We start from the raw sequence: 144,179 nt of genomic DNA, 5'->3' as shown, positions 1-144,179 counted from the left end.
CACTTTAGCTTCAGCCTCACCGTTACTTGTGTTACGGAAAAAAAAAAAAAAAAAAAAAAAAAGCATCTGATCACTCACACTCTGCACAGCTTTATATTTCTGTCCTTGAAATTGTTATAACATCTTTTTACCAGCGTTAATATTAAGCTTAGAAACAATTGAAAGCAGTAACCCCATAACTGCATAAGAGTAAGGAATCCAAACATCCTCATCAGATTCAGCACTTGTATAATTTAGAAGCTGAGGTGACCTTTGTTTATTTCCAAACCCATTTATCCCTGTCATAGATTCCTCCAAAACTGGGGGACTGTCAAAACAGCTCAAGAGGAGGCTCAAAGGCATAATGATCCAATTTAAGCATGTTTAAATCATCCACAAAAAGTATAAATTTTTTTTTTCTGGTGTATCTAGGAAAGAAAGAAAGCAAAGAAAGAATGAATAGAGACATATAACTGTTAAAGTTTTGATTCATGAAATTAAAATTACAGCTATGGAGTAACACTTTACATTTTTTCTCTGGAACCCATTTGTCTTCATTGAAGAAGAAAAACTTTCTTAACAATGTAGTTGTTTATCTTTGTAGCACCTTTCTTTCCAGTATGCAACAAGGTGTAGTTTCAGACCAAGGGAATAACACCTGGAAATTCTTGTCATGAGGCAGGCATCCAGGTAACAGTTTTATTCACAAGTCTCGTGCTACAAAACTCAAGAGCAAAACATACTAGTCAACAGAAAAACCCAAAGTACACTGAAAGAGTAGATTAAGAGCAGATGGAAGAAAGAAATTAGGATTTCATGGTATTTCATCTAAAAGCTGAAAGAGCTGTTAACTAATTATATCAAGCAATTAATTTACATGAATCAATCAAAATCATAGATAACCTGATGAACACTTTTTTTTTTTTCAGTATTTCTTACAGTCTCTGGTTTAGTTTTAGTAAATTATGGCAAGACATTTTATTATGCCAGATATCTTAACTGTAGTCTAGCAAAGTCGAGCAAAACAAAAGCAGTTTCAGCTTTTGTTTAAAAAAAAAAAAAAAAAAGGTTTAATTTTACTATGAGGGTTGGCAGATCAGAAGAATATATGGGGCATGATGATTTGCCAGATTCTGGGAAACAAAATTGACCAACATAGAAGGTTTATCACTTCTTTTATTCTGCTGCACACTTCTATTTTTTGTATATGTATTCCTTGGCAACCTTAAAATGTCAGTTACTGTCATTTACCTATTGTTTATTGTACACCAACATATTTTTTGTGGTTAGGTATTTGTTCTTTCAGTTATGCAGTGAATATACTTTGTGAAGAATTGGATGTTGCACTGCAGACAAAAAAAAAATGAAATTAAAAACCAGATTAAAATTCTAAGATTATTAGTAACAACTACAGCACATTTCCAGCTGTGTATAGTTACACGCATACGCTTCATGCTTCATTATGTGACATTATGCATAATATACACAGCTGAATGAAATTATTCAAAGGAACAAGTGAAACAGATGCCAATCCTTCTTCTTTCCAGCTCACCTTGCAACAGGCTGCTCTGACACTCCTCTCCACTCCCATCAGCTACTGTGCCTAGGATATTTCACATTGCACCTGCCACTGCCTGTTGCTTAGGAGCAATGAAATTCCATATAAACTCAGGAACATGTTTTTAACCAGAAACACAAACTCCAGAGGAAATAAAGCTGAGAAAGAGCTCTAAAGAATAACTTTCTCCAGGTAACTTCTTTAAAGTAAAAAGACTTTGGCAGTTTTTTCTCCTTCAACATTTTTTCTTCTTGCTGTATCCTAAAATCATGCTTAGTCACACAATGGTGCAAAAGCTTCTTTCTCCAAGATCCATTCAAAGCAAGATGAGTGAATAGAGAAAAAATGTTGTCACAGATAATGCTGTTCTGCATGTGCCAGCACTGCATTTCCTTTGCCATCATGTTACACTTTCCTAAGAGTTGTAAATTGCCATTTACAACTCCTTGACATACTTTCTTTTTTCAGTCCTCTCTAATTTTACTGCACAGAAATCTGGACAACTATCTTCCCTTCACCTTCTAAGACCATTAATAAATGTATTGAAGTTCAATGCCAGACAATTTCAAAGGACTCTGCTGTTAAATAAACTAATTTTGCTAGAGGTTTTTTTCTCACAGACAGTTTCTACCAATCACAGACTTATTTGTGTATCACTTCACCGATAAACATCCCTTAACAGAACAATATCAGATGATCTCACTGAACCAACAGGAAGCCTGGGTGCTAGAAACAGGACTGCAGGGGGTGAAGAAGTCTCACTGCTCTGTATGTTCTCCTGGGAAGCCTCTCTCAGGCAGCATAAGGAGTGTGCAGCTGCAACCGAGCTTCCCGGGCCATTGAGTCACTTTCCCCTGGCAGAGAAAGGATTCCAGTGCAGGACTCACTGGTGGTTCATGAGTGTGCTCCCCAGAAGCTGCAGTACCACCACAACTTGCTTTCTGGCCTATTTACCTACTATCATAAATGCTGAGACTAGTGCTGTTGGGCTCTGCCAACAAGGTAGGTGAGATGAAGTTAGGCAGGACTCCTGGATGCATATGTGGAGGAGAGGATGATCAATTCCACACTGTTATGACTTGTGCAGCTGTTTCGGAGGTCAAAAATAATGACATACATCAGCAGACCTTCCTACACCTCTGAGATAATCTGAGCAGAGTTTCAAAGCAGAAGAAAGAATCATGTCCCAGTGAAAATATACATCCCAGAGGGGTATAGGGATCCATAAAAACACCACACATTTTACTGATGCACAGAATCACCTTTGTCACATCGTGACAGCCATCTAGCAGTACTAGCATATGAACATAAGAATGAATTAAGGATAATCATAAAGTGACTGCACTCCAGATAAGAGTTCTCAGAAACAAAAATCCTATGATGAGCCTAGCAGTAGACTGATAGGCCACTGCTCTGCAATTTTTTTTAATCATTCAACACCTGAAATGTAAAGTTTCAAATGTCGATATAATCTGTGCTTTCATAAATTAGCGTCTGCATAGTGAAAGTGAATACGCACCACACAGGCAATAAAGAACCAGGCTGTGAGGCTTAAACAGAATACGTGTCTCTAATGACTACAGGTACTTGAGAAATGATGTTTCAGTGAGAAAATACTCTTGTTCTGCATTCACAATTATTACTTTGACCTCCCAGAGTTCCCATCTAACATGTCACCTGTGTTCTTTACCTTGGCATCGGGTTTTTCCTCAGGTAGTTGTCCCACAAATGTATCATTGAGTTTAATTTCCACCTACTGACCAAAAAAAGCAGAAAAGTCATGCAGGTTATGGTATGCATTTTTGAGCACAGCAGTAAGATATAAATATTAGTAAAAAATATTTTCAGTATTCTGCAGAGAAGCATTTGGAAAAGGTTCATCTATCATGAATGAAGTACTTGCTTTTAACTACAAGGCAAATATTATGCAAATCCTCAAAGCCCAGGGCTGATGAAATCAAAATCATAAAGTAAACTACTGATTTATTTCCATGAATATTTTAAGTAAAATTGCAAAATATGGTGTACAGATTTGCTCAGCAAGATACACTCGTTTCCGTGATGCCTAGGAGGGGATTACATGGCAGCAAGAGCCTGTCTGGAGCGATGTTTGAAAACCTACACAGATCAAAAATTTGAAATTGACAAATGCCTCTACTTGTACTATAATCTTCCTTCTTGTGGTCAAAGGACAATAACTATAATTCTAGTCTACCCTTAAATGTTAAAATCAACAGGGAAGCATTTCTCTGAAATGAAAGCACAAACATGGCAGGCAAAGGAAATAGATTTCCACTGTAGTTCTCCAAGAAGTGGAAGATATGGGTCCTTTTCCCTTAAATACCAAGACAGTTTTGTCTCAGCTGACATGAAAGAAGGCACCACCAGGCAGTGTAATCCTTTCCTGACCACAATGTCGTCTGCAGGAGCATTTCAGTAAGTGCAGGAGCTACACTTTCAAAAACTGTTGACTCACCTTCTTCCAGCTTTACAAGCATACATGGAGGTACTATGCAGACAGCTGTTTGCAACCCTCACTGCAGAGGCTGGTGAGTAGGTTTGGATGTTGGAGGGCAGCAGGGTGCTGGGGGAGGCTGCTGTCAGATCCCTTCCCTCCAACTGCTCTGACCTCCTGTGCAAAATCTGAAATTGGATCTGACCTGAGGAGAAACCACTAGTATCTCTCCAAGAAATGCTTTTTTGAAAATTTTCTTCTGTCTGAAATAGATGCTCAAAATAGGTGAAGTTAAGTACTCTTAACATGAGAAAATTGTGATATTTCTCTTAATTTTGATTCTGTCACTAGTTTTAGGAAGCAAATGGGCAAGATAGCAACAGAGTCCAAGTCACCTGAGACACAGACTAGAGGTTTAACCATGTTTCTGCATCCCTGTTTTCATACTAGCTACTTTCCTTTGAGGTCCTAAAATGAAGTACTTAGAATCCTTCCAAGCAACTCTTCTATTCACAGAAGTATATTGATGTTTTTATGAACGCTACAGACCTTAAAATCAGATTAAGTCAGGGAAGGTTTTTGTGAAGCAGTGGATAATCATGATACCATGAAAACCCGATGAAATGCACAAGAAAATGTGGTCAAAATTAAGTAACAAACCTAACTCAGTCATTTATTTTCTTTTCAGAGTGTGAGATAGTTCTCTTAAAATCTTTCACTTATTTTTTGTAGTGAGAGATTTTTGTGTGTATGTTGTGTTTTTTCTTAAAGAAATTGGAGAAAAAATCAGGTGTAACTGTGATTTTTTTGTAACTTTATACAACAGTCTAATGAGTGGCAAAAAGCAGTAAAATATTAGTCTTGCCAATACACTCCAAATTACTTACATAGGAATACAGCTTTGTGTATGACACTGTCAAGCACACAGACACAGCAAGTCCCTTTGGTAACTGAGACTCAAAGCAGATATAGGTCAAGAGGAAAGGTCCTTCCTATCACATTACAAAAAAACTAGAGTCTAGAAAGAGCTTTTGTGCTGCTAGGTAATCCTCTGGACACCAAATTCAGGTAGACACTAAGCTGACCATAAGCTAGAAACGAGCCCTTGTGAGAATGGTGGTCAGCAGTATCCCGGTCTTCATGATGATGAGAACTACCAGCAGTCAGGAAGATGATCCTTTCCCTCTGCTCAACACAGGTCAGACCCATCTGGGGTCCTGTACCCAGTCCTGGGCCACCAGTAGAAGACAGACATGGGTGTACCAGAGTAGATCCAGGTAAAGGTCACAAAGGTGATTAAGGCATTGGAGCATTTCATACAAGGATGGACTGAGATATTTGGGAATATTTAGTGTGAAAAAGAGAAGACTCAACCAGTGTGTATAATACCTGACTGGGGAGGCAAGGAATAAAGAAGACATAACCAGACTATTGTCAGTGGTGTCAAGTGAAAGGACTAGAGTCACTCAGCACAAACTGGAAGAGCTGAATTTTCTTGTAAACATAAGAAACAATATATATATATTTTTTTCAATGTGAAGTGGTTTTAATTCTGGACAAGGTTGTTCAGAGATGTTGTGGTGTCTCTGTCCTCACAAATATTTGAAACCCAACTAGACAAGGTCCTGACCAATATATGAAGACAGTTTTTATTTTGTTAGTGATAACAAATCAACACAGAAAAAGAAGTCATGTACCTTTTCTCCCTCAGGTGACAACATTGCTACAATATCATGTTTGAAAACTTTTTCCTTTTCTCCCCTAGTTGGTACTGTAAGTACGAAATCCAGTCTTGAATTTGAATCTGAACTGCCAAAGAATTAAGAATTTCAGCTAAAACTTCCAACTCATCATTTGATTAAAAATAAAATCTGCTTGGCAAATGACAGTAATGATAAACTTCAGATAAAAAATATAGTAAGATAGAACGTTTAATGATAAACTTCAGATAAAACGTACAGTAAGATAGAACGTTGTCATACTGTCTTAGAGTATTGCAATTAGAATGAATTTCAAAATACAATTGTATCATGTAGTATATTTACAAAGTTTGGAGATCCCCACATAGTCCCGATGACACTGAAAGGAAATCAAGGAAAAAACAAGGGAAACTCATTTTCACATTACCAGTATACACCAACTCCCTCTAACCTGAGGGAGCACTGGAAATGCAGGAAAGAAGTCAAAAATACACAGTGTAGAAAGAAAAAGAGGAATGGCTGTAAGGCAAGAAAAGGAAGAGATCTGAATATACATGCAGTCATGCAGCAATGATCAGGAAAAAAAAAAAAAAAAAAAAGAAGAAGAAGAAGAAAAAGAAAGAAAAATGTAAAATACCACTAGGAAAAGGAATCGTGAGATGAGTGAAGTATAGCAAATTAAATGTAAAAGTGAAATAATGAAAATGATGATTGAAAACACATGGTAACCAAAGACAAGTAACAATGAAGAGTATACACCCCCTGTTCTCAGCTATGAAAAAAAAAAAGAAATACTGTCATAAACAAAATGCATTATGGGTTTTTCATCTCTGATTAGTTCAGTCTGAAGGGTTATAGGTTTTGAGTTAAGGTGAACACAACCTGCTATATATAAAACATCCATTGCTATGTCATGCTACTATTTTACACTAGGCTGAATAGCAGCATGATGAAAGCTTGGTAGATGATAAACTGTCCACATTATCTCCTTCCAAGACGTATCCATGTGTAAGAACATTTTTGCCTCTTTAGGAAGCCTGCTTTGAATATTAGGAGGATTAAAAATACCTTCTAAGCAGAGCCATTTTCTCTGACAGCTCTACCACTTTTCCTGAGGAAGGTTGAAAGAAGAAAAAGAATGGGCAATTATTTCCCTTTTTTCAGTCTTACGAAGAAGAGACCTGAAAATAGAACTTGATTTCTGTATTTCTAGTATTAAGCATAAATTCTCTGTAGTGTTTCTGACAACTGATACTGATGGGAGACCTACTAAAAACCCCCAAACAAACAAACAAACAAAAAAACCACAACCTTTTGCATTTTTCTACATTAAAAAAATGTTTATTTTCCTCACCAACATTTTTTTCCATCACAGATCTTTCCAATTGCGAAATTCAGATTCACAGAATTGTTTTATTATTAAGAACACAAAGGCCCTGAATGCTCTCCTATTTGAGGTATCTCTTGCAAAGCAGAATATTTTCCCACCTCCAGACACCACACTTTACTGACCTACTGATTTCCTATAAATGTTATGTGTTCAAACCACTTAACTTCCAAGAACCCTACAATTGAAAAACCTCTGTACCATGAAGCACTTAGTTCTTCATAATATAAAGTTTTTAATGGTCCACATCTCAACCATTGTTCAGTAAGACACCATTCTTAAAATACTTACATACTGTATTCTGAATTCAGCAGAAAAGCCCAACAGTCAATTTCTGCACTCAAAAAGAGAACTGCACAGCATTTCTGCCTCCACAATCAGCACTTAGGCCAGGTTCCCAGTGTCATTGGTTCCCACTTGCTTGCCAAGTAAGAATATTTCTTAAGATAATTTGACTGTAAATAACCTTATCATTATTTCATATAAACACATGCTATAAAAAGTGTATTTTAAATGATGATTTGCCTTCTGCAGATGAAGGGGTTTCTTACGACCTGGAGCTTAGATGTAGTATTCTATCAGCAAAAAGAAAGTGATGTCTTTTCAGCCATCTCAAAGAAGTTGGTTTTATGAACAAAGATGAACCCAAGAGCACAGGAATCAACAAGAAAGAGAAAGAGCAGATCAATTTCCAGGCCTTGGAATGACTCTGACCAGTTGGAAAGAAGCACCAACAGCGGGTCTGTGTCAGAGTCAGACTGAACAGGACCAAACTTTAGCTCTCTCATAGGGGGCTCTAAGCCATCAAACTGCTTCTTGTTTCCCTTAGTGCCAAAGTTACACAATAGTCATTGCATTTCTCTTTGACTACAAAAAATGTCGTATTGTGATAAGCAGTACAACCATTAATAAAGCAGCAGGACATCTGCAGAAATAAGTTTTGCCTTAAGAAAATAATTTGTCATCATACAGTTATCAGAAAATGCATGCATTTAAACATTGCATGTGACATTTTTCATCTCAGAAAATTTTTGCTAATGTTGTTACTGGATTATACAGCAATGTAATAATTATCACCGCTACTTTCATCTGACCTACTCTGAATGCAAGTTTTAAGTAAAACCATTTATTAACTTCAATATCATTGTGCCACCAATGATCAAGACATCTTCAGAAAAATGGCAAGAAAGAAAAATAAACTCAGTTCTTTTCTAAGAATGTTCCACCTAGCAGACATCCCTTATAGGATCTCTAAATCTATTTAGAGTCTTGAAATGTTTAATTTTACAAACTATATATAAGTAACAAAATCTCCTTTTGATGACTGAAATGGTCATTTGCTAAGGAAAGAAATCACATGTGCTTTGTTTTTGTCTAATTGCAATAAAGTCAATTAACATTGGAAGCTCCCAGTCCAAAATACAACTTTGACTTAGGCTTAGATGTATTATGGCAGTTTTGCTGCTCTAGCAACTGCAGAAAACTGTGTTAATTAGTGTGCACTGCTAATTACGCTGCAGAACTACAGATTCAATCTGGGTTCTAGTAAGTCTCAAAATTTCTCTCGTAACAGCTTTGAGTACAATAACACAATGTGTCTTTTGCTTTCTATCTATTCAGCTAAAAATCATAATATCAATGCAGTATTAACATTTTGTAATCCAAAAAAGTGAAAATCCTAAAGATCAAAACCAAAGATCTCTCCTTTAAAACTACATTTTTGAGAACTGCCTCTAGAAAGTCTTTTCCAGACACTTCTTCAGAAATTTCCTCAATTACAAACTTACAAACTGAGCAAGTTTGTAAGGATTGAGTTCAACACATTGAGTTAAAGATACGACATTTTTTCCACATCCGTCAATGCAGCACAAACTATTTGTTCCAAAACACTCCAATACCTTGGTTTCAAAAATGGGTTTCTCATGTCTTTTACCACTGCTACCTGGAAAATAATACATAGAAAGTTCAGTCTTACAAAAAAGCATTGAGAGCTAAGTGTTGTCGTAATTTTAAAATATTAACTTTATGTTTGTTGTTGTTGTTGTTGTTTGTTTGTTTGTTTATTTTATTTTGTTTTTGAGACGGAGGAGTGTAGACACTGGGAAAGGTTCTGGTGGCGGTGTTTTTTTGTTAGTTTGTTTGTTTGTTTGTTTGTTTGTTCCATTATGGATCAGAATTAGAAAAAAATTAGCTTTTAAAATGTGACAAGTTGACAAGTTCTCTGCTGTCCAGAGTTAAGACTTCCCCTGTGCCCCATTCTATATATCCTTGGAAGAGATATATGCAAAATGAAAAATCCCAAAACTCTTTAAATTCTCTTTATGTTAGTACATTAAAAAATACGTTGTTCTCTTAACCATTCAAATTTCTATTTTTCATATATTTTTCTTGAATCTTTTCTAGCCTTGCTTTGAGCTGCAGCACTATGAGACAACCCTCGGTAGCACCCTTGCAGGTAATGTGAATGCAGCTGATTAACAAATTTGGTGTATTTGGAAAATTGGGAATTTAGTTGTTCTGGATCCATGCTTTCAAACTTACACTGTGAAAATCAAACACATACACAAGTGTATTCATTAATGGCCAATAAATAAAAATTAATCACAACTTCAAATGGAAACTTCATTCACCAGAAAACAATAGATATCAATGCAATTGTTCACAAAATATGGTATGAGCAGGCTAAGTAAGAGTACCAAAAGTTGAAATTAAATGAATATAATATTTGTGTTTCTGAGCCAGGACCTGAAATTCATAGAATCATAGAATGATTTGGGTTGGAAAGGATCTTAAAGATCATCTAGATCCAATCCCCCTGCCATGGTGTGGTGGTTCTACCTTGCAAGGCAGCTGAACTCTACCACAACCACTCGCACTCCCCTTCCCCAGAAGAGGAGGAGGAGAAGAAAAGAAAAAGAAAAAAAAATCATGTGTTGAGATAATGGTAATTTAATTAAAGGAAAAATAGTATTAAGCTAAAATTATTAAGAGAGAAAAGTAAATAATTTAACTAAAGGGAAAAGAAAATGGGGAAAAAAGGAAACAAAAATGAAAACAATCAAAGGCAGTGTGGAAGCACAGAGAGAGAAGAAAGAAATAACTCTCTGCTTCCCATCAACAAGCGATGCTTGAGCATGTCCCTGAAGCAAGACCTCAATATGCACAGCCGTTGCTCAGGAGGACAGACGTTTTCACAACTCACTGCTGCAGAAGCTTGGTCTTTCAAAATGCACAATGGGACAACAGGGAGCCAGAAGATATTACAGTGGAACAACTTATTACTTTAGAGTACAACTGAGGGAAAGCCACCCTTACAAAGTAAAACACACGCTACAGGTTTCATACATTTCTGCCCTAGAGGTATGAAGTACTGAGTTATCAAGAAACACTGGACTGACACACTGAACTTACAATGTAAGCAGCTGGAATAAACTTTGCTTCTCCACAACGCTAAATTTACAGCAATCTATATGTGCCTCTCAAAGTTTTATATGGGGATGAATAGGGTTTTGTGTCTTTGTTAATGACTGGGATGATGGGAGAATGCATTGTTAGCCAGTTTGTGGATGGCATCTAATTGTCAGGGGCATATCTGATACACAGGAAGGCAAAGCTGCATTTTAGAGGGATCCTGAGAGGCTGGAAAGATGGAATGACAGCAATCCCATGAAGTTCAAAAAAAGGCAAATGATAAACTCTGCACATGGGACAGAATATCTCATGCGAAAGGACTGGATGTGTACCGAGTAGCTTGAAAAAGTATCTGCAGAAAAGTGTCTGGGGGCCTTGGAGGACAACAACTTGTGCATGAGTCAGCAGTGTGCCCTTTCAGCAGTAAAAATGAATTCCATCTGGGCTGGGCTGTGTTTGCAAGAGTGCAGACAGATGTGTATGGGATGTAATTGTTCTGCTCCGTTCATGCTTGTAAGACCACATCTGGGCTGCTGTTTCCAGTCAGGGCCTCCTCGATGTAAGACAAATTTGATATACCGGAGAAAGTCTGGTGGAAGCCAACAGTGCGATGGGTCTGCAGCACACACAACGTGTCAGGAAAGGCTAAGACAACTGTGTTTGCTCAGCCTGGCAAAGAGAAAGCAAAGGGGAGGGTTTGGGGCTCTTCAGCTCCCTAATGGGGAAGTAAAGGTGCACAGTAAAAGACAACAGATAAAGGGCAATACTGCAGAAAAAGCAAATTATAATTAGGGGAAAAAAATATTTCATGGCAAAGATAGCCAAACATTGCATTGGTACACCAGAGAGCCTGTGGACCACCATCCCGCAAGGTATTCAAAACTTGTAGAAGTCCCTAGGTAACCTTCAAAGTTGGCCCTGTGTGGAGAAGGGAGTTGGAACAGAGAACCTCCAATACAATGGCCTAAATTATTCTATGATAGTAACCAGGCTTTAGCTATATCAATTAGTTCACAGAGAGAATCCAAGGAACAGTTCTGGAAAGGTAGTATCTATTTTGCTTGGTAACACAAAACCTTTAATGACATCTTACTAGCACAGACTGGTGAGCCTCATGTCTGTGCCTGGGAAATTCATGGAACAGATCATCCTGGAAGACATATTATGGGATATGCAAGACAAAGAGGTGATCCGAGATGACCACCATGGCTTCAGCAAGGGCAAATCGTGCCTGACCAACCTGGTGGCTTTCTATAATGGAGTGAAGGACTTATGCAGAGAAGGACTTGGGGGTTCTGGTGGATGAAAAGCTCGACATGAGCCAGCAGTGTGTGCTTGCAATCCCAAAGGCCATCTGCATCCTGGGCTGCATCAACAGAGGGGTGGCCAGCAGGTGGAGGGAGGGGACTGTGCCCTTCTTCTCTGCCCTTGTGAGGCCCCACCTGAAGCGCTGCATTCAAGTGTGGGGCCCCAGCACAAGAAGGATGTGGGGCTGTTAGAGCAACCCCAGAGGAGGGCCACAAAGATGATCAGAGGACTGAAGCACCTCTCCTATGAAGACAGGCTGAGAGAGCTGGGGACTTTCAGCCTGGAGAAGAGAAGGCTCTGGGGAGACCTTACTGCAGCCTCTACATACTTAAAGAGGGCTTACAAAAAAACATGGAGAGCAACTTTTTACTTGGGCAGATAGTGATAGGACAAGGGGAATGGTTTTAAACTAAAAGGGGGTCGATTTAGATTAGATGTTAGGAAGAATTGCTTTACTCGGAGGGTGGTGAGGCCCTGGCACAGGTTGCCCAGAGAAGCTGTGGATGCCCCACCCCTGGAGGTGCTCAAGGCCAGGCTGGATGGGGCTTTGGGCAACCTGGTCTAGTGGGAGGTGTCCCTGCCCATGGCAGGGGGGTTGGCATTAGGGGATCTTTAAGGTTACTTCTAATCCAAACCATTCTATGATTCTGTGACTTCATGACTTTTGGAAAAAGAAGACATCTGCTTTTCACTTTTATAGTAGAACATAATTTTATATTACTAACTTCATCATATATTTTACATAATATTTCACTTAGGAATCAATTAAATTAATAAAGCCTTGTCCATTCCATGGAGTGCTTCCTACTCAGCAAGAGAATTCCAAGGCATATGTTTCAGTTTCAGCTCTGCACATTCTTTCTCTAAAGCATTCCAGTGTCTCCTGAATCAGGACATACAATGGGAAGCATCAGCAATTGGGCAAGTAATCTTCTTTAAGATAGGAAGGTTTAATATAATGTAAGATTGTGCACTAATGAACATGTCACAGAAATACAGAAATTAGAACCATTTATTTCAGCTTCTTAGCTATAATATTAACTACTATGTTTATTTAAGTGAAGAATCACATCAAACTGGAATTAAAGCAGAAAACAGACACAAGTAGTTCACAATAAATCAGCAGGGCATTGTGACCTAGTAAAAAATGAACACATCAAAACACAAGTTTAAAAAACTTTAGAAGCTTTAAGCTGTGGAAAAGTGTGAAAGGAAATCACATATATTAAAGGATAGAAAACCACACTTATTGCACCCTTTATTTTAGAACATACCCAAGCCATTCTATGATTCTGTGATTCTGTGACTCCGTGATTCTATGAATCTGTCATACGAGATAAACTCTGCTCAGTGGCAATATTGTACACCAGAGATGTCCAACTTTCCTGTTCCTGTGAGCAGCACACCATGGTCAAGAGGACTCATATGACTTATAGCATTCCAAGGAGACCAGTGGTGCAAGTGAACAAAACTCGAGAAGACCCTGAGCCCCCATAGGAAAATACACACAGCCAGGTGGTTGCAACTCAACAAAGCCCAGCTGCTCATGGTAATTTCCTTATACAGGAGGGACTCGTCACAACCACCCAGCACTGGCACAGGATTCATGTTAAAACTCTTATGTAGCTGGAGAAAAATCATTTAGCTGGAGACCCTGAGCTCTAGCAGAAGAACTGACATGCATTTTCTGTGCAGTTAGAAAAAGAAACACAGGGCTCCAGAAGTCATCCAATCAAACATACTTTGAAGCAGCTTGAGAAAAGTCAAACCTTCTGAACATTTGTCTAGTATGTTAATAATAACAACAACAACAGTAATAATGACAACAACAACTTTGGGAAACAAACATTCCATACTTTTCTGTGTGGAATTGCACCACCATCTCCACAAGGAAGATTTTTTCCTGGTAAATGAACAGTTTCTTTTTTTCTAATTAAGCTGATTTCTTCTCAACTTTTCCCTAGCAATGCAGAGAATCATTTTTCACCAACCCCTCAATACAAGAAGGCTGACAGAAGAAATCTGTCAGCTTTTGTGGCCTTACAAAAGATTACATCAATATTTACAGAAAAAGAAGAAGAAAAGTTTATTCTCTCATTTTTCCCTTGACAATGAAATTACTGCTGTGGGTCTTTATTCTCCTGCAGAGAGAGGTATGGCAGGACACTGGGGCACTGCATGAATTGGCATCAAACATATTTTTCATGATAGTGTATTGGGATGATGGGAACAGGAGAGCTAAGAAGACAAGAATAGTTATAAAAGGAGAAGGAGGAAAGCTGAGACCAGTTACAATTTTTCTAGGTCTTTCTTACGATCAGAAGTTATGTAATAAATGCTGGTGAAATGTCAGGGCGCACTTTTATTTTGTGGTTATACAGTACTGGTATTCAGTTTGGGAAAAGTGATTTTATGCATCTTACAGTAGTAATGATTCATTGAGCCTGGTAGTCCCTTGCAGCAAGCATGCAAACAAACAAGCAAACTGAAAGGTCACCAGCTTCAGAGTTCTAAAACAGGTAAAATAGTATAGTGAACAGTAATATAAAAGGTGGAGCTAGGGGACATTCTGTAATTTTATGGCTATATTACATTATGTTATGTATTAATTTCATTAAAATATATATATATCCTACTATGAACTGGTCTGCTATGGGCCTTCCATATGCAAGAGACTAGATGGAAGCTGATTTTCCACTGGGTAACTCAAGAGCAGTAGCTAGCTAGTGAAATGCTACCATGCAATATAGAATGCATGAAGTAAAAAGCATATGTGTAATGTAAACAACTCTCTAAGCCATTCTGAAGAGAGCAATTCCAGACACAGTTTGGTTTCATATTAGTTTCATCATATTAGCATTAGCACATATGAGCCTATTATACCATTTTGGGTTGGGAAGTCATTTCTTAATACCATTCTTTCTACAGCACTGATCTTTATCCCATATTTGAAAAGAAGAGTACAGCAACTTATTAAAAATATGCTGTAGATTACCTTGCTCCTAAAAGAAGCTTCAACATTAGCTGAGGAAATTACTTGTAGGTTATATGTATGCATACACACACACACAGTATTATTATGCATTTATTATTTGTATATATTAGGCAATAAAGCCATATTAAAACACTGGGGACTCAGGTACCATATTTGTGAATAACCACCAATAATCATCTATTGACCAGATGAATTGAGATGGGCAAGTAAACTTTAGATTTAGACTATGTCAATGTTATTATTTCCTTAAGATATCAAAGATAAAACATTTCTAATATGTATACATACCTTTTAACAGAAAAAAATTAAATAAAATAAAAAACACCATAAAACAACAAGTTATCCAAAAGATTTGCCACTGGAAGTATAAACCCTTACATCCAAGAGCTTGTTAACAGAAGTGGAAACTCTCACTGATTTTCCAGCAATGGAGTGTTATTCCAGTGCTCTGCCACTGCCTCCCAGTCAGGCACCCTCATTGGTAGAACCCCTGAGCAGAGCTCTGAACAGCATTCCTCCTTCAGAATACCCTTCAAGAGGGTAAAGAGGACAGTTGCCTCAGCAGGCTTACACATCCTTCTCAAACACAGGATTCTGGCAACAGGGAAGAGCAGATTTTGGCATCTATTAAGACGACACATCTCGAGGAACAGCTTCCATCATGTCATAAATAACTGCTCTTTGAGAGGGTTTAAATGGATTCTTCTGCTGCTGACTAGCAAGCAGTTGTCTTCAGGCCCAAAAGTGAGATGTGAAAGTCACACATAGAAAACAGCTGTAGGATCCAAAAAAGTGAGATGCCAAAGATAAATATTTAGTTAACCCTCTATGAAAACTGACCTTCTATATAAGATTTTGAGCATACTTTTAAGGTGTAGACGAGAGGACTAAACACTGAAGGTATAACCCCATGGAAGCCAAAACTTCCCTGTATTTCTGAATGGAAATGTGGACAAACTTTAGGAGATTTCTATCAGACTTCAGTTAAAGAGGGAAAGATAAATGGCAACTCTACTGCAGCCAAAAGAATTATGCTTTTTTTCCAGTGTGCTAAATTAGATCTAAATCAGATTCAGAAGATTCTGCCTATGAGACAGCAGCAATTTTGCTATGCTTTGTTGCCATCCAGAGACTTGTTTCACAAAAGTCAGTACAAGTGTCTCCTTTGGTTTTCCAGAAAAGACTGTGACAGACGTAGCACAAAAACAAAACGTCTAGAAGACAAGTTTCTTGGGAAAAAAAAAAATCAATCCAGGAATGCAAGAATTCTTCCATTCTTTGAGCTCAAGCACACATTTTTTAGAAAATCTTCATATGGCACACGCCATCTTCAAATATGACAGCAGGATGGGGAGAGAAAGTAAAATTTCAAATGTGAATTAATTAAGTCTCAAAGCTTTCACACAGGATAAATAATCCTGTCCATTTGCTTCAATGTCAAGCACTAGAGCAAATACACATGCAAGTGAAAGATATACTGTAATAGTAATATTTTAGCAAAAACACCAGCAAAAAATTTCTCTGCAGAAACATTAATCAACACAGTCAGTGTCTTTTTGAACTTATGACTAAGGTGGATCAAAAGAGTAATGATTGTACAGTCAGGATATCCATAGAGTTCACTATTATGGTATTTAATTCACTAAATGAAAAAACAAACAAACAAAAAAAAACCAAAACACTAAAAGTCATAAAATCAAATCCGAAGCTATTTCACATTTTTTTATGAGCTTGGAAATTCTCCAGTACTGAGCATACATTGATACCATTGAATTTGAACTGCATTTGGTAGTCTGAGATTTTGGCTGTTTGTGCAAAATAGCATAAAGAATGGAAGCAGTATTTTCTATGCAGTTGGCAATTCTTGAGAAGTTTAATCTTACTTGAGAAAAGTAGATTTAAGATATTAGATATTAATATACATAGTACTGAAATGGCAAACATTTGAACATTTATAATCTAATGTAAATAATAATATATAATTCACTCACAGAATGCTGTGGTAAAATAAAGAAATAAAGCAAAAATTCCTCTGCAACTATGAGCTCAGTTAACAGCAATGTCAATGTATTTTAGAATCTTGTTTCTTAACTGAGGAGATCAGGATGTAGTTTTCTCTCATTTACACCAGATTTGAAGGATAGGTTAAACATATGATGGGAGAGTCTTTATGCTCTTTGATAAATCTAAAAAACATGAACATTCCCAGGTATTCAATACTCAGTCTTTCCAGAGATTAATTTGATGTGTAGTTTGACATACTCTACAGATTTAATTTACAAGTAATTATCTCAGCAGATACAATCTTGGTATTTATCAAGAACACTATGTTTACACTTCATTGATAATGAAATAGTTGAGGAGGAAGCACAGTTATATACATAGAAATCATATGAAAAAGGAGAAATATCAAATAAGTCTATATAATGAACTTCAAGATTGTAATTAGGCTTTCCAATCCATTAGACAACCACAAAATCTGTAAATCTCTGAGTGACAACATGAGAGAGGAGTTTAGGAGCTTAGGATATAATCTCCATGGATATCACTGTTTGGAATAAGCCTTGATCAGCCAGATGTGGCAATTCAGGTAAGAGAACAGCAATAATATTCTCAGAAGTTTGTAAACACTCTACAGTGTCAACTTATTAGCACAGATGATGATGACTTTAAGTATCCAGAATCTTGGTTTGTGCAGAAATCCCAGGTTCACCCCAACGGACACTTACTGACTGCAGCACTAATCTCCCAGCTCACAAATGCAAAGATAGATTGCTTGTCTAATTTTGTTCAAGTGGTTAAATAAGGTAGAGTAGAAAAGAAGTAAATTTCCCGTCTTTTGGGAAAAAAAAAAAAGGGGGGGCATAAGAAGCATACAGCATTTGACTTTTTTTTTTTTTCCTTGAAACACACACACACACACACAAAGCTCTGAAAGCACAAAGTCACAAAGACCCCACCAACAGCTTTGAGGAAAGTTACTAATTATCTTTTTAAAATCACTAGTACACCACTGGGATTTTCTGGAGAGGGAAAGCCTCTGTATCATAAAAAGGTGCACTGTTTGAAATCTGTAGCACTGCAGCTTAATGCAGTGAAGAAAAAAGACTTAGAATGTATCTATTGATGATAATATAGATTGGCCTGACTTTCTCCTCTCTGTTTTTATCTACCTACCTCCTTTGTTTTCAGGCTTCCTTTAATCTTTCTGACTTTAGTCTTACCAATTAACATTTCTCCTCACGTCAAATCATTCAGCTCCTTAGGGATAAGCTAACTGGATTGAAGGAATGAATTTATTTTCCTTTAGTTTATCTGGGTTTGCAATACAATACTCCAGTGTGTCAAGGTCTTCAGCGGGACTGTAACTTACACAGCATCATACATCTTGGGATGTGAAGACCAACACTTTGATCAATTTGGGGTGAGGATTAATTAAAATACTATTAATTGCAGTATATTATTAACATGTAATGACTGAAATGTTGTTGCTTCATCTCAAGATCTATTACAGCGTACATAAATGGGAAACTGTAAACTTCTGTTTCATTTAGAAAATAACGGTATTGTTGAGTTTGATAAAGGGACAGTGGGGAATGAAAAACCTTTAAATCACAGCACAAACATTAACTGTTTATATCAAGAGAGTTGCAAACAGGTAGAAGTTATTGTCCTCTGTATGCACTAGGCAGTAGAGGAGGATGCGACACTTTGCTGAGTATGTTATACAGGTGTCCATGAGTTCAGTGTTCAGACCTGGAATTCTGGGTTTTTGAATTAAGCCTGTTCTTTTATTCTGAAAGTGCTTATCCCTAATTGACTATCTCCAAACTGCAATATTACAGACCTCTGCCAGGTTTTGTTTCTTGTTACTGACACTTAAAGATGTTTTGTCTGTGTTGATGGGCTATGGCGTGGCTAAAGCAGGAATTTGCAGCACCTGGCTATATATAAGGAAGTGAAAATATTGTCCAAGGGCTGTGCAGGAAGTGGAAAATACAGTGAACAGTCTGTTCTGGTTTTGGCAGCCCTTGTGGTGCAGAAACTGCTTAAGGACATTGAATACTCAGAAGCACAGGGTAGATCTGGCTTTTTATACCATCCCAGCTGCCAACAAGGTTTTGTCTTCAGCATTTTTTTCTGAACCAGATGTTGTTTTTGTATACTTTTCTGAACCTCTGACAGATTTAGCTTCCATAAATTTGTTCAACCTTTATTTGAACCCTTGTCAGCTTAGCATCTGCAATACGTTTTGGCCAATATTTCCACAAATCTACTTCCTCCTGTGTGAAAAAACATATCCTCTCATTTATTTTTAACCAGGCCCTTGCTGTCTTCATACGTCCTTAGAAATAGCTGAACTGTTTTCAAACAAAAATTTTCACAAGTAATTTCAGCTAGGGCAAAGAAAAAATGTAGGATATGCTCTGAAAGCAGTGTATTATGTTAACTTTGGAAATATTACAGCACTTGTTGGTAGAGTCTAATGGAGCAGCATTAGAAATTCAACTATAATAAGTCAGAAGTTAGCAATAGTTAACTGTCAAATATTTGTCCTAACTCTTATTTTTCATTTGAAACTTGGATCTGTGCTGCTTCTAGTATCTGACCTTTTAACTCAGTCTCATAGAACTATTCATACAGTGCTACCCAAGCTTAAATATCTCCAAGGTAATGGCAAAGGTATAAGTTAACAAAAACCAAAAATTTACTATGAAAGTGTTAATCTTCATCTTCCTGTGTATTTTTTCCTCCTTCTAGCCTGCATTAAAAGTGTTGGCATCATAAGCAGCCTGAATGCATATATCAGAGGCAGACAGAGCAGCTATTAGCCTGTGGGCTAGTACAGCCATCATCAGATAAAACATGGTATGCTCCTTTCAAACCATTGATTGGCCCATTATGCTCCTTTACCTGAGCTTTCAGATGAGAGAAAAGTAGTTATCACATTACAATCGAGTCATTAACTATGATGGATTCCTGGTCTCTATATTATATCAGCATAGCTTTGCTGCAAGTAGGGAATAGAGAAGGAGACTTTAATGGGAAGATTTATGCTCATCTTTGATAATTTTAAAGAAAATTGTGGAAGGTAACTGGGAATAGATGGACACTATGCTCATCTTTGATAATTTTATAGAAAATTGTAGCAGGTATCTGGGAATAGATGGATACAATGCTCATTTTGAAGGAGCTGAGACCTGTGAAAATTTATAGTAAGGGGTGAAAAGGATGGAAGGTGTAATGGGAGATGGAGGGACAAGACCTGTAGGAATAACACTTGAAAACAGGTAAAACAGGATGTTTACTAGAAGTCTGTTCCCAGATGACATGTAATACCTTAGAATCTGGTGAGAGCTGTGTCATGTTACTTTGTTATTAGTAGTATATTATGGAAAATAAGCTCTTAGTATCCTGTAAAGTATATTCTTCAGTGGCATATTAAATCAGAAACTATTTTAAATGAAATAAAAACACCTTTTGCATACAAACATGATAGGCCCAGCTGAAAATTCCATTACACAGTGGGTTTACATGGCAAGGTTTTGGTAGTGGGGGGCTGCAGGGGTGGCTTCTGTGAAAAGGATCCAGCAGCTGCCCCATGTTACATAAGGGCCAGTTTCAGACAGCTCCAAAGGGACCTGCTGCTGGCCAGAGTCAAGCCAGTAAGTGAGGTTGTTTGCACCTCTAACAGAGAAAATTTAAGAAAGGGGAAAAAAAAATGTCAGGCAACAGCTGCTGGGAGAGCGAGGATGGAGAAAGTGTGAGAGAAGCAGCCCTGCAGCCCCCCAGGTGAGTGCAGCAGGAGGGCAGGAGGTGCTCCAGGCAGGCAGCAGCAGTTCCCCTGCGGCCTGTGCAGGGAGAGGCCCCTGGTGGAGCAGGCTGTCCCCCTGCAGCCCACGGGTCCCACACGGAGCAGATCTCCACGCTGCAGCCCCCCCGTGGAGGAGCCCCCGCTGGAGCAGGTGGATGTGGCCTGGAGGAGGCTGCGGCCCATGGAGAGCCCCCGCAGGAGCAGGCCCCGGGCCGGAGCTGCAGCCCGTGGACAGGAGCCCCCGCAGCAGGAGCAGGGGGTCTGGGGGGAGCTGCCGCCCGCCCGTGGGGGACCCGTGCTGGAGCAGTTTGCTCCTGGGGGATGGATGGACCCCGCGGTACGGAGCCGTGTGGGAGCAGTTCTTGAAGAGCTGCTGCCTGTGGGCAGCCCCCGCAGGCTCAGTTCGGGCAGGACGGCATCCCGTGGGAGGGACCCCGCGTGGAGCAGGGGCAGAGAGGGACCGTGAGGGAGCGGTGGAGATGAAGTGCTAGACAGACTGACTGCAGCCCCCATTCCCTGTTGCCCTGTGCTGATCGGGAGGAGGAGAGTGGATGGGGGGAAGGGGTTTTTAGTTTGCTTTTAGTTTCTCAGTGCTCTAGTCTGCTAGTGATAGGCAATAAAGTACATCAATCTTCCTACGCCGAGTCTGTTTTGCCCATCAAGGCACAGGAGATGAAAGCACCTGGGTAATGCCTGTAACTGGGCTGCAAGTTTGCAAGTTGCATATGGCAGGGCCATTGGTGTGGGAGAGCCTCCCTGCCAAAGCACAAAGGAAAAGATGTGTGCCAGCTGCTGAGGCAACTCCCTGAGGAGTCCAGTTGTGTCTCTCATGGCAGGAGCACCACCACCCGCCTCCTGAGTGGCCTAGGCGACCTGCCTGCCCCACGGCTGCTGGCTCTATATGGCCTCGATCAGAGATGGTGGGGATGGTTGGCAATGGCATCTGGCATGTCCCTACAGACTTTTCAGAGGGTCTGCTATCCTACAGCAACGGGCATGAAACGGTGGGTAGCACCTGCCAGTGCCCAGAATGGCAACACCCCTGTGGAGCTAGGTGAAGGCCTTCACCACAGATGTCTGATGTGAGGGGCTGTGGGCGAGGGCTAGTGAAGAAATAAGTGCTGGCCACCACCGAAGTGAGCAGAGTGGAGTCTGCACATGCTGTCTGAACACAAACAGTTAAAAGATGTGTGCCCAAGCAAAGATCTGAAAAAAATCTCCAAATTCCTGTTTCAGTGCCTCAACCACATCCACTTTCCTGTCCCAGAGAGAAAAATGTGATAAACAGAAAGACAGATATAGAGCACAAAGTTGTTCTCTGTGGTTTAGAAAATGGCGAGGATATTTTGGAGGCTTAGTACAAATTTTAACATATTCTCCTAAAGTGTACACCTAAGGTGTAAATATTTCCATCCTGGATAGCACTGCTTTCTACAGAGGTAACAAATGAATAAGTAAATATTTTAAGAAGATTATTAAGAATTTCCTTCCAAATCACCATTCGGATGGGACTTGCCTGAAGAATAACAGAAAAATAAGAAGAAATAGTTGCCAAATAAAATGAGGCAGAGAAATATTTTTACTGCTGACTGAAATAATTCTGGAATAAGATAGCAGTAGCTTGTGCATTGGTTAGGTTTTTGGTGTTCTAAAGCCCTAAAGCAAGCATTGCTCCCCTTGTCACGATGATTACCAGTTTCTAAAGCACATGGGCAACATCTAGTGTTAGCTGATGGATACTGCACATTCCGGTGTCCATGAATGGTTAAATATTTGAATCTTGCATAACCAATGACTATGAAAGAGTTTCTATGAAAATCAGGCCCTCTTACCCCATGTCAAGATGGTATCCCAGAGATCAGTCAGACATTACTACAAAAGGCATGCTGTATATTTACTTGCTTTTTCTCAAAGCCTGAATTCTGGTAGCGGTCAGTTCTACTGGCATCCTGTTCAGACCTGGTAGTAAGTAAACAATCAGAAGCCTTGGGAAAACAGGTCAAAGGAACAGGATCAACTCAAAATGGATCTGTTTTAGATGAACAAATTTCTTATCCACACAAGTAATACCATGTTGGATAAGCTAGAATAAATGGCAAAGATACTGTCATTCAATCTGCAAATTCTAGAAAGTCTAGGTAGAGACATGCCTCCTGCCTTGCTGGAGAGGGTTAGCATTGGCCATATCCCAGTCTGCTATCCAGCGTGGGTCCAGCCTTTTCTGGTGTTCCAGAACAATCTGTTGTCTAAGATTGAGAGAAACTTTCCCTTGCCCCGGCTGGGGGCAAAGAACTAAGACTAGGGGAAATATTTGGGACCCCAAAACTTTTACCCAGGCCTCAATACTGAGACAATCTGTTCTCTCAGCAGCACATTATACTGCCAGTGCTGACCCAACAATCCAGTCAGGCCAAACACCTTGTTTGCTAGGTTTATATTGCAGCTCTCTACACAAATAGAGAAAAACATGATCTTTGCTGTTTGTTTCCAGGAGAAAATTACTGGGGATGGAGGAGGCAGGATGTGATCAGTTGGTATAATTTTCCCCAGCAACAAAATGTGTTGGTATGGCCAGAGACTAACAGGTCCTGAAGTCCGTGATGTATGGAGATGCCTGCTTCCAGATCTATCTTGTGCCCTGGACTTTGCTCTTGCTGTGACACAAATACAAACTGCCAGCATAAAAATCACTTGTCAGACTGTCATCTGTCATTCTGTCTAGAGAATATCCTATGTAGTAGATGTTGTATGGGTATGTGGAAGAATGTCTCTCTGCTTCATGAATGTCACCCGGTTAGGGACCTTTTCACTGCAAAAGAGGTAGTAATTAAAAGGGGAAGTGATAAGTAAGAACACACAAAGACATAAACCTAGTAGGCAACACATAAAAGAGGTGATACCAGTGATCAAAAGTATCCAGTTACTAACTGATGGACAGTTGAAAGAAACTCCAGAGACAGTTTTGGAGAGAGCCACCTGGACTTTGTAACAGATAAGAGAGGGAAAACAAGAGAAACATGAGGATTTGGGGGATTCTGTAGGACTATGCAAAATTTACAAAGGAACATTTAGCAGAAAGGGACTGGGGAAGAAAAAAAGAGGAGATATGCATAAAAGGGCATAAAAGGGGTTGGTCACTTGAAAAGCATTGCCGACCATTATGCTTGTCTGACTGAGCCCTGTGCCCAGTCACTGCATTCTGTCCGATCTCCTCATTAAATCCTGTCATGACAATCTCTCTGCATGATCTTACTCTTACCTCGTGTGTGTACGTGTGTTGCAACGACTAAATGTAAGCTGCTGGAGAGACCATGGTGAGTGGAGGCAAGGCATCTGAGGGGGACAGGCCAGTCTGTGGTGCCAGTGACTGAGCAAGTGGGAGTGAAAGCTACTGGAATGGGTGGGGGTCTTGTCGACCAGCCACTGGGATGAGAACAGCATATGTGTCCTGAAAACCAGATACCAGGAGGGACTGGGGAGAAGGAAGCAAGCAAGGGACTTATCTCCAGAGGCTGGCATGGGACTGCGCATCACAGGTACACATGCCTTGTACCAGCTGCTGTGAAATAAGTAGAATGTCTGTACCATCCTCACCAAAATTGGTGTGTGGGTGTGTGGGTGTGTGTATGCAATTTGCTGGCAAATTTCAGGCTGGATCAGCTGATGAGTGGGAGGCCCTGGTTCTGGGCAGAGGTACCAAATGGGCATAGGGTCCGTGCCTGAGTGCTGGATCTGCTTGCTAGCCATCTGTTTGACCAGCCACGTCAATATACTGTGGGTATCTGTGTGTGTGTGTTTGGCGTAGGAGCTCAGCTTCTCTACTGGTTGAACCCACAAATGAGAAAGCAGCAGCTGTGTCCATCGGGCTGGGACAGAGACCTCCAGCTGCCAGGCAGGAGGAATCTCCAGGTTCTGGATCTTCTAGAGGCAGCGGCCACTCATAATACCCCTTAATGCATGTCAGTAGGTTTTAAGCCTAAATTCTTAACCCACCTCTTTATTTGCCCACTTGAAGGCTGATCTCATCATATCAGAGGAAATAAAACTCACTGAAACTTCCTTGATCTTTAATTTGCTAGTCCACCAATCAGTCTGGATTGAACGCTCATTGTTGCATATAGGAGGGGTCATAGTTTCCCCAGTGAGATCTGGCAGGATATCTGCAGCAAGACACAGGTGTTTGTATGCATTATATTTCACTTAATAATAATGCATTATATTTTACCTCTAATGAATTAAATTTTACCACATAAAGAGCTCACTGTTTTTAAACATCTTGGGTTCTACAGTACACTTATTCTGAATTAGAAATCAGAACCGATGTATCAAGAAATGCAATCCCCAAATTGCAAGAATGAAGAAATTTCAAAACAAATTTGAGTTTTAATGAAATTCAGGTGTAGGAAACTGAGTCAGATCTTGAAAAAATTACCAAAGGAAATGGCCAAGACTAAACAGATAACAAATTCATTAAAGAACTGGACAACCGGAGAATATTTAGCATGTTGCAACTAATCACCACTGGAATTTTGGAAAGGATACTAGTCTTTTTTTTTTTTTTTTTTTTTTTTAAAGTTGTAAACCAATCTCTAGATGTAGTTCATCATGACGCAGGTTCCTGAAAAGATTACTGTGTATTTTTTCACTGTAATACACCTAACATTTCTCTGGATTACCTGTTCCTATTCCTGTGTCCCAGGTACTGAACTGTTGAGACAGAGTTGTCTGTTCTTCTGTGAACAGCTTCATTTGCCTAATTTTCTCAATACCTATTGAGCTCTTAGGCTGATCATAAGCAATGTTTTCAGTATGCTTAACACAACTGATTTTCCTCAAATCTGAGTTTTACTCTGTAAAACAATACCAGGATTATGGCTTTATCTCCCAGGCAGATAATGGACAACTGCATCCACAATAAATGAGAAATGTTGTGAGTGCAGTCAAATGGAGTACTTTTATTCTGTTTAAACCCCACACATCTAAGCAATTCAAGCTTCAAGCTTGAAGAAACCCAATTGAACTTGAAGAGGCTCTCCTGCTATGCATTTTTTGACAGACTGTCAAAAAAATTTTTTGACAGACTGTCAAAAAATGTGAATGGATCCTAAATCATGTTTGGCAATTTTGGGTGGCAAAGACTTCATATTTTCTTGCATCATTATGAATATGAAGAAACTTCTCACTGGTCCTATGTCATCTTCTGGGGAACAGTATCTCTGCAAAGCTGTATAATAATGATCATATTCCAATGTCACAAGCAGCACAGCTGTGCCAGTGAGCCATGTAATCTAAAGAGGGAGTACACACCACTGCAGAAAAGTAACAGGAAGTGCTGGATGATATTTATGAGAGTAACATTTCAGCATTCAGTCTAACGTGGGGAAAACAGCCTGTGGACATGCATGTCTGAAAGTAGCCTGCATATGGGTTGTCTTCAGTGGAAATTCTGAGTACCTCAGAATGTGTGGGCGGTTTGCACAGTAGCAAAGTGGTTAAAAACTTTACAGACCCATAACAGATGGCTGTTTTACATGCCCTGCTAAATTACAGATGTGTAACATCTTTTCACCTTTCATGAGAGGGTTGGAGCCTGATATTCAAGATTATTGTTTCTCACAGCATTTCTGCTCCAGTTCTTTACAAGCCATTGTCAGTTTGATCCACTTAGCATAAAAGCTTATCTTCTTGAATGTTTGCTTGCAGATAATTAGCCAGTATGTTACCAACGTTCAGCACAAAGCTGAACATACCGTTTAATCTTCCATGTGGAGCTGAGGCCTGGTACCCATCATCAGAAGGTCTAAGAAAGTTGCCTCACCTGCTAGCAAGCTCTGGGATGTGCCACTAGTTCATAATAATTTATAATATTACACTATGTTCAAATCAGATGTACAAAATGCATCTCATGCTATGTTTTCAAATACCATGTTCCAGATGGACTTGGCAGGTCACCACAATAACATAATGTGTGCCTGCATGCAGCAGCACATCTATTGCAATGTAACGTGAAAAGACAGGGGCATATTTTCTTCTGTTGCTCACCTAAACATAACCAAAATATCCAATTTCTTCCATTTCTTTAGTAGAGACTGCCTCCTCTCACTGAACTCTACACAAATGTCGATAAGACTTTAGTCAATACTCACTAAATTAATCAGGGGCTTTAAATATGCATTCACAGAATCACAGAATCACAGAATCGTCTAGGTTGGAAGAGACCTCCAAGATCACCTAGTCCAACCTCTGTCCTAACACTAACAAGTCCTCCACTAAACCATATCACTAAGGACTACATCTAAACGTCTTTTAAAGACCTCCAGGGATGGCGACTCAACCACTTCCCTGGGCAGCCCATTCCAATGCCTAACAATGCTTTCAGTAAAGAAGTTCTTCCTAATATCCAACCTAAACCTCCCCTGGCGCAACTTTAGCCCATTCCCCCTCGTCCTGTCACCAGGCACGTGGGAGAATAGACCAACCCCCACCTCGCTACAGCCTCCTTTAAGGTACCTATAGAGAGCGATGAGGTCTGCCCTGAGCCTCCTCTTCTCCAGGCTAAACAACCCCAGCTCCCTCAGCCGCTCCTCATAAGACTTGTTCTCCAGACCCCTCACCAGCTTCGTTGCCCTTCTCTGGACTCGCTCGAGCACCTCCATGTCCTTCTTGTAGCGAGGGGCCCAAAACTGAACACAGTACTCGAGGTGCGGCCTCACCAGAGCCGAGTACAGGGGGAGCCAAATTCAAAGCTTTGGTTTCTAGAAGGTGGAAGAAGGAGATAAGCACTTTGTGATTTTTTTTTTTTGACATGTTCAGTACAGCCTTGTTAAGAGCACTATTTCCCCATTAATCACAGGGCCAGAGCTGCTTTTCTGTCTGTCTGTGTCTATAACACCTGGTGCAATTCCACAAAGGAAGCACTAGCACTTAGTCTTCAAGGAGTCTAGCTCCACCAGCAGCCTTCAGCCTGTGTCTGTACATCCCACTGTGCTGTCCTGAGAAGACATAGAGTCAGCAGAACCACCTCAGACAGAGCAGATACTCCACAGTGTGCGCTGCGTCGTGTGTGCTAGTCCTGAACACTAGTCACTGTGAGTACGCAAGGTTTCAGTCATTCAGAGGGCTGATTGTCTGTATTGCATGCATCTTTTGAGATACTCTGCCACCACTTGATAGCCTCAAACATGTCTCAGGAATGTTTACATATTGGATCCAATGGCTATCAAATGCACAGTACAGAAATGGCTGCAGGAAGGCGCCCATCCCGCAGTTGGGTCAGCTGTCCCAGGCAGATGCTGGTAACCACAGTGCTCATAAGTCCTGTTTGCCCTTTGCTTACAAAGTATTTAAATATTCCATGCACCCTAAACAGGAAAGGAGTACCTCCCCTCATTTAACTTCTCAGTGTGTGCTAGGCCCTGGAGGAGCTGCGGCTTCAAATCACTTCCAGGAGAGAGCTGACAAGGAGTACTCTTTAACTCCAGAGCTATCTGGAGGCAAAAGGGTGCTAGCTCTGCTTCTTGTTTTTGGGGGATCCCAGAAGTAGCTCCCACAATGGGTGACTACAACTAGAAGTCAATTGCCCTGACCTTCTGCTGAAACTGCATAAAATTGCACAAACTAATTCAGAGCTGGAGGGGGGGAGGGAGGGACTGGCAGAGGGAAGAAGAGGAGGATTAAAGAGAAACGAGACGTTGCACATACAATGACATTTGTCAGGAAACAAAGGCAAAATACATTTTGTTGTTGTTGTTGTTGTTGTCAGCTGCATAAACATATAGTGACTTGAAGGGAACAGTGCTAAAACAAAAAGGTGAGGAGATAATGCACAAACCACCTGTAGTCATTTGTGACAAGCATCAGACAGGAAGCTGTGACCGCACCGTATTTGTCATCCCGGCTATTCAATTACTTATTCACCTACTGACAAATGATATGAAGACACACACAAACAACGTTTTAAAATTCAAAGCTCTGCTTTTGTTTTGTTTTGCTTTGCTTTTCAGTGTAGAAGGAGGGAATTAACTCTTCAGGTTTTTTTTTGTTTATTCGTTTTTTTGACCTGTAGGATTAAGTGACTTCAGATACAAGTTGTATGATCGAAGGTAATTCACCCATAATTTTACCCATAGCCAAACAAAGTGTTTGTAGGTTGGAGGCTTTCTGAACTGTCTGATGCCCAGTTGCCCGGACACTAACAGGGGACACTAAACAGCTACTTGCCAGAGCTCAGGAAAACCTAGCTCTTCAGTAAGGTATGGCTGAACAGTGGTGAAAATAATATGCATACAGAAAGACACACATCAGAAAGATTCAGGGCACGAGAGGTTGGAGCCACAATTCTCTGTCTAGACGATAGGTATCTTCTGAGCAGTCGTCAGAGAATAAATGCTGAATGTCTGTTACTAACCTGAAGCACAGGAAGCGCCCAGCAACACCATATGCTTCTAATTTTACTCCATTTATCCCACTAGGTATAGCTGTGGCTTGCTTGTGAGCAGGAGTGTTATCACATTGTGTTAGAGCCTTTTTCCAACCCTTAGGGATACACACAGTCTTCTCCAGTAAGGACAAACCTGCACCATGAAAGGACTGTGTTCCTGAAAGTTACATTAATTGCAGCACAAGACCTCACCTGAATAAACCTCACATACATTCATTGGTGGTTACAGGACAGACATCTGGATGGAGCAGGGTAGAAGGGTAGAATATGTTAGTCAGCTCCACCACAGATACAGCAAATTCACCTTTGCTTTTATTAATTTACATGGATTAGGTATTTTATTGTGATAAAGCCAGGTAAGGGTAAGTGACACGAGTTGTCTGAAATTTCTAGAGAACAAGCTGCTAGAGAAATAACATCTTCTAAAGAACATTCCTTGGTTATTCAAGTAAGAGATGTCAGCATGATTTCTACACACTGTGTCACAGCGTTTTAAATAACTGATTAAAAAGGGCTACAACAACCCATTAACTATGCCAGTTATTCATGGAATAATGTCAGTTTAAACTCTACACAGAACAGACCAGTCGTAAGACTACCCTAGTGTTTGAAGACAAGTTTCTTCTCTTGTAGTGCCCTGCTCTTATGCCCTGATTGAGGAGCACTGTATCTTCCCCTTAAGCTCTGTTGCAGAGGGTACAGAAGAAGCACAGAGAAAAAAAAATAATAATAATAATGCTTAGATTTATTCATTTCTATTTATTTACCCACCTTCTGTAATCCCTGTGCTTTTTCCCCGATCAGTTTTGGAAGTATGATTTTCCTATACTAATGGTTTCAAACAGGAAAACAAACAAAAACAACAAAAAAAGCAAGCAAACAAAACAAACAAACGAAAAACCCAACCACCACCACCACCAAAAAACTTTGTAAAGTTTCAGTGAAAAAAGACATGTGAATCACTGAGCAAGGTGGTTTTTTTCTTTGTTATTGTTTTTTTTTTCCCATTAATTTGTGATCTTTTATGCCACCACGCCTTTAAAATAACAAAACCATGCAAGATTCTTAAGGAGTGTCAGAGGTTAGAGTGAGGTAATCCGCACAGCTCACACATCTCCTCTCACATTGTTAACATTAGCACCTAGGAGTGATGTGTACAGTATTTTTAGACCCTATCTGACGAACAATAATTTCATTTATTTTATTTCAGTAATTTTATTTTTCAAATCCTACTCTGAAAGGGTATGAAAATAAACTAGCACCGGATCCCCAGCTCGCTAAGGGGCATTCACAGTTCAGAGAAAAACTGTGTCATAAAGGAGCACATTAACTTTTAAGAAAGCACACTGAGTGAAGTCCTGCCTCCCACAATGCTTCACAAGAAGTCCAAGTTGCTAATCAAATATCATACCAGAAAATAAAGTCTCAATGTGTTAAAAGCTACAAGGAGCAGAAAAGAAAAGCTGTGAAATTGCAGGAGGTGGCTGTTGGAAGGTGAACCAAGTTCAGAACAAATGGTGTTTAACGCATGGTCCATTTCACCAAAAAGTAGAGATAAAGTTCAAACTCCAACTAAGGAAACACGAATTTATAAGCAAGGCCTTTTCCCAAAGAGGATGTTTGTTTGCCTTTTTCTCCTAGCTATGTACGTAAATGTGAAGTTTTATAATGATTAAATAGCATACCTGTCATAGCAAAGTAGTCCATTAGCAAAGCTTAGTCAAGCAACAAATATTCACAAGAAATCACAGTATGCTGCTGAACATCAGTGATGATTATAACTTCTTAGGAGCACGGCAACTGCCAAAATAAAGAGAAACCCTATATTTGCCAAGGCTACAATTTAATCCAGAGGGAAATATATTATCAAACCAGTACATTTTGAACTGAGTGGGTTTTCAAATTCTGTTAATAACTTCACAGATACCAACCTCCCAGCTGACAAAGAAATCTTGACCACAAGGAACCCATGGCAACAGTCCCCATCACCTAAAAACAGCTTCAGGAAGGAAGGAAAGATCAGAGTGCACAGGTTAATTAGTAAGTACAAAGGAAAGCAAATGGGAAAGGGAGAGTTGGATGTTCAGACACAAGAAAGTACGCTTAGATGTGGAGGCATGTAGTTCAGGAGACAGCAGATTTCACTCCCTGTACTGAAGAAGGATGCACCTGTATCCTGAATCTCAGTAGACACTGAAAGGCAACCAAAGCTACCTTGGCTGGTTTGGAGGGACAGATAGTAAAGTTGTCTGGGGACACGATGGGAATGCTTGCTTTCCTAATGCTGTGTTGTCCAGACAAAGTTGGTAACTTATCAGGCCTTGGCCATTAGGATGACAGCTCGGGCTGTCCCAACTTCTAGAAAACTTTTCTCATTTTGGAACTAGAGTGAAACAGCTGGAGCCAAACCCATTACTCCACAGTGGCCACTGTTAGCAGCTGAGTAGCACGTACAGTCAGTCTGCTCTCCACGCCTGTCACAGTTTCAAGACTTCGGTCAGCAATGACTGGTCTGGAAGAAAAGGTGAGGGGTATGAACCACTAGTCGAGACCACAGGTGTCAAATCAAGCCTGTAGGATCCTCAAAAATACTTTGAATGAATTTGGTTGCTTTGCAGAAAGACTGTTATGTTGCAGCCTTTGTAAGCAAGCAGTCTGCCACAGTTTAAGGATATCTCTATTTTTCTGACAGTGAGGCACTTGGAAACAAGCTACAGATGAGTGACACCACCAGAGCAGAGTCATCCATAGTAGTAGTTCAGATCTTTGTTATTCCCGGGTGTTTTATAGTTAACCCTCCCTCATGCCAACCTAAGAGAAGTGATGGTGGCTGTTCCGCTTAGCACAGAAGAGCAGCTCAGGAGCAACTGTGGAGGAGGAAAGAAAGGGAAGAGTCAGCCTATGACTGTTTTACAAAGAGCAGCCATTGTCTGGTAATGGAGAAAGGACAGAGAAGCTCTCCCTCAGTCCCTTCTTCAAGTGCTTCCAGAGCACTTTGAATATGTGTCCCACCTCATCATGCATTTCTGAAGGACGAAGGACAGAGGGAGGAGAAGCAAAACCAATGAATGGGCTAGCAGGTGGCAGAACACACTCTCACATAATGTTTTTGGTGGCCCCTCAGATACACTGGTAAATACACAAGTATTTGCTCAGTTTGTTGGGCTTACATTGCATTGTTGTAATTAAATTATCCCCACTCTGATCTGGTCTGCTCAGCCCAAGGAAAATAGGTCTGGACCGACCAATTCTCTGAGAATTTACACCACTGGAAGATCAGCTAGAGAGAGAGAGAGAGGAGCACATCACCAGCCTGGCTGCTTTGTAATGCCAAGGAAACCAGAATGTCTCTAGGATCCTGAGGTTTTGTAGTATTTCCTATAAGAAGGAGTATGCCATGAGTTGGTGCTGTCTGCTACTCAAGCCCAGATAAACTTATTTCCCCACAGTGCTGCTGCAAACTGCAATAGCACTGCTTTTCTCTGCTTCTTCTGTTTTTCTCTGTTACCTCAGAAAACTGAGGTTTTGTTTAGGTCCAGTCCTCCTGGAGGTGGACTGGAATTTGAGATCTGGGGATGAAAAGTCTGTTAAGAAAGGCAGAACTTTTTTTACTCCTCCAGTAAATGCAGTAGAAGGATGAGGAAAAGAGGTGCTTCTTATGGACAATTAAAAGTAGTGAAGCACTTGTACATGCATTGGAAGAGAAACCTGAAAAAATCATATACTTTGTTGTCTCACTGGGGCAGGTGACTCTTGTGCATGCAAGACACCAGTCCCAAATTTGCTCAAAGCCCTTTTTACATCGTGGGTGACGTAAAAAATCTCATGAGACCTTCCCAGGCTATGAAACCCCCCTAAAAAGAGGGAGAGATATGTTGCTCATAGAATGAGTCATTGTGGTCACAAGAAAATGTCCCGTACAGAGACAGAAAAACATACATCACTATTTCCAAAGCTCACAGAACCAAGAGTCAACGGTATGCCCTTTGCAAATAGACAGCAGAAGACTTAAAACAATTTCAAAAGTCTGACAACAGAGATTTCCATTTTAATCAGTAGAAAATTTTCTGGAGTGCAGTCTAACTGTGCAGAAAAGTAGTATAAAGGAGTTTTTTTTCCTGAAGAAAGTGAATCCAACCATAAAATAACAATATAATCTCGATTTAGAAAGATAGGGAAACCTGAATCTGGTGTTCTCAAATCACCTCTCGAGAATTTCTTATGTTGGAAGCAAACAACGGTTTGCAGATTGTGAAGATCCCCAGGAAATTATTTTTCCATTTATATACATTAGTGCTTCAGAGACTTGTCTGGCCATTGGAGGTTCAGGTGTACCCATCTTATAACAGCACTAAACAGAAACAGCAGAAACATTCTGTTCACAAGTCTTTACTGTTTTATTCTATTGTAGAAGGTGTTGTCGTGAACCTTTATATATAATCTGGAGCCCTAATAAGCAAGAATTAAAAGCGTTACCAGTAGAGACATAAAATACCAAACTTTCTCCCAGCTGTGCTCATATGACCAAAATACACGATACTAATAAACAAGTTAGTGGTGTGTAAATCTTCACACAAGGCAACAAAGGTGAAAAAACTGTAATTCAGTCGGGCTCATACAGCTAAACAGCAGCTATGTTATAGCGACATTATAAACTTCCCCAAAGCATTATGGGATAACATGAAATCATTCTTCTGCAAGAGAAGGATAAATAACACTTCCATTAAAATATCTTCTCCTGTATTGGGCAGGTCAAACCAGTTAACAGTGTTAATGATCCAGACTCAGGAAAAGGAGGCAGTACAAGAACACCCCAAAGAACAGGCGTCCCTCTCAGAGAGTCTTTTATGTTTATTTTGTCACAAAAGTTCCTTTTCTGCTTCCTAAGGTGAGAGCACTGCCGCTCGGCTCCCCCTGCGTCTCAATGCAGCCTTATCATATGCACAGCCGAAGTCAGTAGCGAGGCCAAGAGAGGGCAGAAAAGACGGTGAGCGCCGCTGGTGTCCGTGCGAGCGTGGCTAAACCGTCCGTGGCCCCGGGGCTGGGGTTCAACAGTGATGTACCCGTTGATGATGCGGATCCGCGGAGGAGGGTCGGTAGCACTGCAAGGCAAGCAGAGAAGGACGTCAGCCCAGGTTCAGCCCAGAAATGGCTGGTGCCCACAGAGCAGGATATCTCCAGCCTCTGTTCCCCAACACCCATCTTCTGGCATCCTGAGACACCAGGCATGGTCTCTTGTACTGTCTCCATGCTCACCAAAGGACTGTGTCACCCAATGTCAGAGCGCTGCCTCATCAGGTGGTGATGCACCCACAGTCATCAGGTGCGTGAGCACCCCTAGCACCCTGCAGCCTGCCTCTCAGCTAAGCAGAAAGGAAGAAGAACAAAAGCACCTGTGCAGCAGAGCAGTGTCACTGCAGCAGCCCTTTCTCAACACGGCTCTACAGGAGGAGGCACCTGCTTTCAGCTGAATCCATCTTTCCCGGTCATACTTCTGTACGTGCAGCTTAACCTGGACCAAACTCGCTCCTATGCTGCGTGTTCCCTTCCACGGGTCAGGAATTACAAAGGGTTTAAATGACATGTTTTAAGGAGAGGAAGAGTCACTGCCAGAAGCACTCCCTAGAGACCAAGACAGAAAAGTCACAGGGAAAAAAAGATCTCTGCACCCCCAAGCATCTCTGGTAGTACTGAGGGCTCTGAGGTGGTAATGAACAAGAAACTGCATTCTTGTTCAAACCCTCTGTAATGCTACATTCCCACCATGACAGCACATGGTGGAGGAGGAGAATTTTACACTTCATGTTGCTAATACCAACTGCCTTGAGCCAGGTGAGCTCCAACAGTGTTGCACTGCAGGTCGAGATTCAGAAGGGCTGGGTACTAAACAGGTGTTTTTCTCTTTGATCAATGGATTAAAGCCTTGTGTTACCCCACATCTATAAGGCTGGCATACATCCCAGCGCCTTGTGGTACCATTTGGAAGCTGAAGACAACGTCTGACAAAGTTAAAAGCAAACCTGTCTGCCAAACACAAAGGAGTTATCTCTCCTGCACACAGTCCCTAGCTGCTGTGCTCCATTCTTGCCTTATTTTGGCTGACTTTAAAGCAAAAACGCTTTGGGAAATTGAAGGCAACTAGTACCCTCTTCAAAAACTCTTGCCCTTCTATATGCAAACGTCCCCACAGGAGGTTTGAACAGAAACAGCAGAGAAGCCAGCTGGCAGCACAACAAAGAAATACAGCTGTCAGCTGATACATGCATACAGGAGCACGAACCAAAGCAATTCAGCCAAGCCCTCTACAAGATTGCATTAAATCACTCCAGCTACGCCTTTCACATTTCCATGCTGAGAGGTCTGAAGTTACAAGCGTCCCAGGCACATGCATCAGAAACCTGAGCACACTACCTACCTGTGGCAGGGCACCCAGGGCAGTGCGAACAGGGCTGAGACCCGTGTCTGGATTTCCGTGGGGACACGGGGCAGCAGTGCCAGCAGATGGGGCTCTCATCACAGCCCAAGGTTGCACAGACAGCCGATGCAGCAAGGGCTGCCTGCACCCCTGGGATCTGGCGGCAGAGAGCGTGCCGATGCTCCCTGCTTTCCAAAGAGCTATGTCTAAATGACAGTTGCCTCACTATCATCTAGCACCTGGGTGTATTTCTAGCTCAAAGGATGACAGTTAGTAGAGGAAGATAGGAAACACTGCAAGCAAACAGGAAAGGAGGAGTTTGCTGCTCCCGTATTTATGCCAGAGTTTCCTAAGCTGGCGTCATTAGCTCTGCTTTTACTTCACTATTGTCTTGCAGTACTTGCAGTTCAGTATGTTCCCCTAAAACACCTCTGATTTAGTCACAGTAACTCATCCTCCCATATTCTCTCACTTGAAGGCACTGATACTCACATCAGGGCACCCATATTTGCTCCTGAACATCATGGGAATAGCTGCATGAGAAAAACTCAACATGTTGGTGTGCAGGTAGGATGAGAGATTGAGTTCAGAAAGACTAAACCATTCTTTACTGTTTCAGCTAAACAAATTGTCAACAGAGGCTCCAAAAACCTATTCATTAATAGCTGGTATCAGCTACATTAATAGAAATTAAATGTTAAACACTAAATCAGATGTGAACAATATAATGATTCATTGTATCAGTGAATTTTGGATTGTGTATAGGTCTGCCAGTGAGCATGCAAACCTACCTGTGCATTTGTCTCCCTTTCTCTCCAAACTACTCGCACTTAGGTTGCAAGGAGGAACAGAGAGAAAGTGCACAAAATTACTCTAGAAAAGAGGGAATGGAGTCTGGTCTAAAAAGTTTGACAAGGTCTGAATGCTTGGATCAGAAAAAAAAACAGCTGCTGCACTTGTTTGCAGCCAGTCTGAGCAATTTTATTATTCAAGGCACTGGTAGAGCTGGAACCAAGGATAAGATATAACACAGCATAGGAGATATACTCTGTACCTTGGGGACCAGGAATACGCTTTTGAGGGAGAATAAAATGAATATAAAAACTTCAGTCCCAGAACTGTAGGCTCTTCTCCATCATCCTGAACTCCTTGGTTATTTACAGCACCACAAAAATAAAATGTTTTCAACCTGAATGTGGCTGAGATATAAAAAGAGCTGGAATCAGGCCTGTGTGTTATCCGACAGGAGGGAAACGTTAAGGTATACGTTTAGCCACAGGCCTAAGTATAGCTTGTGAAGGAGAAGTACACTTTTTTTTTTTTTTCCCAGGCTGCTATAGTTCCTGTAAGTGAGTAAGCTCTTCTGAGAGAAAAGTAGGGGGAAGGTGTGAAACTTCTCCCCACAGCACACTCCATTTTTCATCTTAACTCAATCATGCATTGGGTTGTCATCCCCCTTTCCAGATCTCCAGTAATGCCATGGGGATTGCACATTCTTTAGCACTGGAAGAATATAGTGACTGGAAATGCTGAATAATAATCATATAGATCACATAGAACAGCTTGGGTTGGAAGGGACCTGAAAGTTGACCTAGTTCCAACCCCCCTGCCATGGGCATGGATGCCACCCACTAGCTCAGGTTGTCCAGGGCCTTCTCCAACCTGGTCTTGAACACTTCCAGGGATGGGGCATCTACATCCTCTCTGGACATAAATATTGCCCAAATGCAAGGATCACATATGCCAGATGTAGGAGTTTCCACATATGCAGCAGCTCTTGGATAGAGGTCCAAGACCGCAGGCTGTACCATCTACCAGTGGACCCAGCCGTGTGTGATGAAGAGTACTACCATATGCTTACAATCTCTCAAGCTCAAACAAAAAATGGTCCAGGCAAGGCTTCCACCTGTATTATGGATAATTTTCCACAAACCTAACCATGCATGAAGAAGCTATTTAATCACTGAAAGCACAAGCAGCCCTAAGTAAATGTCCCAGCAGGAATCATGGTGAGGGAAAGGATCAGATCCTATCCTCATCATGCACCTAGCCTTTGCAGAAGCTTGACCCACTCGGCCCAAGTTAAAATTGAGTTTGTTTGATAAGCCCGCCTCCCCTGCCCCATTAGCTACCTTTCTTCAATGCGAACCCAGAGGTCATTAAACTGTCGCAGCCTTTGCTTCTTCTGCTGCTTCTTCTTCTTCTTTTTGTACTTCCTGTCTACCTTCTCCAGCACATCGATGCCATCAGGGAGCAGCAGGTGAGGCAAGAGCTCTTCCTCCTCCTCCTTCCGGGGATGCAACGGCGGAGGTAGCTCCTGTGACACTACATAGGGGCTGTGTGCTGGTGAGGACGATGAAAAGGCTAACAAGCTTTTGGGGGGTTTTCCGCTGGAAGAAGGAGGAAACATGGATAATGTTTGAAAGGGCTTTGAGGCAGAATCCTTGTACAGATACCATATATGAAACAAGTGTTTCTCCCTGGCATACAGGCTGGATGGTTATTTCTTTGTGTTGTATTCCTACCCCCTCTTCCTAAAGTAAATATTCTGATCAAAATGGTTCTCTTTAATAAAAAAAGCTTTGGAAATAGTTAAGCTGGACCTGAGTAAAGGATGCAGTCTGGCTCAAAGTAGAATAACAGTTGGGAATAACATTGCATATCTAGAAAGAGACAAGAGAGGAATCACCCTTGAAGTCAGAGAAGGTCAAATCATTCTCCTCTAGTTTGACCTCCTGCAGAATACAGCCCAGACTATTCCTTTCACCAGTTCCTGCCCAGACCCAACTAACTTGATGGGGAGGAGAAGGGGCAGGAGGAAAAGGCAAGCAATGAGCTAGCCCAGACTGTGGTGGTCATGGTTGCAGAAATGCATCTTGCAAATTATTATCTTAGAAGGAAATAGCTCAATATACCATTAAACAATACTCTGGACCATCTAGTCTGCAAGTAACTAGCTATAGCAGTGACAAAATTGCTATCATTGCATTTTCTTCCCATGAAGCCAGGTGGTACAGAGTAGTGAATACAAAGCATTTATAAAGCATCAGGTCAGGGGGCATGTCTGAAACATAAGGGATCAAAGCTCAACTCACTATTGTAGCATTTACTTCTAGTGTAAACATTTATTGTCACCATGCTGATCTGCAGAAAGAAATAATGCTGTCCTGCTATTCAGATAAGCTTACTGAGGAGCATGAACCTGTGTCTTTAGGGGACTGTTTCAGACAAGTATGGAGGTCCACTTAGGGGGCGGAGGGGAAGAAGGTAGAGCAATCGCAGCTCTACCACAACGCAGAAGGGAGCTTTGCATGCATTTATGTTAAGTAGTGAGGGAGTAGAAGTCAGGGCTTCAGCTTTCTGGATGTATAGGCCCTAGATTTAGAAATGTCTGGTTATGTCTGGCAGCATTATCTGGAAGTTCAAAGCAGCTACAGCATGCTACAGTGAGACTATATGCATACACAAGCTCTCTCACACGGCAAGTCTAGGCAGCCCAAGGGAGAACTCAGTCAAGCCTCCAGGAAAGGCTGTCAGGGCTATTCTAACCCAGCTTAGTGTGAAGGTGATGTATCAAAGAAACAATCAGCTCCACCATGATTACTCCAGCTCTGTTTCATTATACTTCAAGCAGGCAACATCTCCCCATCCATACTCTGAGACATGCAGTCTGCATGCAGTCTCCTGTCCACTCCTGGCTTTGCTGGCCCACGCTTCTCGTTGTTGTTTGGAACAAAGTGATTCCACCTCTTTTCTAATTTGTGAGCTTCCTGAGCAAACTCACATGCTCTATCCACTCTGTGGATACACAGAGCACAACACAAATAGACTGATCTGTAGGCTATTTCATAAAGAGAAAAAATGCAGCAGTTTTCTGTAAGAGGACAAGGCTGGAGACTGGCTTGAGATGAAATCCAGAAAAATAACAAAAGAGCACAGGCCACTGTGCAGAAGCATGGCTTCAATCACTGAAGCCTTCTCAGAATTATAGGCTGCGTTTCTTTTCTGCCCTGCAATGTAATGGAAAGAAGGAAATCCAGCACACATTTCAGCATGGCTGAGTTTTCAAGCTAGCCCATCACTGTGGACACATCTCTTTTATGGACAGTAAAGAGGGTTCATCCTGAAAGAGGATAAATGAGGTTGTGGACTGGACCATGGGGGAGTGAGTAGATGGAAAATGAAGAGAATCTGATCTTATTTCCTGCACGGAAAATCACAGACAGATCATATGGTAAGCTTTATGTGACAGAGACCACTGCAGAATGGGTCGTGGGCTACTGATCTCTCTCAGAATCTTTGTGATTGTCACAGTTTCACTTTACCACCTCTGAGGTGTCACAACACTTCAGCTCTCCTCCACAACATCCTCATATCCCCCAGCTCCCCCTACTGAGTGACACTCACCCAGTTCTAGGGATGTGATTTGATCACTTTAAAGGTCCTCTGCATATGGTTCCCTTTTCTCTGATTTCACTTTCCCATATCTCTGTCCTTTACTGGTGAAAATCTCCAAGTGGGCTCCACTACACCTCCTCTCCAGATAAGACTGCCTTCCTGCCTGCATACTCCCTACCAAAATTCATGGCCATGAGATGCTGGAGCTCAGCATTGCTACAAGCACAGCAAGAATAACCTCCAAAATGCATGGCCAGCCATTTATTCTGATACCTGCAACCTCAGAGCACTATGAACAATGGACACTCATGCACATAACCTCCTCTTCAACACTTCCTGCAGGCGATTCTTCCAGAGACCCTTTAAGCAACTGCAGAAAAAGGCACACGGATACAAAAGTGCTCTCATCTTTCCCCCAAGGACTCTGACATACTCTTGACATGGGTCTTACCCTAACCTCAAATGTTCTCCTTCAGAACTCCCATTTTTCTTGAAACTCTGCATATTCTTAAATCTGTTTCCAAGTTATCCAGAAATGTTAATGCCTTTTCTCAAAGAAAATACTGAAGGGCCTTCTTCTTCAGCTTGTTCACTCCGTCAGCTTTAAAACCAAGGCTCCTGGAAAGAGCTTCTGTCCAGTATTGCTGATGGAGTGTCTGAGATGCAATCAGTGCCAAACGGAGTCCTGTCAAAGGCACAGCAGTAACTGGTTGCACAGTGAACTCCCAGGGTTTTGTCAGAGGAAATGGGTGCCTACTTACCCTAAGAACCATTGATCACCTGTGTTGCTGATGGGTGAACAATCTAGCCCTCCTCTCCACAGTTGCCTGCCCTTAATTTCCTTACAGCTACTCCTTTACAGAGCAGCGGAAGATTTTGTTCATTCTCAAGTACCTATTGAACTCCCTTTCATTAAGCTTTTAGAAGCTGCTATGGCTGTTTTAAGGAATACCTAAGCTAAGAATGCTCTTAGATACAAAAAAAATAACAACAAAAAATGAGTGCGGGTTTTTGATTATCCCCATAAACACTGATACACTGGGTTGCCTAGCATGACTTCAGTCAGTATTACAGGATCGTTAAGTCTTGTGTGTAAGCACAGAGGGTTTCTCTATGTCAGATTACCTACCCATTGAGGGCAACAGGGCTAGGGGAAGTGCTGATATACTTATAGGGATGGATCTTGGCTAGACCCTGTTTCAGTGAAAGTAGCCTTAATGATGTATGTCCAGGTCAGGAATCACAGCAAAAACCTGACTTGGCAGAGTTTGAATGTCGTGGTCTGAAAAAGGCAGCAAAAGTGCTGCAAAGAGAAAGGTGAAGCAACCAGAGCAGGAGAAAAATATCTGATATTATTTTGCACCACATCTTTCTGGAGCCTTTGGCATAGACCAAGACTTTGAATGTGCCCCCTGGACAATCCACATAGGAGTAAAGGGTCATCATTTATCCTGAGAGCCCCGTATCAGAAGTGTGGGGTAGGAGGAACAGGGAGGGAAGAAGTGAGGGACAGCATGCCTGGCACAGAGGATGAAAGGGAAACAGCACCATAACTGCAATGAAACCTTTTTTCCACTGCGTCTTTTAACAGTGACTATAGTGAAGAATGGAGATATCTGAGAGACGCCAAGGGCACATGTTTGTTAAGAGACCAAAGAAGGGGGAGAAAATCATTGCAGATCCTAAGCTGGTGGCAAGAAGTCCAGGAAGAGGTGAGTTGAGAGCACATGTAATTTTCTGCAGAGTGTGGAGGAGAAGATTTTTTGGCATTCTGTAGTAACTGAAACCATGAAGATAGATAAAGGCACCCAGTGAGAGAAAGAGAGGCACTAAGGGGATAACCTGAAGGAGCTGCAAGATGAACCAGAACAGCAAGTACCTTGGCTTAAAAATGCAGAAAAGAGCAGGGGACGTGAGAGCAGTCATTCATGGGGACAGCTTGGAAAGAGACTAGGTAGACTCTGGGCTGTCAGATTCAAGGCTGAGAGACAGCAATCAGAAAGAATGGAAAATGGCAGCGTAAGAGAAAGAAAGTGTTGAAAGGTAGGGCAACCGAGCACTTATAAGCGATGGAGGAGAAGCTTCTCTCATACCGATGTGGTATGAGACAGCATCCAGATCTGCTGAACCAAGCATGCATACTCTACAGCTGTTAAAGAGTTAAAAACTTACCAGGAAAAATATTTATTTTATCAAAAACCACACAAGCCAAGCCCAATAAAATCTTGTTTCCAAATCTGCTTATGGGGGAGAAAAGTAAACTGCTTGGGAGCACAGAGAGAGCCTGGCTCACTGTTTGGTATAGTTTCAGCTGCCACTACCTCTTCGTGACTGTTTACAAACCCACCCTCCCCGTGGCTGCTCAGCTACAATAAAAGCATGCATTACTTGTTGATGGCTTGTCCAGCTGGAGTATGTTCTACCTCGTACCCTTCTCTCCTCAAAACATCAATCACTGTGTTGTTGCCCATGAAGTGACCTGCAGTTAAGAAAAAAATGACATCAGAACTCAAGGAGCAAAGGGGAAGAGACAGGAGAGCAACAAAGTCCTTCCTGATCACAGGACCCGTGCTGCACTCAGGGCAGGCAGTGTTTTATCACTCCCTGCTAGCACGTACCAGAAACACAGGATCTGCAACGAGTGATTACTGAACTTTCCCAAGGTCTTTTCAGTTACCACATTCTGCCATTTTAAATTGCAGATGTGATTGAAATGTCTCTCATCCAGCAGGCTGTTGCATTCTCAGGCCACTGCGGATTTCTTGGTGCAATAAAGGATTAAGTTGTGAGAGACCTGATCAGGAGCCGCAGTCAGCTTACGACTGGGGATGGTGCAAACTAGGTCAGCATCTGGCCGCAATGTGTGCGCCATTTTAACATCCTCAGGCATCACGAAGGCACTAACTGAGATGTCAGTCAGCATCACTGACAATTTTTAACAGATTAAGAAGCGTATAACCGCAGCAAAGAGAAAACAGCTCTGAAAGCCCATGACTTGGGTCAACTCTTTTCATTTTTTCCGTATAAGCCACCAGGGACAAAAACTTCAGTTATGTTGACAAAAATTTGTGAAGGATTTAGCTAGCTCTGCTCTAATTCCGTGATTTATGGCTCCACTCCATTTTCATCCAGAAGTGGTGGCTGGTCAGCCTGTAATTTGGCATCATCGTGAATAAATGATTACTAAAAAGGGTGTAGGGATTCTGAAGGACTAGACGCTCTGCATGCTGACTGACTTTCACAATCACAATCAAACAAGGCTGCTGAGAAGCAACAGAGGCCTGGCACGGGCCCTCATAAATCTAGCATTTTGAAAGCATTTGTTCATTTAACAGCCTGCATTAATTAAAGCTAGGCTTGAGCAAATGACTTATTAAAGAGCTCCCTTGCCTTTGTAGATATAGGCAGCACTAAAATTGGTAACTTCAGAAAAACTGTTTTTTTGCTAATATTCTTCAAAAATACATGCGAATAAAACCACCAGAATGATTCTAGTGGACAGGAAAAGCAAGGAGTTAAGAAAAAAACGTCCAGAGGTGATGAAATTAGCAGGTACTAAGCTCAAAGAATTTATGATTTTCAGTCCAAAACAGGTTGAATGAACTGAAGCATAAAATTCCAGTTTCTCATGCCACAACAGTAAAGGAGATAGGAAATATTAGCTTAAGGCATGATATTTGGATGGTATAATTTGAGCATACATATTTACCTAAACAAGCCTAAGAAATCAAGCAGATCTAGCTCAAATGAGACTTTTTAATGAAGCAGTGTAAATTGCACCCAACAGGTAGTATATTTTCTCACCTAATAACTCCATTTTCCTCCAACCCCTCAGTCTACCTTTTGCCTTCAGAAAGAGGAAAGCTTGACTAGGATGCGGACTTAACCTAACACTGCTGCTATCTGTTGGTTGCTAATGTTTCAGCCTCAGGTCCAGTTAACATGTGGAAAGTGAGAGTTTCCTCATGTCAGTGAAGAGACCTGATGTACTAGGGAACACGAATGATTGTAATTAAACATCATAATCAAGTAACAGTAGCCATTGGAAGGTCAACATTAAGCAAATAAGGTGACAAACCTAGTTGTTATCTCTTACTTTTAACACAGGGGAGACACAAGCGTCAGGAAGGAGGGAGGGGATTAATTTACTGATCTCCAGACTCCCCTGCCTCCAGGCAGCAGAAAAATGGGCATCTCCAAAGAGTGATTCACCCTCTTGTAAAAGAATGGGAAAAAACACTCTTAGAGGAGTGTGTCCCTATTGGTGAGGACAGAGGCAATGTATATAGCAACCTCAGAATAGGTACCCATCTCATGCAGTAGCATTAGACAAAAAATAAAAAATAAATAAAGTGCCAAGGCTCTGAACTTTTATTTTCCTAACCCAAGCCCTTCATCAGGAAGGAGACAAGATGCAAAAATAAGCAATCTAATTGACAATCTCTAGTGTTAAAATAATTTTCCTTCTGCCAGTTTAAATGCTTAGGTTCTCACGCATTTCAAGATCAAGCTGCTCACATCACACTATCAAATTCACTGTCTCCCCTTGATCTTCGGTTACCCTTGCTCAGAGTAATAATTTAGACCAGTATTTAGGAAATGACTGTAGCACGTAGATGAATCCCATTTCAATCCATCAACATGCTCTAGCGATTTCCTGAAGCAAGGCCTTAATCATTTTAATTTGATGGAGTAATAAGAATATCTTCTATATCATACCCATGTAGGGACTTCTCAGGAAGCCTTCACAATGCAATGTTATGCCTGCATGTTAAAGAAAAATGGAGTGCTAATATGTGTAGAAGAGAACAGACCAAATGAACAGACTATGTAAAACATATATGCATATAAATACATACAGGTATGTGATACAAGACTGCTCAGAAGACATGATCAATCAGGAACAGCTCAGGCTGGGCACATAAAAGGATTATGAGATGTCAGTGTTTTTCCAGCCGAAAGACAGGCCATGCACACTCCATTAGACAGATCTGGCCTGGGGCCCAGGGGACTTACAGGCTCAACCCAAGTTTGGTGTAAAATGAAAACACGACAGATGGTTGAGGGTTTCAGGTACAAGAGGACACCAGGATCCTCTCTGATTTGAGTTAGCACTTTCACCCCTTTTCTGGGCCCTGGCATAAAAAGAGCTTGGTGGTGTGTGAGAGATGTGATCACCAAAAGCAACTGGAAGAAACATGAGAGAGATTCACTCCCCAAGGTTTAAGATCAAGCAGCTATGCGGTAAGGGAGAATTAGCCCAAAGCCATGTGATAGGGAGTAGGCCTCTTTCACCTGTTTTCTATTTTAGCCTAGCACACTTGAATGCACCCCAAAAGAAAAGCCCCAGGCCCTATCCCATCAGAAAGCCTGCTCTTTTCTTTCTGTACACAGCCCTGCATTATCCTCACACCACTAGGTGAAGAGATGCCTCTGAGAGGTCAATTTAGTCTGGCAGGGGGTGGGGAGCCATGAATCTCTATTCTTCTGTGTTCAAGCTCAAAGAGAAACTAAGAAGCTGTTGTATGCACCAGCTCAGCCATGCACTCTACTGGAGAGTAAATGAGACCCCAGCCTTTAATCTGCACTGAAAGGAGATGGCATGCAGGGACCGCAACAGGCAATGTGCTCAAACAGCTATGTTGTTTGACTATAGTGCTCTTGCAGCCGGGTCCACACACTCCAATGTGTATTGAGTGCTCCAGACCTCCATGAGAAGCAATACCTGATCTTGCAGAACACAGGCTACTACTGTTGCTGAAGGTTACCCACATCACCTGGTTGCAGGTTTTACTACCAGTGCACATGGTGGTGTTTTCATCTAGGTAAGTCTGCAAGGTTTATTGGTTTCAGCAGAGACTCCTGAACTCAATTTTCAGTGGTTGTAAGGCTGTAAGTTTTCCAAATCTAGCCAAATGAACAAGGAAAGACTGTGCAACAGATGTTCTGTTTCTGTTCCTGATTTTTCATTTTTCATATAAAGCAAGATTTTAAAACTCAAGAAGGCTGTTCTTTTCTGAATTTCAACCAAATGCATTATTTCAAGCTGATGCGTAAACTTCCTTGTCCTTCTTTTAGAGTTATGTAAAAAGGAAACCCCCAAGCCCACATAATTCTTTGTTTGATGTGTTTTCCTTAGTAGAAACACAGCATTTCCCATATGCCCCACAACTGGACTCAGGAACTAATACCCCAAGACAGTAAATCACTCGAAAAACGTGTGAAGAAACAAAAATGTTTGTTAGGAAACCTGATCTAAATTGCTGCTCTGCAAGAAGTGGTGGGAACAGCTACAGCACATGATTCTAACAGTGCAACCACAAAATGGTACAAATTATTCAAGGCACTGGGGACACCCTAAAGCAAGATGTTTCTCTCTCTGACTGGACTGGGAGTTTTCAGATGGTCTTATGCTGCCAGAGTCTCTATGGGTCACTGAAACAAACATTTTCAAGGCTGTTTTAGAGGTACAGATCTTACAATTATTTTGGCATTATTTAGAATATTTTGGAATAAACTTCCTAGAAATGCCTGTGGGAAGGATCATCTGCTAGCATTCCTACTAGACTGCTTCCAAAAATGATATATATAAACGCATATAATCTGCCCCAGAAGGGTGAACAAGACACCTGTAGGTGGCTGGATTAAAGTTACTGGCCTGTAAAAAAGGCTTGACATGAGGCTGCTGACTAAGCTACATGTGAACAAAAAAAAGAGAAACTTCAGCAGAAATTGTCACTTGACTGTGAGTCACAAAGGAGAGCAGCTTGTTCATCTGTCTGTGGGCCTCCCATCCAAGTGTTCTTCTCTTACTCTTCAGTAACCTACATGTCCTCCAGTAGCAGTTTGTAAACCAATAAATGCATGGTGAAGGGTCCAAAACTATCAGAGCTCCCTCAAAAAAAAAAAAGCAAAAGAGAAATGTTGATGGCCTGAAGAAGAGGGACATGTATGACCCCAGTCAGTCCCACAGGCAGCTGCTGTGAAGAGCTGAAAGTTCAGCATACAGCAGATCCAGCCAAGGACCTCAAGAACACAGAATCGTTTCACTGAATGGAAGCCAAACCACAAAACAGACACCCCACTCCTACAGATCCAGACCACTTTACCAGCAAGTTAGGTCCATTAGCCCAGGAGGTGGAAAAAGTGATCCCTACTTACATCAGCACCTTACAAAGTTAACAGGAGTTCCCAGAAGACACAGCTCTTAGGACAAGAACTGAGTAGGAAGACACAGAAAGTAGGTTTTCAGTCAAATAGGCAGGATGGTAGTAACAGAATGGTGTCCCCACAGGCTAGAACCTTTACAGGCTAATTTTCTTCATCCCACTCCATGGCCCGTTATTCCCTGACAGGAGCTGAACAGGATGAAACAGAAACAAATCTGCAGAAAGAAAAGGATGGTCCCCAGATCTTTACTGATACTAACCTTTTTGGCACACAAAGGACAGCTCATGCTCTGTGAGTGACAGGCAAAGCCCATTTTTCAAACATATCACCAAATGACCTGGCTCAGCTCCCATCAGACTAAGTGAGCAAAGAAGGGAAACCCCAACCATGTTTTACTGACAGAGCTTAGCATGCCATATCTGAGGCAGTCATATTACTAGAGCAAGCAGAGAGAGTCCTTGGCTTTGTATAACCACATTACTACGAAACTTTGTTCCTAAAAATCCTGTGCAAAGCTGGAAGAGGCTTCCTACATGGGCTGGTAACACCAGCAGTGGCAAACATTCCCAGCTGAGCACCCTGATGTAGTGGAAAAGAATGCTGTTATCCACTTAGCAGAGATGGGAAAATTAACCTTGAATGATTTACAGACTGAAAGACATGGTGCCATGCCAGGACCAAACCAGCAAAATGCACATTGAGGGGGATGTTTAGCTCTTCCATGGTCTAAGAGTCACACCTCCTCGTTTTATCCTTACACAATATAGGAACCTTGTCTGAGCCAGTAAAACACCCTCCCTAGTTGGATAGAGTTTTCCCAAGGACAATTCAAACTGGCCTAGAAGAAGTATAAGAGAAAGAAACCTATCTTTGGAGCTCAGAAACCCAGGGGCAAATTTCACCACTTTGCCTCGCACATACACACGGGCATACCTTTTAAATACTAGTTGGGATGAAGAACATCGAGTCATTTTAAAACAGGCAATTGTCTCTCTAATGGACAAGCCTAGAAATAACACACTTCTTGATTATTCTAGCAGTACTTTCCAAGTCGTGAAAAGCTCAGGTACAGGAACACAAACCAAGACACCAAAAGCATGGTATTCTTACAAGTGTAATGCTGCCAGGAGAAGGAAATGGGAAAAATTAAAAATGGGGGCTTGGTCCTAGCGGTGTTTTAAGTTGACTTAAAGACTCCTCAGTTCACGTCAGGTGCAGGTGTGTAAGTATGTTGCATCACAAGACCTCTGCATATGTGTAGGTCAAATTCCCCGCAGCCCCCAACTTCCTGAGTCTGCACACTTCCAAAAGTACTTGTCCCTGTGGTTATCTATAAGCTGAAATATTACTCCATAAATGTTCGCTTGAGGTTTTACTCCACTAAGGCTGGGACAAGAGGTTTTTGTTTGTTTGCTTGTTTTGGGGTTTCATTTGTTTGTTTGTTTTTCAAAAAATGCTATTTCTTTCACATTCCATTTTTAGTATAACATCTTAGTGGATTATACTTCACTACTCTGAAACCAAAGGGGAAAATCTGGTGGGCAGGAAAACATTCACCTACAGAAAATATTTTCACTAGATATGGAGAGACTTAAAGAAAGCATCTCAGACCTATATTCACCCAGGGGGAAACAAAGAATAACCTTTCATTTCTTTTAAAAAGTGATGTCCTTTGCTAAGTAGTTCATATATATGCAATTACTAGGATTTATTTTCCACATTTGCTTGTAATAGAATCATGTAAACAAGAAACACTTCATGATGTAGGCCTTGCACAACATGGGAAAATTTGCCTAATAGAATAAAAAATAACCTTTAAAGTTACAATTTCATAAGATAAAATGAAACCATTTTTTCTTAGTGCAAGACAAGAAGACACCATTCTATGATTCTGTGATTAAATATTCTCATCTACCAGACAAGAGTTTTCTGTCAAAACTAGGTCTCTTAAATGTGTGACTATATTTGGTTCCCTGGATTCCTATTTTCACTTTTGGACAAAGTCAAACCTCCTGATAACCACCAAAACTGAAGCTGGGAAAAAGTTCTCCACTGTTTATAAGGCCAAATTTGTAGCAAAGTTAACATAAGGAAAAAGTTTACAACCTCATATGGTATGTTTTAGAAAAACCGAGTTAAAAGAAATGGCTTCTGTTCAGGCAGGCTTAGCCACCAAGGCTCCATCTGTACTGACATTTACTGAGAGTTTTCCACTGCTGAAGCCCCAGCTTCATTAGGCAAGGAGACACTTACATAGGTGACTCCGCTAGCAGCCAGCATTATATTACACAACGAGGGAAGGAAACACCAGTGCTACATCTGAACTGTGGCTCTCACAGTCAACTCTGCCACTGGACCTGCTCCTATTCCACACCAGTGATTTCCCCCCAAAAAAGGTATTGAGGACTTGAAATTCCACAAGCTTAAAAATGTATTACCAGATGAAAGTCTCCCTACCACTGCTTCCTAGTAGAGCTAGCAAAGGGTAAACCCTTGCATACACAAGAAGCTGATGGTAACCAGACTGTCAGTACCTGAGCAGAAACAACACACAGCTGTTTCACCTGGTTGATTTTGACAGTTCCACTAATAAGTTGGAACAGAGGTTTCTGCCTCTAATGCAGAAATGCAAAGCTTTCCTCATTTCATGTGTCAGAGATGTCAGGACTAGTGCCCTTCATGTGAACCCTGGGGCTTTGGATGTGGGTCCTGCCTTCACACAACACTATCTATTCCCTTTGGGGTTGTTGTTCTAATAAACCCTGTCATTAGCATTCTGCAGACTCAAAGAAGCTACTAAAGAAAACAGTCTCAAAGCTGCTGGCTTGTATCTGGCATTCTCAGATTACAGAGGTACAGGCACACCTTCAGGGACTCAGCTTTTCTTCCCACCCAAAAAGGCTAAAACGATGCTGCATTCCAGAGACAGACAGAGGCAGGCAATCAGCAAGCCCTTTGTGCCTAGGGAGAAGCAAGGTGGCCCCACAGGACTCAATCTGTTTTATCATTATGTCAGCTACCTGACCCTGCCCCCATTTTTGCTCTCTTTTAGGATCTGCCAAGGTTCAGCTTTGCTTGGATTGTTCCTGAACTTCCTCATTACACATTTCAAATCCCTTATACAAGACATATATATGTTTATATTCCCTGTGCACACCCTCATCTCCAGTTCCAAATGTGCTGAGGTCAGGTTCAAAGCTTCCATGTTGGTCTCTGAATTCCCAATAAATTTAACGGTCCAACTGACATCCCATTTACCTGGGTAACTTTCATATTGCCATGGCAGCTTTTTTGTTTGGCTTTGTTTTACAGGTATAAACAGTTGTTTGGCTGGACAGAGACATCCTGGGAATAGCACTGCTGGTAATTTTTATAAACACTGTTAACAGGTCCTTTCTCTGATCTTTTATTTTTCAGAGATCGTAAATATAGCTCCTCTTGCATAATTTCCCATGCAAAAATGCCAGACTGAACAAATTTCAAGAAGTAACAGCAAACAGCTTTATATGAAAATGACACCACCTTACACAACATTCAAGACAGAGACTCAGCATGATTCCAATTCCCCCTGTGGCAATTATTTTTTTTTCCAGGATTATTTTGTTATGAAGTAAGGGGTAAGGGAAAAGGTTACACATATGTCTGTGTGTCCAATGTACTTGGCACCTGAGGATGACACATAACTGTGTCCCCTACAACCCAAGGACTACTTCAAAACCTAGACGAATCAGAGGAAGCCATTTGGTAGACTATGATAGACTTTGGGGTGACCATAGGTGGTCATATGTTCTCTCTTTTCCTTGTCCAAGTGGCTAGGAAGATGGGTTATGCAGCCATCTTCAACTCAGGCAGGGGTAATTACTTTTCTACAGGGGCGCAAAAATCCTTAGAGAAGAGGAGACTGATGGGTGGTCAGGCACTGGAACAGGCTCCCCAGGGAAGTCGTCAGGGCCCCAAACATGTTGGTGTTCAGGAAGCAGGGTTTAACTTTTAGGTTCCCCTGTGTCGAGTCAGAAGTTGGACTTAATCCTCATGGGTCCCTTCCAACTCAGGATATGCTATGATTCTATTTTAGATTCTGTGTTTCTTTTGCATGTTGTTGGATTACTTGTCAACCATCTGAGAGTTAATTTTAGTTTAGAGAGTATCAGTTGACTCAACTGCTGAGAGTAAGACAACTAAGATCCTGGAGTGTTTTAAGTGAATTAACAACTTGCTGAATTGCTAATTCAGACATCAGTTAATCAGCCTGCTCATAACAACTCTTTTGGGAGGTCTTGGGGAAAAAAAAATGGGAAAATAACAGCTAGTCCCTGGAGGTTTGAATCCATACAAATCTGGGTAACATTAAGTAAATACTTTCATTATTTCCTTCAGTAATTAGAAGAAATGGTAGCTGAAGAAGCTTTCACTGTGATCCTTCTTTTCTTAGCATTAATGGTGGTTTACTGATATCCAGCACACTTTAAAGTGTCAAAATGATGCATTTTTTCAGGAGCAGTAAAATAATAATAATAATAAAAAAGAGCTCTGAGACAAAAGGGATTTTGACAGTGTTTAAAAGAGGGCCAACTTCTGAAGTTCACACATCAGCCAGCATATCTCAGTAAAGTCTGTCATTTCATCAACAGGGATATAAGGCAGCTTAGATCCCTCTATACTGCTTATTCATGAGCTGGCAGTTCTGGAGTTTCTCAGCTGTTCAAAGAAGTAGGAGAGACTAGAGGAATTTAAACTCAGCTCCTAGAGACTCCGGCTTCACCTGAGGCCTTACCTAACTAAAAGTCTGTCTCATGCCACTAAGTATGCTTCCACCTGCATAATAATAAAAAAGAATTAAAAAAAAAAAAAGCTATTTTTTTCTCTTATTCTTTAGCCTCTTCAACAGGAGCCACATTCATCCTGGAATAAAAGTGACCATGTAGAAAGTCCATCTAGAGTTGAGCATGATCAGAAATATCAAGGGAAACAAAGAATGCGTCTATTGGTACCGCAGGAGTAAAATGTAGACTATATAAAACGTGCCGAAAAGGGCAGAAGACCTGGCAACAAAGGACATGGAAATGGCCAAGGTATTCAGTACATAACTGCCTTCTTTACTGGTAAAACCAGCCTTCAGGAATCTCAGGTTCCTGTGACCAGAGGGAAAGCTCTATGCAAGGAAGGCTGAACCTTGGGGAAGGATGGTCTGGTTAAGGTACACTCATACAAACTGGGCATGCACAAGTCCTCAGAGGATGCATACACAGGAACTGAGGAAGCTTGCCAACGTCACTGCAAGGTCAATCTTGATTGGTTTTAAAAGGCTGCAATAATTGGTGAAGGTCCCTGGAAGAATGCAAATGTCACTCCTATCTTCAAGAAGGGCAAGAAAGAGGATCTGGGGAACTACACACTGGTAAAACCTCCCATCTCTTCCTGGGGAAGGTGACGGAGCACATCATTCTGCAAAACATTTCCAAATGCGTTAAGGACAAACAGCTGATTGGGAATAGTCAGCATGGATGGTGGTATCTTGGTTCTTGAAGTTCAGCAAACCAAGTCCTGCACCTGGGAAAGAACAGCTCTAGGCACCAGGATAGGCTGGGAAACAGCTGGCTGAAGGCCAGCTTGGCAGAAAAGGATCTGGGGTCCTAGTGGACATCAAACTGACCTTGAGCCAGCAATGTGCCCTTTGCGGCAAAGGCCAAGGGCCTCCTGAGATGCATTAGGAGTAGTGATACGACCAGCTTGAGGGAGGTGATCCCTCCTTGCTCCTCAGCACTAATGAGACACATCTAGGTCCTGGGTCCTGGGTCCAGTTTTAGACTCCCTAGTACAAGAGAGACAGGGAAAAAATGGAGCAAGTCCAGCAAAGGGCAACAAAGATGATAAATGAAAAAAGCATCCAGTGAGGAGAAGCTGAGGACACTCGGGTTGTTTAGTCTGGAGAAAAGGAGGCTGCTAAGAAGTAACCTCATTGTTCTCTCTCTACAACTTCCTGAGGAGGCGAAATGGACAGGGAGGTGCTGGTCTCTTCTCCCTTCGAACTAATGACAGAAAATGTGGGAAAAGCATAAAGCTGCACCAGGGGAGGTTCAGACTGGACTCTCGGGGAAATTTCTATACTGTGAGCGTTGCCAAACACTGTAACAGGCTTCCTAGTGAGGTAGTTTATGTCCCATGCCTGTCAGTATTCAAGAGGCATTTGCCTAATGCCCTCAATAATAATACTGCCCTGAAGTGGTCAGGCAGTAGGACTAGATGACATTTATCCTTTTTCCTAATATCCAACTGAACTATTCTGTTTTGTTCTGTTCTATTGTATTTTACCATACTAGGAGAGGCTGAAAGAGCTGGAACTGTTCAGCCTGGAGAAAAGAAGGCTCACGTGGGTATTAGCAATGTAAAAATACGTGATAGGAGGTTGTAAAATAGATGGAGCAGGACTTCTCTCAGTGGTGCACATGAAAGGACAAGAGGCAACAAACACAAGTTGACACACAAGAAATTGCAGCTGAGCATAAGAAAAAGCTTCTTTACTATGAGAGTGGTTAAAGACTAGAATAGCTTGCCCAGAGAGGTTGTGGAATCTCCATCTCTGGAGATACTCAGAACCTGGTCATACACAGGCAACCTACTCTGGATGACCCTGCTCTGTGCATGGGAGTCGGACCAGATGATGCGCCAGCTTCAGCTATTATGTGACTCTGTGATGGTTCAGCAAGCAGGCAGCAAGCACCCTTGTAACAGACTGGTATAAGTGATAAAAATCCACAGCACAGTAGCACAATGCAGCCCTCTCTACTTCGATTTGTATCTGCTGGATAAACCAGAAACCTATACTGCTACTGACATGGCTGTCTACGGATTAAAAAACTCCATCAGCCACTTTGGCTTAGCATTCAGATCTTGAACACTGCACATACACTTCTGAGAAATTAAAAATGAATACAAAAGGAAGACTGCTTGTAGAAGATTAGAGCTGGCTTTGCCCCCAAGTTCTTCCACAGGCAAGAGTAAGTAGATCTAACTTGTGACTCTAAGTGCTGCTATATAAAAAGGCCTGTCCACAATTAAGACAAAATCTTTACTGAACCTTGTGGAATGTCACTGGCATTACCATCTCTCTCTTTCCACAAGTTTTTGTAATTCCCTCCAACAGACTTCCTTTGGCTTGAGACTTTCCATGTTTGCACTTTGGCCAAAAGCAAAGCTTTTTGGATAGTTTCAGCAGAATCTGTTATTTTTTTCCTCTATACTTTTGTGCAAGCTTAAATTACTTCTTAAAAAAATTAAAAAACAGTTCCAGAAATGAGGTCTGACTGTGAAGCGTTTTCAACAGAATACAGGGTGAATGTGTACGATCTGTTAAAATGTAGTAAAAGCATAAAATACACTGGATTTAACTATCAAATCTATTTCTGAGCAAATTACCACATGTAATTCTATGTAAGAAGCCAAAATCTATAGCCATGCAGCTATATTAAGACCTGAAAAGAAACATGAGCTTTTTGTGCAAAATGCATTACACATCTCTAAACCATATCAGTCCATTTGGGAAGATAAAATAAATAATAAATCTTTTCTGCTCTTCTCCCATTTAAAATACAAATGCAAACAGTATTTTATATAACAAGAGCGTGTATTTGTAATATCTCAGCCATCCACACACCATGACCTTCCTTGGATATAATTGATGATAGAAGTGTTTTTTTTTTTTCAGTGATGTTTGGTTAATAGAGAATATTGAACTTTCCTTAAAAAAGTGTAGGACTATTAAAAATAAAAGGCACACTAGAAAAATCTGAAAAGAAACAACTAAAAGTCCTTTCCCCCTTCTAGCCTGGAACCCTTTGATATCCTACTACCATTTTAATGCAATCTTGTCCTGCAATTTACCAATCATCGCTGCGAGAAAGATTTTTCTCTGGTGGCCAAGAGAGGGAAAGCTACAATGCAATGATGATTTAGTCCCACTTCTATAGTCTTTCTCTTTTCTCTTTTTTGCTACCTTCTGCTGCAGCTCATTGTAATGTGCCCTGTACTATCACTTTCTTGGAGCCCTCTTCCAGTAATTGAACAAGAGAGTAACACTCAAGCAGTGCAAAGAACTGGGCTCAAGTTATTAGTTCATCTTCACTACTTGCTGGCATCAAAATAAATCTTGTGCAGAATCACCTATCATACAGGAATCTGGACAAGCAAAAGGCTAAATTAGCTCTCTGGAAAACAATAAAAGCCTGCACTCAAATTTGCATTGTGCTCTATGAAAACCTCAGAACTGTACAGAAATTGATCTGTTTTCTGCACTATGTACTGTGATGTTACTTACCTAATTTGGGCAATTAATGCAGAACAAATAAAGAAGTCCCTATGCAAACAAACAAGGGGATAATGAGGGGATAATTAGGGGATAATGATAATTTGCTCACAAGTATCTCTGCGTATGGGTGTTTAATTCCCTAGTGCAGAAGGGGCAGGGGGAGGCTGACACTGTATTTTATGCAGAGCTATTTGGAAGAGCAGATGAGAATGGAGGCCAGACTGGTAGCAAAGCCAGAGAGTAATTAGAGGTAGTTTCAGAGTGGATCTAGAGTCCCCAGAGAAGCGAATGAACCTGTCTGGATTCAAAAGTATGATGGAAAAGGATGCGTGGTGGTTGGAAAGCAAGCCATGTGCACATAAGCCACTCATTAAGTGTGTTTGCATGGACCCAGGGCTCTAGGCAGCACTGCAGCAGTGAAGTGCTCGGTGAATCTTAACTCTGCTTTACTGAAAGAGGCAACTGGGACAAAGAAGAGAGCAGCTGAGAAAGGGAAAATAATAGGAAGGAGTAAAGCAAAAACCCAGGAAGCCTGGGATGGTTTTTGGGGCTGTCATGATGGTAGAGAAGGATTGGCAAGAACATGGGAGAAAAGGGGAAAGGGAAAGAAGCAATGGGTGCTGACAGCCACACACCTGTCCTGCTCCTGCAGTGCTTCTGGGCTGTGGGGACGGTACTGTGCACGCTAATGACAGTGAAGGAAGTCTGAGGGACAAGAGAGAGAAGATGAGGAAATTGATTGGAAGGAAGACAAATGATAAAAAAGCACCTTGAAGATAGGTGATTTATCCAGCCCAGCTACTGGGATGCAGTGTGTGTGTGCGAGGAGGTGGAGAGGCTCTCCTCTCTCCAACTCTTGGGACAGGACCAACTCAGAGCAAGACTGGCATGCATGTCTGCCCATTTGCATCTGAGCCTGGGCTGCTCGTTCCTCAGTTGTGATCCAGTTCCTGGAGCCCTGACATCCATGACTAGCCCTCCTCACAGAGGAATGGCTACCTGCAACTGATGCAGCTGGCATTCAGGGCAGATGTATCAGGAACTTCAGACCAGCAGGGACAAGTGTGGTCAGAACCACATCAGCTACTGGAGTACAGCCAAGCCCTTGCCTTAGCTTCGAGTCCAAAATCTATACAAGCTGTACCTGCTTCACCTTATTTCCTGATAGCGAGCTGCACGGAGCAGAATGATACAGCAAGGAGATAGCAAATCTTCATGCATGCCTGAACAGACACTATCAGCCACCCTTCATTACCTCTGCCCTCACACACAGGACCCTTGTTATGTTAAGTTTGTAACCACAGCTCCCTGCTGCAAGTGAGGAGGTTGTCACAGACTTCAAATACTAATGCTTTTACAGTGTTAAGTAAATATTTTCCTTTCCTTGTCTAGATCTTCCATCCTCACTAAAGCAGTAGCCATTGAGAGCAGAAAACATCACACGGGTCCTGACAGTGCCTTCAGTTCTCCCTCTCTCACAAGGCCCACATGGTTCATGTTGGAAAGGATGCACTGCTTCTGTGGGAATTAGCACCTGCACTCATTCTCACTTTTTCTCTTCCCTGGAGCTAGAACAAAGCATGGGAGTCAAGCCAAAACAATCCTGTTTACACTCTCCACCCACCCCTAGTCTGAACTAAGGGTGTTAACCTCACTGAGTCGGATGTGCACACTAGATGTGCCTATGGATTCCTGCTGGCTGCGAAGGAGCAGATGGGGTAGTTTTTCCCTTTCTGGGAACAATGTTCTGCTCCAAAATAGGGACAGACAAAATTCCCTTGTAGTTGTGAAAGTGCAGTGGAAGAGGCAGTGATCTGCAGCAGAAAGATGAAAGTGTGCCTTGCATCTCCCCTTACATTTAGAAGGTCCCTTAGATTCACACACTTTGGGATGTTATTCTTTTGGATGTGTTCTTGAAAGGTTTGTTCAACTGCTGATGCAATCTCTTGCTACCTTTCATTTCAGTTCTGTGCTTCTGCCCTTCTACTTTGGTTGACAAGAGCATAACCATGTTTGTGTAAGAGTTTGTTCCTTTTGTGTATGCACTACAGTTGGTTCAGTATCTGTGGCTATGTGCATATGAAATAGAAGAAACAAGTCTGTAACTAATAAATATTATCATCAATGCATATGTTGTGAGCTCTTTGCATACTGCAGAAAGTTTTCCTAGTATGGTGCAATTACCAGACCCCAGCTGTGTTCTGTGTCCAACAAGGTGAAAGTACTGACCCTTCTCTAAACTGGGGCAACCACTTGTACAAAGCTTCTAAGGGATGTGGAAATAATGTGTTCACGTTGAAGAGCACTTCAATCACATACCAGCTCCAAATGCAAAGAAGAAGCTCTTGTCTGGGTACTCTTCCAGCAGGTCCTTCACTCTCCTGCCCATTCGCTCATTTCGCTTGTAGATGAGCTCCTGACGGAAGTAGCTGTCTATCTCTTGGGCAGTAATACGTTCATGGGCTGGCAGTGTAGCATTAATGAAATTTGGGACCTAAGATAGAAAGAAAAAAAAGTCTTCAAAAAGGGCCACTTATTTCAGGCAGACATCATGCACAGGCTTTTTGCTCCATCACTGACTGTGGCCATTGCCTTGTCTTTCAACACACATCCAGTAGGACAAAACCCAAAGAAAGCCAAAAATGACTCAACAAACTTCTAATAATGCATAGTGCTCCATTTCTCTCAACACAACATTTCATAAGCCAGCCAGATTATTATTTTTTTTAAAGGCAAAGTCAACAAATTTTTCTCAGTTTGCCACACCACAGATCCCAAATCCTGATTGCTTGGCTGAAGAAAGTAAATATTTGCCCCTGGCTATCTTTAACTACATACCTCTTCCTTAAATTGCCTTGGGTATGACATAACTATAATTATAATTACACTCTTCTAGGAGAGTTTGACTAGTATCAGACCCTTGGGGCTGTCAAAGAATAAGTGCACACTCTGAACCAGTTAACAAAAATATCCCCAAACTTTCTGAAAAAAGGAGAGCCAGATTTTGTCAGGAAATAAAGTTTTACCAGCTGTAGTTCTCCGGTCTTCAAGGTATTTTTTCAAATACTGAGTACATCTCCTGGGGCCCCCAGGACTGTTGTGGCTGCATACTACCCCAACCTCTTACAACTGGAGAGAATCACAGATTTGGAGTCACAGCCACCCTGCCTTCTCCCACAAGTAGCTCTGGACATTGCAGCTACAGGGACTGCTAAGAATAGGGACTGCAAGAGACATTTGCTGGGGAGCAGAGTCACTAAGCCAGGTGCTTTCCCTTGCAAGGATGCAGCACCTGAAGAGGCTCTGGAGTGACTCATAGACTATAACCGTCTGTTGCAAAAGGGTGTTTAGCCTACAGTGGGTCAAACACAGGGTCATATACAATTCACAGATAAGTTCTCCTTAAAAATGTAGGCTGTTCAACTTGCAGGCTATTCAACTTTGCTGTGATGGAGACTGCCCTGCGGAGGAGCCACTTGTCTAAGTAAAGGGCACTTGCTCCCTTGGAGAGCATGTCTTGGCAAGAGCTGTTCTTTCCAAGGCCCCCAAGGCAACATCAGCTGTCTGCAGTCTGTAACACCTCAGCAGTACAGTGGTGCAGCATCTGTATGCTGTTACAGTGCTGGCCTCCTTTGAGAAGCCCTTTCAAATCTATGAATGAAACGCACTGCGTAAGAGCTAAGCATTATTAACGACCAGGTTGCCAGCACTGGCAGGCTGAAGGGTGTACAGGACAGGAAGGTAACGCGCGCACAAAGCTCAGTGCCAGAGAAGCAAGGGTTAGTATGACAGTATTTCCAGCTCTGCAGCACTGCACTGCACGTATCAAAAGGCCATGTGAAAACTGTTACTCAGCAGGGAAAGCCCAGGTACCAACACACACTTGTTCAGCACTGTGAGGCTAGAGCCTCATTTTCATTGAAGTGCACAAATTGCCAGGCAGTACCTCACACACAAGAATAAAGAGTGGCCTGATGTCTCAGTCTGAGGTTAGCTATCTAACAGCCCAAACAGGCCAAATTGGTCCCTGCTGGGCATTTTCTTGTGGTTTAAAGATCAGAGCATTGCATTCCACTGTGCTGCTTGGGAAACCGTCTCCATAAATGAAGTCTGTGAGGCCTCTGAGGTTTTCTTTTCCTTGACATTCGGTCTAAATCTATCTTTTTCTTTGTTTCACTCCATTCCTCTTCTTTGCGCCTTACCTACAGTGCAGGATCATACTGATAGGAGAAATTAAAAAGCTTGCAACTTGCCCAGCCTTACACAAGTGTCAAAGTCAAGAGAGCATTTCTCTATCACTGTTTGCACAAAAGAGCCTGCTTCTACCCTCTGTTGGCACTACGTTCGCTCCTACCCAAGTTAGCACAATTCCACAGGATCCTTAAGAAAACAAAGGATTAACTCATAGAGCTTTGATGCTAAAGCAAACACGGCATTCGTCCAAAAGGGAAAGCCAGGTGCGCCTTCACTGCTTGTGTGCAGTAAGACGGCGGTGAGCTAGCGCAGACTCCTGGAAGAGCAGGCACAGGAAAAAGACAGGCTAGCTGTCTTTGGCCCCTGCCTGCAAAGGGCCTGCCTGAGGAGAGACAAGCGTGAGACAGGGGTTAGCGCTACCGGGACGTGTGCGTAGCACAAGGGCTGCGGTGGCAAGACTCACTTGAGAAGTGTCATGGTTGAAGATGATGGAGCTGAGGTCCCCACAGTTGTAATGCTTGATAAGGTCTTCTGTCGTATAGGGGATCTGGAAACTGCCTGCTCGGAGGCTCTCCTGCTGCAAGAGAGTCTGATTCAAAGCAAAGATCACCTGGGGGAGGGGAGAAGGAGGAAAAGACAGAGTTCCTTGTGAGTTCTCAACTCGCTCCTCGAGGAGGTCACAAACACGCAACCGCCCTCTGAGGACTCTCTGAAGCTGCTCCCACTCCGAGTACCCTAATCCACGTTTCACCAACCCAGGCCTCCTCCAGGTCTGCAGCTATTTACTTGCCATGTCCCACAGACCTGAATATAGGAAATTAACTCGCAACACACAACGCTGGGTGGCTTTGCCTGTGATGTGATTCATACAAAAGAGGGGTTTCTTTATTTAAACAGTCTTTTGAATGACAGGCACTCTTGCTCCACTAGACAGCAGTCTACCAGTCATCGTAGAGGCCTAGGCCTGACAGGCTCTGATCCCCACACCTCAAATAAGCATGGCTTCCCTTGTTCACCCCTTCTTCCTCATCCACATGGAAGATTTCACCCTGTTGCTTCCTGCTTCATGCTCCCCTGGATCCCCCAGTTATTCCCAGCACACATCCCTTCCAGGAGCTGCCTGGGGAGGCCGAGCGGCTGGCAGGGCCCCAGGCTGCTACCTTCCCCAAGGACAGGGCAGCCCCTGACATACGCTCCCTCCTCCGCAGCATTCACTTTGGAAAATAAACGCTCCCACTCTCTCTGCCTAAAGTTGTACATCCACTAGAACAACCACCAGAGTGGTGGCTGAGCAGATCCTACCCCTAGGGGAGATCAGCAGAGATCCTCTACAGATTTTGTTCTGTCAGTGTTGCTTGGTTGTGGCCTCAAGGCCTGAGCCAGAGATCGGCCACCCCACTGGCTTCTGGCACAGGCATCCCCACAGATGACCTCTATTTGAAAGGCACAAGAAAGCAAAAAGTTCTCCTATAATTTACTGGCTGAGTATTCTTTATTTCTAAAGAAAGTAAGCTGAGGGATGTCTGCTGATGTCTTCAAACACATTTCAGAATTACTCTTAGGAGGGCTTATTTTCCAAGCTCTGTTTCCAAGATGGCACTGTGCAGGTTGACAAGGTCTCTGTGGATTTAACTCCTGGACACCAACAAAAGCATTCTGAAACTAGAGGTATTTGTCAATAACATGAAACTCACACGAGTCTTCATGTACTCAGGTTGTGTGAACCAAGTCTTGGTTTCCCAGGACAGGACAGATATAGGAACAAACAGGCATAATTTGCCCTTCCCCAGGACAACAATCCAGAAAAGTGCACAGAGCTTGAAATCATGCTGTCCCCACTACAATGTCCACCTGGATCCAAACAACTGTGTATGTAACTGAATATGAGAACACAAAATTTATCTTTAGTTCTGGAAGTGTGTTCATGAATAGCAACACTCACTCCCATCTCGTGTGTTTAAAAGGGGCAAGAAGTCACAAACTGCACCTGATTAAAAGATTATCTGCAGGTGGACACTCAGGAAACTTATATTAAACTAACCACTCAGGAAAGTTACATCAGGCTAACTGAGGAGATCTAACAAAGGATGTTTGCTTTATTTGGAACTAAACTAAACAAAAACAAATTGAAACCACTTTATTTCTGCACAAAAGTTTGCATGGAAGCTGGGGTTTATTGCATTCTGAAGCCATTGTTTTCCATTTGTTTGGCTTCACTTCCCACACAGAGAAGCTCTAATGGATGTTAATGACCAGATGAGATTCACTGAGACAGAAGCCAAATCCGTGCTGAAAATGTGAGGTTTCTACAGCCAGGACTGCTAGGTTATGCCAGGAAAAGCTCATATGTACAGCCAGTGCAGCCAAAAATATTTCCATGGGTATGGCTGATTTTGTAGGTTATTTGGACTACCATAGCAGCATCCACTGGGACAATGTACCACTAAAACAATATGGTCCTTACTAAACGCAGCAGCCTTTGAAACAATGACCAGATTGACCCTGCCCACGGAGCAGCAAGATCTGCGAGGGGTTCCTGAGCTGGTCGGGTGGCTCTGCCTCGATGCAGAGTATGCACATCACAAAGGCTTTGCAATCTTTACAGTTCGATTTTTATCCAAACACAAACCAGCAGAGGGTAGCCACCTTCTGTGGAGAAAACACCAGCCTGCTGGATGAGACATGAAAACAAAGCAAACCTTCCAGTGCTCTCACAGCCTGCACTCCTGCTGTCGCTTTATCTGGGCTGGCTCTCTGTCTGCAGGCTACTCTCTGCTCCACACACACCTTTTTCCTCCAGCCTTGCAGCATGTTTCAGGGGAAACAGACTCAGTCTCTCCCACAAACCGGCTCACCCACCTGGCCTGGACTGTAGCAACCAGGCTGAACCACACAGGCATCTTCCTCTCCTCATGCCCACATACCAGAAGCGAAAAAACTAGCACACAGTAAACTGCGAATGGCTACATAAACCTGCCTTAAGGGCACAGTTTAAAACTGAAATGACTACCTGCAGTTATGAAGAGTTACTGCACATGTTTACACAGGAAAAGCAACAACCCACTCCTTTCGTATTTCCAGACGTACTGCTGGCATGACACAAAGAAGTCATGGCAAGGCAGCTTTGGCAGCTGTCTGGACTATGGTAAGGGTGTCTCTTTCTGGTGTGCAGATGCAAGAGTTGGCACTGGACACACAGAGAAATCTCAAGATGGCGGCAGCTGAAGGATGTGTCTGCCCAGCTGGGGAAGCACCAAAGACTTTTCATAATGAGGTGGTTCATGTTTCACCTCCAAGAACAAAGTGTCCAAGCTCACTCCCTGAGATTCGTACACACTGTCCTGATCACAATTGCCTCTGGACATAACAGGTTGCCCTGGACTGCTCAGCACTGTCATCTGGCTATTGTGGTGCCGTGTGGGCTGTTTTTCCTTGGCATGGAGGAGTACAGAGGGCTGTTCCCTGCCAGGTCAGGGGACAGGGAAATATATTGGCAGGCTGTTCCCTGCCAGGTCAGTGAAATGTATTGCTCATGGGCTTCCCCATGAGCAATGTATTTCCCAATTTGGTTCTTGTCCTGCATCCTATCACTGTATGTAGCACCTGAGGGTGAAACCACACAAGAACCACCTGAAGCCCACCTGGGGTGGTGACTTTCACGTGGAGGTGTGTGAAGGACAGGGGTGGTCTTAGCTCCCTTGCTGACAGCAGCAGCAGCAGACAAAGTCCCTCAGCACCATTCTCAACCACATTTCAAGCACTGGGAGCTCGAAAAGTCAAGGAATGACAAATAGGCAGGAATCAAAGGAGCATCAATTGCCTTCCAAGTCTTCCCCAATGAGTTATAGTAACTCATGTCAGCACGCATTTCAAAGCTGGAAGGTAGGAGATGCTGTTGCCAAAATACTCTCCACATCAGCTGGTCTGAATTGGATGGTGGCATCTCCTGGAGGGTGACCATGGCACACCCCCTGAACAACTCCACAGGATTACAGCTTGGCATCAGTGTGTGTAGAGCCTGTCAAGGAACTTGATAGCTTCTCCTTATTTCTGTATCACTTGCACCTTCCTGGGGGAAGGGTAAATCCCGGGTAGAAAGAAAAGGGACGTGTGGGGGTAGAGAGGGAGGAGCTGTTAGCAGCACCAGGTGTTGCTTAAAGCTGTGCCCTGGTGTGAAGGTTATCTTTGGTAAACAGCAATGGATAAACGCTGTCAGGATCTCAAAAGAAAGAAGATCCCTGAACCTTCTGTTCTTAAATGATTTAATTTGCTGAGGTGGGTCTCACTCAGATGTTGATAACTCTTATCTGTCATTATTTCTAAAAGAAAACATTAGACTAGGTACAAAGTGGTATTTAAGGAAGACCACAGTCATCAAACTTTGGGGATTCGATCCTAGTCTTGTTTACCAGATGTGAAAAGCTGGAAGAGAGTTGACAGAGCACGAGATGGAGAATCAGGAATCAGATCGGCAGCGGATCTGCAACTGCTGTATTTGCCCAGCACAAACAGCACTTGCCTTCCCAGATCCCCTCTTAGTCCTGAAGTGCTTTCATTTCTAATCAGTCCAAGAAGCTAAGAAGAGAACAGAAAAAGAAGGAAAGGTTGAAGAAAAGTTTTCAGTTTTGCCCGGAAATCAAACCCAAGAACTCGTACTGATCTGAATTCCTCAAACAAATGTTACACAAACTATGTGTCTACCTTCTGGGTGTCTTTTGCATTGCACTGTGCTTTATTAATTCCAAAATCTTTCCTGTTTTGGAATCCACAGAAATCACTCTACATTTGTCCTCCCTGCAAGACTACTCTTCCTTACTTCACACCTCCCCCGCCCCAGCAACTTTACCCTACCCCGCTCCATTAAGTGTATTCATACTAGCATCAAAGCATCTCCTGAAAAGATGTATTTGGAGAACAAAAGTAACAAGTTTATTATAAAGGGATTTTTTTTCCTCCCACCTCCCATTTCCACTGTGATCTCTCTGTCTTCCCCAAGCCCTTTCCCTTTTTGTACTGTGGAAAAAATCGATTAAGCTCTCTGGTATACATATTGCTGCAAGCCTCATTCTCCTCCTGGAGATTTCTTCAGCTGTCAGGAGACACTTGTCCCCTTTGCTAGCATTGTTGGAGTGGCCTGCTAGGCTAAGGGGGTGGAGAAAAGGGGGTTAGAGCCCGGCAGATGCCTTTTTTGTCAAAGACAAAAGACCCCCTGCCATCCTCTCCACTTTTCAGCACTTTCATCCACACTGGATCAAAGTGCTGTTCTGCATATGAAAGGAACCTGGCATTATGCGCCTCAAATTAGCCTATCGCCATCCCGCTAGCCTCCAAGTCTTGCCAACAAAAGCACTCACATCTGTTCCATCATTTGCCTCATCCCCTGTTTTTTTTTTTTTCTTTCCCCTCTCTCCTCTCAGTTTTTGAGGGCCATTCAGCCCCTTGAATTATAGTCTGGGGGAGCATCTTCCTTGCCCTGCGATCACTCAGCCAGACAATTTGCTTTTAATTGTCTTAAGGAATCACAGTCTGCTTTTGGGTCCTTCCCAGAAACTAATGGCACCCATTATAGCTTCCATTCAGTTCTCTTCCATTCTAGTTCTTTCCTTCTTCCTCCTCTTTCTCAAAAATGTGTTTCTATCCTTGCTCTTCACCTGGAGGAGACCATTGCTTCTCTGGGCCAATGAACCCTACTGCCCCAAATCAAAGCGAGCCTCAAATCAAAGGCATCATGGCTATGAAAGTCAATAATCCTCCTTTGTCATGGTAATGGTCCAGCAGGCTGAGTGCTGAGAAGAAAGTGGGATTCCTTGCTCCAGTGTGACACAGCTCCTTAAATGTCTGGTGCCCATGCCTCAGCTGCCTTTGAGGCAGAAAGATGGGACTGGCCTCAGACTCTGAAAACCTGAACCCACCTGTCGTGAGGAACCCTGCAAACACCAGCCTGCACAGGCAGGCAGAAGTCTGATTTTGGCAGGGGCTGAGAATACCAATGGGAGATTTAATCCACCGCCTGCAACCTTCAGAGGCACCTAAGTCACTTTCAGGGCTATTGCACCAGACGAGATGCTCTCGGTCACCCCTGCAACCAGCTTTTGCAAAGAACAGATAAAAAGATGTATCTTCCAAAATCAGGACCATTTTTGTGAGAAAAATTGGATTCAGGTGTCTAGAAAAGACTAGTGATCTGACGGCTCACCTGGAGGACAAGAGATGAGCAGTTCAAATCATGAAAACACAAGGACACAGAAACTACCCTAGAGGTCACCTACGAGCTTCAAGGTTCCCATGGTCTTGTTTTTATGTATGCAGTTTGTTCTCAGAAGACAGTACACGTTCTGGGAGCACCTCTTCCCTAACATCATCATCCAAGGCACTTAGATGATGCTCTGTTTGCCTCAAGTCAGACAATGTAGATGGTGGTAGAGATAACGGCATCAAAGAATTTGGTCTTTGGTCTGCTGACAACAAATTCACCCTGGCCACTCCAGGTGCCAGAATTTTGCTCTATCTCTTTCCAGAACTGAACAAAAAGAAGCTCTGAACATTTTTGATTGTTAATCTGAGTATCTAAATCTCTGACAACAATATTTTTGACGGTTATATCTGAGATTTATGGCAATACACAAACCAACCATTCTCCAACTAGGAGCTCGAAAATCAAGGGACTTCCAAAAATTTATCAGGCACTGCTGAAGCAGTGAATGAATTTATCCTCCTCCTCCTGATGCAGGAAAATGGTAGATGATGTTGAATCAGGGGAATGCTGTTTACAGTGCTGCTGGAAGAAATGCAACTCTGGACTGTAACAGACTGCACTGATATACCTTTTGTCTGAGCAATTTACATGGATTTAGAGGCTTTTATGTTTCCACTGACAGTGGGAGAAATAAACGCCCCATTATGTGCTGAATGTGGAATGAGACCAGCAGTGGAATAGATCATTGCCATTTTGCAGGTCAGCTTGCAGTTCACATGGACACTTCCATGACCTTGCTGGGACTTGCTTCTTTCTGTCTGTAGAGCTAAAAATGTGTCTGTGAGCCCACAGAGTCTGGCTGCTGCTTCTCCTCCCTGAGAACTCTGCATCCAAGTGCTCATTAGGGTTCCTCCTCGTGCTGCAGGAATGCCCCAGGCTTTCATGAAGTTCATCCAGTTCATTCTAGAAAATTTTCACTCTGTGCTAGAAATGACCTGATGGTGCATGTCTGCATGTTTCTAGAGAAGCATTAAACTTTTCTTATTATTATTATTGCCATCTTTGCAAAGGATTTTGTAAACATTAGCAAAGATTTTTTTTAAACCTTCACAAACCAAACCTTCATCAAATACATTTTTTAGCACATCCATTGGAACTAGAGACCATGCCTTTGTATAATTTTCACATTTCTACAGTCCTGTGCCACAATTCAAAGCAAAAAATGGATTTTCCATAATTTACACTTTGAATTCCTGCCTGTCTCCTGTCCAGCACTTCTTCAGTTAGCAATGCCTAGCCTGTTTTGTGTTAGTATTGCCATATATCTCCTAAACTCAGGTTAACATCAGTCTTGGGAACACTTAAAAAAATGAAGAAGACTTGCTTGTAGTTCAGATTTCTCTCAGAGTGCCTCCACTTTCCAATTCACAGGACACCAGTCACCAGTACGCTAGTAGAAAGTGTTTCTTTCTTTCACAGTAACCAATGTGCTGCCCTCTTTCCAGTTTACTTCTTTTTTTTTTTGTCCTGATCTAAATCATGAGACAGAATTTCCTACCCTAGGTGAAACAAATCTCCCAAAGCAAACAGTCAAAACAGCAAATGCTAAGATGATGTTGAATTTGAGACTACAGGTTCTTCTTATAGGGAAAAAAAATCATTAAGATAGTGTAACTAAACTCAACAAAATCCTGGCAGACCTAGGATATTTGCAAAAGAGGATACATGGGCTTTCACAAAGGTAAGCTACAGGTCAGGCACTGTTTTTACTTTCATTTCTGCAGAGTCTAATCCATAACTGGCTTCTGCTGATGCTGCTGTACTAACCATCACAGAAAAAACGTTACTTTTAAACAAGTTTACAGAAAAGTTCCCTTAGAAAGGAAACAATTTGGATTTCCAAACTGCAGCCATTACTGTAGCTACCACCCTAAGTAGTGAGTAAATAGCATTGCTAAAGCCTAACCTATGCCCATAGCTTTAAGGGAAGCATTTATTGTACTTTTTATCATCCTAAAAAACAATTAATGTAATTTAATAAATGTGATGATTGAGATTTGGCCTCTAGTTTTCTTCCACTCAATCACAGTTGTTTTTTGGAGTGCTGCTAGAGGAAAGAAAAAAGTCTTACAGGTCCCCTTCTGAGTAGATTATTTTATCACTTTTTCTGTCTAGCACAGGTTTAGGACTAAACTTGAGAACCGTCTGAAAGCTTGCTAGAACAGTTGCATGTCTCAAAAATGCAGCAGACTGAAGTTTTAAACAACTATCACCATTTCTGTATACTTTTTCTAGTGGTAAAAATGGAATAATTCAGAAAATAAACTTTACATTGGGCTGAGTTCTTCTCCCTGCTTCTGTAAAACAGATGTACGTTCCTTGCATAATTCATGTACGCATGAGCAAATCAAGACCATAAAGCTAACAGAGTAAACAACCTACCCTTACAATGTGAGGAACAAGCCTAGACAGTTATCACATGCCTTCCAGTAACCACGCAACAAGATACTTTGGATATTCTTGAAGTTCTGCCAGCTGGGAAAAGCATGTTCCATATAAAACACTCAGCATTGATAAAATATTTTTCCACTCAACAGAACAATTACGTCTGGGGACTCTGGCTGCTGTTCCAAACAGAGTTAGGACTTTGAACCAGTGTTTATGGCAAAAGCAACTCAGAGCACCTCTAAGAGATGCTTCTGGCTTCCAAATGGAGCACAACAGAGCAAGATGACCTTTTCAAGGTGCATAGGTAAAATAGACGGTTTATATTAGTGGTAGACTTGCCAAGAAAAAACACGAACAAGAACCACTGAAATGGTCCGTAGCTGTTTTCAGGCAGATCAGAGACTGAAAGATCTCAGTGCAGAAGCTTTCCAAGAGGAACTGCTGACAAAAATTCTACACAGTAAAATGTAGGCCTAAAACTATACTCTTCATAGTAATTGTGCACTCAGTCCCATGGTAATATTAGTGTATTCCAAGGTAGATTTCGAATTTAAAAGCCACCAGCTGTGCTGTGCTGCCTCCTTGAGTGGATCTTCTTGGAATGAGGCAGCTGACTCCAATGCCTGGCAGCAAGTACTTAGAACTTATTGGCTGTCCACATCAGTACGTGACCAGTGGTCCTACTTTAGTCAACACACCAAGCTCACACCGTGGAAAAATCTGAAATTTTCTGATTTTCAGACCCATGAAAACTCACCTGCTGTCAGTGCAATCAGGGAACAGCTGGGCATTCGGCACTTCTGAAAGACACTACTTATTGTTAAAATAAAAATAAAAATAAATAATAATTTTTAAAAGTATCTGGTTTAGTATTTTTTCTTGTCTTACAGTTTTATTCTTGAAAGGGTTACTATATGCCAGCAACTGTGGTGTGGCTGACACACTGGAGGGAAGGGATGCCATCCAGAGGGATCTTGACAGGCTTGAGAGATGAGCCCATGAGAACCTCATGAAGTTCAACAAGGCCAAGTGCAAGGTCCTGCATCTGAGCTGATGCAATCCCAAGCACAAATCCAGGCTGGGTGGAGAACGGGTTGAGAGCAGCCCTGAGCAGAAGAACGTGGCAGCATTAGCTGATGAGAAACTCATCATGAGCCAGCAATGTGTGCTTGAAGCCCAGAAAGGCAACCATTACCTTGGCAGCATCAACAGAAGCACGATTAGCAGGTCAAGGAAGGTGATTGTCCCCCTCTACCCTGCTCTCATGACACCCCAGCTGGAGCACTGCATTCCACTCTGGGGCCCCCAGCACAAGAAGGACATGGATGTGTTAGAACGAGTCCAGAGGAGGGCCCTGAGGATGATCAAAGGGCTGGAGCACCTCTCCTGCAAGGACAGGCTGAGGGAGTTGGGGTTTTTCAGCCTGGAGAAGAGAAGGCTCCAGGTAGACCTTACAGCTGCCTTCCAGTACCTAAGGGAAGTCTAATGGAAAGCTGGGGAGGGACTCTTCGGAAAGTGTAGTGATAGGACAAGGAGTATTGACTTTAAGAATCAATTACGAGGGTAGATTTAGCTTAGACATTAGGAAGAAATTTTTCCTATGAGGGTGAGGAGACACTGGAAGAGGTTGTCCAAAGAAGCTGTGGATGCCCCACTCCTGGAAGCGTTCAAGGCCAGGTTGGATGGGGCCTTGAGCAACCTGGTCTGGTGGGAGGTGTCCCTGCCCATGACAGGGGGGTTCAAATTAGATGATCTTTAAGGTCCCTTTCTACTGAATCCATTCTATGGTTCTACAATTCTAAGAACAAGGTTGCCTATATCACTTCTAAGAGACCACTTAATTTCAACTGATTTGCAAGAAACCTCAGAGATTAGGTAAACTGATGCTCTTCAAGTATGGAAGATTTTTAACCTGTGGACTTCTGTGCCAGTTTCAATGCATCCAAAGCTAGAAGAAAGCATACTTATTTCCCCTGTTAGCCCTGTTAGATGATTTATCTGCTGTATAACAGGACTTTATTATTTCCCTTCCCCCACTAAATACATCTTTTACAAGTGTATTATATTACTAAAAAGTAATTGCAGTCCACTAACTTACGAAGTCAGAACAACGTTAGCTCAAATTAGATTGCCATAGCTTTTTAATAGGCATGTACCAACACTGTCACTTGGAATAGCTGGAACAAAAAGCATCACAGACAAATTATCCGGAGATTTTGTCAAGCATGAAAACCATGGAGTATCTATGAACTCACACCCTTCAAAATAACTGAACAGAGATTTCTTAATCAGCTCAATGAAAAGGGTAGACAGCAATCCCTTCAATGAGCTAGCCCAGTCTTCTTTCACCCTTTTGAGGCCTACATAGTCAAATTGTTTTGCTAAAGGCTAGGGCAGTTCACCTTCCCTTCAGCAGTTCCAGCACATGGTCAAACACACTCACTGTCAGGGTTAAGTGTCCCAGATAAACATTTGCTCAAGGATCCATGAGAAAAGGAGAGGTATCTGCCCATCATTTTCACACAGACATCAAGATGACAAAAGTCTGTTAAGATTAAAATGAACTACGAGAAGGAGGATGGCTTTAGGGTATGATGAAACATGATGGGAAAAACATGAACAAAGAGCAGCCATATTTATCTCATGGGCATATTGAACTTTGGCTTTGGAGAAGAACACTTTAATAGTTATCCTGGACTAGGAAGGGCAATGTTTTCACTGAAGCTACACGTAAAAGCTACAGTGCAACCAATAGTAAATCAACAATTGCTCCATGCGTAGAAAAATGCAAAAATACATTAGCTTAAGATCTCTAACTTTCAATACCAAAGCAAAAATTTCCAATGCACTGAGAATTGTGCAAAGCTCGGAGGACATATTCCCACCATAAAGCTCCTAGAGGGTTTTTTTTGTTTGTTTGTTTGTTGAATATTCATATGAAAGGATTAAAATGATACTCTAAGCTAACATACAATGAAAATAAAGTTGGCATTGAGAAACTTGTGTCAAAATCCAACAAATGGAAGAAAAAATATCTTATAATTCATGAACTAGAAATTCCTGCCTTTATCACCTTGGAAAAAAATGCTGTCCTGTTGGTATTTCTGATTAGCTTCACCTTTAGCCTTTCTAACTAGAAACAATTCTTGAAATGAAGTTGTCTCCTTAGAATAGGACTTCTGACATTTTGCATCTGATATTTGATGTATGATTCTCAAGTAGTGAGAGAAGCAACACTCTTTTACCAAAGTCATTAATAACAAAGTGACATTAAGGGGGACTCCACTGGACTAGCTCAATGGCAGATCAACCCAGCATTTCTCAGAGACAAAAGATACCAGTATCCTACAATGCACAATGCTCAGTTATGTTGGTGTGTTTTGCTGCTGCACTTTAACAGGACTCTATTTCCAAATCGGTGCTCACTCACCCTTCAAAGCATCCCTAGCCCCAGACCTCCACATCCTTTCCAGTAGTTACAGTTTTCCCAGGAGCAAGACAAGGAACTCAATGAAGACAGAGAAAAGTCAATTTTTCATTTTCCCAAATTCTTCCAGATTCAGCAGCATTTCAGCTTGGAAGAAAAGTCCACAAGAGCCCTGTTGGTGTAAGAGTCTTCACAGACATTGTCCTATGGACACCCATCCAAAAACACTAAGACAACATCAGGCACGAGTTGCTCTCAGTGAGGCCAGATTTTGGGCTCTGCACCATTCATGATTAAATACAACTAAATACAAACCTAGCAGGACAACAGAGACTCTGTTCAAAGCATGTTGTACTTATTAATTTAGTAAATATGTTTTAGTGTTGAAAAATAAATCCATATCAAACAAACATTTCGTTAGTGGACCTCACACAGAAGAACACCTGTTTGTCAGAGATTTTTTTTTTAAAAAAAAAAAAGGACTGAAATCACCATCCCTCCGAACAGCATTTCAAAGTCTGTATACATCCAAAAAACCTGCAATGGGGTCAAACTTCCAGGACCCACTGAGCAATTTGGAATCAATGCAAGAAAGAAATTTAAGATTCCCAAGAAGTTTCAGAAGCCCTTGGAAGTTTTGCACATCAACCACATTGGGATCTATGTGAGCCCAGTGAAGATCTGTGAACTACTGTGGGTACACAGATGAAGTATGGGTAAAATGCTGCTAAAAGCTAAGTAGGTGAACCTGGGTTTCACTTTTAATCTACCCAGAAATAGCCAGCAAATTATTCATCAGCCCTTCACTTTTCTCTGCTAATACATTACCAACATATGTGAAGGAATCTAACTAGTTTCACAGTTAGCTCCGTAATTCAAAATTATGCAGCAAACTCAAGTAACTAATCCTTCCTCTCAGCTTTTAAGAACTGGTCTTGTTTGGATATATTAGTTACAATGATGATTTTTCATACCTTGATAAGGTCTGCAGGGCACAAGGAGGAAGGGTTCTGTTGCGAATTTAGATATAATGCATGTTTATTCATCCTCTGTAACAAACGCTATAAAGTGTCTCTTAAAATAGACTGTTTCAGAATCTACTTCTTCATAAAAATATTTGCTAAAACAAACTTGAAAAGCAGAAAAATGAGTCCATGTTTTAATTAGAAGTGAAATTGCTCAAAATAAAGACAGAAAAAAATTCAAAACAAAAAACAAAAGTTGAACTATACTCAGCAGCTCAATAAAATTTTACAGTCAATGCCGATGTATAAAGGTGTCCATCTGAACAAGACAAATTTAGGTTCTTACTGCTAATTTTCCAGGTGCAACTCAATGCCCAGAATACAAGACTTGTTTATCAATTATGTTGCTAGATGTAACCTTCCAGAAAGTATATTCTCTTTGAATTGCACTGTACACAAAAAAAAAAAAAAAAAAAAAAAAAAAAAAGAAGGCATCCACAGATCAGTACTAAACCAGCCCTCTGGATTTTAATGCAAATTCCTGAAAAAAAAAAAAAAGTTTCAAACTGGAAAATACATCAGTACTCTGTGACTGAATCTGCCACCACTGCTCAAAACATCAGTCCCAACCAGCCACAATCTTCCAACTGAGCAGTGCTGCAAATTACGTATATCACTCCTGCTAGTGTCTCGCTTCATTGCTTGTACTCTCCTTCCTTCACTCAGAAGTAGGATTTCACAATATACCTGCACATTGACCTGGTTCTGACACAGTCTGAAGCCCGTCATCCTACAGTGCATCCTACAGAACTCTACATAAATCCCCTTTCCTTACCACTTCAAGCCCCCTTTTCCAGACCTAGTCTCCCCCCTTTGCTGGTTTGTGTGTGACCTGCTGGCATGATTGCCCAAATAAGCCCCAGTTACTGAAATTGCTATTGATGGGCTGAAGACCTGACCAGCTCAGCCAGCACTCAGTTCAACACTCCCCATTTTTGCTGCTCCAAAGGTGAGAAGAGTAGGGTTCATTCCTGACTGTCATGTGCTTGACTTCATATGCTAACTGCTGTCACATTTGCTTCTTAAAATCAAGCTGTTCAGACCTTCCAGACTCAATGGTAATAGGTGTCCATGTTTCAGTATCAATTTCAAATGAGTTGCAATGGTGACGTGTCAGATTCTTTTACCATGACAGCACTGATGCTTTGCCAGATGACAAGAAGCATTGAGGAAGGAAGCGCTTCCACACCCAAGCTTAAACGGTGAGAGTGAGATCCAAGGAAGCCAACTGACTCCCTTGGTATGTCCTCTGTCTGGTCAACATCAGTGCTTAGCACCAAACTCAGAACCCCGATCCCCTGCAGCTTTTACTGCAACCCATTGTACAGTTCCTACCAGGAGGAGGAAATTCTTGGAGACCTTTCAGATTTAAGAGACAGCACCGCTATCAGACAAGTGTCCAGCTTGTCTAATGTGCACGCCAGGGAACTGTGAGTTTACAGATGTAAAAATAGCAGTACTGCTGGTTCAGAGGTTCGAATCTGAGTCACCAAGCCCACAGCTAGTATGTCCGATCGTATATAGGCTTCCAAACATTTGAAACCAAGTAAAGCAAAACCTGAAGGCTGCATACCCTGGCAAAGTATTCCCTCATTCCTTGTCCTTGGCTATGGACACGGGCAAGTCATCCACACTTTGGGACACTGGAGCTATCCCAGGTTCTCTAATTGCAAGAAAGATAATCAAATAAATGCAAACCCAAATCATAGTAACTGCCTTCTGAGTCTATCTATACCCACTCTCTGCTGGGGCTATATCACTCCTCTGTAGACACTTTAAAAATATTATCAGCACATTTATTTTAGATTCAGGCAGGAAGAGACAGACAATTTTATTTACGGTCCAGTTAATCCAGTCCCAAGTGTTCAGTTTATTTGGAGGCCATCAAAGTTTTGTCAGCACAATCTTTTATCTTGAATGACCCCATGTTACTCAAAAGCCACTGGGTCAACCCTAAGTAGAAATTGTGTCAAGGATGTATTGGTGCAGTTCGGTGTTTGTTCAACTTGTGGTCAGACAGACCAGTCATCCAAGGACATTCAACGATGGTCCATGAAAAGACTGCACATTTTAAAAGCCATCGTCTAAAAACAGATCCAAGCAATCAGAAAGTAAAAATAATTAACGCTTTAAGGCCAGCATGATTTTCCTCTGCTCTGATGGAATCCTTGCAACAGCACTGCACAAGACGTCCAGCGTTTTACACCACCAGAAAGAGTTAATTCAAGTTCAATTTCAAATAGTTGAAAAATGTGCTGACATGGTTGACCTTTTGTTATTTCTGAGAATGTTTTTTAATTCAAATAGTCTGTTTGACAATTTCCTAGGGCATCTTTTTATCTTGTTAAAAGTTATTACTACACTTACCTACTCTAGTTTTCTTGAAACTTACCTGCTATTCATGAATTTTCAAATATGCTGGCTACCAGTCCATGATATTCTGTGCTAGTTCCTTTAAAAGCCTTTGCTTTGCATCATCAGGTTCTGTTGGTTTTGAAATATTTAGTTTTAACCATTACCTGCTCACCTTCCCCCCATCAATAAGTTCTTCTGGTTAAACCTATATTTATTTCCTTATTGTCCTTAACTGCATTATTTTTTAACTAAAATATTTGTTTGCTTCAGCCTGTCCACCATCCTCAGATATTCCAAAGCTGTTCTTTTGTGAGCTTCTCTTTTTACTTTTTTTCCTACCTCCACAATCTGTCTTTACTTTTTTTTCTTCCCCTTCTGCAAAATGGAGCAATGAGTATTTCTGCATCACAAAGGACTTCACACCTGTGCAGACCTGCTGGTGGAGGGTTCTCAAAAATCTGGTCACCAGAAGATCAATTTTAAAACACTTTTTGCTTCCGCCCACTCTATTTTCTTACCACAGCCATTAGACTGCATAGCTTTATCTACCCTTGAAGGAAATTCTGCATTTAAGAAGTCAAGCAAAAAGTACTGGATATAAATAAGCACAAATACATACAGTCAGTTTCCTTCATGTAGTAGGAAACACGAAGCATCAGCTTCAGCAGTATCTGTTTTGGCTGGACCATGAGAAGTCTTCTCTGAAACTCTTCCATGGTTACGCGTGGCAGCTAGACACCTGCAGGCTCCTCAGAGCGTGTGTGGTGGCAGGGGCTGAGCGGGAGAAGGAGAATGGAAGTTCCGTGTGTACTTCCGTAAAGTTTTTTGGTAATTTGGTAAATTCCTGACTGCTGACACAAGGTAACACCTCTGCTTTTGTCATGAGGGTCTTCCTCCTCAGTCCCTTTCTCTTTAAAAGTCCCTCGATGGAGAATTGGATGTCTTTCAAAGGTGCTGGCAAGCACTACAGCCAATGCATGAAAGAAGGCTTTGCAGTAAGCACACACTCTACAGTGGAAAAATAAAACAAACACCACCGGGCAGCAAACAGCTCAAAAGACTACTACCAAGTTCCCCTTTCACACACAGTGACTGGGCTGATGCACCAGGTCAGATGAAACATCTCACCAGGAACTACCAGAAAGTTGGTCCACGGGCTGCTAGCACTACCACTTCTCAAACACACTGATACAGCTCATTTAGAATAGCTATCCCAAAACATTTGCTTCTACTCTTTTCATAGTGTGACACGTGTCAGTCTTCAGCCAGAACTCATGAACCACCTTGTGCTACTAGCCCCAGGTAGGTGTACCACACGGTGGGGAGTCCATGATCACACACAGCTTGTGAAAACCGATCACTGCATGATCCAGTATAGCTGAGTGCTTTAAAATGTAATAATCCTTCCTTGTTTCACTTTATTCTTGAAATGCTCTAACACAGTTTAATAAATATTTCCTCCTCAGCAAAAGCTTATTGGATATAGTACAGAATGGAATTGAATGCATAATTACAATTCATTTGCAACATTTATGACAAATTTGGGTCTGACGTCCACCACAACTCTTGAGCTTTCAAAGCAAAGAGGAAACTTTATCAAAGGACTTTCCGCACTCACAAACAGTCAACATGTTTAAGCAAACTGATTTATAAGGTCTTCCCAGGACAAGGGCTCTCACTGCAAACTGAATGTACCTTTCTGTAATAGGCTAGAGAGCTCAAAATTAATTGTGCACTCTTGTCTCTCTATCTCAGTACAAGGAGATTTATTATGAAAAATACTTTTTTGTTTTCCATTGTTTTTAATTCCAAGATCAAAAAGGTCCTCTGGAAAGAGAAATATTTCATAACAATAATGGTAAAATAATAGAATACTCTCAGATCAAATAATAACCTAGGAAGAAAAAAAAATAGTACACAAATAAAAGTGATAAATAATTGGGAAGGCAGCCATACTATCAGACAGGATCTGGGGGTGGCAGGGCACCATAAAATGTACAAGTAAACAACACGATGCTTTTGCAAAAGGCAGTTTCCAAGAGTGTCATATGCAAATACTGAGAAGTAATTATTTTGTCCTACCCAGCCCTGTCAAGGCCTCTGCCAGAGACCTGTGTTCAATTTTGGACACTGCTGAGGCAGAGATAAAGTTAGAGTTCAGAAACAAGCAAGACTATTCATCAGTCTGCAAACACAAGCTACAGGAAAGGATGAAGAAACTGGTTTAATCAGTTTAGAAAAGGGAAGCTTGAGGAAGGAGAGAGGCATAACCACAATTCACTCTACCTGCAACAGTGGTTACAGTGGAAAATGCAATGAGTTGTGATCTGTAGCTAGCAGGTGGCAAGAAGACAGTTCAGCTTGCAACAGTGAATGTTTTGGGTACTGGGGGAAGCTGAGATGGGAAGGGATGAAGCAGTGACAGATTCTCCAGGGTCACTGAAAGTCTCTATCTCTGGATTGAAGACACCATTAGCTTCATTTCCCAGTCACCTTTTTGGTGTACTTCTCCTGCGTTGGGACAAGAAGATGAATTGATGGTCTCCACATCTTCTGCACGTCTTTTCACTCTTGCTCCCAAATGCCCATGCACTACAAGTAACTGCTTCTTCAGTAAGAAGCCAATAACTGCAGACTGGAAGATGTATTGCTGTTAGGAAAGGCTGAGTGTACTCAGCAGAGACAGGATGTGGGATGCACTTGGTCCTCCTGCCTCTGAGCTCCAGAGTTCATTCAAAGTTCTGCTCTCCGCCTAGCAGTTGCAGAGTGTATCCATCTAGCCTACTGTGCATTTCTAATAAGATAAATACTGGTCTCGATAATACTCAGAAAATGGTTCCCTCATTCAACGTTCCTTCCTTCTCTGATGCCCTAATACACAAAGATTTGTATTCTGCTGGAGGCACAAACTCTATCTGCAATACTGTGAGATTTCACAGCCAGTGTCCATTGTCTCTCCTTCCATATAGCTGTTCATCTACCTGACATCTTGCTCATCTAATGTCTGTTCATCTGATGTCAAGTCATCTCACTTGTTAAGTGCTTCAAGTAGAAAAGTGGATTCAGAAGTGAGACGGTCATCTCAGAGGTCCGTATGTGTTTGTGTGTATGGCTCAAACGTACAGTTGCGTTTCTCAGGTTAGGATGGAAAGATGGGACCGTGGGCAGAAGGAATGAGATACAGGAATGAGCTCCCAGACACACCTTGCAGGTCTCTCACTCTCTGTGAGCTGCTTGAACAACTTCCCAGGGAGCCACCAGCTTACCGCTCCTGGCTGCGTCCTGCCAGTGCATCGGGAATGCCTTGATGTGACCTAACACTGCCTGCTGTAAAGCTCTGTGTGGCAAGGCATGCGTGATGTTTTTTTCAGCTTAGTCATATGGTCTGAATTTTGGGGGTAGACCTGTGTAGTGCCAAGAGTTGGACTCGATGATCCCTGTGGGTCCCTTCCAACTCAGGATATTCTATGATTCTATGATTCTCTGACCATTTAACCTAAACCATCATCTACTTATCACCTGCCTCAGGCTACATCCTTCAGGCTATCATTTCAGACAGTGAACTGATTAAAATACAGGTACTACCTGTGTCCAGCCAAGCAAGTTCTGTTTTTATTAATTGTATTAGAAAGCATGAGCAAAATCAAGGAAGGTGCCTCAAACTGGCATTTTCTACCATAATAGGATCAAATGAATGGCTCACATCATTCTTCATTTTGAATTGACACAACACTTGAGGATTTTCTCTTTTGTAAGCATTTATTGCCTTATCTTCCCAGCTAAGTCTGTAACATTCTCCATATTCTAAGGCCTACCTACTTCGCCCAGAACTTTCTTGTTTCAACGATACCAGAATATTTTATTTCTCTAGCACTTGAAAACTGAGCACTGAGACAAAGCCAACAGTCGTAGGCTGCTCCAATCTGTAGTCTTTTTTTGTACATTTGTGCCTCCTTATTTAAAAAGTTCCAGATGCTGCTGTAATGTGAAACTGAAATTGGCTAAAGAACAGAGTATTATATGCACAATAATCAATTTAGAGCCATCTAGTGTGGGGGAAATAACTGTATGTGGAGACGCAGTGTAGAAATTAGTACAATAATCTTCCCAGAGAATAATTTCAGAGAAGAGAGTCTCTGGAAAAGTATACCTTTCCTAGTAAAACTGTTTAAACTCAACACACCCATAAGATCAGAAACGTTTCTATTTGCTACATGGCAGGATAATTTCATCTTGGAGATTACCTACATACTGGTGGTTAGCATCTTCTCTGCATAGTGATGTCTAATGGCTAAAAAAACAGCCCTATCACCTTCACTGGGTACCCACAGAAGCTGCCTGCAAACCAGCTCAGTTAGGAGTTTTAATAACTGGCAACTACAGGCAGTTAACAGGTCCTTCAAATTTTGATTTTATTAAACTACTTAAATAAATCAAACTAGTTTATTTATAAATCTACCTCACATGCCAAATGACACTGTTAAATAAGCTATTAATTTAGCCACAGAACAGAAACCATTCACACATACCCAGAGGGCTCATGGGCCCCTCAACTTGCTCTTAGAGCAGAGACAGATTTCTGACACGTTTCTAGCAACCAGAAAGGGTTGCTAAAAGTGTGAATTCAGCCAAGAGACTGCTTTGGTGTCTACCATGCACCACCACAGGCTGCCTGACTGCTTTACCTGAAGACAGCTGGGAAGCAGGACGAGAATATGTCACCACACACATGCCTGGATATCAGTTCTTTCTTGTCGTGGAGACTGACAGAGGGATAAACAAGAACCAGCAGTTTGTCTTCATTTTGCCATGTTGCCACAATGCCAGCTCCCACATACAAAAAACTTGGTGGTTGGAGGCTTGACATTGTCAGCAGCAACCAGAAAGCTACGGGAGGAAAGGCTGCTGCTGGAGAGGGCTGGCAGGAAGGACTGTGGAGCAGAGGCAAAAGCCAAGTTTAATTCTTGGCCGAAGACAGGATTTGCTGCCAAGGTGTTGCAACATGCATGGTCTTACCATGCGTGCATGTTTCCCTTGATTGGAATGACATCAGCCCTAAATTGTAAAAGCTCACAGGATTACAGAATAGGAAAGCAGACATTAAAGGATTCTGTCCCATGGCATTCACACAGAGCTCGAAGTCTCCAAGGAATTGCTTGCAACTTCCAAAAATCTGCAGATGTCTTCTTTCAGCGCAGAGGATACATCTTTTATCTCCTTCCACAGTACTGACTTCCAGAATAATCTTCCGGCAAGAAACTTGTCTTTCCATGCTGCCTTACACAAGCAGTGACTTGGAAGCCCAGAAGAAATGTGCATTCACAGTTGGATCTTTAAATGCCAGCCAAGACAGCAAGCAAACAGGTGATCTGGGAAATGCCCAAGAGGCAGAAGGAAATCAAACCCACTACAGTTACAGAACTATCCCAGGAAGTCTTGACCTGTATATGCAAAAGGTCCAAATTGCCTTTGTTCTGTGCTATACCAATCCCGTGTTTTCAAAAAGTCAAAGAAACACCTAAGATCACTTGGAGATGCTTGTTTGCACCTGTCTTTGTCTATCCTGCTCTCTCTTCTGTAACCATATTCCACAGAAAGGACACTCAGGAAAGCAGCTGAAAGCAAGCCACAACCTTCACCTCTGCCTCAAGCCAAAAAGCATGGAGATGCCTTTCCTTTGCATCCTTGTCATATAGCAACACACCTGAGAGCAAAGCAAGCCAACAGGAAGCAGACAGTCTCCTCCTCACCCCCAGAAATCTGAGCACATGCACTGCACTTTCCTAACAGCTGGAAAAATCACTTGTCCGCAGCTTTGCATTGACACTGACGATGGGGCTGTCACAACACAAAGTACCTGTGAAGAGATTCAGACATAACATCCTCATATGAACTGTGTCACTGAAAAGAACAAGAGCACTTTAAATAGCTCCTTCAAAACACGGTACTATGCAGACTGGTTTATCCCAGACAGCCTAATGAGCAAATATTTTCAGATGCTGACAGGGTTGTTAGAAGTCTAAATCCTATTAAGACTAAAAGGACATGCTCTTCTAAATCCCTCAGCATTTTCCAAAATCTGCTTTAGGCAACACATTTCGTTACCTGGAAAGCACCAAAACTAGGAGCAAAGGCTGTGTTCCTCTTTCACACTACAAGAAGCCTATGGGAAAACATTTAGGTACTTCAGAAACACTTTCAAATAATTTCTCAGGTTACTTCTGCAATCTGATTTGCTAGATGGTGTTCAGCATGTTGCCAAATGATCTTCTCTTCAGCTTTGCACTTGCAGTCACTGGGCACCACTCCGTGCAGACAGCACAAACCCAGCATAAGCATCTATAGGCTTGAATTAAAACTTACTGTGACCTAGCATCATTCATTTGACTATGAAAGAGAATGCACTCAGGAATATTAAATTCAGGACACATACTAAAACATCTTCCGGAAAATCACTTAACTTCTTTTGTATTCTGAGGGTTATATCCTCATGTTGCTTTTCAACATGACTAGTGGTGACAAAACTGTGAAATGCTGTTCCAGTCTCCACAAAAAATGTTTAATTTACCACAATTAAAGCCCTGAATATAGAGAAAATCTGAGATATTACCTAATTCCCTCCCAAAAAAAGTATGCAGAGAGTCACTCTGGTACAGCATTATGCTCTAACATAACAATGTTTTAGAAGATAATCTTCTCAAAAATGACAATTTAATCCCTATTAGAGGAACACAGATCTATAAAGGGGCAAAATATAATGAATACATGCTACAGCTCAATCTCTGCAATGTTTAGGGCCACTGTCAATCCTAATAAATTCTTTGCTAAAAATAAACCACCATAAATCAACAGAATCCAGCTTCACTAAATCATTTAAGGCGGAAACATCTTCTAAAACAGAAAATAGCACAAACAAGAGCAGCATCACCTGAGGTTAATAAACCCATTAACCAAATAGTGGAGAAAGTAAGCAAAACAGCTCTGCTCTGGTACTTCTATTTCTCCTAAGCAATTATTTGGTTGTTGCTTACAAAACAGATTTTGTATCCATCTACAAAAGCACATCTGCAAGCACGTCTTGATTCATGTTTTCTACTTTTCTCCAGTCCAAAGAGGCATTCCTAGATCTTGAAGTAAAACATTTGAAATCTCTTTTGCTCACATAGTTCCAGTGCATGTGAAAAATCCACATTTACTGGAGGACTAACTCCACCTTCACTCAGAGCTTTGCAGTAACAACCCTACTTCCACCTCTCTAAAAGATGACCGGAATGGCTTGTAATTGCTCAGGAAAATAGATTCTCAAGCTAGGAAAGGATCAACTTCTCGGGATTCCTCGAAAAAATGAACCTGGAGTGTGACTAAAGCATGTGCACACACTGTACCCACTTTGAATAGCCAACAGCAGAATGCTTCTACCACCCCTCCGCTTCCTGTGCACGGTTTTTGCTACTGCTATTTCCAACTACTGGATGGGTCTATTTATTGCAATATCTTCGTACCAGTTCTACTGAGTATTGTTAATCCTGATGTTTTGTAGGCTGAGAAATGGCAGGAGAACTATGGCAGGGTTGGGAACTAAAATCCCCAAAAAAACTGTCCTAGAAAGTCTCTTTCAAACCATCATCAAGACTACATTTGACAAGTTGTCTTCAAACTGAGGACTCCCTAAGTTTTTGACAAAAATTTTGGTAGAAAAGAGTTCACCTCAAATCCTTAGAGCAAACCATATGACCTCTACAGGTCTGCTGCTGAGGAATTACATTGCTGCCACAGAGCTGGCCCCAGAAAACAGGGGTGGGTGAGGTGAGAACACCACACCATGCTGCCATCCTAGACAAGATATATTGAAGTCAGCAGTATCTCTACAGCATCTGCTTTCCCTCCAGCCCATGGGACCTGAAGGCAGCTTGCCTTCAGCCACCACTAGCAAGTGAGGATCTCCATTTTCTTCTCCTGATTACCAAAGCCTGCCTCTCCTCTAGCCCTTGTTTTGCAAGCTCCGCTTGGCATCCTAGTACATGTTCTTTGGTCTCAGCCTCCTTTCATTATTATCTAGTGGCAACTCTCTGGTATGTGTCAGAATTATTCGGGGGAGACAGAAACAGAAACAGGCAAGGAAGAAAGGACCATGCAGCGGGCTGTTCTGACACCAGAGCATGCATTTGGAGCATCTGATGCCTTCCCTCCCTCTTCACACAGACCAACTCTGCAATAATATAGTTGCTCCATGCTCTCCATTTTTCAAAGGAAGATGCATTTTGCATGGGTAGGACACTTGCAAAATGTTCTTCACTGCAGTGCAGGGCTCAGGACAGACCAAATTATATAGAGACACCAAAGCTGGACACTTTAGCTTGCTGTTCCTTTGAACAGAAAGCTCATAATCTGATAGCATTTATTACGCTGCATTTCATTCCTGTATGGGATCATATCTCGTTCAACTCTCCCTCTCGTGCACACCAGGACAAGATGCTAGCCATCCCCAGTGGGATGTCCCAGCTGTGCTACTGGCTCTCCTGTTGCTGGGGGTTGAAAGCCTACCCTACTGTCTGCCCTTGTGCAATCACATCGAGCCCCAGCTGCCTAGTAAAATGCTACGCTGCTTGCCCGCACCAGACGAAGTAAAAGCTAGAAAACGGTGACCTTAGAGGATACTAAACCTGGAAGAAATTTAAGTAGAGGCCAACACTTATTTAATTCATCTGACTCAATTGAGTCACATGTTTTGAACATGCTTTGTTTAATCAGCCAACACTATTTATCAGCAGGTCCAGACAAACACCCATAAAAATCGCACTAAAAGGAAGACAGTTGAATAGAAACTCTTCTCTCAAACATGTATCAAACCAGACCCTTTTCCTGGACTGCTTTCTCACTTCTAGTGAAAGATTCGAAAGATTAACAGAAGCGACAGATGAAAGGCTTAGTCTGTTACACACGTCGTGCTCCTGTAGAAGATATGGAGACCTATTTTAACAGTACACCACTGATATGGTATTATCTGGCTCCTCCCCTCATTCCCTTCTTCCTTCCTTGCTCCCAAGTGCATTTTCCCCCATGCTGTCTCTGTCCCTGCATTTGGGAGTGACAAGCCAGCATGGACTTCAAGGTCGTCAGTGATAGATTTCCCTACATCCCAGTTGTACTCCCCAGTGCACAGTTTTCTGCTGGGTCCACATACTGCACTCTGCCTACAGCCTCCTCTCAGCAGCTCTCCTCTGGCTAAGCAACCCACTACGTGTTTTGTACCTCCAAACTCAGAATGATTTTGATATGTGGCTCCAGAAAAGTTATCTGCTCATGCCTTGCTAATGTTGGTTGGTTTCCTCTAATCATATTACAAGGCCAAGTTCAGCAGAACAGCTATAATGCATTCACTATCTCAACAGTAACAAAACTCTAGCTCAGAAAGTCCCTAAGTTGCTTTCAAGCAGAAAATAGAAGATCAAGCAATGAGAAGAACATTTACGCGCGTTGTGTTTCTTAGGCTCATTCCCCAGACACCCAGTGGGTGATATCCAGCTAGAACCACAGCTACTCATTTTTATAGCTAAGCAGTAAACACAAAGCTGTCATTAAGGAGTTAACTCTGATCTGGGACAGTGAGAATGACCACGTTTACTATATGTCCAAGAATTTAATGTTTCACTGCTCTCTCCATCTCACTGGAAAGAATGTAAGTGAATGAAATTAGTCTGGTTGTGCATTTTGCAGTTTAAAACACTCCCAGCCCAGGCAGAGGGAACTGATCTGCAGAGCGGAGCCGGAGCCTTCCCTAAGATATCTGATTTGGTGGAAAGTAAAGCTGCACGTTAAATTCAGCAGAGTCCACAGAGTAGCATGCTGCAAATCAGGGGAAGCCTGACAGGTTGTTTCAAGAATGAAACAAGTGAGTGAAAAGGTGAGAAAGACTTTCACCAACTACACAATAAGAGGACTCTGCTGTCATAGGACACACTGCTAAAAATTATTGACACAACACTAGGCAATCTTTGGCACGCTTCTCCAGACAGCTTGCTGTACAGCATTATAAGCCTGCACTCGAAATGCAAACCACGATGGGCTGCCCTTGTATCTATTTCTGCGGTATGCCCCATCTCTGCCTCTCATCACAGCTGTACTGCTCCTTCGCAGCACACTCCTCTCGTAAGGCACTCAGCCTGAAAAGCTCTGCCTAGCTACACATTAGCACAGGGGGCCACTGGACAGCTAAGCCACTTGGTGTCTTTACTGTCACTCCAGTAGAAATTGTGAGGGTCTCTGCAGGGGCCTTCAAAAGACCCAGACATCTGAAACCCTAAGGAATACAGAGTGATGGAGAATGCTAGCAGTTGTACACTCTCTCTTTAATTCTGCAGATAAGCACTGCTTTCTCTAGTTGCCACTGCATTTGCCAGATGACGTACAGCATAACAGCTAAGTGACTCACCTCTATTTCTACACAATTTCCCCTTGGCCTAAAGAAGGCCAAGGCCAGCCATGTTGAAGAGTCTCAGAGCCAAATTCTGCTAAGTTTCACCTTTCTTGAAAATTAAACAAAAACAGTATGAGCATGTATGCATGAAGTGTAAACACTCAGAAGCAAACAGGCCTATGAAGTACATGTCAGACACGCAACTGGCATAGCCTGCAGACTGGAGGGGTGGATGGGAAAGCAGTGGTGCCAAACCTGGGAGGTGGTCTCTTGCACTATTTTCCCTGCACACACTCACATACTCAATGACTCTGCAACATGTTTGAGGCTCAGCAGCCGCTGTCCTTGAAGGATTTGACTTCTGCCTTCTCCACTCTGGCACTAACCATTTCACAACCCATTTTCTCATTGCTCATGCTGTGCAGTTTTGAAGCCTAACCGAGCAATCCCTGTGTTGTTCAACTCACGTTGAGACAGAGCTGTTTACCAGAACAGTTGTGCTGCTCAATAAAAAATAACTGAAATAAGATCAGCTAAGGTTGACAAACAGATTGGCTTCAGACACTACTATCTAAGAGCTAAAGACTTTACCTGATTCTTATTCCTGTGAGTCCTGGCAACAATTTCCCTACACCTCAAATTAGAAATCATACCAGAGATACAGGACTGCTGCTTTTACCCAAATCAGCGTGAAGCAAATAGTTTCTGCCCCCATTAAAAGCAGATGCACCACAACTTTCAGAAAGAGGCTTTCCCAAACAGCTTTAATTATCAGCTATGACAGACCATCAATAAAACCACTGCTGGAACCTTCTGCGGCCAAGATAAGGATGTTGTTATCACCTAACTAATCTGCAATTACTTTCCTCTAGGGACTGAAGTGGATGGAGGAAAACATCTTGGCCAGGGCAAATGCAGCTAGAAACACTGTGAGCTATCTACAGGATGTTTAAAGCCCTGCATAATGCTCACAATACCTAAGGTAAAGACTCATACATTGGTGAGTCTCTAGGTTTCCATTACCTGACCTGTGACTGGACTCTGGATGATAAATTGGCTGGACTAGGAATCACTGGGAACAGAAAACAAACCAGGATTCAAGCAGGCTGGCAGTTCCGAAGCACGCACGCACGCTCTGGCAGTGTAGAGGCAGGCATTCACAAGCAGAGGTGCTGTGGTTGAAGAGGATCTTGTTCAAACAGGTGTGAGATCCCAGCTTCAAAGCAGATGTTCCTCCTAATTCAGCAAATCTGCACCTCTGCCTGGCATGGGTGACACAAGAAGGGAGGAAAGTGCTTTTTACCAAAAGCCTCAAGACAGGCTCTGGACCAGTAACAAGAACGTAAGTATGGCCTTGTCCTCTGGGACAAAAACGTGAAATGGGCTATCTCTGGTTCTTTCTGAAAGTCCTTAAGAAAGGCAGGTGAGCACAGGAACCAGGAAGCTCAGCTGGAAAGGGAACGCCACAACACCAGAGCAACTGCCTTCTTCCCAACCTTGGAACAAGCTACGTTTGGGCTCCCTCCACCAGGCAGAAGTTAGAGGTGCTTGCACAGCTCCCACCACTGCAGACACTGGAAAGCTCTTTGACTCTCTTCAGAACAGCATGGTCTACGAGCCCTGGTCTCACCACTGATGCTCTGTCCTCTCTTTCATATCTGGAGGAAACAGCATTCCTTTATGCATTATGAGTGGTCAGCACGTGGAAACCTGAGCCATAACCCCACATCCAGGGAAGCTGGATTGCTTCCCTGTAGCTCTGACTGTGCCATCTGCAGAGCATGCAGGGGTGGTCATCAGGCCAGGAACACAGCCTAGATGATGTCCTGGCATAGTCAGAGATGGCAGTGGCAAGGGACCTGGACTTGGTTATCTCCTGGCAAGCAGGACTTACACATGGAGCACGCATACTGCGGGCAGGAATGCAGCAGGAAGACCTGCTGTCCCCAGCTCTCCAGCCCTCTGCCAGCACCTCAGATGTGCCTGTGCCAAATGCTGGCAGAGGAAAACCCTGACAGATATCAGCAGTGCTCCGGCACGGAGCTGAAGCATCTTAGTGACAGCAGAGATACTTTTGTGGAGCAGACCCCTAACATGTAGTGGTCCTGGGATGTCTGCTTAATGCCTGACCTTGTTTTTACATATGAGCCCTGCTGGAGGCTGAAGTGCCTGCCTGGAGTTATTCCTTAGGCACACCACTGGTTTGCGTTAGACCCTGTCTAATTGCCTTGGGAATAAATGTGTCTGCATCTTCCAGAGAAAAAATAAAAATTAAAAAAAAAAAAAAAAAGAAAAAACAAATACTCTGGTGATTTGCAACATTGAACTGGAAAAAGGAGCCAGGCAGGAACACAGTTAAAACTCAGTTCTAGCTCTGCCCCCTTGTGCTTACTCCAAAAAAGGGCATGAGCCCGGTATTCGGGAGAGAAAAAAAAAAAGGAAAAAAAAAAAAAAGGAAAGGAAAGGAAAGGAAAAGAAAGTGCTTGCCCTGAAGGGGAACAGGAATATATTTCCCAATGCCCGTGGAGTTCCGAGGAAGAGAGGAAAGCAACGACAAAGCAGGAACATGCATACTGAACTGGTACCAGGGTGCCAGGAGAGCCAGAGCCGACCAAGAATTTCTGAGAAGCAGAGCCCTGGAGGAGGAGAGCAACAGCACAAGGAAGAGAGCAGGAATAACACAGATCCCTGTCCCTTTCCCTTTTGCTGCATGCAGCACACATGCCTCAGGGACTGGCGCTGCGAAGCAGCATTTAGCTTCTGCATCAGCAGCAAAGCGTGCCCCAGCCCACATTTATATTGAGATGGGGTGAGGGGGAGAGGAAGAGGGAGAAAATGTGAGTCAAGGGAAAGAGGAACTGTAGAGCATTTTTCTTAACCCTAGGTCTGAGGCTCTTGACCACATGAACTGGTGAAATAGTGAAGTTTTAGTGAAAGCAGGGGAAAGCTGATTGATCTGACAGAGCAGGAAACAGGAGGGTCTCTTTTCTGACAAGCTGAGATTGTTTGAGCCCCTCCAAATCTCAGGCATGGCTACTCATACAAAGACTAAAAAGTGAGAGTGGAAAACTCATATTTCTAATAAAAACAAAAAAAAATCAATGCTGATTTGCAATCACTGAGTATTTGACCTAGTAAACAGTTTTCAGGATGTGAATCTGCGTGACCAAGGCACTACCACATGATAGCACCAGGACCGTTCAAACAGAAGTTTTTTGATAGGGGAAATGAGTGCCTCGCCTCTCTGGGACATGTTGCAGGGAAGCAGTCTGCAGGGAGGGACAAGAAGCAAGGGTCAGCCCCACCACCTGCACAGAGGAGCAGCTACAAGCTCAATGGATTTCACCAAGGCTGGTCACAGAGACAGAAAAGAAAATGTCACCACAGCTTATGGTAGCTTCCCTGCAAAATTTAAAGCAGCTCTGAAGCAGCTCACATTTTTAGGCTACACAGGTCCCTCCGGGCACCGCTCAGGAGCTGCAGGACTCCTTTTGTGCAGTCTTTCCTAAGCCAAGACTGTTCTGGCTTGGCAGGCACGTTGTGGATCCACCACTCTGGCTTCACATCACATGGCAAACCCCCTTACTTAGGGAAATCTAGCACCATGCAGCAGCTCTACAGACATTTGACCATTCTATGCAGACGTGGACAAACAGCCTCTCCAGAGATCTCTAGCACATACCTTAAGTGCCAGGCACAGGGGTTCACAACTGCATAGCTAGGCAGGTAACAGCAAGTCACCATGATCACTTCACTGCATTGTCTGGGGAACCCACCAGCATAAAATAACCACCAAATTTTAGGCAAAGGAAACTGGGTTACTCTCAGAGGAATCACTGCAATGTTACCGTGCAGACATGCTGTAGGTTTCCCAGACAGCACAAACAAGAAGAGCGACTCCTGCTATTTATCAGCATCGCTGATGCTGCGTTTTCTCACCTTCACCCATCAGTGTCTGCTTGTCCCTGTCACTATCCCAGTAAGCACCACAAAACACTCTGAGGACCGACTCAAGCCCTTTTCACAGGAACATCCAGGAAAGGCTCTTGTCTTCCAGAACAGCCTTAGACTAAAGGGGACCCGGCCGCTTATTTTCCGTGCCACCAGTCAACAGCAAGCCAACAGAGCCCACAGCAAGGGCTGTGTGGTCACGTACCAAAACCCCAGCCCTCGACTTGACAGCACAGGGGTAAGGCAGGGGTGTTTGTGAAGAAGAGGGGAGCGGTGCTATGCTGCATGCTCTCAGGGTGCTCAGTGCCCACCAGCCATGCTTCCCCATTGCAGCCAGCCTTGGGGACCTACCTCCCCATCCCCTGCTCTGCACCAGACGGGGACAGCAGTATGGCTCCACTGGGGTCTTCCTCTGCAGGTGTTGCAGCACTGAACAAAGCTCAGCAAGTCTTTTGGTCCTGCTCATACATGCACATGCATCTGCTTGATGCTGAAAAGTATTTGCAGCGGGATAGCACAGGCCTCCAGTAGGTCAAGCACACACAAGACCTCTCCACTTTGTGTCATTGTCGCAGTGCTGCTGAAATCTCAGCCCCTGAGCAGAGGATGTAAAGCAGAAGGCACTCAGCTTTGAGCTACGGCTACCCTCCCTCCACTTGTTCCCGTTCTCAAGTCACAGTACCTCTCTTCCATAACAATTTCTTCTCCTACCTGTCATTGACAAAAGAAAATACAGGCTGGCTTCAGGTCAGCATGAAAACAGTCACAGCAGTACAGAAAACAAACTTACAAAGCTTTAACCTGAAAGATAAAGACCTACAAAAATAAATAAATAAATAAGCACAAAAGATCAGGAACCTGGAGGCTGCTTGAAACTGCTTGTCTAGCCTTAATTGCAGATGTCTAAATGTCCAAATTAGTATTTTATAAGACAGAATGAAACGTACATTGATTCCATGTATGAATCAGCAGCCCTTGAACTCTACCTAGCAATCTTTTCTCTTTGGACAAAATATTACTTTACAGAGAGCTATTTGGTGGCAATTTAAAGCCTGAATGATGGCAATTCCACCAGGGCCCGAGGAAAGTTGTTCAACTGGCTAATTGCCTCCACTAAAAATCCATGATATTTTCCGGCCTGATAGTGTGAATCCTCAGCAGATAGGCCACTAGGCCTGGGTCTTTTGCTGCTTTTTTCTTCTCCCCCAGACAGACACCCAACCATGCTCATGAAATGGCTTGTCAGTTTCTCTACAACAAACTTTATAGATCAAGTCTCTATATTGTCCTTCTGTACTGGCATCCTTCAGACCTCAAATTGATTTTGTAGCTTTTTTCTGACTCTGTCTGAGTCCTTCAGTACTCCCTGAAGTGATAGCACCAGGACTCGGCTCCCTAGCACGTTTCTCCCCTGCTTCCACTATTCACCCCTCTGAAGACTGCCATCTCCCTCCCAGCTGTGGCACTGCACTTGTCACTCACCTTGGCTAGATATTTTCCAAGCCCCTGTGCATTTCAGATACGGCCCCCAGACACGCTAGCTTGACCTCCATGCTTTGCTCCTAGATGTATGGCCTTGTATGTGGCTGCATCAGAGAAGCCCAGCTTTCCGGGTGGCTCAGCACTGCTCCCACATCTGAACTGCTCTTGTTTACCTCCCCTCCATCTCCTGCATGACCTGCATCTCTGAGCAAACAATTATTTGTTATTTACAGCACTCACAAAGCCACTGGGTAGAGCAGGGCCGTGAACAGACTACCTTTGGTACTTCTGTACGAACAGCTTCCAACTTCTCTCCTTCCTGGTGGAGGATGACTGCCAGTTTGCAGCCATTTCATGAGAATGGTCACTTTTCCTGGGCCATTTGCAATAGGTCACTTTGATTTGTATAGTGTGTACTCCTATACCAGAGTATCACCATGAACTAGGTCAGAAGCCTTCAAATCAACATATAATTATGTCAGCATGACGACTTCTGTCATCGAAACTCGTATCAAAAACTGGGACCACAAGCCAGACAAGGCCCACTTCCCTTACAAGAGAAACTGGCTATCATCGTGCTGCCTTTGTTCAGCTCTTCACCAGCTCCAGTGCCTATCAGCCTTTTTATGCTTTGACCAAACTGGTTTGGTTGGCCTGACGAGCTACCCACTCACTGTCCCAGAATAATGCTGACACAGTGGCTTTTTTCTATTCCCCTGAATTTTTTCAAGCACTTATATTAATGATTAAAAGAGTTTCTTGGCTTACCCTCTAAATATTCTGGACTGTAAGTTAACCATTGTTAATGTTTTGTACATTTAAAAACACTGACATTTAACATTTTTCCTAATTACTGGAAGTAATTTCTTACTGGAGCAGAAAATACTCCCTTATGACCATGCTATGAATTCAACATCGTCTTCTTTCCAAACACCAAGAAACAGTTGCTGGTTATTTCTGACTTTTCTACTTCATAAGCAACAATTCTGCAACCCTATTCAGTATGGAGCCCCTACCACTGCTAGGATTTCATGAGTCCCTGATACACTTAAAGAATCCCTTCTTATTGTTCCAAACCCACTGCCCAAAGGCTCTTCATTGGTTCTCTCCAGTTCTCTCATCAATTGTCTGCATTTCCTTGCAGATTACTTGTCTACTTTGCTTCCTCTATTTTTCCATTCATTGTATTTTGGGGTTTTTATTGCTGCTTTCATCTCCTCTGTTAACCAAAACAGCTTTTTTTAACTAAAGAAATCATCCCTGCAAATGTGGAATCATGGTTTCTCAGGGATCTAATATAGGATTCTTGAACAACTACCAATTATCATTCACATTTTTATGCTTGAGTTTTTCCTCCCGCTTTATTGGGCCTATAATTATTTTCAGCTTGGGGAAATTGGGCCCCTTTAAAGCATCAATCATACATATTACTGGTTGGGACTATATATTCTCTTTTCACATTGCAAATTAAGTTCAGTCACAATTACTTGTACCTAAGCAAACATCCTTCCAGTTCAGTTCCTAATCAATTTTTTTTAAGTTGGATGGGGTCTAAAATTGCATTACTCCAAGCCAGTTGTGATACCTTCTGGACAGAGTGCTATTCACCTATGCTTTTTAGGATGTCAGGAGAAAGTTTCTTCCAGTGCTGCAAAAACCTGCTTGAAAAACCCAACTGGAAGTACATTTTTTCTCCGTCTTTTTCTCTGGCAGAATTTTAAGGAGCTGCTCACATAAACGTGTGCAATACTGCTAACAAGTAGATCTATCCCTGCGGTGGTGTTGATCAGCTACAACCCTGAGCTCTCCAGGTCATCATCTTTTGACTTGCCAACAGCTTCAGAGCAAATAAAGACTGACAGTGTAACCCTCCCCTCTTTCTCCATCTTGTGCTTCCTAGAAAGCATGGCTGTAGATGCTATATTTTTAAACATCCCAAATATGCAGCTCATCCCACCAGACCCCATCTGTAACAATAGCCCATTTAACTTAATAAACAGGCCTTATAAATTCACACAAGGCTGAAACTTGTGATCAAATTACCCTAGCTTAACAAGTTACTGTACGCTGCCTGCACGGCAGAGACTGTCCAGGAGCGCAGCCTTAGGCTGTATTGTATGATTTTTTATAATAATAATTATTATTATTACTTTTTAGCAATAATGCCTGTATTAGCAGCTCCCAGCCACTCCTTCCATCACTGTGCTTCGCAGGATCAAGCCTTTGTGAAGGCATGTGGGAAACTGGAAATGTGCCCAACGCAATTTGTTCAAACACTCAGGTTGTCACAGAGCACAAACTGGTGAGGGGCTGGGAGCAAGCCACCAGACTGGAAGGAACGGGGATGCACACTTACAGGCTTCTCACCAAGGCAAGACACCACCTGGCCAACAGAGGACTTCAACTGCTCTCTCAAAGAACTACAGAGGAATTTGACACGCTTGCACTTCAGCGTATACCTCAATTCTTCATGGTCAGAAATCTCCCCAGGCATATATGGAAGTCAGGGAGAATTCTTGTAAGATTATAGGCATGGGATATCACAAAGCTGAAGTTAACCAGTACGCATGGATGATCGTACTGCTGCAAATTCCCAGCAGGATGAGTTGGTTTGGCCAGAATAAAGTAAGAGCTCCAAAACTGAGTTCAGTCCATCAGCAGCAAACCTTTTTGTCCGGTGCTGGCTGAGAGCTGGTCTTCCCTGCTGAGACAGCCCTCCTCAAGCATGCTAGCAGCTACAATATACAACCTCCAAAAGCTCCACAGCCCCAGGATGTACAGCAAAAGACCTGGGACAGTTAGTTTTGTGCTGATCCTGTGCAACTGTGGAGAGCTAGGCTGCTTTAGCCTTTTTTACCACTGATTTTGAGGTAACTTATATGTCCTTCTGGGTGCAAAGCATTCTGCTGGGTAAAACTTCAGGAAGATGCCAGAGGTTTTTGAGTGCCTGAGTGGTTTGGGCAGCTCTCCCCTGCAAAGCAAGGAGAAAGGAAGCCTAAAGCAGGAAAAAAGCTTGACTTCCACTCTGTATCTTCAGGTGTGCCAGGGAGCCAGATCTCAATGGTACAATGAAAGGTTTGCAGGTAGAGAAGTAGGGAGTTGCTTAGACAACATCCAGATAAAAGCTTAAATTTTTACGGAAGTGAAAATCTTCAAGTAGGTAATCCACCACTCCCAGCAGGAGTCAAGTTTCCATGTGAAATCACTGAAAATTCTGCCTATACTGAGTCAGAGGATGCAGGGCTGTATTACCAGTATCAGGGTCTTCAACACCCAGCCCTGTGTCACATCCAGCAGCACACATCACTGCAGGGCTCCAGCCCTGCTGCTGGTTCAGAGTTCCTTTATTTATTTATACAGTTGGTTTCCACAAGAAGTCCAAACCTTTCCTCTGAGTTTGTGGGAAGCTCATCAAAATGCCACAAGGTGCACACTGGGAAGTAAAGCCAGAGAGCCACAGTAATGCAATCCCGTGCTGTCTTCCCTCAAGCATGAGGCTCGGTCTTGTCTTCTTGTATTTGACCTCTGCATGCTCAAAAAGAATAAGCCTAATGAAGAGTAGTGAAATGTGGATTTCTGAGCACTCGTGCTCCTTGGCAAGGACACTGCCAAACTTGTATCAGCTGGCCTGTTTGTCATCAACTTCCAAGCTCATCTCCCGCTCTCAGTGAGCCCATGGAGCTTGGAAGCTGTTATGTCTGAGTACCAACTTTTACACTGCCTAGCATCAGCTTGCGTTTCCAGCAACTCAATCCACTATGCAGAGATCGCATTTGGAAAGGTGCACTCAGCATCCCACTCATTCATTCCCACTCAGCTCAGTCTCCAAGCACCCATCCTTGTGAGCCAGCACATAAACTGGCACTGCATGCTGTGTAAGCCAAGTTCACGCTGCTGGCTCTCTAGGAGGACAGCCTGGTGGACAGCAGTGAATGCACCAGGAGCATCATGCATGCCATGGTCAGGCTTTGGAAGGAAAAAAGACATTGTACCAGCCAGGTACTGTCTGGCCTCCTGGAAAGACAAGCCGCTGCTTTCCTAGGGCACAGCACATTCAGTGGGGTGGGGAATAACAATGCAAAGCCCAGCCTTCTTTGGTGTTTCTGTTCTGGGAGCGAGCAGGAGGACCAGGAGGAAGACGGGTGCTTGCCTGCAGCGCGGTGTGGGCAGCCAGTGGCCGGCACACCCAGCAGAGCCCAGCTGCTGGAATGGCACCAGGCGAGCCTGGTGCAAGACACCTGGCAGTGCCAGGGGCTGCACATGCACTGTCCCCACCAGCATTGCATGCGTTACTCCGGAGCTGTTAGGCCCTTCACTTCAGCTGCTCACCACTGCCACCCCTCTGGAAAATATGCCTCAGTTATGTCTTGGGAACAGCCTCCCCATGCCTGCCCAGAAGTGCACAAGCCCAGTGCCCTATCTCCAACCACAGCAGAACACCGACAGCGCGGTTCTTCTCCTGGCACCTGTCCTCACTTCATGCTGCCAGAGGCTGAGGCATGTCCTGAATCAGAGACGATATCTGGGACATGTGTGAGGCTCCCTGGTGTGACCATCCTCCAGGTATCTGTCTAATCCCTTTGAAACGGCTCACACTTCTGTTCAGCAAGCATCCATCATCCAAGCATGCTGGAAATTAATGATTACTTGTGTGAATGTGCATCTACCTGCTAAGGCTGCTGCCTGGATTTTATTGAGGGACCCAATCCTTCCTGCTGCCAAAAACAGTGAAGAATTATTTGTGTTGCTCCCTCTCTGTTAGGCCAGATAAAGCAACAGATATCTGGAGATTGTGTTTCGGGCTCCTCATCCTACTTGCAAATCAACCTTCCTAATGAAAGGGACTAATGAAAAGCCTCCATAAAGACTATAGGAAATAATTATAGGATTACAGAAAATTGTGAGTCAACAAGGACAGATGGATACCATACTCCATCTACAAATCTTGATAGCTTTTTACGAGCTTGCAAGCTTACTTAGTAATGGCAATAGCATAAACGAGCAGACTTCTGAATAGAGTATATGGCGGTAGGAATTTAGAGAAATTCAAAACCAACAAATCATATGCTGAAGATGGGGAAAACAGAAATGATAGACAAAAGAACTGAAGATGTAATGGCAGATGAGAAACAACTGTGTTATCTACTGATGATCTTTGCAGGGGAAGCCCTTTGTCCTCCAGTATTCAACATACATATCAACATCCCGGTGTGTGTGTGTGTGTGTCTGTGTCTGTGTCTGTGGGTATGGAACGGACACAACACACAGAAAAAAACAACCATCATTAGTGGATTTTGCAAATAAAGCAAAGCTCGGGGAGCAAAATAATTAAGAGAACAGAGCAGAGGTACTGCGCAGTCCAGATCTCTGTCAAAACAGATTGTCTGCTGGCTTGCAGTTCATCTTGGCAAGGGAGCAGAACTGGGACTGCAGCATGATAATAAGGGTAGCACTCCCTCTTTCCTAGGAAGCAGTCAGAGTGAAAAGGACTTTGAATCATCCAAGCATAAGCTCTCATAAAACTACTGTGTCTGAATGAGCCACAGAAAATATTGACATGCATAAAGAAGTAAAGATGAGGGTACGGACATTAGCACTGGGCACACACGACTGCCACAATGCAAGACAGATGCTGCTCAACCACAGAAAGCCTGGGAAGAGCTGAGAGAACAGTTAATGCATAGAAAACGTGCGCTGCTGGGAAAGGATCAAGGAGTTGGGATGGCTCCAAAGGCTGAAATGTTGTAATGAAATGATACAGGCTCTTTGGAAAGGACAGGCTGGGGAGAGGAAGAGGGATGTTGCTCTTTTATGCAAGAGAGCAGCTAGAGTAGCTCTGCCTGAGCTGCTCTATTCCTCATCTCCTGATGAGGAGCCAACAGAGTTTATGGGTTAGAGGTAAAGGGAGGACAGAGCTGGGTGACGTTATAACAGGTGCTTGCTACAGGCCACCTGCCCAGGCAGAATAAACAGATGAGGCCCTCTTCAGACAGACAGGAGCAACCTCACATTCATAAGCCCTGGTTCTCGTGGGGTACTTCAGCCACGCCAGTCTCTATCAGAGAGACAACACAGGAGGACATGAGCAATCCAGAAGATTCTTGCAGAGCATTAATGGTAACTTTTTCCTCCAAGTGAAAGAAAAATTAACAAGGAGAGGTGATCTGCTAGACTTCCTCCTCACCAACAGTGAGAAGCTTGTTGGGAATACGAAGGTCAAAGGCAGCCTTTGTGGCAGTGACCATGAGATAATGGAATTCAGGATCCTGAAGGCAGGAAGAAGGGTTAAAAGCAAGCTCACAACCCTGGACATTAGGAGAGCAGACTTTGGCCTCTTCAAGGATCTGCTTGAAAGAATCCCACGGACTAAGTCCCTGGAGGGCAGAGGGGCCCACAAAACTTGGTTAATATTCAAAGATCACCTGCTCCAAGCTCAACAGAGGTCCATCGTACATCCCAACAAAGACAATGTCAGGCAAAAATGCCCTAAGGCCTACATGGATGAAAAACGAGCTCCTGGTCAAACTCAAACACGAAAAGGAAGCATACAGAACATGGAAGCAAGGACAGATAACCTGAGAGAAATACAGAGACATTGTCCAAGCATCCAGGGATAAAGTTAGGAAAGCCAACACCCAAATGGAATTGAATCTGGCCAAGGATGTCAAAGACAGCAAGAAGGGCTTCTACAAAATATATTAGTGACAAAAGGAAAACAGGTAAAATGTTAAGGAGATGGCTGATCACTGTAAATCTGCACCAAGACCCAAGAATGTGCAGGCCAAAGCTCAGCACAAGGGCATCTGACTGCCTGACCATGCAAGCAAGGCATCAAGCACACATCCCCTCCCTGCTTCCCACTTAGCGTGGTGCTGACTTGTCAGAGGAGACCAGGATAACTCAGTCATGAGTGCTCTCAGGGCTGGATGCACCACTCATCGCCCAGGCCTTCCTAACTGGGGAAAAGTAAAAAGTGTATTGGCACGCTCACCTTACAACACTGAGAGGCAGGCACCAGCAAGGGATTATCTGTGGGAGCTGAGAGAGAGAAAGGCCACATTTCCTGCCCCATGTGTTCTGTTTCCACTGAGTAACAGTCTGTGCAAATGGCACTTTTAATGGAAGAATCCAGGTAGCTGACATGCACACAGAGTGCAAATGCAAGGAGCTTGTAATAGCGCATGTGACCAGTACAAAGCTGTGCCAGAGTGAAATTTGCAGTTGGGATCTTCAAAGCTCCACTGCAGAGCCCTGAATTGCTGAAACAAAGTCTCTACCTTTCCAAACGCACAGGCAGCTGATCAGCAGATTATTTCCCCTTTTACTCTTGCAGAGCAAAGAACCCCAAACTCCTCGTATAGTTAATAATATCTTAACCAAACTCTAATTACAACAATACAAATGCAAAGCCTTAGCTATTTCAGTGCCCACCAGAGAGCCTATTCCCCTTTCCCGATGCCTAGACAGGCTGCAGGTGTGTTTATACACAAACTGGAAAAAAAAAAATCTAGGTCACAGACTGCAAGAGACAAGATGCAAACAGGCTCAGTTCAGTTGTTTCAGTTCCAGTTTACGTGCAGAAAACCCTGATCTGCCCATCACCTGAGGAGTGAGGGCTGTGCCTGACAAACAGATCCTGAAGCTACACCCCTGGGGCCAAAGATACAATCAGGTAACCACAAATAGTTTCTGTCCAGCTTGTTCTCTCATTCAGCAGTGAGTACTCCTCTCTTGAGAGGCTCTTTCATCAAGCCACTGCTCTGCTCATTGCTTCAAGTTTGGATCTGAACTGCTCCTTGCACAGCTCCCACTGTGTGTCCTTCCTTGCATTTCCTTTCTCTGAGACGCTCTGTTACTTCTGTTGTCAAACATGATACTGAAGAGGGATCTCATGAATGGAAACACAACAAGGTTTGACCTCCTCACCCCTCAAGTTAAAGACAGACATTGTAATTTATCAACTCAATGCAGCAAAAAAAGCCCTTGGTTTGTAAACAGCGGACAATTCTCTCCAATTTCATAACTTTTTTTTTTTTTTTTTAAGTGAAGGCCAAGTTCCAAGCCATCACTGCTGTTTCTCTATCTTCCTTATAAAGGCAAAGGGGGGAACAACAACAACAACAAAACAACAGCAACAACAACAAAAAGCAAACAACAAGAACAACAACAAAAAAACAACTCCCTGCTCCATGCCTAACAAGGCAGGGGTCTCTTGGCTCCCAACTTTCCACAGAGATGTGGGCTGCTCCTAAATGATAGTTTTATACCACTGGCTACTGAGGGGGACCCTTGCACTCAAGGGTGCATAAATCAAACAAGAAAAATGACTTCATGTCAGGAGGTTTATATTCACTAAGCAGGAGTCTACAGCTCTAAATGTTGTGTCAGTGGTCCAGAACTTGAAAGACATGAAAATCATTCAGAGAAAGGCAGGAACCTCTCGGTGTTTTTGTTGTTGTTTGGTTTGTTTTGTTTGTTTGTTTGTTTTGTTTTTGCTTGCAGAGGTTACTTTGAGTAGAGATAAGAACAATTAATGTCCTAATTAACGCAAGATGATCAACCTTTCAGGCTTCTGCTTCTTTTTCTTTCTACAACCAACTATACAGGGAAGAGTTTGAAAGATGTAAGATGAGTTTCAAGTGCTCAGTCCCGGAGCTGGAGCCAGCATTTCAGGAGCATTCTGTCCTTAGGGGCTCCCTGAGTTCTGCTGCCAACTAGCAAAAGCCAAGCATCTTTGAAGATGCAACCATGCACCCTGATGCTCAGGTAGGATCAGAATATTGTGGCAACGTCCAGACATAGGACAGCAACGTGGAGAAAACACTTAACAAATCAAGAACTGTTAGGAGGTAAGGTCTTCCATGAATAGTGTCTCAATCTTACAGAAGCCAGACTGGCCAGGCCTTGGCTGAGAAGTTGTGATGGCTGAGCAGTGTCTACATGCTTATGCCTTGGTCCCATGCAGATGATAGACACAAGTCCAAACTTCTTCCGTTCCAGCTCAAACCTGGAAACAAAAAGCCTGGGCACCACCCAAGTGTGCCAAAGCACAGTTCCAAGGTCATGGCACAGCACAGGCCAAGGCCAGCTCATTTTCTGAGCCAGTACCAAACTGATGTTCACAACACTGCGGCTGGAGACAAAAGCAAAACTCCAGAGCCTTTACACTGGAGCAGTAACACCTCCAATCCACTAAACACATAGCACATGCATAACTTTAAAGGAGCAGTTTGGAGGTCTGAGGGACTCACTCCAGGACTGGGAGTCAGTATGTAGCAGGTTACTTTTAGGCACAAAAAACTGCTAGAAGCCCTGATGGAACTAGGAAAGAAACCTGCATCCTTGTAGGGTATTGCAACAAGAGAGGCACTGCCAATGAAAGGAGGTGGGGTGGAAGAAGAAAGTCTGATACAAACCACCCTAACATCAGCATGGAACAGGACAATAGACACCATGACCCTACCATGGAGACACACTGATCTTTCCCATATTCACCAAAGTTGCCTAGATCTTGGAACGAGAGAGATGGATTGAGGAGGCAGTAAAATATTGTATGGGTTGTGCACACAACATGATGTACCATATAGAAATGATACTTTTACATCCTAGCTATGTGGGCAGCCAGCCCAAGTTGAGCAATAACAGAGAGACTTGGCAGGTAAAATAAGAGAGTCATAAAACAAAAGATAAAGAGGAAATTGGAATAAGTACAGCCAAAGAGAAAGAGCCCCATGACAGGGAGTGCTTACTCCCTCTTCCACACTGGGAGAAGAGGGAAGTCACTAGCTTGGGTTTGTCTGGACCCTGCAGCTACTGGGAGTTGTGCAACGCCAGGGAGGTAATCAATGCTAAACTGCTTCAAACCTTCATCTGCACTTGTAAAACCAGACCAACAAGGCCTTCTCAGATCATCCAGGTACAAAAAGGGACCTAACTAATAGCAATATACTGCTTGCAAGTCCTCATCACCAGGTAGCACAACCAGCTGTCAGACCACATCACAAGTGGAAGAAAGAGCAAGCCTTGTGCAAAAATGTAAATTGAGAGCGCTAAAGTTGTGACTCGGCCAAGTAAATCATCTCTCTGTGACTCTGCTGCAACAAAAAGCATTGCTTTCAATGGATTAGACCACTCTATATGGTTTTGCATCCTCATTCTCCTAAGAGTTTTATAAGTCATCCCTATGTATTTGTTGTTCACTTGAAAGGCAGACACAGAAGTGGTCTGATACTGGGGGTTCCCAAATAGTGGCATAAAAACAAAGGAAATCAATTTCAAAGAGCCTATTTCAAAGTCTTTGTTTGATTTATATTAAACACATAATTAACTCAACTGCTTGAACAAACTGAGAAGAAAGCTCTTAAATCAAGGATTTACAGAATTGCCAACCATAGCAGTTCGCAAGTCAGGATGTGAAACAACCATGAAATTGGCTTTGAAACAAACAAAAAAAAAAAAAACCAGCCTGTGGTTCTTTTTCCTCAAGCTTGCCTGTACGGGAAAGTTAGTAGTGGGCAGAAGGAAGGGAGTGAATTTACGGTGCATTAGTTGCTCCAGACCTGCTCCCACACGGGAGAGCATGCTCCTTCTCCCTGCAGGTCAGCTGCTTTGCCCAAACAGTAGGCATGGGAGGAGCGGCATCTCACATGCACACCCCCACTTAGCAGGGTAATCAAAGGCTGTGGTTTTTCACAATAGCTATGTTTCCTCTGCAGTGCTGGTTACCCTGACCCCCTCAGCTGGGCTCTGACGTCTCACAAGGCTTTCAGTAAACATCACAAGGTTGAGCAACTCTCTGTGTGCTGCAGGTCTGTGTCCCCACCCCACGTGGCTTCCTGGCTGATATTTTTCCTGCTTGGAAAACACCACACCAACAGACGCTCTTTGAAAAAGGCTGTGTGAAGGCCCGAAGTAAATGTCAACAGTTGCGTAGGCTTAACCAGGCCGTGATTTGCAACCTACGTTTTCCAGCCTCCCTGCCACCACCTTGTAAGGCAGTGGAGAAAGCACACAGCCCCCCCTTTCTAACGTGCTAAACCACAGGGGCACTGCCAGCCAAAGAAAAACACAGGGAATGATGTTAATAAAGCCTCAGCCAGATACAAGGTGGAGTAAATGGGAATGCCTGGCCTGTTCCTGGGGCAGCAGCAGCCGAGAGTGGACAGTGAGAGCACAGGGACTCAGCACAGATAAGCAAGGCTGAAGACTCGCAGAGGGGCTGCTGAGCTCCAAATGATGGAAGTGAGAGTGATTCACCCACAACTAAGGACTGTACAAGTGATACACCCTCTGCTCCCTGCACTGTTGGGCCCAGGGAAGACTGGCCAGGGTGGCTGCATCCCTGATGTTTGTCCCTGCCCCTGTTGGGCTGCACCTCCCCTTCTGCTCCTTCGATTCCACCATGGGGAGACTGCAGCAGTGACAGGACAGGCCTCAGGATGCAGGGAGAAGGGCCAGGCATCAGTAGTGCTCCCCAGATGCAAGACAAAAGGTCCTTCCAGCCTGGGCTAACAGGGTATGCTGCAACACCAGGCCCCATCTGTCCCTAAGCACATGCTGCTTTCTCTCCCTCAAATGGCACCTTCCTGCAGCAAAGCTATCCCAGGCGAGAGGATGACGTTCTGGATGCTTGTGATCCCACCAAACAGGCTGGGGCCACAGCACACACTGCTCCCTAGCATAGTTAGTCCAGATGGCAGACCCCATGACTGATCTGAGGTTGTTCAGCTTGCCTGGCACGACACTGCATGAACACCTGTGTTAAAACGCAGCTGGTCTGAACACACACTTTCACAAAAGCCTGCACTAACCCATGAAGCCCCTGACAGGAGGGAAGTACTGACCCTCACCTGGCTTCAAAGGAGAAAAAAAAGAAAAAAGAAAGAAGAAAAAAACACTCTTTCCAATAAAGAGGGTGGGCCCCTATTCCTCAGGGCACTGAGAGGTCCACTGAGCTACTTTTGCAACCAGCAGTTCGCCCCAGATTTACTCACAGTGCCCCCTCTCCCCCCAGGCGATTACACCTTTCTCCTTAACTAGCTATTACAAAAGCAAGTTTAGACACTGAGTCCCAGCCTGCCCCAGGCTGCTGCTGTGAATGTGCCTGGCAGGGTCAGAGAGCAGACATCCAAAGGTCCAGTGTCACTCAGGGTGGAGCCTGCCCGAGGCTTCCCAGGGAACAGGAGAGGGATTTCCCCAGGCCAGATCTAAACGAATTTAGGATGTGGCCTGTACTCCTACGGTTAGGAAACTCTCCCCAGGGCAGAGGGAGAGGTGTGGGCTGCGGGGAACAAGCACGAGTCTCCAGGTGGCACGTGTGGAGAGCACTTTCCCCACGCCCCAGCCCTGTGCCCTTGCTGCCGGGATGTCCTCCACAGCAGCCAGCCTGGCGCCCCGTGGCACCCTGCAGGCCTCTCCGTCTCACCTGGGAAAAGTTCAGCCCATTCAGCGGGTGGCACTGCTCCTCCACTTTCTCCACAGCACCGGTTTGCTTCCTCAGCCGCTCTGCTTCCTGGGCCAGGTACAGATCCAGGACGGGAACGCCTCGCGACTTGATGTCTACCTCCGTCAGAGAGTTCACCATCAACATCACCCACACTGGCCTCTTCCGCTCCCAGTTGCCAGCGATGGCATTGAAGAGGTAGTCAGCGTACAGCCCTTTGCCCCGTTGGTCTGGGGTCATCCAGGATGGCATCATGAGCTTGACGTACTCCAGGTGTCGCTTGAGCCGGCGGTAGATGTCACGGGGCAGCACGTCCTGGAGGTTCTCCCCCTGCGGCAGGAGCTGGCAGCTGGTGAGGGCAGAGATGGTGTAGGGGTCAGTGAGGTCCAGCTCGAAGTACACAATGTGGCTCTGCTGGAAGGCCTTCTTGGAGTTCTCTGGGATGAAATCCCAGACACGGGTGTACGGGACGTGGATGGTGCCAAAGAAGTAAGATGGGGGATCTCTCTTGATGGTCCACAGGAAGGAGTTCAGCTCGTTCTGCCAGGGTAGAGGGAGACACAGCTGAGTATAGACAGACATTCACGTCAGGCCCCCAGCTCGAGGGAAACATAGTGCCAAACAAGCAAGCCACCTGGCTCTACAGCTTGCCAGCATGGACTTTCCCTGAAGAGGCTTTGCTCATACAAACAGAGTCCTTTTGACTACCCTTCTCAGGCCTTGAGACCTAAAATCAATTTTCATTAATTAAAAGCATAAGAAGCGCGGCCCCAGCTTTCTCCTCCTGAAAGGCAGCATAACGGCTGCTCAACAGAAACAGCATCCCAACTCATCACCCCAGCATATGCCAAAACTAGCAACAGGGCACAGCCCAAGCAGGCCATGCTCTTGGCAAGACACTTATCCAGCTTGCACCTTTTATCAAGTCAAAAGCTGCCATCACTTTGCTAAAGTAGAGCGGGTCAGCAAGGTTTCAGTCACCTTCACCTAGGGACCTCTCACTTCAGTACAGCAAGGCTTGCCTCAAAGAAACTGCCATGACACCCGCTCAGAGGGTGCCGCAGCATCTCGGGAGAACCATCCAGTCTGAACAAGGCTCTAAACAAATCAGTAACACAAGATATAATTTGGAAGACAGTCTTGATGGAGCAGGTAGCAATACAGTTTTACAAGCATGTGGCACATGGCAGATAAACACAAAGACAAGACCCATTGGCCCAATTCTCCTTCTTGTTAAGGGGGAGAGAAGCATATGTAATACCTTGGGAAATACTTAAAGAAACTCCACAGGTCAAATCTAGCCTGTGGTTCCAGGGCATACCCTTTTAAAACAGGGGACAGAAAAGCTTATTTCTTTAGATTTGTCTTTTTTTCAAAAAAGTGTCTCAAAACCCTCATGAATTCAGAATCAGACGCTGTTTGTTCTGTTGCAAAATGTGCCTCACACCATCCTCAAGAACACCAGTGTGATGCAGGCTTAGGCCCTAAGCAGTCCCCCAGGAAAGGAGAGCAGATGGGGCAAAACAGATCCTGCTCAGATCCTGCCAAGTCACATTACAACAGCAGCAGGCACGACACCCATCACTGGTGCAGTAGTCCCTGCTAGAATGATGGACACAGTTTCTATCTCTCTGCGCAGACTGGAGCCTTGGTTTGTTTAGGTAAGAGGACAGGCTTCCAGATGCACTCAAACACCTGGTCAGTCTTTAGCCAGCAGATAACTCTAACCTCAGCTCCAAGGCTAAGTGTGCATGTGTGCTGACCTAAGATACCTGCCTGACTGCCAAAAGCAGAACAGGCTGCTTGGAGGAATTTATTAGAAACACATTGCTTATATATTTCTGCTGAAGAACCAGGGTCAAAAAGGTTAATCTTAAAGATCAGTCTGCAATGGTTCATCCTGGACAAGCCTCTCCCAGAGCTCTCTACATCAAGCCCAAGCTGCAGATCAGGCAGAACTTGAGCGAAGTGAGCAGTGTAGATCACCAGCGCAGACTGAAAAACCAAGTAAATACCAAAGAGGTCTTCAGAAACTTCTGTGGCACTTCAAAGGTCTGAAGGATACCTCAGAGACCCGAGTTTTGGTAACACTGTGCTACATCTTTGCATCCTATCAGATGGTCCTGAAACACTCTTCTAAATTGCAGGCCATAAAAACATTCCTGAAGACCATGGGAGGAAGAGAATGAATATAATGCAGCAGTGAGAGGGAAGGAAGATACAGGACAAAAGACTAGTATGAATCTGACGTAGACTGAAAAAGAACATGAGGAAACAAATATAGACAGGAAAGCAAGAAGGAAAACCAGACTGGGTTCCCTCTTGCCCTTAGCCAGCAGGGAAAATGTAAAGACACACCTTTGTTGTGAGAAACAAACTGGACGTAGACAGCAGCCAGCAAGCAAAAAGACAGAAGAGGCACCTGGGACCAGTATGAGGTTAGGAGGTCAACACTCCTTCACTTCATGCAAGTTTGATCATGTACATGCAGGAGCAGGCATAACCACAGGAATTGCAAGGAACAAGTGGCCACTGGCCCTCTTACATTCTCAGTTCAGCTCCTGAATAAAGCCACCCAGCAGACTCAAGCCCAAATGGATGACACCAGCCAGTGACAGTGCTGCTCCAGACCACTGTACACAGCCCAGCTGGAAAGGCGTTTGGCACTGCAGCCTCATGCTTTTTTGCTCTGTAAATCCCCACAGCTTTTGCAATCTGATACTGAAAGCAGGGTAATACTGCTAGCTATTAGTGGTACCACTGTCAGACCACACAGACCACCATGCATAGAGCAAACCAGTCACACTTCAGAGCCTACAGCACAGGTAGCAAAAGAAAGCAGGCTGAGACCCAGCGAACTTTTCGCTCCTCTTGTAGTGACCGAGAGCTTGCACAACAGAATGTCTTGGCACTTTGCAGGCACTTCCACACCAACAGCTGCAGCCTGTCCCAAAGGCAATGGAAATCTCTCTTCTCAGACTGCCCAGGGTCTCACACATTGCCCAGAGCTGGTGTGAGGGCCAGAGGACAGGTCTGTTTCCAACCTGGGAAACCTCTCACATCCCAATGTGCCTCCCGGAGCTCACATATGTTTCAGTCCAGCTTCAGAAAGGGAAAGGCAAGGGCATAATCTCTCCCCAAGACCGTAAAAGGGGAGCTGTTAAACAACGCTCTAGGTGGCTGTGAGATAGCACAGGAGCAGTGCCAAGGCTTGCTCAGCATCGTAGCATGTGCCGTGACTGGCAGCCCCTCTCTCTCACCTCATTTCCCTAAGAACGTGCAGTAGATAAAGGTGCTACAACCCTATTTCCCTTTGTAGCAGGATCCTTCTACACAACTCTTACCTCAGCAAGGGGTGCTTTAAAACCAGCATAAACTGCTGTGAAAGTGGTATCCTGGAGGCTGAAGGGAGAGTTGGGTTGGGGAGCTCCAGGAATTTCACTTTCAGTAGTGTACTAACAAAAAAGCCAGGTTCACATATAGACTGTCATGCATATTTCTGTCTCTGCTCCCCAGTTTACGGGTGGTACACATTGCAGTACACGTTATAGCAAAAACATGAAGCAAGGGAAGAACTGGAGGAGCAGCATAAGGAAGAGAGTGGCAGTCCTGAATGAGGTCTCTCATTTTGCTGTTGCACCAAGATTTGATGTAACATTGCACAATGCATAGCACATGTTCTCTGCCATAGCATATATCCTCCATGCCTAAGTTTAGCTGCCTGCTAAGGAGTCCTACATCAAGTTATTTCTGGCTGCTCAGTACGATGGCATAGCGTCTTCCCCTACCTCATCTCCCCAGGGGAACAGGAGTTCACTGTGAACTGGTTAGGGAACTAGCAGAGCCACAAATTGCTTGGAACAAAACCAAAACAAAACAAAAAACAAATGAGAAAGAAAAAGGCTTTTCTCCAGCCAGCTCAGTTTCTTAAGATTGACAGCACATGAAGCACTATGAAGTGGCAGTGGAATGAGGGAGAAGGAAAAGGAGCTGCTTAAGATAACACTGTCAAAGGGACACATAGACCTATGGGACCCACCCCCTGCCATGAGATGGCAGCGACCTCACCACGGCTGCACAGTCACCCACTCCGAGAATGGATGGGGGCATGTACAGATAGATAACGCTTCCTCAAAGTGAGAGGACAACAGCATCAGGCATTGCAGAAACCCTGGAAAAATGTGGTGCACATCAAGGGCTTGTTCCCCAGCAGCTGAAGGAGGGTCCAAGAAAGAACAAGAAAGCTTGAAGAATGGGAGAGTAAAGTGACATACTATGGAGTGGTAGCTCAACCCACAGCATGGTAGCTCCTATCCCAACATCTCTCTCAAATCAGGAAGCCAATTGTCCATGGGTGGCCGTGAAAACTCCAGTGACCCCTTGCCTTCCTTCTATCTGTTTCAATAGAGCAGAGGCTATGACTGGGAGGTATTTTCTTTATCTTTCCAGAATGTTTCTCTTTTCAGATTTCAGAAAAGAAAAAAAGCACCAAGACTCAGATTCAGTTCACTGTAATTACTCCCAGTAGCTTGCTTTTCCAGCAGCATTTCTAGGACCACCAGGGAAAGCAACCTGTGGCCTTCAGGTACGCAAATTCTACTGCATTTGTCAGACAGCACAAATCATTTCAGGTAACGCAGCAATAATCCTGCTGGAAGAGTAATGCCAAACAGGGTCTTTCTCCTTTATTATGAGAAACTAGTTCAAAGTGGGCCAGATGATGTACTGACCATAAAATAATGGTAAACATCCAGAAAATAATTCTATGAAGAACAGGAGGAACAAAGAATGCATCTAGTGACAGCACCCTGAACATTTAGAAAAGGAGCAACAGAGTGATGAAAATTAATATTAATGAATAATTGCAAGAGGAAAATGTTGTGGAGATACCAGGAGCAAAAGCTCTGAGGGGAAGGACAGCTGCTGTCCAAAGAGTTAGGAAGTGGATATGAACTCCAGGCACAGGAAACCTGGCCAAGGTCTGCCCACACAACTGAGCAAGGCACATCACTTCTGCTGGCTTCTATCTTCTGTCTCTCATTTATGTTGACCATAATTTTTTCAGCTCAAAGCACATCACACACTGTGCAGATAGGTGCTTTCTTCTGCTTCAGTGTCTTTCAGGACCCTGAACCCTCATACTCTGCTCCACAGCCATGTCTTCCATACATCAGCCCAAGATTGCCCTGTTTCTCAATCCACAATATGCTCTTAATTTTTTTTTCTTGCTACAGAAGCCAGAGCATGTGGCATGCAGTATTTCACCCAGGCAGAGAGCCCTATAGCCCTCCCTATATGGCTTTCTCCTTTCTTCTTATCTGTCCTGGTGTCGTATCTTGTCATGTTCATTTATACCTAACTGAGGCAAAGACCATGTCTTTACTCACCACATAAAGTGCCCCATGCAGCTACAGTAATGCATGCAGAAATGCTAGGCTCATTTTTAACAGTTGTTCTCTTGAGCTTTTGCCCATTTACATTGCCAACACTCTAAAACTCAGCTAAGACTGTAAGCAGAACTCACCCATGGATAAACACTGCGCTGACTACAGCTATTCACAGAACACAAATTCAGTCTCCACTTGCCAAAAATGAAAAATAAAACACAACTTTTTAACTAATACATTGAGGACTGACAGCAGACATCACTTACTCTACTGAAGTAAATATATGGGGGAGAAGCAGCCATTTAAATTAACTGGCCCCTTATCAGAAGCAACACATCGTAAAATATTAACCACCTACAACCACAAGCATTCTGCTGTAAATCTCTGGATTCTGGCTTTAAATTTACCAATACACTCCAACGTTAAGCTAAAAGAAAGCACCACCAGACTGCATTACTTAGTAACTGCAATATAATCCAAAGGATTCCAACATACTTTATTTTAGGTTGTTTTCAAAGTCTTTTTTTTTTTTTCTGTGAAAGAAAGAATGATGGGGCTCATTATTGATTGCAGCTTTAATTATAATATGGAATGATGGTGAAAAGTCCTCTAAAGAATTGTATGCTCACTCTTTAAAATAGCAATTTGTCTCTTTCAGACACTGATGCACATATTTCTTTCACAATAGGAGCTTTAGGTGACTGACAAGAAGAAGAAAGGCATCCCTGTAATCTAGAGAGGTAAGAAAATGCACAGAAGTTCCTATCAAGAATTTGGATAAAAACAAGCAAAAGAAAAGCCTTCCTTGGTAATGCAGGGGCAAAGAGGAACTTTTCTTTTCAGGGGTTGGTATAAACACTTCTAAGGACATGTTTAACACCTCTGCAGATAAGGCAGATGCTGTCATTCCTAGGTGACATGGTTACCACCGCTCTCCTAATGACCCCAGGAAACAGCCTGCCAATACCAGAACTACAGGTGGTCTCGCATTTTAATGACAGAATAACCAGCAGGTAATGAGGTGCCATTAACATATTTCACCTCCAGTTTTGCCAGCAACTGACACAGGTCCCACCACTGGCTCCTAAGGAAAACTCCCTGCATTGTCCTACCAAATTAACGAATTAGCCACGTCTGTAACTACAACTTTTTCTGCACAGTTTCTTCCTTTTTTTTCCTGTTCCCTCCAGCTCCTCACGGCAGAGTCACACTAGCCCAAGCTGTTACACTTCATGCCCTGAAGAGGAAGGGGGCACCTGCTCCAGAGGCTTGATCTGTGCCACGACTTTCACAGCTGGCCACCTACAAAACCAGTTGACAGCGTGGTTCCACGCACAAACAAGGTGCCAAGGCATCCTCCCCAAGGCACGGGTCAGGCTCTGCCTAATCCAAGCTCAGGCAGATGCTTCTGGTGAGGCACACGTAGATTGACAGACACTTGAGTCACTGTGCCCTAACTCTTGGGTCACCAGAGGAGGCATCTCAGCTTTGGTGGCTGCAGGGAGACCAGCATGATCAGATGGAGGCAGCGAGGGAAATGGGATTCATGCAGGAGTGTGAGCAAGTGAGAGACAGAAGAAAGGTCACCGAGCATCCCTTGCCTTCCTTGTAGCTACCAAGCCTTCTCACCGCTCCCTCAGCACCTATCCCACACTGAGCCCACTGTGGGTTTGGCACCTCTCTAGCGCAGCAGCTTTGCGCTCGCTTCTAAGGGCTTCTTGTTCCCTGTGTCAGCTGTGCTGGTGCAGGTCACCCCGCCCAGGGAGGAGAACAAAAGCGGTGAGATACACGTCCCTCACTGCTGGTCAGGCTGCTTCCAGGTCCAAGCAGATGCCACCAGAGAGCACGGATGTTCTGTCAACTTTAACAGATGCATTAAGGCAAAATGAGTCCAGGAAGACTTTTCCTACATGATTCCATGTGCTGTCAGTTCAGAAACTTCAGTGAGAAGTTATGAATCTATGAAAACTGTTTTTTTTTTTTTTTCCCCTCTGTGCCTGATTTTCAGTGGAAATGACACCCTACACGCAGGGCTCACGCTGGCCAGAGCATCACTCCTAACTCGCAGCACAGATCACGCTCTGCTGTGCTTTCTCTCCACCTGGGCTGGTTACAGCAGTCAGGTTCATCAACTGGGAGCACAAACAAAACCCAACACCACTTATAACTGCATTTCTGCTTAAAGGGCACTGTCACTCGCTGGTCTGAACCTGCTCCACCGTGCTCAGGGGAAAGCAGTCATCCAACAGGCTACCCTGAGAGGGAAGCTGGCAGCAAATCACGCAAAAAAAAAGTCCTGCTCGGGCTCCTCGCGGCATCTCCCTCTCTCCCACCGGGCCGTCGGGCCTCGGGGCGGCTCCCCACGGGCGGAAAGCGGAGCATGGGGAGCGGATTCAGGTGCAAAGGCAGCGACGCGCCCCTCTCCATCACGCCGCTCCCCAGAGCCCCGCGACGCCCCGATCCCCGGCGGCTCCGCGCCCCCCCGCGCCACCTCCGCGCCCCCCCCGGCGGCTCCTCGGGGCCGGTCCGGTCCCCCCCCGGTTACCTTTCCGCCGAGCGGGCAGGCGCCGCGGCTCTGCCGCGCTCTGGCCAGCAGGAGGAGGGAGCTGTGCAGCAAGCAGACCCAGCCGGGGTGCACCATCCCTGCTCGCTCGGAGTTGGCACAGTTTGGGGACAGCTTTCCTTTTTTTTTTTTTTTTTTTTTTTCTCCCCTCTTCGCCTGCTTCCACCCCTATTTATTTTTTAATTCCCTTTCTGCTTTTTTTTCTCTTTTTTTTTCTTTTTTCTTTTTTTTTTTTTTTTCTTCCTTTTGCCCGGGCGACCCAATCCCGGAGCCCTCGCAGGAGCGGCCCCGTCCCCTGGCCAAACCCTCCAGCCGCTGCCCCCTCCTCTTAAAGGGTCCCGTTCCGGGCGGGGGGGGAGAAAGGGGAGGGCGCGGGGACAGCCGCACCGGGGGCGGGCGGGGGGGCTGCGGTGCTGGGGGGGGGGCTCCCTTACCCCCGCTCCCAGCCGCCCGCATCGCGGCGAGACCCCGCTCCAGCCCCAGACCGGCCCCGGGGGGCTGCGGCGGCTGCGCCCCCCGTCCCGCCCCGGAGCTGCCCGCCGCGCCCCCGGACCCTGCCCGGCCCCTGCCCTGCCCAGCCTGGCCCCTGCCTCCGGGCCCTGCCCTGCTCCTGCCTGCCCCCTGCCCTGCCCGCCTGCCTGCAGCTCCCCCAAAAGAGAAGACACTACTGGGTGTTGGGGTTCTTCCCCAAAGCCCCCCTTCATTGTCCGTCTGGCTTCAGACTGACCCTGGCATTGCCTCTGACTTGTTTTCTTGTTTCGGGGTGCCTGTGCCATCTTCTGATTCGGGATATCTAGCAAAACCGTGCCCAGTGTGCTTTGCGCAAGCGGTGTGGTTGGTCTGTTAGTGATAAAAAATGCACTGAAGGGCACCTCTACCTGTAAAGTTTGCCCACACTGATGCGCATATCGCCATCTCTACTTGTAAAGTTTGCCCGTAAATTCTGAAGAGACTGGTATTTAAAACCCTGGAAAGCCCCTGTTGCTATTAATCCGAGTCTTAAAAATACTGAGTGAATCTGGAATCTGCCAACTTTGTGTGTGCATGTCAGGTGTGAATGATAATAGTGAGCTTTCACACCTCTCAAAATATTTATGGTAGGATCTTCCTGACAATTTTAATATGGCACCTATAATTCACATATAGGAAAATTATTCGCACTTTCAGGGCTTATTGCAAGTAAGTCTGTAAAGTTAGAAAACTGCCCACCAAGGTGTATGGAGGTATCGTATAGAGGACAGTGCTTCTTCCCTCCTGCACCACCCCCAGTTGTTTTAATTAAATACCATGCACAAAGCAGTGGGCAAACTGCTGACTAATTGTTTCGTGCTATTTGCAGACTCAGGAAGTCATTGTTTCTTTAGCTTTATCCTATTCCTACTTTCAAGCTCATCCTTTTCGATCCCAGAGATCTGAATCTCTGTCCCTAGGGTTAAATTCTGGTTCAGGATCAATGGCAAACTTCCCACCAACTCAAAGAGAGTGAAGATGCCCGTTTTAACTTTTGCTTGACAGCCCGGTTTTGCAGTACAAAGCAAATTCCTCCCAAAGAAGGTAGCAAGAGCCAAAATCCTTCATTGTTTTGCCTTTTATGTGCATTACTGTATTTCTGCCTTTGATGAGGAGAATGATACTGATAATATATTAAATGCATCTTCTTTCATTAGGTCATGCTAACCATTTAGAACAAAAAACATTATCTGGAAAAGAAAAGTGCATTTATGCAATATATGGTAGTTGTAATCCACACCTATTTTAATTCTTTTGTTTGTTTGTTTGTTTGTTGTTGTTGTTTTTGACAGGGAGGGAGAATACTATGTGCCACTTGCCAGCCCTGCAGAAAAATCTGTACCTATCATAGCAAGAACTGAGTTTATGACATCTTTCTTCATCATCTTCTCAGAATATGCCTGATTCGATCAATGGGGGTACAAACAATGAGTTTGCCCAGCAGACAGGTAGCCTTTCCAAACAACTGTAACTCTTAGGAGACAGGTGTAAAACACAGCAACAAAATGCTTCTGCCCTGGAATGCAATAAGCCAGACCCATCTTTGGTTGTATGTATTTCTGGGCATGGAAGCTAGATAGCATTTATTCTTAAAGTGCCCAGATCAAGTTGCAAAGAATAAGAATAAATCTTCCATGGCACAGAGATGTGCTGCCAAGCTGATTAGGTACCTTCTGTCTGGCTATTTTTAGTTTCTTTCAGATCTAAAGTGGAAAATAGTAGCAACACTTTCTGAAACACATGGCTCGCAGGCATACAGACAATGCAGATTAAGATGCTGCTTGGCTGTATTTTCAAATTGGTGGGAAATGCATTCTTTGTGGTGAACTGCTGATGGAAAATAGCAAAAGAGGAAGGACAAAGGGAATATTTCACAGAGACTTTCAAAGTAATTTATACTTTCACTGAAACATTTCAGTAGAAAGCCACATCCTAGACCTATTAACAGAGACCTAAGAAATAAAAACTGCATTTTTATTTAATAAAGATCCATTTGTAGAGTTGCTGGGTTTGTCCTCATCCCTTGCAAAATGATTTCAACAGAAGTTCAACATGTGATTAATGTTAAGGACATGCTTCTGTACTTTGCACGGAAAAGGCAAACTGAAGCATATCCTTCATGCTTTCCTGGATCGGGGCCTTAAGGTCATGGAGAGCTCGCAACCTCAGTTGTCGGTTTGGCAGTACCATCAAGGTAACCAGGGGGCTCTGTGACCACCTCTCTTACAATGGTGTGCTGGTTCAAGCAGCTGCCGTGCACAGGCAAGGCATCGCAGCCCTTGGCTGCAGCACACCTGAGGCCAAGTAGTGGACTGGGCTGTACACAAAATTAGCTACTTTTTGTCATTTTGAGGAGACAGCTGATGTTTAATCTAAATCAGTTTCCCAAGCCACAGGAGCAGTTACATGGAAATGGCCAACAGGACATCAGAGGCGGGAGACTCCTGGAGTGGGTGTTCCTGCCAGCACATCTTCAGAGGAGTACAGCCCAGAGCTCTGTGCATGCAGCACAGCCTGCGTACAGTATGACCACTTCTGAGAGACCTCTAGAGCTTGTGCATGTGCCTTTGCTATCTAATATTAACTGGCAATGTGAAACAAAGCGACCTCGTACAGCCAAACACAGCCGGTCATGAGTGAAAGAAGCTAGTACAAAGGAAATTTGCACAGGTTTTTTGGGGGGCAGAATATATTTAATTCTGTTAACAGGCAGTTCAGCTGATTCACCCACTATCAAACACTACTTTTCAATTCAACACACATTTTAAATACCATGGAAGATAACATGAGGATTTCTCACCACTTAAAATTATGAAACAGATATCATAAAGCAGATAAGAAAGAAGGCAAAGGAGCTTTCTTCATTGAGTTGAGAAAAAGTACTCTACTTTATCTGCATTTGAAAGGAAGTTTGCTTAGAAGGATTGATGTGGACTTCAGAGATTCAGAAACACAGAGCCCCAATTATGCCTCAAGATAAAAAGGGTTAGTGAACTTTGTAGTATGTTACTGTATGAAAGTGTTAGGTCAGCTGGAAGGGAAATATGGGGAATATATTACAAAGTGAAGTGGTTACATGTAATTATCAAGCATAGTCAGCCAGAAGCCAAAAATAAAGAGTAAAGAGTGGAATTCTGTTCTCTAAACACATCTTAATAATAGCAATCTCAATTTGAATGGAGAGAGAAAGCTAAACAAAAATAAATCTCCAGGGCACTGAAAGGAGGCAAAGAGAAACTACATGACCAGAACAGGGGGTTCTGAATTGCACTAGGCCCCAGCACTTCAGAAATAAAGCAGAGGATCATTTGAAGCCAGTCTGGAAAGAGTTAAAGGGCAGCTTATAAACCCATTTCTCTCATAAAATGGGGGAATAAAGTGAACTGTTCAGAAGGCAAGAATAAGGTGTTAACAAGATAGCATAAACGGAGTGAATTATTCAGGTATTAATTCATGATTTTAGGGGGAAAAAATACAGATGACTGTCTAAATAAATATTGATGCATTATTTTATGAAATGCAGTAAATAAGGACCCATATCTTATGCAGATAGAAAGTATTATGTATATGGAGCATTTTAAATGGTGACTAGTTCACGTAGTCGTAATACTGCAGCTAAGGAAGCAGAAAAGGAGTACAGCTCCATGGTAAAGCTCAAGTGGTCTGAGTGAATTTAACTGATTTTCTCCAACAGAAGGCATGTCTGTCCCATCCTGGTCAGTCCATGGCTTAGCCTCTCACCCACTCCTCTGCATTCAGCATGGCTGTATCGTGAAATCACACCCTGGACAGTGAGCGAGGTGCCAAAACTGGCTCTGCAGTGTTGGAGGGGAAACACAGGTTTCCAAAGGCTAATTCGGCTCTTCCTCTGAGAACCACAGCACCACCACTAGCCCATGCACAGCCCTCAGCCCTGCTGGCTGAAAAACAGCTGCTTAGGCAATGGAAAGGGGGGATGCAGCAGTCCCTCTTCTCATCCCACTTCCTTCTCAAGCCCTTCTCTGGGCTAGAAGGAAAGATGCAGGAACAATCAGTCCTGGAAACACCAGGTGGATCCTGGTGCTGTGTACATAGGCATCGATCCAGGAAGCAGTTGGGAAGTCTGATCCCCCCAGGAGGGATGCACAATGTGTAAAACCTTCTGTTTACAGAGGTAGATGTCTGATGTCTTCCAGGGAATATCAGGAGAATTAGTCTGTGGTATAACTGAAGAAAATCTGAAATGGGTACAAATGTGTTGAATTCAGCTTATTCACTAAATTAGTGTGATTTCTTCCAGGATGTCTTCGGGAAGGAAGGGGGGAGCGGGGGGGGGGGGGGTTGGGGGGGAAGAAGAGGGAAAAAAAAAAAGCTGTCCTGAATTTTTTTTTTTTTTGCAACTGTAATTAAAGATTTCTGCAAAGAAGGAAGGAGTTTTCTGAGTGAAAACATTTATTTTGTCCTAGTTTTCTAATTGGCTCTGAAAAACGTTAGCAAAGCTGTCAGGTTGAAGACACTGTGTAGGCAATGCTGTAACTTGTTATAAAATGTAATCTTAGCATTGACTAAGGTGGCTTTTTTTTTTTTTTTTTTTTGTACAAACAGATAAATATGCGGTGAACATCTCCCTGTTGTTACTAAGGCAGAAACAGACTCATGGGATATGATGAAAGTGAAGCTTCAGGATACCAACTTCAGTGAGGCTGGGATTTTTCTTGCAGTGGTGGTGGTCAGCTGTCAGCTCAGGCAATTTGTAGCATCAGGAAATTCCCCTGTATGTGCAAAAACACTCAGACCTGACTTCTGAGAAGTACCTGAACATGTCCTCCTCGTGGCCATTGATTTGCACGGCAGCAAGCTACTGGTGATCCTCCCGGCTTATTTGCTATACACACATGCCCAGAAGATGACTGTCCCTGCCTCAAGACACTTGGAGCTCAGATAATGCAAAGATTTACATAGACGGCTTGCTTCACATACCGCAAAATGTCCCAGGAAAAATAAGGAAACAACATGGTGAAAATGTTTCAAGCAATTTGGGTTTAGCCTTGAGCTCTCTCAGGAGACCACATAGCTGGATATGAGCCTGTCAGTGATTATCCTCTGTGCAACTGTAAAGATACTTCTTTCATGACAGCCCATCAGTGCAGCAGAGCTGAAATTAAGTTTCTATTCCAGCTTTATTTTCATTGGTAATTTTCTTTAAGTCAGTACTTGCTTTACTTTCAGCCAAGTGGGAATTTTCTTTCTCCCCACTAAATATTGAGGAAAATTACTTCAGTTTCTCATCAGAGGGGAAAAAGAAAAAAGAAAAAAGAAAGACAGAAAGAAAGAAAAAGAGCCAATATACACTTTCTACTTGTTCCAGGAAATGGCACAACTGTAGCTTGACATACAGTGCTTGCAACTTTTAATTCTGAATTTATTTGCTGAAATATCACTTCAAGGTGAGGGTGCTAATAGTTGCCCTTCAGACATAGCACCTAGTTTTTTCAGAACAGGTAATCATGAGAAGCTAGAACAGTTTCCAAACCTTATCAGGTAGGGTGATGATTTCTACTGGGTATGCTGTGTAATGTAATGTAAACTGCTAACTAGTCTAGACCCGATTTGCACTCTCTTCACTGAGAGCTCTGTCCAGTACTTCAGTGACCCCTACGTCCTGTGTTAAAGTTGTGTCTGTGTTAAAGTTAAGTCTTTCTAGGGAATGAGTTGCCAGACACACTGAAGTAACAGGAAGATGTACAAGCTCCAGTCAGGAGGGTTCTTGATTGCATGCTTAATTTGAAGGAGATGGGCAGTACCACATCTGAACCACATCTCCTCTTCGAGGCTGAGATCTAGCCAAACAGGTTGTTGTGCAGAAAACAAACCGAAAACACAGCAATCAAAGGAAGCTGGAGCCACCATAGCTCTGTGCGGCTAACACTGAATACATGTAAAACCATTTAGGAGGGAAGTTCATGGGTAGACACTTCTTCCCCAAGGATCTCTCCTCATCATGTGAAGGCAACGGTTCCAAGCCATCTGTACCAAAACATTAGCAAGCAAGCCCATTCTGACCCCTAGGCCCTTCCTCTAAAGCGACTTCACCCCGGTTCTTCACCTTGCAGCAGTGGACAGGACTCCTATTTAATTACTATTTCAACTATCGGCTATCTGCAACTATATCAAATGAAAACCACCTCTTTTAAACTTCAGAGGCATTTGCTAGGATGAGCCACAGGCTTACACACTTCCTAGTGTGAAAAGCCCAATTTTGACATAGGAAACAGAAGCAGGAGGACCTGTGGGTCTTATGTAACTCTTCTTTCAGCCAGGCAGGAACACATGCCCATATATAAATAATGCAAGAAGTTTTAATAAAAGACTTTCTTGAATTTCCCAGGTGTCCTCATCTCCTCAGTGAGAAGTAGTCAAGCTAGCTGCTGCTCCTGTCATACACAGTCCTTGTTCTCTCCGTGCCACTGAGTGTTGGCTTTTGTCAGTGACAGGAGCCAAACCACAGGCTTATCTCATGTGGTTTCATGAAACAGCACACAAAGGGTCTGAGTCACTTGATTCAGACTGCACAGGACTGCATCCTAAGTACATACCCATGTGCAAGCCAGATCCGCACAAGATACTGAGGGGGACTTTAAAAGAGCACTCCACATTGACTCCAGTCTCCCTTCTCTGAGCCCAATAGTCATTTGAAGAAAAGGAGACTTGGGATATGTTCTTTGCCCCTGCTCCTCTTCTGATACAGACAGACAGCTTGAGCAGAACATGGCATCGTGATTTCTGTGGGTGCTTTCTAAAGGATAGGATCATACTTTTCCCAGGCTGGTATTTTCACCCCTATGCATCATCATGAGAATCAGGCCATTTCAGCAGACTTCAGACTTCACTGAGTGGCCCAGTATCTTGAAGACATTATGAACCACCTACCCCCGGGTCCTTCTGCTCAGTAGCTGCCAACATCACAGGCTGGTAGCAGGGCAAGGTATAGAGTCTGCACAAAGTATGCAGAGGGGTAGCAAATATTCAGCACCACAGAAAGCTGGCTCTCACAGCTCTGCACAGAAAGGAAGGAGGGCCATACGCTCAGGTGAAACCAATACAGTGCAGCATGGGAAGCAATCTTGCCATAATTGATTAGCAGGAATAAGAAATATACTAGGTTTTTATTCTGGTCCTATATGACCTATATGGTCCCATTTATAAATGCCAGACTCTTCAGCACAGAGCATGTAGGAAAGTTGCAGATAGCTTTTTAAAACCTGTAAGAGAATGTTTAATTCCTCTGTTCTCTTCCTGATTGTATCTCTTTTCATTGTCAAAACAATATAGAGGCAAAGCAAGAATGATCAGTATCTAGATGTGTCAGGCTGTCTCTGGACAGGTACAGCAATGAGATGGAGTGACATTCATGCAACTGAAGCATCCAGATGGACAGATAATGTTTTAATATCAACAAACAGATATTGTGTTCCAAAGACTGCAAGATTTTGGGAAGAGGTGGCTATTGTCTGTATCAAAATTTCATTACCAATTCCACAAAGTTGGTTCTCTTAAAGCCATATGCAGGCTGAAGTAGGAAGCCATCCACAAAAATGAGAATCCAGGCAAGTGCGCTGTAGCAGAATTGCAGTTCCTGCTAAGGAAGGGGGAATGAGACCAACATACCTGTATTGCACTTTGGGACCAGGGCACAAAAGTTTTCCTACAAGTCACAAAACCTGTGGTGCCGGAACACGGCTGTGTTTGCCACCTCTTAACCCCCCTAATTGCTGCACACACTGCAGCCTTGCTGCTTCTCTGCCTTCAGTCTTTGCATTGCCTCTCTGTCTTTGCATCGCCTGCACAACTTCTCTCCTGGACTGAGCTGCCGAGGGAGAAGCTTTCTGTCTGTTTGCACTTAGCATGCCCCCAGGTTACTCTGCTAATAAGGACTTTTTTCTCCCAGCCTCTTGCTCCTTCATCCTGCCTGGCAATTGTGCCAGCATGCCAACGCTGGCCTGGCAGGGCTTGCAAACCCAGCGAAATCACTTCTGGTCCCATGCTGGTCATGCGGGACCCCCTGACATGACTGCTCACCAGCAGGGTTTAGCTGCAAACTGACTAAGCCATAGTGGACATTGGAGCATCAGCTTTGTACTGAAAGGGCTTTCCTTAGTGTGTGTTGCATCCATCATTTTTTCACAAATTAGTCAACATCTCCATCTAAGAAAGTCACTTTCAAAAAGCACCATCGTTTAAAGGGCAGGCATCTGGTGGGGAATGAGGGTGAGCCCAGTGCCTTAGGATGGAGCAGGAAAATACCACCACTCTGTTTTTGACGGTGTCTCCTAGGTGTCTCAGGATAGCAAAAGGTAACTGTGCCCATGATGAATTCAATCTCCGAGGTGGTGATGTTGGAATCACAAGGGCTACTTCAGTGGTAGTGGTTCCCAGCCTGTGCTAAAAAACAGCCTGCAAGGAAGCTCCCCCAGCTGGCACACCAGGCACAGCTAGTGGCCTGTAGTGGCAGCCACCACAGGGCTCTGTTTCACCACGACTTGTTCTTCCTGTGCTGGCACAGCAAGCTCCCCGCTGGGTCTAAAAATGGCCCGCAGGCTGTAACCCTAAACGCAGGGAGGAGATTGCACTTCCACATGAAGCATGGTCCTGGGCCCCCATAAATTACAGAGACACCCTCGATGGAGGTTAGAGGGCTGACTATTTGTGTTTCCTGCAGAGCGTGGGCCAGTGCTGATTCATGACAGTTGCTTAGAAGTTTCCTTCATCTGCATGAGCTTCTGGCAGCACATGGGCCCTCGCTGGTATGAATGGCACCACGAGACCTTTCCTAAGCAAACAGGGATGTTAATCCTTGGCAAAACCCCAGAGGAGGAAACGAGAGGACTTATACCATGCTTCCTGGGATTCTCCCCACAGATCCAGAGGACACAATTATAACTTGTTACTTCCTGCCCTATGTATGGGTCAAGTTCTCCTAGCTTTAATGAGCCCTCCTCTATCCCCAGTCCCTACCCAGGGGCCAGTTTCTTGTTGGGCTCCAGAGGACTTTACGGGCCTGCTCCCTCTGGCCATCTCTGAGGAACTTTGCAATGTAGGAATGGAGAATTAATGTGGATTTACACCTTGTTTTCTAATCATAAAGCAGTGCCTCCACACCTAGGGTAGGCTCAGCTCTCCAGAAGGGCTGACATGTTTTCACCCATCTTTCCTCAGACACCTTTTCTGAATCCTGAAAGCAGGTCTTGTTTGCAGATAGTGAAAAGCTGAAGCAACCTGTTTCATGTGTCACAACAGTCTAGACAGCTTTTGGGATTTGTCACCTTGCTTTAATCACCAGATCACACCCTATGGAAGAAATTGGATAATATCTTTATGGTCTGGGTTTCCAGGAAAGTTAAGGGATGCAGCTTGACACACTAATGTTCAATTTTCCTTGAAAGCCACAGGGGTTCAGGGTCCCCGGTGCACAGAGGGATAAATAGACTGTTAAGTGTAATGTCATGCTGAGATAACCAAGTCAGTTCAAAGGACGGTAGGGCTGCAAGCCTCGACACTGCATCATATTCAGGGATCAGGTTGCATAGCCGTGTCCATACGGCATTGTGCTGAAGGATCTATGCAACTAGTGGACCTGCTTCTGTCATCTGCACTCTGCTTTGGTGGTCAGGGTCACAGAGCCAAGACAACTGAGGGCAAAGTGTCCCCAGGGTAAAGCACTGCAATCAAGAATGCTGATATATCTATAACAGTCACCACTGTCACAAATGATACTATTCGGTATTGGCGAAAGCAGAACAGGAGTCTAGGACTAAGACTTGCCTATGGTAGGTGCCTTACAGACCTTAAGGAGACAACCTGCCCTCAAAACTGGGCAGCCTGAGAGAGAGGATGGGAGTGTTTCCTTGGAGGTTTATGATTGAATCCAAGACCTGTCTCTGTTTATACAATAAGTAGCTGCTTCTTTAGTAAACTCACTGAAATATCAGCAAGAGACAGAATGTTCTAGTTACAGCCAATAGTCAGGAATATACAGAAACTATCTGTAATAATTTCTTATTATGTTCTAGTAAACAAGCCACCTTACTGAGATAACTAGTTCAAAAGTCTGTGTACTGAATGTGGTGGTTTTACTTGGGTGGGCAGCCGAGCTCCACCACGGCCACTCTCTCCTTCCCCCTCCTCAAAAGGGAAGGGGGAGAAAATACGATGCAAAGGGCTCAAGGGTTGAGATAAGAATTAAGAGATCGCTTAACAATTATCATGATGGGCAAAACAGACCCAGAGTAGGGAGATAGTAAAACTTATTACCTATTACGAACAAGCTAGAGAAGTGAGAAACAAAGGAAAGAAAGCAAAAAGGCCTTCCCCCCATGTGACCTCTTCCACCTCCTCCCCCCGAGCAGCGCAGGAGAACGGGGGAATGGGGGCTGCGGTCAGTCCCTGACGCTTCGTCCCTGCCACTCCCTCACGGTCCCTCCCTGCCCCTGCTCCCCATGGGGTCCCTCCCACGGGATGCCGTCCTGCCCGAACTGAGCCTGCGGGGGCTGCCCACAGGCAGCAGCTCTTCAAGACCTGCTCCCACACGGCTCCGTACCGCGGGGTCCATCCATCCCCCAGGAGCAAACTGCTCCAGCACGGGTCCCCCACGGGTGGGCGGCAGCTCCCCCCAGACCCCCTGCTCCTGCTGCGGGGGCTCCTGTCCACGGGCTGCAGCTCCGGCCCGGGGCCTGCTCCTGCGGGGGCTCTCCATGGGCCGCAGCCTCCTCCAGGCCACATCCCCCTGCTCCAGCGGGGGCTCCTCCACGGGGGGGCTGCAGCGTGGAGATCTGCTCCGTGTGGGACCCGTGGGCTGCAGGGGGACAGCCTGCTCCACCAGGGGCCTCTCCCTGCACAGGCCGCAGGGGAACTGCTGCTGCCTGCCTGGAGCACCTCCTGCCCTCCTGCTGCACTCACCTGGGGGCTGCAGGGCTGCTTCTCCCACACTTTCTCAATCCTCGCTCTCCCAGCAGCTGTTGCCTGACATTTTTTTTTCCCTTTCTTAAATGTGCCTTCACAGAAGCACAAACAACATAGCTTATTGGCCTGGCTCTGGCCAGTGGCGGGCCCCTTATCTAACATGGGGCAGCATCTGGATTCTTCACACAGAAGCCATCCCAATGGCCCCCTGCTACCCAAACCTTGCCACATAAACCCACTACACCCAAGCCTAGGACCGTTTGCCCTAGCTGTTGTCACCAGCTGTGACAGAAGAGGTCACCTCTCCCTGCAAATATTGAACCTGAAATCAACGTTGCTGAATTACTGCCTGATCCAATTTTATGTTGAAGTCTTTCCCCCAAACAGACTAGCTTCAGCTTACATTAAGATATCCTTTTAAACTGATTACACAAAGACACAAGGGCAACTCAATTCTTAGAATGCTATTTTCGCTTGGCTTAAATAAAACAGGAATAAATCCAGAAAAGTATATACATTTAGTCTGACTTGAACACCCTTCAGTTCCTTCATGCAGAAATTCCCACTGCTACATTCAATATTCTCTCTGCATTATGCCTCATTTGTCAGCTAATTAGTTCCTGCCCCTAAAGACACATCACTCTTCTGCCTGTCAAGAAGAAGGGCCAGTGCTATTGGAAAGCTGATGGCAACTGCACTTACTCACCTGTTAGTGGCACATTGCTCACTGGAGTAGTGCAAGGCAGGTGGCTCCTTTCTTGTGTCCAGTTTTACTGAGATTTTTCTTCCCAAAGGAACTGAAGAAAACTGCTGTTTTCAAACTTCTTGAAGGCTGATCTTCTCTGCCTACCGCCTCCTGCTCTGCAATGACTTTTCCAAGACAAGGGTTATGCATTTCTAAATGCCTTGAATGATCCTTCATTCAGCTGAGACACGTTGCAGAGCTGCTCTCAACTTGTATGGTCACATTCACTAAAACTGGAGTTCACCACTGAGCAAAGAGTCTTTTAAAGCCCTCATCTCAATTCAGAGAACATACACTCTCATCAAAGTCAGCCCATTTATTTTACCCCCGGAGACTGTCTGAAACCCCCTCCTACAAGAGAAAACTCTTCCCTAATTGAAGCAGTACTTCAAGCCAACCTAGGCAGGCAGAGGATGTACCAGGCTCACTGGAGCTCACATAGCTTTCACTGGAGCAGGTTAACACCCATTTAATTTAGCAAGGACAAGGACAGAGAAGAAGATCTTCTTGTTTCAGGAAGAAATCTTTGGATGACAGGAATCATCTTCTGGCACTGTCCGCTTGTCTGCACTGTGTATAAAGTATCCCAGTGGCTCACATTAGCTCACACGATAAGATTGACTTTTAGTTGTTAAAAGTTGCAAGACAAACTCTCTCTCTTGTACCATTGAGTCTTCCATTGTCTTCCCAGCATTCCCCCAGTGCCCAGCAAAATCATTAGGTGGTTACTACAGTACCAACAAAATTCCCTCATCTGTAAAAACCATGGCTACACCTCCACAAGCACGAATAACAGAGGTCACCCCCAACAGAAACCATGCTGTAGTGGTCACCTGAGTATTAAGAGGGTCTTTATTCAGCCAAAGTCACCATGCTGCTCATGTGCACATTTACATCTCTTTTAGCCATAAAGGCTCTGCTAAGTCTGGGGCATGTTTATCTTGAAGGCAGTCCGTAGCTACCAAGAGCGAGAACATGGGATCTCAGGTAGGGCCTAGCTATGCAACTGGTTATGCACAGGCTAGGCTGGCCATGGCTCAAATTAGATTTGCCATGTCTGCAGACAGGAGAAGACCCCTCTAAAATGGTATTTGTGTCTCATGTAACAGGTGCTCTGAGGCAAAATTCACCTTTGGGTCAGCTTCAGAAACTCCATGTCTTTGGATGCTTTTCACTGTTCTTCTCAGTGCCTGTGTTCTTCTTCAAGAATACCTTGTTAGTGGTGGTGAAGATCCCCAAAATTGTCACAGAACCAAGGCTGGCTTCCACCAGCAGCAAACTGTCTTGGTTGTAACACCGCTCTTCTTCATTTCCTGTGCTGCGTGTTCAAAACAGTGAGTAGGATTTAACCCAGAGAGGCATAGGAAAACTGCCCCATCAGCATACCTAGAGAATGAATCGTTCAATATCAGGGCTGTGCTTGGGGCTTAGCTTCCAAAAATTACCCCCAAATGAAGCACAGTAAGAGCCATCTCTGAGGCTGTTGTTATCTTCCATTTTTTATTTCCAGCCAGGCAGTTGCTGGACACATTGTCATTACTTATTCTTTCAATCAGTTAAAGGCATCATTTTAAAATATATCCAGTCCACTGGATTACTGTTTGCTACCAACAGACTGTGCAAGCATCTGGAGCACATTTCCCTCACATTGTACAAGAAAAACGTTCTTACTGGCTTTGCGTGCTGTTCGTGTCGCAGAATTACTTAGTTCTGAAAGAAAACAGAACAAATCTCTGCTTGTGTTTCAGGTGTAATAGATTGTAACAGGTTGTTACTACTGCTGATTACTTGTGAATATTTCCAGTTGTGTTCCTCTTCTACTTCTAGGTGATATATTGGATCTGAGCTGCTCTTTCTTCTAGCAATCGACAGTTTGTCAGGCACTAGACAAACTGCCGCCAAGCATAAACTGTAGAAGCAAAAGGAAGATATCTCAGAGTGTTTTTGTTTGTTTGTTTGTTTTGTTTTCTGGGAGAAAATGCTGGAACACATTTCCTCTTTATTCCCAAGGAGGGTGTTGCAAAACTACCTCATGCACAAGGTGGCATTGCCTACTGCATTGGCCTGGGGAGCTGTCTTAGATCTAGGTGACTCCAGGTCAGCAGTTTCACCTTTCCAGTGCTTCAGTTTTCCTTGTCTGTTAAATGTGGTTAATGTGCTTCCATGTTTCTAACAGCGAGGAGCTGCAGAAGAGTGAGCATCACTACTAACACAGTATCCTGTCTAAAGCTTTTCATAGCCACATGCCACTGTGCTGACAGACTCTGATACCACGACCTGGATGGGGATCATGCTCCACATCACACAGGTCTGAAGCAATGCCCTCACTCACCATTACAGAATCACAGAAAGTTGAGGTTGGAAGGGACATTTGAAAGTCATCTGGTGCAACCCTCCTGCCCAAGCAGGGACACCCAGAACAGGTTGACCAGGACCATGTCCAGGAAGTTTTTGAATACCTCCAAGGAGGGAGATGGCACCACCTCCCTGGGCAACCTGTGCCAGTGCTCAGTCATCCACACAGCACAGAATTGCTTCCTGTGTTCAGAGGGAACCTCCTGTGCTCCAGTGTGTGCCCACTGCCTCTTGTCCTGGCAATGGGCATGGCTAAAAACAGCCTGGCTGCATCCTCTTTGCACCTTACTTTAATGTATTTGTACACTTTGGTGAGAGCCATGCTATCCTCCTCATTTGTGCTTCGCTGATGGTTTTTAAAGCAGGAAGATCTTTCCTCCAAAGGCTACTTCTTCCTTCAGCTAACACGATTGTACTAAACGGATCATGCACATTAACCTGAACCACTGCCTTAGATGGGAAGATTTCCTCTGTTGAAGATATTTGTAAGCTCACACAGGGGATGCCTACAGAAAAGGAGTAGGCATCATTTGCTAAGACAGCCAGCTGCTGGATGACTGCTCTGCTCCTACCAGGAATCAAAGACAGTCTGCAAAGTGCTTACCTAGACATCACAGTCATCCTGAGAAGTTTGAAATACTGTGCTAACAAGCTACCTTTGAGTTGCAGAAAGATCATTAAAGGGGTGATGGTTCTGATTTTAAACTGTGTGGCAGATCCCCTCTCTCAGCTATAATAGCCACAGAGTCCCAGCAGGGTGTTAAAGCAAGCCTTCATCTCCCTCTGTCTCAGAAATACTGGGGCCTTACCAATACTGCCTGTGCAGAAACACTACGTTCCCATTGCTCTCAGAGCAGCACAAGGAACAAGAGCATGACATGACCTCAGCAGAGGATTTGGTTGCTAGTTCTCCAGATATGGCAGATAAGAGCAGCTACAGTCAGAAAGATGCCTGTATAAATCTGTCACCTTCTAACTTACTGCCTGCTGTCCATACCATGCCTGTGTGATCACATCTGCCTGAAGACCTCATGGAAACACATAGATATCAGTTCCCACGGTGATACAGAAGCAGCACAGAGATAAGCAAGAGAGACAGATTTTTATTTTGTACTCTCAGGTGCTGTTAGGAGACCTACTAAATTGAAAATGGCTGAATCCTTCTCTAAGGAAGGGCAAAGGTATGCTGACTTTGCCAGTATGTGGTCCAGGCTGACTTTGCAGTATGTGGGAATACTGTGGTTACTATGACAGGTTTATAAAAGTCATGAGCCAGGCCTTACCACCTTGCACATCATATTCAGAAAGAATCTATTTCATCATCATCATCATGAGTGCCTGCACTTTCAGAGGTCGCTAAGTGAGCAGTCAGAAGGACAAGAGTATTACTGATGGAGGCTGCAACAAACGGCATATACCCAGGGAACTGGGCAGTAGGAAGCACAGGGAGCAGGCGTGATCTGCATAAACACAAACAGGGATTAGCAAGACGGAAGATATGAATTCAGCCTCAAACAACTAATTCCGGTACCAAAACTATGTTTGATTCAATGTGATTTAAATGCCAAAGGAAAAGTTAGAGGAGAAACCCCAAACTTTAAAAATCTGTAGTACAGAAACACGCCAAAAAAACTCTCCAGTGTTCCTACTAAATCCCACATCAGTGTCTGGAAGATTTTGTAACATATTTAATTTATGCTCCTAGTGATGGTAATGCAGATGCAGTTATTTTTGCTAGGAACAGCTGTGTTCCTGCCTTTCTGAAATGTGGGCTTGCACTCTCCTATCCGTATTCAGCACCACAACTGTACCATGTAAGAAAAACAATTGCAAAAACGTGAATGGAGGAATAAAAATGTAGAGCCAAAAAGAAGGAGGAGTGAGGGGGAACAGCTCTGACTCTGCTATGTAGTTTTTCTTCTCCTGCTGGTCAGTCACCCAGCCCAATCAGATGCAAGTCAATCAACTGCCATCTGATGTGTTTTGCAGATGGATCAGCAGCGATGCGTATCTGATGCACAGATGTTTCAGCTTGGAGTTTTTAGCTATCCAGCAATCAGACAGAATCCTGATGCTGATCATTCACAGATGTTGCAAAAAGAAAGAACTCGCTCCATCCTCTGCAAACAAATTTATTCCTCTTACTCTTGGTCAGCCACAGCAGCATTCTCCTGTGGAAAGCAAAGTGGAGCTCAGTGAGGATGGCTGGGTTTTGCAGTTGGATGCATTGTGGAAGTTGCTCCTTTGAAATGAAAATCCCTGTAGCCATTTCTGAAGCATGGGAAGCTTTGTTTTAGCGTTTCAAAAGGCACCTTTGACTACTGCCAGCACTGAAGGCTGTATTTGAAATTAAAGTCACAGCTGCTAAACTGGTTTCTTCATGCAGCAGGGAGAATCAGCCAGCCCACTGGAGAGCACGTCCAAGGGGCTGTGGGCTCAAGAGGCAGCAGCACTCAGGGCTGCAGCTGGGGCGACACACACCACCAGCCAGGCAGTAGTATTGCAAGCACTAAACTCACTTGTTTAGCATTGATATCTGCACCATCAGTTCTGATTCATGGAAAATCACAGGATGGGCCCAAAATAACAGATAGAAGAATAGAGGTGTAATTCATTTTATTTGTTTTTGGGTATGAAGGCTGGATGAGTCTAGTTTTCACATTGTTCTTCATGATCACAGTTGTCAGAACTATTTGCCTGTTGGAGGGAACGGCAATCCCCAGTAGCAGCAGGGACAGTGATGGTTTCAGAAGCCTCAAGCAGTGTATTTCCTACACTGTTTCCATTCCCTGACTGTGTGAACCTTATGAAGTTCAACAAAGCCAAGTGCAATGCCCTGTATCTGGGCCAGGGCAATCCCAAACACAGATAGAGGCTGGGCAGAGAATGGATTGAGAGCAGCCCTTAGGAGAAGGACCTGGGGGTGGTGGTTGATGAGAAGCTCTACATGAGCCAGCAGTGTGCGCTTGCAGCCCAGAAAGCCAACCGTATCCTGGCTGCATCAAAAGCAGCGTGGCCAGCAGGGCTGGGGAGTTGATTGTCCCCCTCTGCTCTGCTCTCGTGAGGCCCCACATGGAGCACTGCGTTCTGCTCTGGGGCCCCCAGCACAAGAAGGACATGGACGTATTAGGACAAGTCCAGAGGAGGGCCATGAGGATGATCAGAGGACTGGAGCACCTCTCATGTGAAGGCAGGCTGAGGGAGTTGGGGTTGTTCAGCCTGGAGAAGAGAAGGCTCCGGGCAGACCTTACAGCGGCCTCCCAGTACCTAAAGGGAGCCTACGGGAAAGCTGGGGAGGGACTCTTTGTCAGGGGGTGTAGTGACAGGACAAGGGGTAATGGCTTTAAACTAAAACAATGTAGATTTAGATTAGATATAAGAAATTCTTTACACTGAGGGTGGTGAGGCACTGGCACAGGTTTCCCGGAGAAGCTGTGGATGCCCCATCCCTGGAGGTGTTCAAGGCCAGACTGGATGGGCCTTGTGCAACCTGGTCTGGTGGGAGGTGTCCCTGCCCATGGCAGGGGGTTGGAACTGGGTGATCTTTGAGATCCCTTCCAACCCAAACCATTCTATGATCCTATGACTGGCAGACTGTTGGCCTCCCTGACATGTCACACTCAGCAAACTCAGAAAACAACAAATTCAACTCTTGCCCTTCCCTGCTTTCAAGGGTCAAAACCAAGCAACATTGGACCACACTGAAGCAGTCAAAGTGGCATTGAGGGAAATGATTCATCTTGTGTTTCTCCTTCAAACATGCAGTATGTCCATCTCAGACAGCTACCTCCCAAAGCCAAACCTGCCTTTCCTGACACAACCAGGTGCAGCCAAAGGCCACCATCAGTTCATGGAAGTGAAGCGGATCTTCAGCCCTCACACCTTGATTCACATTACCACGTAGATATTAAACATTTTCAAAGAACTGTTGGGTAATCTCCTTTTGACAGTGTATAGAGAGACCAAGTCATTGTTTTTTCTTACTCAATAGCATTTGATTGCTTGCTCACCATCAGACCTGGCCAGTTCACTGCAGAGATGTCCCACAGGAACTGCTGAAGTGTCAATAGTCCTTAACTGTGGAACATATCCGGTGAGGGTGATGAGCAGCCACACCTCCACCACTTCAAATTTTACATGGAGTCCTGAAGTGCTCAGTGCTTCTTCTTGTCTTTTTTGACATTTCATCTTACCCACAGTGGTCATACGCAGATGATAAGCAGTTCTGTGGCTGTATCACTTAGGCAATAGTCTCACATTGTTCAGTGCTTGGGACAGGAGCAGTGGATATCGAAACAACAGTCATGGGTACAGGAAAGCACTGGGAAAGTCTCCCCAAAGCACAGGCTTCAGAACCAGTACTGCACATTTAAGGACTACTGTTTAAGTAAATACCACACATTTTTGGAGCAGGCAGATGAGGTATAACTGATGCAATGGTTTACCTCTTTTACAGAAATTTCCCCTTTCTTCTGTTGTTACTTCTAGACCTGCACAATTAAGGCCCTTAAAAAAAAAAAAAAAAAAAAAAAAGCAGAGTGTGACATACATACATAGACTTTTGGATGAAAATGTATCATTTAATAAAGAAGACACAAAAAATACTTAAGGGAGTGCAGGCACATGAGATCAGAGTGAAATAGAAAGGGATTTAGAATAGGAGGGGATGTCTTAGGCCCCTGATTCCACACCCTCCTATGATCTCAGAGCAGGAGATGAAAACACCCAGTGCATATACATGCTGTGTGGTACTCTCAGATTGACAAACCTCAAGACAATCAATCCCTACAGAAGCATACCCACCAGGGTGCAAGGTCCTCCCAGCCTCTGCAAAAATCACTTCATAGGGTTTGGTGGCAGGAGTTTTGCCTCCACAGTAAGAGTGAAAACAGATCTGTTTCCAAACTGTTGGACCTCGTAGCACACAGACCTGATGGCATGAATCAGTATGCAACCATGGAGCTGTCATCCCAGAAAGGAAACAGGTTCTTGATGGGCACTCTTTAATTCACAGACCTAAAAAGTACAGAAAATCCTCTTGCTTTACCTTGTTTTGGCCTTTTCTCTCCATATTCCTTAGATACAGAGTAGCCAACAGGTGTTTTCATGTGCTGAAAAGCTGGACAAAGGTGCTGAGACAGTCAGGAACGTGATGCTATGGTACTGCAGCCTCACTGACCGCTTCCTCAGGACTCCTGCAGTAGGTTCAGCCCTGTACAACCAACCTAGGCTGCTACACCCCACACGGGGAGGGCGAGAGAACAAAGGCAAGAAGCTGTTCGGTCCTGTTTGAGGTACAGACTGTGCACGAGGAAAATTTGTCCCAGAAGCTGGAGGCACTGCAGGGAAGAAGTGCGGGACATGTTAAGAAGCTGAGCCCTTTGCATTGCCGTCACCAGACCAGCTATGGCCCCATATGGACGAGTTGGGTATGCAGTGAAAGGCAGCGCAGCCCTCACGACCAAAGAAGGGTATTTTGCACTTACAAGAGAGAGTTATGGCATCCTTACAAATGTGTCTAGCTCCCCCTTGTCCCCAGTGACATAGGCAGGCATTGAGGTCCAGCAGCTGACCTGAAGATGGGGGAAGCAGCAGAGATATTGCTACACAGAGGGACCACCAGGGAGACAGGACCAAACAGTTAGTGGAGGAAGAAAGGCTTCACATGAAGGTGGAGATCCTTGTTTAGGGATCTTCACAGCCAAATGAGACAATAAGCCACTGAATTTGAGACTTGGCTTATTTGCCACATGAATGTAACACTTACAGATTGGTCCTGCAATGCTGCCAGCCTGAATTTCAATTTCCAAAGCACCCAACTCACCCAGTCCATCCAGAAACCAAATCTCAGAGTCCCGTGGGTACTCTGGAGGATGGGCTGCTGGGGAAAGGGAGGGTGATGCTGGGCTCCACCAAAAGATGTCACATGGAGGAGATCAATACCCATGCTCCTGTCCCCCACAGCGCTGGGAGCACCAGCTGGCAAAGGCATAGGGTCCACATGTCCAGAAAGAGGCAGAGTTAGTCACTCCCTGGAGTTAGGGCACAAGGGCTTTGTTAGCACATGTTTATATCCAGGCAGCTGCTGAAAAGCTCTGCTGCCAGCCACACTGGCAGGGCTTCAGCATACGTGTAAAATTCAGCCTCTGCTGGGCTGAATTATGTCCTTTGCTGCAAAGCACTTGAAACCAGCACAGGTTTCTGCATTGCTACTTATGCCCTTTACCATGTTTTTCTGAGCTGATCTGCCACCCCCTCAGAAACATTTAATAAAAGCTGTTCCTTGCAGAGGAGGAGGAGGCAATACCCTCTCTGCCCCCAGCAGATCCTCCAGGAATGCATAGAAATAAACTAGTATCAGTGGTAAGTATTACCACTGCCTCTGTGAGCCAACTCAGAGGAGTCCAACTTCACTCTCCTTTGAACACAAAAAGAAGGGAAAAAAAATCTCAGCTGCTTGTTTTCCATCTGGTGCTAGAGGAACATTTGACTTCTCCCCTCCCGAAGCACTATTTCAAGGGCTATTTGTAAAGAAAGCTCCATGGTTATAAATCTCCCTGGAGCCACTTGCACACACAGCCTTCATGTTAATGTACCATGACAATCTTTTCCTTTTCCTTTTAACAAACGAAGGGTGAAGGTGTATAAACTGAAGTTTCTGAGGTCACTGGCTCACAGAACTAGGGATATGACATATGCTTTACATTGCTTTAAGCTTCAAATCTGAAGTCCGTGGGGACATTCACATTTGGCGCTGGGCTCCCAGCCGCTCCTCCCCCCTAAGTCTTCTCAATCTCTTTTGGGTAGGATGCTTGACACTGGTGCAAATCATCAGCAACATTATAGCCAGCATAAGTATTTTTCATGAATGCAAAAGCAACATAAACAAGAATGGCATCAGGCCTCACAATCTGAAAATAAACCACTTCTGGCAGAAACAGTTGTTTTTTTTCTGGGTTTCCTTATCCTCTTGAAAGAAAAAACACAAATTACTCAGACATGTTGTCACTTAAAATTCTGTTCAAAGAGGCCTCGTGACACACAGACTGACATCATGGTTCAGCAGGAACTCATTTTAGGTATCGTGTCCCCACTTGCCTTCTTCAGCCCTCTCACCCCCTTGGCTTCCTCACACCCTTGTCCCCACTCCTTTTACACAAGGTTTTCAGAAAAGCAGTATATTTGTGCTTCCTAATGCTGGGAATGCTACATTTCTTCGCCAAATCAAGATTTTATTTTTATTTTTTTTTCCAGCTCTCCCTTCCAAGGGGGCATTTAAACTCTCTCAAAGTCAAGGATTAAGAGCAGGAAGAACATTAAGGAGTTTTATGCATACTGGAGTGTGCACTGGGGCATTCCATAAGAGGGGGCTACAAGTCACAGTATTTTTGAGGAAAACCAGTCTTAGGTATTGAAATCCCTAAAGCTCTCAGAAAGACCTGGAGGCAGAGGAATCAGGACGATATTGTCTTCTTCCTGTTAACCGTCTGTTCACATCAAACAACTTGCAAAGGAGATCCAAAGGCAATTTTCCATCAGATGCTTTTGGCTCCTTCCAGGAACAGTAATTTTCCAGGCTGGGAATTTGAGGTAAGAAATTTCAAAAGGGTACTTTTTCCACCTATACTTATAAAAGTCACAAGGCTGAAAGATTTACAGACCAGGAGGTTGTTAGGTTTTCATTATGGCTGTTGAATATGTGTTGTTTGTCTCCAAGAGGATTAAAAAAAAACACACCAGGAGTCAAAGGAATTCAATGTAGTTTTTGTTTTTGTTTTTCCTGTCCAAACAGCAAATCCAGCTTCAAGTTTCTCTGGCAATGTGACACTGAACATCTTGAGAAGCCCACGCATCCCAGCTCACAGCAGAGTAACTTGGGAAGAGCTGCTTTCAGGCCCTTCCCGTTAATAGGACTGCATTTCATTTAAGCAGAAGTTCACTATGCTTAGTGTTTGGAGGGCACCTCCAAGCCTCCATGACATATTGGCCTTGCACGTCCAGCCAGGATCCAACTTACATATTATTCTGTGTTTCTAAAAGTCTCCCAGGTCTTTTCTGTAGGGCATTTAAGCATTTATATGGCCCTGATGAAGTCTTGTGTCTAAGCCAGCCTGATTAGCTACTGACTTTTTAAAAAGTGCAAAACAGAGGGCTCATCTAAAATCATTTCTGGAGACAGCATTTAAAATCTTAGGAACTAGTTGCTTTCTTGCTTGTTAGGCAAAAGGTGTAAGTGATATATGGAGGCATGGAGAGAGGCTCCAAACATTACAAAGAAAGTAATGAAGGGATGAAGGGATGTTTCTAACGCATTTACCATAATTCTCCCACAGATTTCAGTGATGAAACTCCCATTGAATTAAATGGGGGCAGAATTAGTCCAGCAGCAAATGGTTTGTTAAAGCTTCTATAAACTTAGTGATCTGATAAAATGGCAGTGTGCTGCAGCAAAGCCTGACTCAGTGTTTGGCTAAGTGTATTACGGACAGAAAATGTATGTGACATTGAACACAGAAGAGAAATTGGTGCTCACCCGGACACAGAGGCTGCTGAGCACTCTGAACTGAGCTGATTCATAACCAAAACTATGGCCACATCCAATATCCCAGGTGTTTGGCTGTGGGGGACTCCAAAAGGTCTCTCCTCAGGCTCCAGAGCTCCCTGCTTCTCAGATGCTTTAGGGTCTGAGGCAGATTTTAGTGGCAAAATTACACAGTGTTTTATGAGTGTTCTATCAAGTTTTTGGAAAATAGCTTGAGTAAAACACAGCGGAGAATCTCTCCAAAAGCTGCTCTGTGAGCTCAGTGCTCTCCCCTGCTACCAGCCCTCCAGATCACCCTGCAGGCTGTCACAGCTGCAGGACATTTAATTCCTATTTTGCCACAGCAGGGTGAATTATTTACTTCCAGGTCCAAAATATGTACCCCGGGCTCAAAAGCCTGAAGCAATTCTTTCTGGCCCTTCCACGTGCCCTTGCAGCAGTTACTGGCGTTGGGGAGACACCACACCAGAGTCCCACAGAGATTTCTAAAACAGACTGAATGCAGCTCTTCCTAACTTGTACCAGTGCCAGAGGGAATGGCTTTTGCCTCCTGCCAGTGGACACCTTGCTGCAAAGATGCCAAAAAGGCCAGAAGGGAGTCTCAACAAGTATGCATTTCTGATACAGCTCTAATGCAATCTGACTGCTTTCCTGCTCCATGGTCCTGCGTGGGAATCAAACAAAAGCAAAAATCCCATTTCCCAGTAGATGGCACCACCTGTTTCACTGATTCTTTTTTTGTGGTTAGGACAACAGCAGCTCACAAGCAACTGAACTTTCACAGCAAGAGCTTAACGGTCCCAGGCCACCAGCTCTGGCCTTACTGCAGCTGGCCACAACAGCTTAGCAGAGCAGGATCAACACATAAATACCATGCCTTCAAAAGAGTGAAGATGCACCAGCTTTTAAAGCTGCATAGCCATAGATGATATAAAAGCACGTAAGGGCAGCCTTCCTCTGTACACCACGGGGATGGCTGCATGGCAGGATTATGGCCCACACTCCTCAAACCCACTCCTTGCAGGTCAGTCACCTGCCCAAGGGCACCAGGTCTCCCTCCTGAATAGTGTTGCAGCTAACCGTGGGATGAGGATGAGCGTATGGCCTGGGCAGTGCAAGGCAGCATGCTCCAGATAAAAAGTTCCTCACTTGCAAGGTGGTAGAGAAATGCACGATGCCAGTAAGGCACCAGTGCCTCTGTCTCTCACTGCCTGGCAGTCCAGCGCCTGCTCCAGGCCAACAGTTCCCAGCCTTCCTGGGGAGGTGTTGAGTAAATAGACCCGCAGAGACACACATACATCAGAGCTGTAATAGTTATTTTCCATAAGGATTTAAAAATTCAGCACAGACATTGTAACAATTTATTCAGGAGACCTACAGTTGTCTAAACACACAGCAGGCTGAGAAAAATGGTTTTTCTCAAAGAGAGTAAATATTTTTTGTGCTAATTAATTACAGGGGAAATAGGAAGAAGTGCTAGTGTTTAAGAAGAGAAAAGCCAGGCTAAAGGCAGCAGGGCGGAAGGTATTGTGGAGAGATGGTGTCCCAGGGGGATTTGGGCACTGTTTCCAGCCCAGACACAAGTTCTGTGTGATTGTGGGCATTGCACACAGTCCCTCTGAGCCTCACTTCAGTGCCATTTTACGCCACAGGGGTCAGAGGTGGGTTTGCATGACACATTACAGCCCAACTGTGCATGTGCTGGTTTGTCCATGCTGTGTCCTGTGTCCCCAAACAATTGCAACAGCCTGGCCTCAGCTCCCCTCTTCCAAAGCGGGCCTAAAATTATTGACGGCTGCAGCCCATCCCTTTGAGAGCGCTGGTTGAAACAAGCATACATTGGCTTTCTCTTGACACAAAACCCAGTTCAGAGTCTCTGTTCCCACATTTAAAATGCCTCTCACGAGTATTTTGAAGAATTTAGCAGGCCTACCTTCATCAGCAAGTTTGATCTACCATGATAATTCTCCTTCCAATGCACTATCTGATCCCGACTAATCAGAATTAAAAGGCAGACTCACAAGGCTGAGGTCAAGCTCAGGACATATGCATAAAACATACTACCAGCCACTCACTTTCACCAGCCAGGAAAGAAGAGAGAGAGCTAATTGCTTTTTCCCAAATGGGAAGAGCTCAGATCTCACGACAGCGTGCAGGACCACTGGTACCTCTGTAAATATAGATGAATGTTTTGTCAAGTCCAGCTCTTGTCTGATTTTCACTCTGGCACCTGGAAACTTTAAAGACTTGCCTAAGAAAGCTTTAATGGGAGGTCATGAACGGCATGTAATGTGAAATCATTCATTTTCCCAGCAGTGAAAGTCACCAGGCCCCCAAACACATGGGCAACACTTGCCAATACCACATTACGTGGCAGATACAATGTATTTGCTTCACCTTCCCTGCCTGTGAAACACCTAGGAAAAAAAAATCATCCAGTAACAGCTTTTTCCTCTGAGGCTGGATTACAGCTGACTTTTAAAGAACGATCTAATCTCGTTTTAAAGCCCTTGACCACTGGTGAGTCCCAAACCTGCTCTGCTGCACTGTTCAATTATCCTCATAGCCAGGTGCCTGCTGAGCCTGGTGCCTGCTCCCTGAGTGCTGAGGGAAGGCTCCTGGCTGGAGGTAGACTGCTGGTGGAAAATCTCATTTCCAGGGGACAACAAGTCAATATCTTACTTTAGAAAAATAGCTTGGCTTCAGCTGCATCATTTTTGCCAATGTCTTGGAGCAGTTACTGGGCTCCCCTGCATTGTTGCTGATGATGGAAGCCCTATTTGTATCGACACCCCGCATTTGGCTTTATTGAATATTTGCAGGATGTCTCCATTTTACTCCAAATCACTCCAATTTATCCAGCAGTTAATTGTCTGATTTCACAGCTTGCATGAAGGCAGATGAACATTTGCCAGAGCTGAGGCTGCAATTTATGCAGTACTGGTTTCCCAGAAGGTCACGCTGCACTGCTTTTTCCTCTGCCACCTAGTCCACAAACAGTGCTCTTCAGTCCCTTTCCTTCTTCGTTTGGGTTTAATTCCACTTAAATCCTGGTGCCTTTTCCATCTGCAGTAGCGCAAGACAGCAGTGTCCCACAGACAGTAATATCTATTCCTACAGGTCCTTCCTTCACCTGGCAAGGCAGTCTCTGTTGTGTAGGGGGCACTATTGCTCTCAGCGAAAGCCCACTCACCTTATCCACCCACCTTATCCACCCACCTTATCCCAGGACTCAAACTATCACTTGGCTGTCCACTGGAAGGCCTGAGTCCAGCCCAGTGCTAGAGGGACATTATGACATCCATCAGCCCCCACACATTGCATGTTCTTAGGACACAGTCTGTGCTGTGTTCCCTGGGTATGTCACCCAGCAGGGTACCTCTTACTGTTGAGCTCTGATGGGATAAGTTGTTGAGCTGGGCAGGTGCTTGCTGGGGCAAGCAAGAATACTTTGATAAAAGCCAGATGCTCCCAGCATCTCCTGCCTTCTAAGTCTGTGTATATACTCTGCAACGGCAAGCAGAGCAGGTTTTCCCAGAACTCTGTATCTCAAAAGGCAGATATAATCCCCTTCCACAGCATGGGAGGCCTGCAGTGGCCTGTTGTTTCTATCCTAGCATAACAGCTGCTTTGTGTCACAGCCGTGCCAAACACGTCTTTGCATACATATACTAGTAGTGCCTCCTTTCAGGGTACTCCACCCTTTTGTGCCTGCAGGGCCTGTGTTACTACACCTACCCAAATGTCTTCTGATCAGCAAACAGCCCTGTGGTAACTGATGATGTTCAACGATGTGGGTCACTTTCTTCATGCTAGTTTCAATGGGCACTCCCTTGCTTTGTTCAGTGTTTATGACTACTGACAGGTTTCATCCTAACGGCTTGTTTTTTCCTTGCCCTATCTATATCTCCCCACAGGACAACAAATCTCATTAGTTTTAGTTTGTTTGTTTGTTTTTCTCTCTTTTATAATTTTCTGGTCTTCTTGCCTGGATCTCCATAAGTACCTTCTCACCTCCATTTTGTATATCTTTTCTTACCATACCTTTCCCTCTGACCGCAGAGTACCACAAGCTAGCACCCCACACCCTTTCCACCTTTGAAACTTTGATGAAGTTCCTGTCCTGAGCTCAGCCCAGCCCCACCACCACCAGATAAATCTCTACCCTCTCTATAACTCCAGCAGCTCTGAGTGGCCAAGCTTGTTCTTGCAAGGGAGATCTGAAAGTTCAGGAAAACCAGCTGCCTTTCAACTCCTGAAGTACAACCACAGTGCTATGGGGGGACTGGCCTTCCTGGAAAAAGGAAAACAGACCTGATGCTCCTTGCAATTACACAAAATTTATGATCATATATCTCCCCTGAAGATGAAGATGAAGATGAAGTGATTTAACTCAGGTGAGAAAATGAGATGTTTATCCATGCCCATGACTTCATTTCTCCATTTCACCTCAAACTTAATTTACTCCATGGGACAAGCCCCCCATCTTCTGAGTCTGCTTTTTAGCTTTGCAGTAGATGAAAACTCAGATCCAGTCCTTCGATTCTTTTTGGTCATATTCAAGTATCTTCGCAGAAGAGAAGAAATTTACAGGTGCTATTGAGGACAGGTCAGAGCTGAGAAGGCAACCTGGCTTCTGTAAGAAGAGATTTCTTCTGGTAAACAAAATGAATGGTTTTGTTTGTTTGTTTGTTTGTTTCTATTGATTCTAGCATTTGATGGGACTTATACCATGCATTGACAATGATTTTTATTTCAAAAAGCTACAACAACAAAATACAAAAGAGATAGTCAATATGAAGAAACCATCACAATAGCCAGTTCAACCTTGGGAGGGGACAGCAGAAGTAAAACTTCTGCAGGGAAAACAAAATCTTTACCAGCATTAAAAAAAAAAAAAAAAGAAAGAAAAAAAAAGAGTGAAGCAAAGCAAAGGTAACAAAAAGGCAGTCTAAACTAAAGTCCCTCTACTGATCAGTGACTAGCAAAGGAATCCAGCTCTCCTACTTTTGTTTCTTGCAACTGTGTGAGGTTCCAGTGAAAGTAGAATCCACCACCATGCAAATACATATAGAGAAAAATTCTCTGTCAATGAATCTACTGTCTAAAAGCACAGGACCAGTGAAGGATTTTAATCTACATTTTGAAGACAAGAAACTGAAGCACCAAGCAACGACATGATTTGAGCAAGACGATGCACAGAAAATATCTACGGTCATAATGCAAGTCATTTAACGTTGCCTCAAAATACCATTTTGAGATAAAGTGGAAGTCTGAGAATCATGGAGCTATACCAATGGAGACCATGAAAACAGCTACAAAGGTCCAGTCTACACCGCGTCTTCCTAAAACCGTTTTCAGCTAATGCAGATGTTAAGATCTCATTCTTTCTTAATGCCAAGACAGTGCAGGCTTATAGTGACACTTCCTTTCTCTGGAGAGGCTTTGAAATTACTGAGCCATCTGTCTGCTGCCATCTGTTGTTGCCTTGGAAATGAATTTGTCAGGTCAGTTGGAAACAGGTTTCAAATAAACCACTGCTCTGAAAGATAATGCACGGCTGTGGTTGGTGATGTCATCCTCCCATCGCGGTGCATCTGCCTCCCAGGAATTCCCAGCTGGCGCCTGCTTCTTCTGTCTGGAAAGCGGTCTTGTTCTCCAGCAGGACCACTGCTGCTGGCTCACATCTCTCCCTTGAATGACTGGTTGGCTCAAAGGCCCACTGTGCATCACACTCACACGCAGTTCCCTGTGGTCTCTCCACCCTCCCTCCTGCCACAGCAGGACCTAGCCCTTTAGCCTGCATTTGATGACATGCACAGTGATCATGCAATGTCTGCCTCTGCTGTGTTCTCCTCGTCCCCTCAGTGCTGGGGAGCTCTACTTATGGTGGTCCCATAGCAGGCTGAGAGAGGTGATAGCCCATGCAGTCCTTGTCTGCATTCACCAAGTTTTGTGATGGATTTCTGAGTTACTCCATAAATCAAGCAAGAAACTGTCAGTGCTCAAGGAAGAGGTCAGCCGTTCAGGCATAACTCTGAAGAAAGACAGTGGAGACCAGTGGGAAACTAAAGAGAGTTATCCAGTTGATGAGAGGAAAATCATAATGTAAGCAGTGCACAAAGACTGGGCAGGTCCCTCCATTTCTTCATCAGAGGAGTGGCAGACACCACAGTATGAGGTTTATTCTGCAAACCCTCCATCACTACCGCTCTCAGTGTCTCCTCTCATGTTGTCTCTGTTCTCCGCAAGTCTGCAAGGCTCCTCCTTGGGATGTTGGAAAAAAACTCCTTGAATAGCACATGTTCCAGGCAAATGCCTTATCCATCAGTTGGGCACTGGGATCCCTGTATCTGCCAGAGAAAAGAAAGGCACGTGAAAGAGCAGGAGTGGTGGGACCTGCCTTTCCCCACACTGTGTACAGCCGTGCGCTTAGTACTGAGTCACAGAGCCAGCTCTGCTCATGAAAGCAACCTCAGGACAGGGCTTCAGCCCCTGTGAGGCAGTGGAGGCACTGACAGGTGCTTTGCATCTTTGGCTAACAGTGTAAATAAACATGAGTTTATTTAGATATCCTGGCACTCACAGAGAACTCAAAAATCTGCCTGGGGATATGTGTAGGCTGGAATACTTTCCCTCAAGGCTTCCTGCTGTCCCAGGGCACTGACAGGAGTACTCACACCACCTCAGGCACTATGTGTGCACAAGCTGGAGTCAAGCTCTGCACACCTTTGCTGGGTAAAACTACCTACACCGCTCAAACTCACATGCTGGTGAGTGACAGGAGCAGTTCCCGTCCACTGTGGTGTGAGGAACGCGTAATCATGTGTGAACCTTCCTCGAGGAAGATACTCCTTTAATGTAGTGACAGGACCATTAGAAATGTTTGTCTGTAAGCACTTGCTTTGCAAGTGTGAGCTGTCCCAGAGCTGCTGCATCTCTTCTCAGATGGTGCTGAGGTTCACAGAAATGGTCAGCAGGTAAGGAAACATCCTGTATTGCCTCTGGGCGTGGACCAGACCATGTGCAAACTCTGAATTTGAAGGTGGCTTTAGGTACAGTACTAAGCAAGTAGTCACTGAACTGTCACCTCCTGGAAAATGGAAAACTGCTTGTCCTTTCTTTTAAGTTGTATTACTTTACTGTTACCCAACATAAGTCCAGTCCACTTGGGCTCAGCTACCATGGCTGTGAAGGAAGGGGAAGAGGAGCCATTATCAGCACCAGTACTCCTCCCATTCCTCCCTATCTTGCAGCAAGGAGACAGTAATCTTCCTTTAATTCCCTTTGCCTGGACACAGGATCTAAGCAGAAAAGGCAGAGGGGCTGACCCAGGTGGTGACATGTTACTGTTTTGCACAGAAATCAAGTCCTAGGCACAACCCTGCCTTGCTGTAAATGTCAAAGAGTCATCCGAGATGATGATAAAAAACTATTAACTGTATATTTCCTGCAAAGGAGAGCACAGTGGAAGGGATGATTCCCAGTGAATAATGTGAGCGGAATGCTTTCTGGAGGGACACTACACCTGGCCTGCAGCCTGCTTCCCAAGTCCTTGAAGCTGACTCCCCATGAAGCTACACACACCGGCGATTCACACCTCCCTCCAGCCTTTGGTGCCAAGTCCCACTGGTCTCAGCAGCAGCTATAGGCAGAATCAGAACCAACCTGCACACAGCTTGGCCAGGTACTGGTGTGCACAAGTGCTAGTCATCCTGAGGTGGGATGGAGATCAGTTTTCAAACTTAACACTCTATTGTTTGAAACCTGAACTTGAAGTCAAAACTCATGACAGTTCCTTGTCCAGCATGGTCATCTCCTGTTCCATGGAAGTAAGGGTCACCCAAGCGGATGCCCTGCCTGTAGGGTGGAAGGTCACAAGCAGATGTTTGCTATTTTACATTTAAAAAAGAAAAGACGAAGTCTATTGGGACAGATGAGGAGGCTCACAGATGAAAACCAGAGCAGCAAAAAGTGCCCGGGTGTCTTTTGGTTAAGTCTGTGAGCATTTCCTTCTTGCTGCCTATACCCTCCGCTCCATGTACCAGTACCTGCAGATCCTGCACCTGCATGACAGCTGTCTCCAGGAATTACAGAGGTTGTCGACTCCCTGTTGAAGAGGCACAGGCAATTGTATTCCCACACTGTGTGACTTCAGAGCTTTCAGGAAAGAAATGTACTTTATTTCTGAAATTGGAGGTAGATGAAGTTGGAGAGGTCCCCGTAGGTAGAACAGCTTATGCTGCTGTTATCCATAAGATAGAGTGGGTATTTATAAACCTAAATATGAAAGTGATCCAGTTAAAGCCATTTCATGATATGGATGAAGAGCTGCATTGCTCAGCTGTGTACAGTGATGAAGCTTTGTGGGAATGAATGAAGCAGCAGCAACTGCCAACACACACAAGCAGCTCTCTGCCTCAAGCTTAATTACCCATCCTACCCTTTTAAGTAAAACAGTTTTCTTCCCCTACCCAACATGCCCAATCTGTTACTGAACCGTTCTTTATCTTCTGTGACTTGCCATGGCTCCCTAACACACAATTTAAACAGTAACTTCCATTCCTTAACTTCCCTAGAGTTGACAAACTAATTTTTAAATTCCTGTCTACACCACATGCCGATATTTCTTGATGCTTTGCTGCTTCTATACATGTTTAATGCCCTGCTAAGTATCACTCAATGTCTTCCTTTTTACTAGGTCTGATCCTTTGTTTGTATTCTCCTCCTGAGATGCTTTCTATAACATTTTCTTTACAAGTCATTCAGTGTGGAAAATCTGTCTTCCAGAGAAAGACTTAAGAAGCTCAGGCACTTTAGCTTACACAAGAGAAGACAGAGCTACTGAGTTGCACTTCTGGGCTATATATATTTGGGGAGCAGACTGTCTGAATTTGAGGTCTTGTTAACCCAAAGAAACTCCCCCAAACTCCCACCCCTCCAAGTTCCAAACCGCAAGCTCTCTTAGCTTTCCTCTCACCCCAAATCAATATGCTTGAACCCAAATGCAGAGAACAGAGCACAAACGTGACTGCTGTGATCTATCACTGGGATGATGTCTCTGGCACACAGAATCTGTATGTCTCAAGGATTTTAAGACACAGCTGGTATTTCAGAGCTGCCTCCCTTCAGACGGAAGGTGCGGGATTCCTACAGGATTTTCCAAGTGCAGCTTTGAAGCCTGAGCTATAGATGTTAGAGGAAAAAAAAGGATCACTCCCTTATGGTGGCCTGGTGAATGACACCTTTATGCTTGCCTTCCGCCATATTCATTCTTCTGGCTATTGACACCCAACTACACAAAATGCAGCACCCATACATTCCGAGCTTTCTACTCTGTAGCAGACAATAAGCAAAAAAGTTGTTTAAATTGGGAGTCCCCCAAATTGAGTCCCTCACCCAAATGTGAATCAATGCTGGTAGGCAGCATCAATAAGGCCAGAGTGAGTATCCCAGCTGTCAAAGAGCTATCCATATGCAGTAACAAACATCAGGAGGAATTTCAACTGAGACATGCTCTGTGGTAGATGTTTATCCATCTGCAGTCACAAACTTCAGGAAAAATTTCAGCTGAGACATGCTTTGTGGTAGCTGTTTCTATTCCACAATTTGCAATGTCAATTGAAAGCTAGAGATGACAGCAATGTTGGGCTGCACAGCTCAGAGGTATAATTGGATATGAAATGAGAATTGGTTTTGAGGTAAAAGGATATCGCAGCCGCATGCCCTCATACACTTACCGTGCTCTCACCCTCTCCCCAGATCTCTTTATTGTTGCCTTTTATGGAGCTGTTGAATCAGAGCTCCATCTTCTTTATTGTGCCTGGGCACTGATTGCTTTGATCATGTTGAAGTGTGGCATTGCA

At 43.8% G+C, this 144,179-nt stretch overlaps 1 protein-coding gene across 1 annotated transcript; it reads right to left on the bottom strand.

The window, feature by feature from the left end:
• Positions 1-33,969: 33,969 nt before the first annotated feature.
• Positions 33,970-111,301, bottom strand: TRABD2A (TraB domain containing 2A). Its single transcript, XM_035564240.1, has 7 exons — positions 111,206-111,301; positions 103,256-103,813; positions 59,994-60,140; positions 57,656-57,830; positions 42,250-42,340; positions 37,596-37,853; positions 33,970-34,150 (listed from the first exon to the last, which is right to left on the bottom strand). Exons 1-7 carry the CDS (start codon positions 111,299-111,301, stop codon positions 33,970-33,972), a joined length of 1,506 nt encoding a protein of 501 aa, XP_035420133.1.
• Positions 111,302-144,179: the final 32,878 nt, after the last annotated feature.

This window comes from Cygnus atratus, chromosome Z, assembly GCF_013377495.2.
Source record: "Cygnus atratus isolate AKBS03 ecotype Queensland, Australia chromosome Z, CAtr_DNAZoo_HiC_assembly, whole genome shotgun sequence".
NCBI classification, from domain to species: Eukaryota; Metazoa; Chordata; class Aves; order Anseriformes; family Anatidae; genus Cygnus; species Cygnus atratus.
The sequence above is the reverse complement of the archived record's forward strand: the minus strand, read 5'-3'. Positions and strand labels throughout refer to the sequence as shown.

Bases quoted from the DNA above. Each gene is read 5' to 3' on its own strand.
- TRABD2A (XM_035564240.1), bottom strand. From the start codon at position 111,301: ATGGTGCACCCCGGCTGGGTCTGCTTGCTGCACAGCTCCCTCCTCCTG. The intron at 103,814-111,205 runs GTAACCGGGGGG...CTACCCTGGCAG, and splicing joins CCTGCCCGCTCGGCGGAAAG to AACGAGCTGAACTCCTTCCT. The intron at 34,151-37,595 runs GTAGCTAATGGG...CTTGCCTTGCAG, and splicing joins TGGGTTCGCATTGAAGAAAG to TGCTACCGACCCTCCTCCGC.